The sequence below is a fragment of the Trachemys scripta genome, chromosome 6, assembly GCF_013100865.1.
Source record: "Trachemys scripta elegans isolate TJP31775 chromosome 6, CAS_Tse_1.0, whole genome shotgun sequence".
In the NCBI taxonomy this organism is placed as follows: Eukaryota; Metazoa; Chordata; order Testudines; family Emydidae; genus Trachemys; species Trachemys scripta.
In genome coordinates, this window is record NC_048303.1 from 92,655,276 (window position 1) to 92,786,446 (window position 131,171).

The following is a 131,171-nucleotide window of genomic DNA, read 5'->3' on the forward strand; positions in this document are numbered from 1 at the left end:
TGTCGCACTGCAGCAGTTGCGAGCCCATGTGAAGTTTTCAATAACGCTTCCTTGGGGGGTTGGGGTGGATGGTGTTCTGGGGCTTGCAGCAGGAGGCTGGGATTGGAAAATGATCCTGTGACCAATTAAAACCGGAGCTGTGTCCCCACAGAGCCTGTCCGTCCACCCCAGCATGCAGGTAGCATATGTGCAAATTCTGCACCTATTCCCATCGCCTCCCTCCCTTCAGTGCTCATCCTGCTTTCCCTCTTACCATCTGAGCAGGGACTTGTCCTTCCCCCGGAGATGTGGGCAGCATGTAGCTCATTTTGTGGATTACCAGAATTCAAATAATAATCACTTTGTGTTATGTTGTGGGGGAAGTTAGGGAACATTCTGCAACACACACACATGGCTAACAGTAAGGGAGAGGAATCGGAGAAAAGTACGACCTGGCACTGCTTGTCATGCTATAGAGAGCCACACTCCTCAAACAGGAGACTATTAAAGAAAACTATGAACTAAAGACAAAGAGTTCCACACAGCTTGAGTTCTAACTAACTCTTTGTTTACCAGGACCAACACCATGTCTAAAATGCTGTACAGCAGAGAAGACATCTAGTGGCTGGGTAGCATACTGCAAGTAAACATTACACCTTAAAGCAACAGGTAGCTCCAATTACTTACACTTGAGCCACTCCACTCTGATTTAGCCTCACTCAAGTGAGAGCTGCAAAACTGTACTCAAGCTATACAGAGTGATTTGATTAGCAGCACAAAGTGATTAGACTAGCATCTGATAAATTATGCTAACCGCAGCTATAGTCTGTAGCTGCATACCTATGATATTACTAGATCTAGTATCTGTGGCTCTCAACAAGCTTCAATTCAGACCCCCATGGGCCAGCTAGCTAGAGTTTAATATACCACTTAACCCACTTAATATACCACTTAACTCACCCAAAAGATTTTTGTGCATGAATGGGAATCAGGTTAGAGCTAACACTCAATTTATACCTTGAGCTAACACTATAGTGAAGACAACCTGTTAGATATGTAAATAAGGCAGCATTTTCCCCTTCCTTCTTCACTCTAGTTAATTATACTAGTTTAATTATTCCAAATTATATTGGGTCCAATTTTTTAAAAAGTCACATTCATAATTACATCTGCAAATATGTTCATAAATCCATCATAATTATGATAAATGGACATGCATAAGGGCATTTTTACTTGCAAGTAATCTGTCATGCCTCAGCTGAAGGAATTGCAAGATCATTTATTTTTGTTTGTTTTAAACAATGGAAGCATCTTAGACTTATACTATGATAAACCCAAGCAAGCATGAAAATCAAGCGCGTTTCTATATACAAAGTGCCCCATTTTAAAAAATAAAGTATACCATTGGGCATCTAATTTATACATGCCTATGCAATGCAGGTTTTGGGCATTCAGATTTCCACTTAGTCTGACTATTTTTATGTACAAATTACCTGAATTATTTATTCAATCAGAATAGGTGCATGAGCATATTAGGCTCATAATTGCATGCACTTTTATGCCTGACCTTTTGAAAATCAGGCCCTTTTACATCAAGAAACTTTCAGGGATCCTCCTCTCTGTGGTCTCCTGTAAACAATGATAAATCTGAAACATTCCCACTGAGCTTCCACTATAAAAAGTAAGCTCATGGAATTTAATATCAATACTCCCTGAATTCTATTAAATATTTAGGACTTAAGCTTTTCTTCTCCTTTGAGAAATTACACTCACTAAATGCAGTTTTTATAAAAATCAATAAAAAGGAACTTGGCCAGATGGATATGCTTCCTGCTTTCAGTGAGCAGAAGGATCTACCTCTTAAAATGAGTTGTCCTCCCAATGCTCGTTTCTCTTTAATACATAGAATTTCCCATCCATCCCTAAAGCAAAGTTTCCAATAATGCAAAGAACTGTTTACTTTTATATACAGGTATATGGCAAATTAAGAGATCCATAATTCAGTTAAAATACCCAAAATACTCCAATTTCAATGGGACTACATGTGGCAGGGAGCCACTTGAGTTCATAAGCAGCAGGGAGGGTGAAATCTAAAAAAATTACTGAATGTTTTCCAAAATTTACTAAATAGGATCAGGGTCGGAGGGAGGCGATTGAGACACCCTGGAGAGTAGAAGGGGAGGGTTTGGAGTTGGATGAGTCAAGGCAGGCAGAGGATGAGCCTTACCAAATCTTATCCCGATTCCTGAGCCACAAAATTGAATTGCTGGTACTTTTCTGCACCATCCCCTTTGCTCCTTGCTAGCGCCACTTGACAGCCAGGCTGGACCCTTTGCTCCGGTCAAACATCTGGGACAGCCAGCTTGACCCCATGCTGCCTCCGCCATTACTAGGAGACAGCAGTGGAATTCAGACTCCTGGGGGGAGGCTTGCACAGACTACACAGTTAAAAAAAAAAAGTCTGGTACCATTCCCCAGGCCACCAATTGCCCCCTCTCCAGAATCAGCACCACCACAGCCAGCTCCTCAGCATCCTCCCTGGCGCATGTGGGAAGCCCCTAAGAGGCAGCGCCACCCCTCACCAGCTGGCAGTAGTAGCAAGCCGAGTTCTTCTGCTGCCATTCTCTCTGGGCAGGGGGAGAAGACCCACCAGCTTGGCACAAAGCTGCCATTCAGGCCCCAGCAGCACTACCACCTGATGGACAAAATTTTACCTAATGTGTCCCACTCTTCTGGGTGTCTGCCTGAGGGAGTAAGGATATGTGCATAGGTAACTCTTTGCAGGTCCTATAGCTCTTAACCTGCAAACATGGACATATGTGTTTAAAGTTATGCATGCTATGTGTCAGTGTTTGCAGGATAAGGGCCTATGTTTGTCAGAAGGAAGGGATGAAATGGGAATGCCATAACTAATGTTTATTCAGCAGTTTGAAGCTAAAAAGTAATATTTGTGAAGCCTCACAATTCAAGATTAAAACTAATTTTAAATAATAAGGATTAGGATGAGATTTTCACTGAAGGTCCAGATTATATCCCACATCTGCATGTGTGCGTTTTTTGCATCTTCCTGTGAAGCATCTGGTGCTGATCAGTATCCACGACTAGAATTGCCAAATTGGCTCAAACCTACGGCTCATTGAATCCAATAGCCTAAATTCCTATACCTGTGATCTTGTGTCGCTTTTCTCATGGAACCCAAAACCGTAAATCACTGTGTCACCTCCCTGCCTCAGCAAAGACATCTTTGCTGGAGCTTAAACTGTGACAATTCCCCTACCACCCACTCTGTCTACCTCACCACTAAACTCCTTATGACTCGACAGTCTAAACTTTGCCTTGCAGGTAACGTTCAATGCACCCAGTTCCAAGTTACCTAGAGGCATCTCTCTGAAATGTCCAGTCCCTCTCATTGGACACTCACAGAAAATAACTAAGTCCACTGCCACACCAGCCTGTTGGCTCAACTGAGGATGCACACCCCACTTCAATATAACAGCACTGAGATGATCTACAGTATAACTAAGCATACATTTATTAATAACATGAATGTAAGCGACAAAGAGTCCTGTGGCACCTTATAGACCAGTGGAGCATAAGCTTTCGTGGGTGAATACCCACTTTGTCAGACGCATGGCAGACTATTCACCCACGAAAGCTTATGCTCCAATACGTCTGTTAGTCTATAACGTGCCACAGGACTCTTGGTCGCCTTTTACAGATCCAGACTAACACAGTTCCCCCTCTGATACATTAATTTAAGCGATACTAAGCAAGAAAAAAAGAGTCAGGAAGGATTACAAATAAAACAAAATAACACTTTCTAGTGACTAAAGCTTTACGTTAGCCAGCTATAATCTTTGCCTAAGCACCTTTTTCACTTCCATCAAGCGGTGTGTATCTCCAGCCCTTCAGGCACAAGAGCCACTGTTCACAGAATCAAAGAATCCTAATTCCCTTTGTCCACTAAGTGATGGATAACTAAGGGTTTCTCTCCCCTTCTTCTTGTAGTCCAGTAAACCTTTGAAATATATTCTTTTGGAGTGTATCCCCAGATAAAGCTTTTCTCCTGTGCTGCTTGTGCTCCAGGAAGTTGACACCATGCTGTGTTCCAGTCCTCGCCCTTCTCTCAATTGCTTTTCCTGTTGACTCAGATGTAAATATAACTTCCACTGTCTCTGTTATCACCTTGCTCAATTTACACTGGAGACGCAGGGAAACAGACAAAACAGCATTCCTTTGTCTTGGACAAATTGTTTATCATCTCTACTTGGATTGCTTGGTCTAAACATATTTTAGTAACATAGTTCTAGCACACCTACATAACTTTTTACATGCTAACCCGATGTAACACACAAAAATATTAATTATCTGAGTGTCACCTGTTTTCATGCAATACGTTACAAGATACTTTTTGGATAACTATTATGACAACGATTGTGTTATGTGTAGTGGAGTTTGCCACAGTGTCAAGACTATCTAATAAGAATAATAGATAAGCAATCATAGTGCAAAAGGAGGAATGTGTCAGGTCTGATAACAGTTGTAGTTACGGACAGTGAGCCCTTTGCCAGGGGGCATTGACAGGCTAATAAGGTCACAGTAATATATATACAAACACACTATTGTTATTAACTGTTCTGCAATACATAGTTAGTTCTGGTTTATCATCCAGACCCACTCCAATATTATGCCCTGGCTATTAATAAAAAATAAAATTTTGGAAACCAAATGAACTAGAAAATGTTGAAAACATACAGTCTCAAATTCCTGTCTTTTCTTTTTAAATTATGTTAGAAGTCACATCAAACTTGACAGTGTGGAGGACTGGGGTCCTCACAGACAATATAGAGTATATGTGATGGTCTGTCGTACTAATTGTAGTAAGGCCTCCTTGTGATTACAAGCATGCTCCCAAAAGCCACAAATTATGTGGCCATTTTTAAAAATGCCAGTAAAAACTTTATACTATACAATACCTTCATATGCTTTGCTTATACCAGATATTTTACAGAAAAGAGATTTTAAAATCTTTAAAGAGCGCTTGTATTATTATTCATGTCCCTACACCTGTTAAGTCTAGTTGCCTTAGTTCCAGATTTTACAGAGATTCTTTTAAAAGAGTTTGTTCTTTTTAAATATTTGTATAAAAGTTATCATTCATATTACAAGTCATTTGTTAAGATGAAAGACAAATGCACACTTAAAATATAGTGTAAAAAACCTCCAAAGAACATAACATAATCACACATCAAAGGTCAAATTCCTTCCTGTTGTCATTTTGAAGGCATTTTGAATTTTAACTTTAAAAACTGCTGTCTTATTAGAAGAGGGAGTAATGGAATATTATTAGACTTTAAGACATCCAGAAATAAGAAAAAGGAAATGGTACATTTTACCTCCTGTACTTTGCAATCATCTTCGTTGATATAAATTTTCAAGAGCATTTAGAAGTCAATGGGAATTTTACTGTTGATTTCTTTGATAGTGGAGCTAAGGAAATGCTAAGTGTTTTTGAAAAACCACCAGTGTCTCTGTGACTCAGTTCCCCATTTTCGCACCCTTTGTGTTTCTTGTCTATTTACAATGTAATCTCTTCTGCGCAAGGACTGCTATGTATCTATGTCTTACTATGTGTTTGTATGGCATAATGGCACTCCTGTCTTTGTGGACCCTCTAGGTACTATTACAATGCAAATGAAGAAATAATAACAATAGTAGTAGTAGTCATGAAGGGCTTAATTATGCCTTAGTGCTGGGTCAGCTGGGAGACTGGGTGGTGGAATTACAGCTGCATGGAGCTACGGAGTTGGTGCAGTCAGCAGATGTAAGGGTCAAGGCTGTAGTAGCTGCCATGGAGTTACACCCCCATCATTTGGGCAGACTTCTCCAACAGAGAGCTCACGTACTCAGGCTGGGTGTTGAGTCCAGATTTTACCATTAAGATTGAGCAAATTCACTACATTAAGCACTTGGAGAGAGGCATGGTATAAGAACACAGATAGACAGATCCTTAATAGAACAAAACCCTACATCCTCTTTAGACATCTTCAGTCTCCAACTCTTATCCATCACAAGTGCACATATGATTTATGAGTCAACAGGAGTCCCCAACTTGTTATCAAATTGCAGTAATGATCACAGAACGATCAATTCACCTTGTTTAGCAAAGTGAGCCTTTCATATATTGCAATGTCGAACAGAGCATTGATCCAAGTGTCCATCCAAAGTGCTGCAAAGCATTAGCTTCTCAACTGTCACTGATCAAGAAATTCTTTTTCTGAATTTCAAGTATGTAATTTTTCAAACGTAATACTCTCAACATTTTTTTGTATGGCATGTATTTAAACTGTATAGTCAATTGCTTGACCATACTTTGGTTCTTTTTTTTTTTTTAAATGAAATATACTCAAGAGATCAAGTAGCCAATGTCAGTCAGGCTTATTATTATGGTACAGGGAAAGGTTCTGTACGATACCAGTCTCAAAGAGCATCAATGTTACATTCATCTTATATGGAAGTTGCAAAGTTACATCCCTAAAACCATCTTTTTATAACCTACTTGTTTACCAGTAAAAGGTACTATATAGTTCACCTGAAACTGAACTCAGTCCACTTTTTACCTTGTTTGTTTCTGGTACCATGATCTACCCCTTTATTTTTTGTTCTGAACCCTTGCATTCCAGGTCATGATGTAGCCTTATCTTTGTTCTGAGCACATGCATTCCAGGTACTAAGAGGCATGAAGACACCTCCTAAGCCTGTACTAGAATAAATAAGTTTGTGAGGGAAACTCCCTTTCTGTTGCTATGAAGAAACTATTATATGTCCTTATACTGACAGTTTTCCTATCTACTTAAGCCAAAACTTTACTCCAGCTAATGCAAGTTGTTATGGAATACTTAGCATAAGTAAACAGGATTATAATAACGGTACAGGCCAATTTGGCCTATATAAAACTGATATTAATACTTAATATGTATACTTATATGCTTGGAATATATATGGCAGGAAGTATTATCAGCATAATATATATGTATACTAGCCAGCATATATTAGTCAACACATGTATAATATTTAGTTATGTTTATTTTGTGATTACAACAGTTGTGAATAGGATATGTGAAATGAGAGCAAGTATTCTAGCTGACAGTCTACCTTACAGGTGCACATGGTTATTAAGATGGTTCCTGTGGCGCATTTATTCTCAACAATTTGTCTAAAATCTCTTAAGCAGAGCTAGTGATCTCCAGTAACTTTATCTCCAAATTAGAGGCCTATGACTCGTGTTTCTTTTGGAACAAACCATTACCAAGTCCTTAAGTCAGGTGTAAAGAAACAAAAGTTTTTTTGTTTGTGTTTTTATTAATTATTATTATTATTATTATTTAGCTATTATCCCCTTCAGGCAGAGCCTCTGCAAGAAGGCTGCTGAGGGAATACAGAAGATACATGGGGAGGGAATGGAGATGAGCAAGGAACCAAGAGGAACTGGAGAGGTGTCAGAGGACCACAATGACATAGATGGAAAGCAGGAGATAGGGGAGGAGACAGGAGGGCTTGAAATAGTCAAATGTAGGGAAATATATTTCCCTACAAGTTATTTTTCACTTCACATTCCTTTATCAAGGGGCAGCTTCACTATAGGCACAAAATATGCAGATGCATAGTGTGATATCATTTAAAGTTGTCTGGGTAAAACTAACATAATTGTGGCATCTTAGTATTGAATCAGGGCCCAGCTCTAGTACATTTATTGACTGTTTAACTACTACCCTCATGTGAACAAAAATAGATATGCTCTTCCCAGCAGTCTTGTGATCCATTTCCACGCACTATTAAAAATGTATATCCTTGTATATATTTACATGTCCTACTTAATTATATACATGTATGTTGTGGAGACTACAGCTGGATGAAAACTTTTAAAATATTTTAACGTTTGTTCTAATAAAAATTACATTTGTTTTGTTGTGTTCACCCCCTTATGTGTTAGCTTTCTGCAAATATTGTAGCAAATAAATTTACTAGCAAGAATATTTGTTGAAGCAGTAAATTTGAAGTAAATATTAAAATATGAATTGAAAATGGATTTTGAATGAGTGTGAGGATTTGCAACAGAAACTTGAAACTAAAAGTTATGCTTATCCAGTCAGGGAACAGAAACAATAACATGTAATTATATATGTCCAATAAAGACTATGTCTATATTACAGACCTTACGGCGGCACAGCTATACCACTACAGCAGCGCTGCTGTAAGGTTTCCTGTGTAGCTGCTCTGTACCAATGGGAGAGAGCTCTTTCGCCAGCCTAATTAAATCACCCCCAATGAGCGGTGGTAGCTATGTCAGCAGCAGAGCGACTCCCACCAACATAGCTCTGTCGACACCGGCACTTTTGTTGGTAGTGGAGGGCGGGGGGGCTTTTTCACATCCCTGACGGACAAAAGTGCTGGTATAGACATAGGCCAAGATAGCTTGAGTTTTGAATATGAAATACTGTAGTCACAATGAAATGCTCAGCAACAATCTACAGCCCTTTGAAGCATTTGTTTAAATTATTTGGTAAATAATGAATTCAAGAAAATTACAAGCTGCTTGTAGGCATTTCGCAAACTGAAAAGGAGGTTAAGTTTGTCAGATACATTATTTGCTAAAATTTATTTACCAGGCTTTAGTTCAAACTATCTAGAATCTGTGGTACAGTTTGTGTTTTACATCATGGACTTAATATAATTACTTAGAATCCAGTTTAGAATCCTTACTTATAAACATTTCATCTAATAAGGCTGTGTTCCTAAACTTTCACTTGTATTTGATCTTAATAGAAATTGATTTTGCCATATGTTCGATGGAGTATACAATACAACTAGAATTGAGCCTAAGAGTTACATGTTTCTGACCTCAATCCAAACTAGCAGATATATACAAAAGCAGACCGATTTGTTACAACATTGTGTCCTTTTTGTCTTGAATATGTGGAGACAGATTGATTCTGCATTATTGCTTTTTTTTGTTTTGTTATAAATCTGCCTTTTTTTAATAAAGTTAAGTTAGCAACTACACATTTGATAGGAGTACAGTGTAAATATTTTTACAAATTAAAATGTTTTAAATGTATATTAATTATAAAACATTAACAAACAACTCTGGAAAAAGTAGAAAGATGTAATTCTTCTTCTTGATTGCTGGCAAACAAGAACAGCTGCCAAAAATGCTTAGAATCTGGATTTAGCTCTTGTAATTCACTTTCTCTGAGAAAAAAACTTGTCTGTAGCAGTGTTTTGTGTATCCTTGAAAATGTAGCAAGTAAATTGCAACAACCTTGAGATACTAGAGCATTTCAAGGGGAAGTACTTTAATGGACTCTTACAACCAAGTCTAAAATAGAATACCAAAAATCAATACGAGTGAAAGAACCATCATGCAAGGTGACTTGTTAACACAAAGCATTTTACTGTTGTTTTGTCTTTCAATTGCCATACTCCTGTAGATTTTGAGGTGTTAGTTCTCCAAATACTTCTATATTACCATATAACAGGAAATAAACTAGAATGTAATCCAATTAATTATATTACATATTGTAGAATAAAGCTTCTTTACAGCTTACCTTGTTTATTGTCACTGCAGGAATACCCAAAGCAATTATAAAAATGCATACAACTGACAGGATTTTCTTCCAGTTAATTTGCAGTGTTCTGTCAACATAGATGGCCAACAAATGGCAAACTGAACCCTTTTCCTTTTGGGAGAAGAATGAATATGAAGAGTAATACTGTTACAGGAAGAGCATTATCTGTAACATGCTCTGCTCAGGATATCATCCTGACCTCTTGTTTTCTGACCTACAAAAACAGGAATTAAAGTGTCTCATACAAAAGACTGTTGTAAGCTAACGGTTACAAATGAGAAGACTTTATCACTTGAGATTATAGGTTTTAAGATCACTGCTCAACATTTTCAAGCTTGTCTGTCTAAAATGAGACACATCTTTAGACAGCTAAATAGAAATGGCCTAATTCTCAGAGAGACTGAGCATGCACAACTTTAATTGGCTTCAAGTTAAGGAATGGGCGCTCAGCACTCCTGAAAATCATGCCATTTATTTCAGTGCCCAAACATGGATTTAACTTTAGGCATCCAAGTTTAAATATTTGGACCTCTGAATCTATACTTTGATTTTAACTTGTGTCAGTTATTTGTATTCAGTCTACAGCAGCTGATTTAAAAAAAAAAAAAAAAAAAGACTGAGATGACTATGAGCAAACAGCTTTGCATGCACAGGTGGACAGCTACCTGTTCCCTTGAGTTTATTACAGAATCATTAAGAAAGAGGTATTAAAGATTAAAGCTTCCCACTGAACTGATGAGCATAACATATCTGCCTACTCAAAGGAATTTATATTTGTCATAAATCCATAGACTTAAACTTTGGGGAGTCTAAGAACTACATTAAAACTCAGATCTGACCAGAGCTTCCTGCAGGATTCTTAGTGTGTTTTTATCTTTTGCTGCTACGCCTACAAACATTCAACCTGAACAGGAAAGCTGAAATGGCTATGATGCAAACTAGCTCATAGCTCTCTAGAGAACTTCACTGACGACAATCCGTTGAGACATGCACCTATTCTTCAAATGCTTCATACAAAGAAACAATAAAACCATGACAGCTTCAGAATGCACAAACCCTTTGACTGAAACATATCATCAGTTCCTTATTGCCCTTCTGAAACATTAGCATTTAATTATCATAGAATGAATAATAGCCTCCAAAAAAAAAATACAGGAAAAATACCTAATAAAAATGTTGGGAACATGACAAAAGATTGAGACACACTACAGCCTGTAATGGAAGTTTGATTTCCTTCCAGTATACTCACGGAAGGCTGATCTCCAGTAGGGTGAGAAGTTGTGGGGATAATGGGCTTGTTTTGCTTATTTTTCTTCAGAGTCTATGTCTACTCATTAATTGCTTCTCTTTACTTTATTACTTTATTCCACTTCCCTCCCCCTTTCTACTGTTTTATTGCTGCAGAAGAACACTTACTGAGTAAGCCAGATGTACATATTGGACTGATACCAACATTTTATAGTTAAATCCTACCTCCACAATACTTCATGGACTTAGCAGTGTGCAGCAGAAAACAGGCTGCAACCAGCAACAGACTAAACTTGATTGTTAATACAACTAAAGCTCAAAACAGCAAACATCTCCAAGGCAATGATATCGAAATTAAAAGTTCAGGCTGAGCACACAGATATAATAACAACATATATTCACCAAAGCAATTTTCTTCATTCTAGTAATACACAGAGCTCAGACTTTATGGAAATGAGAGATCTGGTAGTAACTCAAGCCAGGCTAGGGGGAAAAAAATATTACAGTTGAGATCTACAAAAAATACAACAAACGTATTAGAGATTCTGGGGAAATGCCCAGACACTGAACAGAAAGACCTCACAAAGGTTCATGCATCACTTAGTCTTAGACCCTGCTATAGGGCATTGTTCTTCCAACACTTACTGCTAATCTCAGTGTTTACTACCACAAGTATTATTTACTTCAATTTCAAGCACATCAACAGTACCGAAGGTGAAATTCACCCCTGTACAGAGATAGCACAATGCCTAGTCACCTCTTAAGTACTCAAAATAGAGTTCCAGTGTAGTTAGACCTTGTTCTTCTTTGTAGGGGTGAATTTCATTAATAGATTAGACAGTTTTGGAGTGGAATTTTTTAGGTCAGACCTCCCCTTCCAGGTCTTTTTATGTGAAAAGGGAGTATTTGACCCACTATATCTATTCAATTAGGCAGGAAATTTGTCAATCTTGTTTTTCTCATCTCATTTAGCCAGTGTCAGTGTTTTTTAATCAGTACCATTATCCTGTTTTGACATTAACTGCTTTAGCTGATGTTAGTTTCAGTGCTACAGAAAAACAACAATGAATGCAAATTATTTAGCACCTTGACTTTTGTGGTCTGCATAAGCATACTTAAAGATATGAGGGCTCATGTGCAAGAATCTCTTCTGTGAAAGAAAAGGAAACAAAACTAAAAACAAAACAAAACCCACTTCTATTTGAATTATTTTTAAACTGACTTGGATAGAAGTGCCACCTAGAATGACTTTCACTGAAAGAGACTGGAGGAAAAAGTAGTTTCCTACTTTATTTATTTGACAAAAGTTTCTGTCCAGTCAGTGTCATGCTTGGTCTGGCTTTCACACGCAAACAGGGAAAGAAAAAAATATTTTCAGGAACGAGTGATTGTGAAACCATAAACTGGCAGGGGGAACTCAAGAGCAGGTACAATACCTCAAAATACTCATAATTCTTTAAAAACAAAAACCAGACTTGATTTCAAGTTGTTGACATCCTCATGTGTAGAAGGAAATGCATGCAAATGTGCTATTTACTCATTTCTAATGTCCATAAAACACACACAAAAAACCCCAACAACCCCCCCCCCCCTTATATGATTAATGCTTCCCTCTCACTGTTGGACATTATAGTAGGTCTAGTTGTTGGCATAGAGAACGAGGAACTCAAGCTTCCTTCTTCAAATTTAAAGTCATCTCCGCTCTGAACCAAAAGGGGGAGGAAAAAGAGGAGAGGCATTCCCATCTAGTTTCAAATGCCTCTGAGTCCCATAGTTAGATGCTTTGATCTTTCCTTGCATGAAGAATATGATGGATTAAAACCCTAGCCACTGACTTTGATAGTTCCAGGATTTCACCTGAAGATTTTATCCTCAGCTTGGTTGTAGGATTGCCAGCCTATCTTAAACTGATCATCTAGGTCTTTAAAAACCATCACCAATGATGTGAATTACACCTGAAAACGAACAGGAAGCCAGTACAGAGACACAAGCTCAAGTGTTACATGTTCACATTGATTAGGAGACACATAGCTGCTTTCTGCAAAAGCTGGGGTTTCTGAGTGGTTTTCAGTGGTAGCCCAAAGTAAAGCAGATTAAAGTAGCAGTAGATTAAAGCATGGAGGTAACAAGGGCCTGGATAGCCATTACAAGGGCTACAACTGGAAGTGACTGCTATCTCTCTGACAGGGTGTAAATGATAAAAAGAAATTCAGGAGCAACAATGAATATGACAGTACCCTGAGGCTGCTCTAGCCATATTGGTGAAAGGTGGGTATATGTTCTCAATAGCTTAGGAAGGCAGCCTCCAATCCACTCCTCCAAATGCATTAAAGATAGAAGGGATAGGAGAAGCCTTCTAACTTGTTCTTTATTCTACCTACCCTCTTTTCAGGGACAGCATATTATTCAGGTTGGACCTGTGTTTTTCTCTCAATTACCTTACAAAATTCCAAAGGAAATCAAATCTATCAATAGCAGAAGTCACATAGTGAATGTACATATATGTAGAGGCATTTCTGTATTAAAAACAAACCTCATGGTTTTTTGAGTCTTCACACAGTTTTTTTTAATAATGGTGTTGTTGGTCTTGAGCCCATCCACTCTTCCTTGCTGAAAAGACTCCTATAAAAATCAGCAAGGAAGCAGAGAACCCTTTATAAAACTTTTAAAAGCTGCACTTTAAATAAAATTCCAGACATACTAGTTAAAGGCTGCTCTATCAAAGTTTGATTTTTTTTTTTAAATCGACAGCATCTCTGTACAAGAGAAGAGCTCTGTGAAAGCTCTAAAGAGTGTCTGTCTCACCAACAGAAGTTGGCCCAATAAAGATATTACCTCCCCCACCTTGTCTCTCTAATATCCTGGGACCAACATGGCTACAATAACACTGCATACAGCATCCTTTTAACTCACAGCATGTCTCTGTAATGCAAATTGTTTTATAACACAAAGAAATATAGACATTAAAATATTGCTTAATGGGACTGGATAGCTTGGAGGGAAGGCCACCTGTTCAACTAGTGTACTAGTTGATAGGAGTGATCAACTAATTCATTAGTGTTTAAAGTAGGTTGAAAACAAACTCCTAGGTTTTATTAGCACTAGAGAGGACTTGTCATCAGGTGGCTGTTTGGTTACCTGTAAAAATGAGTGGTTTTCTCAGGTCTACTTTGTAACAATTACTATCACAATTGGTACCCTGTTTCACAGTCTCAGCAGAAAGGTCAAGGACTGAGAGTCTCTCCAGGTCACTGTTCTCTCTCTTCAGGTTCTTACGTCAGTCCTCCCTGTGGTATCTGAGGGCTTGAAGCAAATTAAGAGGATATGGGGAATTCACACAGTTATTGCTTGTGCTGTGTCTGTTCTGTGGAGAAAAAGAAAGAAAAGAAAGAAAGAAAACTAAAGTTAGCAAAAATGAATGAAATGTTCAGCAAGTACCCAGTCAAACCACAAGTGTATAGATACCCAGCACAAGTAATACCATTTGCTATATTTTTCTGATTGCCTAGACAAATATAACCACATATATCAATTTATCATGTGCAAAAGAGATATTCATATTACATACATAGGTGAGTCTCACAGCAAACTTTTTTAATTGAACTAAAAACTGAATATACACTAGTACTGTGTACTTACAAGATTGTATGTCTGAACAATCTATTCATTCCTAGTAATACAGGTATGTGTCAGCAGAGGGCATATACTCATTTAGAAAGATTTAGCAGCAAACTAATCTTAAAAAATACCCTTAAATGATCTCTCTGTTACGGCTGCATTTGAGTTTTTGTTGTTTTGTTTTTAATATTTGGTGTTCAACTTTGCTTGAAAAGTCTGTATTTCATGGTTTATTATAGTAAGGGCATTTGATATTAGTCAAAGTAACTTACTAGAGTAGAGTTATTAGTGTATTAGCTTAAGGGTGAGTTCTGTGACTCAAGTCTATACACACACACAACTTCCATTATAATTATAGGGACTTTAGCATGATAACCATGACCGAACAGACCCCTTACTAAGGTTAACTTTTTTTTTTTTTAAGATATCTCTAATCTAGAAATATATTCTTTGTTACCCACTATGACTGCACTTTAAAGTTTTAAATATATCACGTTGAAGGCATAGCACAAAGAATATACTGAACTCAGCAGACCAACTCACATGAGTAAAGTTATGCATGTGCTTACATGTCTTGCATGAATGAGGGCAAAGTCAGAAAAAGGACTATTGAAACAGCACTTTCTTATTCATGGTGATTCCTTAACAAGCTAAAGGAACACACCTGGATTTGCAGATCCCAGGTTTTGCTGCCAGAGCTGGATGTTAGAAGAAAAGAGAAAAGACCAAGAGAGTATACGTTTTGAGCTTATGATGTCATTTTTGTAGACATTTTTCTCACTACCGCCCCACTTTAAGTAGAAACTTTCCAATGCCAAAGCCTCCATAGATATAAATAGCAATATCTGATATGGCAGAATACCTGTTCTGCAACAATTCAGCAGTCTATCAATAAAATGAAACCATGATAGTAACGTTTGAATGAAGTGGAGAAATACAAATGAGAAATTGCAAGTGCAGGGGATATAGAGGAGTGTTGTTAAGTGCAATAATCATTTTAGGCAGCCTTGAGTCTTGGGGTGGTCAGCAATCCCACCTCCGTGCTCTGTGCTGTGTTCAGCATTACTGCATTACCAGCATTTTTTTTTATATACAGCACAAGTGAAATCAATTTTGCAAGTGTTCAATTCATTTCAGTAACATTTGTATTATGAAAGAACATGTGAAACTGGTGTCCAAATCGCTGCCATTCAAAAATCAACATACTATTTACTATGTTGTATTATTTGTGCAATATTTCTGTATATTATTCCCACTATTCAAAGTTCCACAGGAAGCAAAAGAGCAAATATGCTGCTAATTGCAGTGGACTTTGTTATAATAGGCCTGATTTTGAGATCCGCTAAGTACCTACAGCGCCGATCAGCTTCAACAGGAGCTGTGATGCTCTGCACTTCTGAAAATCAGGCCCCCTATGATTTGGTCTTCCAAATTGCTAAGACCAAGACAGAGATAATTTACAAGATATCAATTTGTCCAGACTGAATTACCACACATTTCTTTTTTCTGTTTCACTTCATATATTAGGCTTTATTTATGCAAAGGGCTGAGAACCCTCAGCTTCCACTGTCAATGAGGGTTGAGACAGCTCTAGACCTTGAGGGAGAAGCCCTAAGTCAGATTACAGGATATGTCAACAATTGCTTTGAGAAGGTCTGTGGAGAACTCATTACATACCTCTAAAAATCTACTTATATTCGGTCCATAGCACAAAGGTTGAATTGGAAAATAAATGTAGGGTGTCTCTTCCCTCAGGGACATGATAAGTCAGAAGTCCCATTACTCATCTTTATTCCTCCTTTCAGAATCACTTTCCTCCCCAGAGAAATATAACAAAATGTGGAAACTAGAATAAATTGAAGGGGAGGTAAATTTGTGTATATTCTCGTCATATTTCTTTCGCTTTCCCTTTCTTCTTCCTCTCATGCTGTCTGGAGTGATTCACCCCATGAATGCTAACCTTAGGGTAGACTGTCAAAAAGCAGGGCAAATGCTGCAAAATGGTGTGTTCTATAATTATATTTCACCAACTCAGTAACAAACGTGAACTGCTGAAGCACAATGACAGTCTTATCATGGAGTCTCAGAATGCCTTGGGCATTCCAGTCTATCTTGTTATCAAGGCAAACTGGACTGAGTGATAGCTGGTTGCCACACACCAAAGATCACAAAAGATTCAGGTTACTTCCAGGCCTAAGGGACCAATCAACTTACCCCAGGTCAATTTGTACCTCAGATCTCACACCAAAGACCATGTTTGTATCCAATCCTATAGTAAACTAACACAGGATTTATTAACTAGGAAAAAGAAAGGAGAGAGTTATTTACAGGTTAAAGCAGTCAAACGTATGTACACTAATGAGTTACAGCCTCTGGTTCCAAAAGGTGACAGAGTTGTAGTAATCTGTCAGGGCTAACTCAGGGTAACTCTTGGGATTTCTGCTTTTGTTTCCTACCTTCAGCCCTCTGACAATCCAAATGACAAAGAGATGAAAAATGTTCATGGCAGCAATCTTTATTTCCTTCTTCCAGCATTCATGCTGATGGGATGAGCCTTCTTGCATGTAACACCTTCCTGGGTGTTAGAGGGCCACTAACTCAGTCTTTGTATCATGATGTTCCACAATGGCCCATTTAGTTTTGACAATGCTTCTTGGTGGGCAGAGGAACCACTCCTCCTGCCTAGGTTCACAAGTTCAGAGCAGGCATTTTTACGGTTATAAAGCAAAATTTACATACTACCTTATAGTTGTGGGATACCATCCCTGCCCATCCCAGCTAATAGCCATTGATGGACCTATCCATTCATTTATCTAGTTCTTTTTTTTAATCCTATTATAATCTTGGCCTTCACAACATCCTCTGGCAAGGAGTTCCACAAGTTGACTATGCAATGTGTGAAAAAATACTTCCTTTTGTTTGTTTTAAACATGCTGCCTATTAATTTCATTTGGTGGTTGCTAGTTCTTGTGGAGTAAATAACACTTCCTTATTTACTTTCTCCACACCAGTCATGATTTTATAGACCTCTATCATATCCCCTCTTAGTTGTCTCTTTTCCAGAGTGCAAAAGTCACAGTCTTATTAATCTCTCCTCATACAGCAGCCATTCCATACCCCTAATGATTTTTCTTGCCCCTTTTCTGAACCTTTTCCAATTCCAATATATCTTTTTTGAGATGGGATGACCACATCTGCATACAGTATTCAAGATGTGGGCATATCATAGATTTATATAGAGGCAATATATTTTCTGTCTTCTTATCTATCCCTTTCTTAATGATTCCAAACAGTCTGTTCGCTTTTTTGACTGCCGCTGCACATTGAGTGGATGTTTTCAGAGAATTATCCACAATGACTCCAAGATCTCCTTCTTGAGTGGTAACAGCTAATTTAGACCCCATCATTTTATATGTATAGTTGGGATTATTATACCATTATTACTATTATTATATTATATAAGATTAATGCATGCAGCAATCTACAAGCATTTTATAGAGTTTAAACACTAAAAACATTTTTAGAAATCTAACACCTATCTTGAACAATACTAACATACAAGTGAGTTGGACTGGTTTCCAGCTAAGAATTTGTCAGTGCTCAGCTGACATCTACAACCTTAGCAAGAGCTGGCATGTGGTCTACCAGCATCACATGTCCATCTCCCACTTCAATTCTGTTTTTTCTTTTCAATCTTTCTGTCTATTGTTTCTCATCTCGCTCTCTAACTGATTAACCTGAGAGCATTGTCATGGCAGGAAACATTGTAATAAGCAATCACTCTGATAGCATGAACTTAATTATTACAAGTGATTACTTACTGAGTTAAAGACTATTTATTTTTGCTGCTTGACCACTTATGTGCTTTTCACAAAATAATCACTCTGGGCTTGACTACACACAAGTTGTATCACTTCCGTGTATTGGCATAGTTTAAATGGTACACCGTCCCTCACCCCAACACACGCATACACATCCCACTTGGATGCAGTTTCACCAATATAAAGATGCTTAGGCCAGTGTAGCTGAAAATCACCAACTTTACACCATTCTCAAGAAATTCAAGGACATGTAAAATTAAACACAGTGTTGGATCAGTACTTTTGCTGATATATTTTAATAAACAGCGTGGTCAAATTCTATAGCCTACTTTACATATTTGTGGTCTTTTCTCTTTATCAAATTAGCTGATGCTCAATGAAGACCTTTCCTAAGAATAATTCTGATCCTACAAAGCTGAGCTACACACATGGACCTTCGAGCCTGCACAAAGCCCCAGTACATTTCAGTGTGACCCAGCTGTGTGGATCAACTATGGCCTACCTCGCGCTGGCACAAGAACAAGCCTGTGAACCATCAGACATGGAAAAGTATTAATACAAATAGGGCTGGTTAAATTGTTCATTGTGAATAAAGGACCAGATTTTCAGTTGGTGTAAAGCAGTGTAGCTCCACAGGCTTCAACAGAGCTATGCTGATTTACACCAAGTGAGCTTTTGGCCCAAAATATCAGCCATACTTAGTCACTTTTACTGTTTGTGAATTGACCGTGATTTACATGATTTTTTTTTTATTTGTAAGTATTCACCAAATATGTATGTGAATAAATTTTAGCCTGTGAGCTGTATACATCTGATCACTTCAGCATTTCACTGTTGATTTATAGTGTGTGATTGTTCAGTTAAATCATGTGGTATTATTTGTGCTTCATGGATGTGTGACAATTTTTAAAAAGGAGAATAACAAATTTTCATTTGGAAATATCTATATTCTCGTAGTGCCCGAAGTCCTCAGTCAGAATAGGGGTTCCACTGCATTAGGAGTTGTACAAACACAAAAGAGAGACAACCCTGCCCGGAGGGCTGGTGATTAATGAATAAGAAATAATGAAAAATGAGTCATAATACTTTGTTCATGCATGAATAGCCTTGTGCATATGTGGGCATTTATTTGAAGAACAGCCGTTCTCCAAATATACATGCAAATAAACCTGTTTGTGCACATTTTTTGCAAAAAGCAAATAATGGTCACGATCATAGTCAATCTGAAGGAGCATTTGTAATTCAAATAGCTATTTGTGAACACTGTTTTACGTAAAAAGAGCTCCTTCACCTTACCAAGTGAAAAATTAGTCTGGAAAGAATAGGTAATATGCCTGAAATGCTCCTTTTTTGCAGATTTAATCATTTGTGTGACCTCTGTGTTCTTCTTCTGGAGGTGAGCAGATTTGCACATTCGTGGTTGTCTACTCTCATGATTTTATTGCGAACCTCATAGTATTTGGTGTTTTACTTAAAGCCCCGACTACTGATAACAAAAGATGATCAAAATCTCAGCTTTCATAACACTAAGGGCTGAAATTTGGAGTTAGCATTGGGAAAAGGAGCTAGCATGACAGTCCACTCAATTAAGCCATAATCTTTGTGCATACGTTTTTGTTAACATATTCTTGTACTGTCTGCATTTTCACCTTGGATTGTTTTACTAAAATAACACAGACTGCTTCTTGCACCCTTAACTGGATTATACAATTGATTATCATAATCTTTCAGGTGGTAGTGGTCCCTATTCAAACTTATGCTTAGCAGGAAATATTTCACAGTGCAAACATACAGCTGATTAGCGTTCATGATGTAGCACGTAGCTCCATTTGTACACTAGAGACCCCAAACTGTGTTATAAAGCAATAGCATAAATGTTAGTAGGGGAATGGTGGAATAATCTGTGTGTAGTACCAGCTCACATTGCTGGTTTTACGGAGGAACAAGTAGACCTGGGTGCCAGCAAGTAGATCTTTTATTACCCTCTTTTTGAGGAGTGGTTATTGCATCTTTAATTCACATCTGGACACTCACCCTATATGGCTGGGAATGCCACTGCTCAGACAAACAATAGCATCTCTGTCTCTCTGTTCACATGAAAAAAGTAGACCATTCTAGGAAACCATTTAAGACTCTTAGCAGCCATGGTTTTGTCCCTACTCTGAACAGGTCACAATACAGTTTAAATAGTTCTTGAAAACTTACCAGTCATTAACCTGCTAACCCAGAGGAGGGGTTAGCCATCCTAATTGAAACTTTTTAAAAATCAGGGTTTTTTAAATAAATTATTTTCTAGCATGACTTTTTGTAATTTAGACAAGACATAACAGCATAGAATATGTGCTTCTCATTCAGTACTGCATTGCACTCTAACAGATTATTATTGTCCCAAATCCTGATGTTAGGTCCAGATCCCCAAAGGTATTTAGGCTTCTAAATTCCACTGAAATCAATGGAAGTTAGGAGCCTAAATACCTCTGTGGATCTGGGCCTTTGTGACTACATAATCTTCAGGTTGTATGTCTTGCAGCATCTTGCAATTTAAAGAATATTTAGATTGTAAAAGTGTTAGGGCAGGGCCCTCGTCTTATCTATAGTCGCAGTGATTTTTACACCCATTTCTTGCTGCTTGGAAAAAGTTGATCCATGCTGATGATGCTCATTAAAAAAATAATGCATTAATTAAATTTGTGACTGAACTCCTTGGGGGAGAATTGTATGTCTCCTGTTGTGTTTTATCTGCATTCTGCCATATATTTCATGTTATAGCAGTCTCGGATGATGACCCAGTACATGTTTGTTTTAAGAAACCTTTCACTGCATATTTGACAAAACGCAAAGAAGGTACCAATGTGAGATTTCTAAAATTAGCTACAGCACTCGACCCAAGGTTTAAGGATCTGAACTGCCATTCAAAATCAGAGAGGGACGAGGTGTGGAGCACAGGGCCGCCCAGAGGATTCAGGGGGCCTGGGGTCTTCGGTTGCGGGGGGCCCCCTGCCGCCAAAGACCCAGCGCTTCGGCAGCGGTCCCTGGGTGGAAGGGCCCCCCACTGTGAGTCTTCAGGGCACTTCGGCAGCGAGTCCAAAGCGGAAGGACCCCCCCCCCCAGCCAAACTGCCGCCGAAGACCCAGAGCGGAAGAAGCTCCGGGGGCTCGGGCGCCACGAGAGTTTTCCGGGGCCCCGGAGCAAGTGAAGGACCCTGCTCCAGGGGCCCCGAAAAACTCTTGTGGGGGCCCCTGCGGGGCCCTGGGCAAATTGCCCCACTTGCGCCCCTCCTCCCCCCTCTGGGCGGCCCTGGTGGAGCATGCTTTCAGAAGTCTTAAAAGAGCAACACTCAGATGTGGCAACTAAAGAACCCGAACCATCAAAAAAGAAAATCAACCTTCTGCAGGTGGCATCTGACTCAGATGATGAAAATGAGTATGCATTGGTCCGTTCTGCTTTGGATTGTTATCGAGCAGAACCCACCATCAGCATGGACGCGTGTCCTCTGGAATGGTGGTTGAAGCATGAAGGGACATATGAATCTTTAGCACATTACTTTAGCACGTAAATGTCTTGCAACGCCAGCTACAGCAGTGCCATGTGAATGTCTGTTCTCAATTTCAGATGATATTTTAAACAAGAAGTGGGCAGCATTGTCTCCTGCAAATTGTAACCAAATTTGTTTGTCTGAGCGATTGGCGGAAGTAGGACTGAGTGGACTTGTAGGCTCTTAAGTTATACATTGTTTTATTTTTGAATGCAGTTTTTTGTACATAATTCTACATCTGTAAGTTCAATTTTCATAATAAAGAGATTGCACTACAGTACTTGTATTAGGTGAACTGAAAAATTTTATTTCTTTTGTTTTTTACAGTGCAAATATTTGTAATAAAAAGAAATATAAACTGAGCACTGTACACTTTGTATTCTGTGTTGTAATTGAAATCAATATATTTGAAAAGGTAGAAAACACCAAAAAATATTTAAATACATGGTATTCTATTGATTAATCATGTGATTAATTTGATTAATCTCATGATTAATTTTTTAATCACTTGACAGCCCTAGTTTTAATATATGTAGCTTTTAACTCCTAAATAGCTTAATGTGTGCATGTTGAGGTGGGAGTTTGGTAATAGGGATGTGAAGCAAAACTTGATTTTTGTTTCAACTAATTATTTTGTAAAGTTGTCACCCAGAATATAGATAACAGTTTATCAAGTTCAGAGCCTGTCAAATGGTGGTAATCATGGTACTGATGGACCAGGAAGTGGTAATGGCAACTTAGTCAGCAACTTACATGTAAAAGTAATATTTGGAGGGTATTTATTTTTTAATGGTCTTTCTGGCTTTTTAGCAGCTTGAAACAAAAAAAGAGAACACCATGTGACCAGCCAGTTCTGCACCAACTGATCAAGTTTTTACTACGGTTGGGAATTACTCCTTTACAGCATAAGTCACACATTTAGGCTAATAGACTTTGTGAGCTCATAATTATGTTTATATCTTCACATACTTAACCACTTCCCACTCCAAGCATAAGGCATAATTCTCTGACCTTGCCTTTACTAACATAAATATACTTGTTGCTAGGTGTGTATTAAAAAGTCTCTACCAAAACAATAGATGCTAACTCACACATTTCTCCCCCAGGGAACTAAAGACCAAACACTATATGACAGATGTGTAGTTATGTTGCTTAATAAATGACTGGAAGGTGCTTAGCTTCTACAGTAAGGAGCACCATATAAGAACCAATATGGGCTAGAACATCTGACACACAAAATAGGAGTGTGCTGGAGCCTGCTTTGTATCTATGTTTCTACTCGTTCTTTTTAAGAGAGACGTAGGAGAGATCGAAAAAGCACTTCTAGCTTTCAAAGGATTTAGCAACTCAGCTCACCGGAAAGAGAAGCAAGACCTCCAAATCCAGTTATAGTTCCATGTAAAGCACATTGCAATAGTCTAATCTCAAGGTGACAAATTAGAAGAAAAATGGGTCCTTGAGTCCATATCAAATGTCACAATCTTGCCAAGATCAGATAAAATAAAGCACTCTTGGCCACTGCTGCTACATTGTTCTTTATTAGCATAGGCTCTAACATAGGCCCCTTCCAGACCTCATAAGACACAGCAACAACTGACATTTTAATTCAGATGTTTTACTGAAGTACTTCATCTTGATAAAGAATAGTTTACCCAAAAGTAGGATGGCAACCTTTACATGTTTTTCTTGACTAGAAGTCTACCCGCTTGTCTTATGATGGTGGCACCTCAGAAAAAACTAAATTAGCTATTAAAATGTTAATGCTTATTGCTTACACTTAAGAAACTAAATACTGCCATTTTGCACAGCTTTCAAGAATAAACAAGACAGAAAATTCTGAATAAACAAACAAATGTGCTCTTCATGCATGTGCATCTGAAAAAATTCCTACTTTGACTATTCACAGAAAGCTATAATTGACCATCAGGATGAAGGGAAATTTATTCTTCACAAAATAGCAGTTTCCATGGGGTAAAGTCATTACTACTAATGACTAAAGAAATATCAACAGACATGTCTCAAAAAAAAAATTGGGAAATGTACCTTTTAATATACTCATGCAAAGTCTGAGTAAATGAATTGCAATTTATTTTCCTCTAAAGTAGTTCTACACTTCTCTATCCATGTATCTGGTCATCCAAAAATCTTGACAAAAATGTAATAATTTACTTCATATAGTAAGTGAAGAATGGGTATTTACTCTACTGTAACAGTGGTCCTTCAAGATGTCATAGTCAGTACAGATCCCACAGGAGGTGCATATGCGCCTTGTGTGCAACATCAGATTTTTTTTTTTTTAAATGGCAATATCCACTGGGCGTGTATCCCGCTGCCTTTGCTCTCAAGAGGCATGACCTCAACCCTCCCTCGCAATTTAATGCCATGGCAACCCAGGACTCTGAAAAGTGGGGATGGAACAGAAGTCATAGGATCTACACTGCCAACTTCTCAAAGAACCACAGTTACTGTAGTGTAAATAACTGTTGTTCTTCAAATATGTCACTGTGACTCACACTGTAGGTGATTGGCAAGCAGTATCCCCTCAAAATGGTGTGCACGAGGAGTTTCAGCTGCATCATTCAAACAGCAATAGTAGTATTGCTCTCCTGAATTTGGCATCTCACTCAACTGCAATGTTGAAGGCATAATATTTGAGAAAGGTCAGTGGCTTACTCCACCCCACAGCCTTGCAGATCTCAGATACTGGCACATTTCTGAAAGCAGGCTGATGTCACCTGAACTCTGATGGAGTGAGCCTTGATGTTCGATAGGAGATGTACACTCTCCAACTGGTAACAGACACAAAGATGAATTATGCAATCCATTCTGACATTCTTTGAGATGAGATGGCCTGATCTTTAGAATGCCTAGCATCACTCCAAGCAACTATAGCCAGAAATAGATGGGCCAACAGTCTGAATTGTTGTGTCCTGTCCATTTAATAAAACAGAATCCTAGACATATTTAGTATGTGCAATTACTTTTCTCCTGGTGTTGAGTGTGGTTTCAGAAAGAAGACAAGCTGGTTTACTGGAGAGAATGAAGTTCTGAGACCACCATGGTGATGAACTGTAGATGAGGTTTCAGCACTGCTTTGCCCCTATCAAATGTTGTAGGAAGGGGTCACCATTAAGCAACTGAAGGTCACTCATTCTTCCAGCCAAAGTGATAGCCCCTACGAAAATCTTCAGAGTGAAGTGGTGTAAGCAGCATTCTAAGAGGCTCCAAAGGAGGCTTCATGAGTCTCAAGAGAACTATATTGGAGAACCCAGGCAGAAGTGGGCTCTCTATTGGTGTCAGGGCCGATTCCAGGCACCAGCCTGGCAAGCAGGTGCTTGGGGCGGCCGCTCCGGAGAGGAGCGGCACGTCCAGCTATTCGGCGGCAATTTGGCGGACAGTCCCTCACTCCCGCTTGGAGCGAAGGACCTCCCGCCGAATTGCCGCCGCAGATCGCGATCGCGGCTTTTTTTTTTTTTTGGCTGCTTGGGGCAGTCAAAACCCTGGAGCCGGCCCTGATTGGTGTGCAAGTGTGTAGTAGCTCTAAGAAATTTCAATACTGTGGAATGAAAAAAAACTGAGCATAATTGCACAGGTAGGTGCTAAGCTGAGATCACTGCGAGATGGGTTCTAATAAAGCTGAATCCTCCCCCCCCCACACACACAGTTTGAGATGCAAAGATCTTTGGCATTGAGGCCTGGATCATATTTTTTGGGCTGCCCATATCAAGAACCTCCTCTATTTGGAAGAATGTTTGTGATGCAGTCTATATAATTTTATAAAAATATGCTAATGAGTGAATATAATGTAAATGGAATATGCTTCATGCAAAAGGTCTCTTGTAAGGTATCATTACAAAGCTTATAATCTACTGCGTGTGATCATCCTATTTGTATAAATGTACCACTCTTGTATCTGAAACTAGAAATATTAAATATAACTCTGAGGACCTATTGTAATTATGCAAAGTACGGGCCATTAATGGTGGTTTGGAATCTTAATGGCTCCCATCAACCAGGACAATTGACTGGATGGCTCTGTTTGCAGGCAAGCCTTCCTGTGAGTCAGGTTGGGAAGAATGAAGGCTTGGGGTCTTACAGTGACATGTAATCATGTCACATGAACTAGAATCCATCTTTAACCTGGTGCTTTTGGGGTGGGGGGGGGGGGGGGTGGAAAGCCAGAGGGACAAAGGAGTTCTGCCTTATGCAAAAGATATATAAATGGGTGGAACAGAAGAGAGGAGCCATCATGAAGAATCCCCTAGGTACCACCTGAGCTGGAACAAGAGCTGTACCAGGGGAAAGAATTGGGCCGAGGCCTGGAAGGTGTCCAGTCTGAGGAAAACACTTACTGAAGCATCTCTGAGGGTGAGATTATCTGTATTCAGTTTGATTAGACATAGATTTGCGTGTTTTATTTTATTTTGCTTATTAATTGACCCAGAGTATGTATTAATACCTGGGGGAGCAAACAACTGTGCATCTCTCTCTATCAGTGTTATAGAGGATGAACAATTTATGAGTTTACCCTGTATAAGCTTCATACAGGGTAAAACAGATTTATTTGGGTTTAGACCCTATTGGGAGTTGGGCATCTGAGTGTTAAAAACAGTAACACTTCTGTTAGCTGCTTTCAGATAAACCTGCAGCTTTGGGGTAAGTAATTCAGACCCTGGGTTTGTGTTGGAGCAGATGGGAGTGTCTGGCTCAGCAAGACAGGGTGCTGGAGTCCTGAGCTGGCAGGGAAAGCAGGGGTAGAAGTGATCCAACCCGTCACAATGTTTTTCTGGGAAACATTTTCCTTTGTATCAGAATTTCCTTGACATATAGAGAGCAGTGGCTGTCTATGTTGCTTGGGCACACAACAGCCACTATGTCAGATGCAATGATTTTGGGCTTGGATTGAGCATCTGGCTGTGATGCTGAGTGATCAAACCCAGGAAATCTGAGAGCTGGCTCAGAGACTGAAAGGACCATCTGTAGTAGATGTCAATCAAAACTGCCTTGGTCAGTATGAAACCACCAAAACGATCATAGCTTTGTCTCTTGTGACCTTGGAAATCAGTATGGGAATCAGTGGAATTGTATACAGCAGGGGTGGGCAAACTTTTTGACTTGAGGGCCACACTATTCCCAAAGGAACAGTATACATTAGCTTAGCAGTTATGCCTCACAGTCACGGCTCCCCTCAACTCACAGCACTTGGATTTGTTTAGCAAAAACAAGTAAAACGAAACAGCAGATAGAAATAATGGAAACAAATGGTCACACAAAATCTTAAAACTTTCTAGAGTCTAAACTTAAGATATTGTCATGTCATATAGAGAGCAAAAGCTCACCCAAAATCTTCCAGCTTATTATAGGCAGGCTTGGCGGTACTCCTCCATTCATGAGAAGTCACTGTCCTCTCACTTTTTCAGTGGAAAGATGCAGAGTGTCTTACAATAAGAATCCAAAACCCCATTATCTTCATTTGCAAACAGGATAACCCTCACTGCTTAGAATCTTCCCTGCAATCACTTGATTAGGATTTTCCTCAAACTGTAAATGGGGACCCATTGTGAACCAAACAACAATTTACATATGCAACTTTGGCTGAAAGAAGCCTGTCTCATCTTTTGGTGACAAGCCCTAAGCCACAAACCTTAAAAAGTTAGTTTTCTGTACATATACATAACTCCTTACATATTAGCCGTACTTACATTTTGCAATGATTATGGAGGATCAATGTGACACAGGCTTTCAGAAGAGACCTCACATGACACATTTTGGCAAACTAGTACATAGATTCCAGACCCAGGGGATCTCTAACCCCCAAGAAATCTCTAGATCACAGCACCCGACAAGGTCTAACTTCTGAGGGCCATTTTCATCATTTTGACTTTTCCTGCATTGCTGCTAAAGATCTCTGGTTTAGGTGGGAGTAAAAGTAGTCAAAATTTTTCAGGGGCACTTGAGAGGGCTTCTCCACTAGTTTGGATATGGACTGAACAGTGGCTCGGGGTTGCTAGAGCCCTTTGGCCAGTTCTAATATGCCCTCATTGACAGGGAGAGAGAGATCCTGGCTGGGGCTAATGTGCTCAGGCTGTAAGTTTATAGGATCTCTCCTGGATAAGCATCATTCCTATATCAAAGACTTGGCTATGTAAGTTAGGAGATCATGAAAGGCATTATAATTGTCTCCTGCCCAGACATGGGCTAGTTAAATTGTCTCACTGGATAATGACCAGTCTATGGGCAGAAACTGGGGGTGCTGCTAATTGCAGTTCCAGGGTGCAGCTGTCAAGCTCTGTGTCAGTTGTCTAAGTGGATCTCTTCCTCCTTCTAGACCCATAAGATCTGCTATGGGACGCTAGGGATGATGTTTCCCAGTTGGGCCAGTACAGCCAACGTGCCATTATGAATGGGTATTGGCTGGTCAGTGTTGCAGCTAGTCAGCCCATTGCTATTCATGCATCTATTGAGATAGTGCCTTGTGAGAGGATCTTTGATGCTGGTTCTAAGGTCACTCTCATAGAGGGGAGGGAGGGAGAGAGACAGAGAGAGAGAGAGGTGTCCCTGTTTGACACTAGGGAGAAGGTGAAATCTAGGGATTAATAAGAAGTTGCACTCTTTGAATGGCAGAACTGTGGGATAGTACTCAGGGCCTGAATCACATGGGTCCAGTGCTGAAAATATCCCTGGATATGTCATCACAGAACAGCCTAAATACTTTGGGCTTGTAATTGGTGCAATGGTCAGCACTGGAGTCTTTGCTGGTTCCAGTATTGGTACTGGTTTTCTAAGCATCACTTATGATGACAGAACTTAAAACTGTCTCTGGAGGAGTACTGTCTCTTTTCCTCCTTTCAGGAAGAAGTCTTCTGGTATTTGGAGCTCTGCCCAGACACTGGTTGGGCCCTTTTGGTCCTCACCCTTGTATTGGGATGCTAAAGTTCATTCTGATGATGTTGTCAATGTTGTGGGAACCAGTGCCAAGTCAGTCAGCCCAGTTGTCTGTGAAGTTATTGGTGCCAATCTTGATGGCATTTTCTTTCCTGCTTTCCTGTTGCTGCTCGGGTGTGGTTTCTACCCAAGGGAACACTTGCTGAAGAAAACGCTTTTAATTCTTTGGAGGCAGTAGTACCTCTCAATTGAGTAGGTGTAGTTTAAGCCACGTCCCTTGACGTACACGTCTTTAATAAGATCTGCATACTGGCACACTTATTGGGAATATGATTTGCTCTAAACAGAATAGGCATCTACTACGCCTCTCAACCCGGGGATATGTCCGACACAGGTTGGGATTTGCCAGATGGTAGATGCAGGGTGCAAAAGCCCTGCTCAGGGAGATATACTCAGGATCTTTTCTATTTTTGGAACATCCTACTTAAAAAAACCTAAAAATGAGGATGGTCATTTTTCACTGAAAAGTTCAAAAGAGGAATATGTTTGAAGCTCCAGAGAAGCAGGACAAGCACTCACTGGGTTCTATCTCATTGCCATGGGCAATAAGGGAACTGAGGGAGGGTCACGGCTGCTTCATCTCCTTTCATGCGAGCATGAGATGACACAGTATATGCATGGCCCTGACAGACACTATTAAACAAAACCCAAGCTTGTGTGCAACAGGCATGTGCTTCTACAGCAGAATCCACCCTGACACTCACTTGAAGATGTTGTTTGAGCCAATGAAGGTTTGTGAATATACAGAATAGACCTACCAACCTTTCCAAAGGTCAGAAACATAAATACAACATACTCAAACTATTTTTTTTGTCTATACAAATTCATCTTTTTTAAAGGATCATGAGTTTCACAGTGTTTTCTGCTTTGGCAGTTTGTCCAACACACAAACATCAGTTAATGAATGCTGACATCAAACTCTTGTGATCATGGGACAATTGTATTTTTAATATAAAATAGCCCATTGTCAGTTTCACAAAAATGAAGCCCAGGTATAAGCATAAAGAACATAATACCATGACCACCACCACAAAAGACAGCATATCAAACTTTTCCAGCTGTTAAACTGCTAATTATATGTCAGTAATAAGAGCGGAGCTTTCATAACTGAATATGCTACATAGCTTTTACTACATATACAGTATATTAAATGCTTCAGTAATCATCTTTCATGAAAGAATCTACATTAAAAAATAGAGATCAGAATAAAGCTGAAGATAACCATGTGGAATTGCACTCAAGATTCCAATTCTCCACTGCCTAGAAGTGTAATGAGACAGCTGTGCAAATTGGGTACTAAACATTACGGGCAAAATGGCTTAAACTCATAGCCCAGGGAGAAGTGGGGCTAAGGTGGCTTTAATCTATCTTTGTGTCCTTCCAGTTCTGAGCTGCTATGTCCCCCAGCATAAAACTCAGACTGAACAAAGACTGCTGCCCAAGTTACGACAGTTTGTCATCAACTGCCTATGGCCAGCAACACTGCCCAGGATCTTTGCCGGCAAACATACCATATCCCTGCTTTTGTGAGGGGGGCCTCTGAAAAACAGCCTGCAGATGATCTTCCTCAGAAATCAGTGTCTTTTTATAGTCAGTAGCCAGATAGTTATTTAGTATATTGAAGTTTTTCAGAACAAAATAAACAGCAGCAAATTGTGTAATATTATTTACTGTTAGTTAACACATCTGAACCAAATCAGTCACAATATTTGATAATACATTTAATTACACAGTAGTCTTGGACAATCACAAAAACAAGCAGAACAAACTACATAAGGCCTTAAAATTAGAAGCACAGTGTGTATTTTGTTGGAATATTACTATGTTTACAAATTAGGCTACATATAATTAAGTTTGTCATTATTTTTCATAGTTTTTATTCAAGCAAAACTCATTCAAGGGAAAGGCAACTTACAAAATTTATTTCACTATGAGTTAATACAAAAAAGTGTCAACATTCTCTTTCTTCACTGTTCAGGAGCAGATTAGTAAAATTCTCATACAGTAATAAAAACAATAGGTTGCACACTAATAAACACCCAAAAGTAAACCTGAACTGACAACTGCAAGCTTGCATTTGTTCATTACAAAGTTAGACAAACTTCCAGGATTCTTTCTATCCATATACTGCATCTCTATAGAATTGACATTTAAAACTAGCTCCTAGCTCTAAATACCTTACTGGTTTCAAATAAACCATTAAAATATTTAGTTACACCTCAGTAGTGAGCCTGTGAATGAAATTTGTTATAACAGTGGTATTTTAGGACTTCATTTTACAGAATAACCTGTTTAGCTAAGGAATAGATGAGTAGGCAGATTTAAACTTCATCTTCCAAGTTACAAAACAAAAACAACAAATTAACCACCAGACATAAGATATAATGCAAAGTAGCAAAAAAAAAAAAAAAAAAAAAAAAAGCTTGTTTTGACCCGCTCCCTATAAAACAGGGCCTGGGCCAATTCCAGTGAGTGTCTATGTTTTCATTACATATTTGCTTAAATCTCATGGCTATTGGTATTTTTACAAGTACAGCTGTTTAGAAGTCTGATTTTTAGTGTACACCTGTGCAACAGAATAAGTCACAGTACATTTTGAGATGTTTAAAAAATATTTATAAATTTGTTTGATATGCTAAAGCATTTGGCAACACTTTTACAGCATCTGATTTTACATAATTAAAATTTCATACAGTACTCCTTGTGATATTTTGTACATCTAAAAAGAAAACTCACACATAGTATACGAACTACAGAAGCTGAACTGCATGATCATGTTATTCCAGTTCATAATACTGGTATTAAAACCTTCATTAATTATGTTCACAAATCATTACCTGTACATTTATGAAGGCAACTGACATGATTTGAAAACAAAACCTTCAGGTTTTATGTTAGTATTTATCAAAGTGTGCAGTTCTGCAGTGAAATGAAAAAGCATGTAAATATATAAAGTACTTTACAAATTCACCAGTTCCTGTGATACAAACTGTTTTAATCGTTCAAGGTACTGTCCATAAAGCTCCACATCATTATGGCCTGCTCCTTCTACCCACAGTGGCTCTACAGGTCTCTGGCAACGCTCAAATAATGCTAAGCCATGCGAAAAGTCAATTACTTCATCTTCAGTTCCATGGATTATTAACACTGGCGATGTTATTTTAGAAATTTTGTCAATGCTGCAAGAAAAGAGATACAAACATGAACACAGAACAGTCAACTTTACACACGTAACCTTCAAGAATAAGAGACTCTTAGGCTATGTCTACACTTAAACAGGTACAGCAGAGCTGTAGCGCTTCAGTGTAACCTCCTGCTATAGCAACGGGAAGAGTTCTCCCATTGCTGTAGTTAATCCACCACCAAGCAGTAGCTAGGTTGATACAAGAATTATTCCATTGACCTAGTGCTGTTTACATCAAGGGTTAGGTCAGCTTAACTATGTTGCTCAGGGGTGTGGATTTTTCACAACTCTGAATGACATAGCTGGGCCAACTTAACTTGTTAGTTTAGACCTGTCCTTAGGCTATGGCTGCGCTATGAACTAGAGGTATGATTCCTTTGCTTATGTACACATGCTCATTCTAATTCTCATCAAGCTAGCACAAGTATAAATAGCAGCGTAGTTGCAGTAGCAAGGGTAGCAGCAGTGAGGGCACAGTTTCTCTCAGTCCTTGCTGGTCTGAGCAACAGACTCAAAAAGACACTTTATTCAGAGCCATCAATACACCAGCCAGGACCACCCACTAGTTATATTTGGGACAGTTATATTTTTCCCCTTACCTTTTAACACAAAAGACACCTATAAAACTGATTAGCAATATAAAACATTCACAAATGTGTGAATCAAGCATTATAAAAACATTTTTAATTTTATAAATTACTGTTAATCTTTTTTCATTTATTCGGTCTTGATTCACTCTTTGTACATAAGAATGGCCATACTGAGTCAGACCAAAGGTCCATCTAGCCCAGTGTCCTGTCTTCCAACAGTGGCCAATGCCAAGTGCCCCAGAGGGAATGAAGAGCACAGGTAATCATCAAGTGATCCATTTCCTGTTGCTCATTCCCAGCTTCTGGCAAACAAATTATGTAATTAGAGGATATTGGCATTTTTTAATATTACCTTAAAGGACAACTGCAAAGAATTTGCAAGATTACTTTCTTCCCTATTCGGAGAATGTTAGTGTGACGTCGCACTCTATAGGATTTTATAAATATATGCTGAGTGAATATAATGTAATTGGAAATTCTTCATGCAAAAGGTCTCTTGTAAGGGATCATTAACAAAGCTTATAATCTACTGAATGATCATCCTATTTGTATAAATGTACCACTCTTGTATCTGAAACTAGAAATATGAAATACAACTCTGAGGGCCTATTGAAATTATGCAAAGTGTGGGCCATTAATGGTGGTTTGGAATCTTGATGGTTCCCATCAACCAGGACAACTGACCGTGGATGGCTCTGTTTGCAGGCAAGCCTTCCTGCGAGTCAGGCTGGAAGGACTGAAGTCTTACAGTGACATGATCATGTCACCTGAACTGGAATCCCTCTTTAACCTGGTGTCTTTCCATTGAGAAGGAGGGGGTGGGAACCCAGAGAGGGACAAAGGATTCCCACCCTATGCAAAAAGATATACAAATGGGTGGAACAGAACAAAGGGAGAGCCATCAAGAAGAATCCCCTAGCTATTACCTAAGCTAGAACAAGAGCTGTACCAGGGAAAAGAATTGTGCCCAGGCCTGGAAGATGTCCAGTCTGAGGAAAAAAAAACTTACTGAAGCATCTCTAAGGGCAAGATTATCTGTATTCAGTTTGATTAGACATTGATTTGCGTGTTTTATTTTATTTTGCTTGGTAACTTACTTTGTCTGTCACTACTTGGAACCACTTAAGTCCTACTTTTTGTATTTAATAAAAATCACTTTTTACTTAATTGACCCAGAGTATGTATTCATACCTGGGGGAGCAAACAGCTGTGCATACCTCTCTCAGTATTATAGAGGGCTAACAACTCATGAGTTTATCCCGTATAAGCTTATACAGGTTAAAATGGATTTATTTGGGTTTAGACCTCACTGGGAGTTGGGCATCTGAGTGTTAAAGACAAAAACACTTCCGTTAGCTGCTTTCAGTTAAGTCTGCAGTTTTGGGGCAAGTAATTCAGACCCTGGGTCTTTGTTGGAGCAGATGGGAGTGTCTGGCTAAGCAAGACAGGGTGCTCGGGTTCCGAGCTGGAAGGGAAAGCAGGAGCAATGGTAGTCTTGGCTCATCAGTTGGCAGCTCCCGAGGGGGGGGTTCTGTGATCTAACCAGTCACAGTAAGTAGCAACTTACTTTGGGAATGCATCAAAGCAGTAGGTCTTCTTCGTATCAGGAAAGGCTACTCGCATTCCCGAGGTCAAAGGAGAATGAAGAATTACAGCAGCACTCTCATACCGAGCAGCAAGATCCACAGAGGGTACCGTTCCTATACTTTGGCCATATATAATCACATTTTCAGGGCGGATTCCGTACCTACAAAATTAAGAGAGTGTTAAAAACTGGTATACACTAAAATAAATTGAATCGGTTTTGTTATACGAATTAGGCAGAAAAATGATAATATTTGTGGATCAAAATTTACCAAGTAGGATGAACAAAAGTGACTAGTAAGAGAACCAGATATTGTAGTTGTAATATTGCTTTCCCGTACTTCAATCTTCCACTTTTGTCTGACTTAATTTTGACAGTAAAGCTTTTCTACTACTAGTTTTGTATTTGGCAAATATTTTTGTCTTTTGTCTGGAAAGATCCTGAAATATGGGTTTTTGTGTTTTTTGTTTAAAGATACATGTATGCAATAGCACCATGGATAAAGTCAGGAGAACTCTGGAATCAAGTCCACTAGTTATCCTGCTACAGAAAACAGAAGTGTTTGTTGTATTCCAAGATGACAAGGTATTTTAAATCAAGGCAGCTTTCTACATCAGAGTTAACTAAGTTACGGACATGCCAAATTTGGGACAAGTTTTTTTTTTTTTTTTAAACAAAGAACTTAAATATGTTTAACAATAAAGCCCAGTGACAACAAAAAAGGCTCATGCTGCTGTCACAGTCCATTTTCTTCCCCATTATACTTAAGTTATGGATAGGGCCCTACCAAATTCACAGTCCATTTTGGTCAATTTCATGGCCATGGGATTTAAAAAATAAATTTCATGATTTCAGCAATTTATGGTGTTGTAACTGTAGGGGTCCTGACCCAAAAAGGAGGGGTGTGTGTGTGTGTGTCCTCAAAGTTATTATAGAGGGGGTTCTGGTACTGCTAGCTACCCTTACTTCTGTGCTGCTGCTGGCGCTGCCATCAGAGCTGGGCAGCTAGACAGTGGCAACTGCTGGCTGGCATCCCAGCTTTGAAAGCAGAGCCGCCACCAGCAGTAGCGCAGACGTACGAGTGGCATGGTATGGTACTGCCTCCCTTACTTTTGTACTGCTGCTGGTGGGGCACTGCCTTCAGGGCTGGGCAGCGGAAGAAGGCAGTGCAGAAGTAAGGATGGCAATACTGTGACACCCCCCAAATAACCTTGCAACTCCCTTTTGAGTCAGGATCCCCAATTTGAGAAACACTGGTCTCCCCTGTGAAATCTGTATAGTATAGGGTAAAAGCACACAAAAGACCAGATTTAACAGGAGGAGACCAATTTCACGGGCCGTGACACGTTTTTTATGGCTTTGAATTTGGTAGGGCCCTAGTTATGGATAATGTCATCTTTTATTGGTGTAAACTTTATACACATCTGATACTGACTTCAAAAATTTAGTAAATAATCTACTTGTTAAATGGTTGTATAGTCCTTTCCCACCCCTTTTATAAAATACCAAGGTAGAAATTTCATTAAACGCTATTCCATTTGCCACAAACTTGTGTAATAAACACTGTACAAAAGAGCTGTTAATACTTGATATGTAGCAAACATGGGACGCTAAAGAAGACTGTCAGTTACAACATTACTCAGCCACTCTTAATTTTAAAAAAATTACTTGCAAGTAAAATGAAGCATCACCTTGTTAAACCACAAACCCAACTCTCAAATAAAATTCTCCTATATAGAGGCAATGTCAAATTTCAGCTCATCCAAATTAGTACCACAAAATTTTAAACTCGAGGAAAAAAAGGGCTTATTAACTAGGACTTGAAAAAAAAAAAAAAAAATTTACCAGATACCAACCAGCCAAAAAACATTGAAAAATTATTCATGTTCCCTCAGGTCAGATCAAGAAACAAAGCCCTGGAGAGGTGCCCAGGACCCTCCCTGTTCAAAAAGAGGTTGGTGCTACAATTGCAAAGTGGGTGCTGTTTCTGGATCCTGCTCAGTCCTCCCCATCTTCCATATTGGCTTTCCAGTCTCTCACACGGACCATCATCAACCTCTGTCACTCCCGCTGGAAGAGAGAAAGCATTCTCTCTGCTATACAAGAGCTTCTTCACTCAGTTTAGAATACAACCCATTTTATGGAATGACATGTTCAACTCTGGGTCACCCTGTCTCAAAAATATGTAGCAGAAATAGAAATGGTTCAGAGCCAGATGATGAAACAGTGGAATGGAAAACATTTCACATGGAGAGATGGCAAATACTGGAACTGTTCAGTTTAGAGAACAAATAATGGAGGGATATGATAGCTATATAAATAATGAATGGTACAGAGAAAGTGGACTTGGTACTCCTATTTAGCTGTTCTCATAATGCAACAATAAGGAGACATTCAATGAAACTGACAGGTAACAAATTTAAAACTGATGCCAGGAAGTATTTCTGCAAACCACACTATTAGTCTGTTAATTCATCCTCATCAGATTCCACTGAGGCCAAGAGCTTAGCAAGATTAAAAAAAAAAAAAAAAAAAAACACACTGCAAGTTTATATGAATAGTAAGAACATCCAGCTATGTTAGATCGGATTTTAGAAAAACCTTAACATTTGGAAGGCATATAAAACCTTCATGCTTCATTCAAGGAATAAGCTAACCATTAACTGACTTCCTGTATGGGCTGGTTACTCCATAATTGTTCAATTTGGGGTTTCTTGCATCTCTCTCTGAGAGATTAGGTAACTGGTCAGAGGCCGGATACGGTAACAGATCAACTACTGATCTAGATAAGGGAGAGCTTGGATGCTTGTTAAGGGGTTCCATCCTTCATACTGTCTCTGGTGTACACACATTCACAAAAATAAAGCCCCCCTCACTGAACCCTATTTAGCTGCTCTAAAGTAGAAGATCCTCCCTTTCTGTTCCTCCCACGCATCCCAGAGCCTCCTAGCCACTGTGATGAGAGTCCGTGTCTCAGCTACTCTATTTCGTGGCGGCTGTGAGCTGGTATCTCCATTTTAAGTTCTGTTCCCCAGTAAACTGCTTTAGTGTCTGCCTCTGCTGCAGCTCAGTTTTCCCTATGCAGAGTGGGGAAATTTTTGAGAGTTTCACTTCTGCATAACAAAACTGGCAAGACTAATTAGTTTTCACTCTGCTGCAGCTTTGCAAAGCTGTGAGCAGCAGCAGCAGCAGCAGGGGCACTGGAGCTTAGGAAGAAAGCACAGCATTTGTTTATGCTAGTTGCTACTAGCATACTCAACGGAGTGACAACCAGCTACTCTTGTTATATAGGGATGCGATAAATTATTCCTGTCGCCATCTTCTAGGAGCAAGAAGATGCCCATTTGTCTGTGATGACCAAAATCAGTGTGAGCTGGGCTCTGCTCATCCATAGATTTTTAAGCCCAGAAGTGACCATTATGATAATCTAATCTGTCAAACTGCATAATACACTATACAATTTCGTGCAATAGTTCATTTGACCAGAAATAATGGCTTGATTAAACTGGAGATTACCTTTTATAGGAAGGCATCTATTTTGATTCAAAGACTTGAAGTGATTGAGAATCTACTTTTGGTAAGTATAACACCCATTTTACAAATGGGGAACAAGGGAAAAAAGATTCAATGACCTGTCCAAAGCCACACAGGCAGACTGAAACAGAGCCAGAAACCAGATTTCTGCTGCCCAAACCAGAAGGCGTCCGGTGCAACAACCTTCTTCTACATCACTCACCTCCCATAAGAGCATGGCCACAGAAAAGCAATTAATGAACGGGTGCTTCGAAGCCTTAAAGGGGAAAGAACCAAATGAGCACTAATTGCCATGATCAGTACTCCTGCCATCCTCTGCCAGAGGTACATAGCTCTTTACAGTCTGACTGCTAGGAAGTTCATTGAAGAAACATCAGGGCTTGGTAGAGAGAGAACATGTCAAACTGAAGAAAGGGGTTAACTGAAGCAGAATTAGAACAGATGGGTACAGAGCACAGAAGAAGCTAGTGGGAATAGATGGGAAGTAGTAGACAAAGTAATGGAGAAAAGGGAAATTAAAAAAATGGATTTGAAAATGAGAGTTGCCCTTTAGAAGAGGATGAGCAAATGTGCACAGGAAAAATCTAAAGAGACGAACACAAAATAAAACCAAACAGCATAAATGGGGGAGGGTGGGGAGAAGAGGGAGTAGGACAAACAGAAGCTTTAAAGTAGTGAAATATTTTAGAATATATCAGAAGAAAACAAAAAAGGGGTTTTTTTTAAATAAAGGTTTTAATAAAACAGTATTTCACCATTTAATACAATTTATGAAAAGCAGGGTCATTTTTACAACATGTTGAAATAGTGGTATCACATGCTTAGACATCCCTCCCACATTGTGTAACATTAATATGTTGAGAAAAATGCCTGCCAGTATGTTTTAAAGTAGTCCTGTCTGCCTTAGAAAAATAAAACTCAGAGCTCCTCTTGAAGATATGAGAAGCTGCGCCCTTTAGGAACTCAGCTTTAATTTTTATAACTAATACAGTAGTATGGTGTACATTTGCACTGGTATTTGTAAAACATTTTTATCATACCAATTCAATACATATGAAAGTTAGGCTAAGTATACATGACAAACTTGTCAGCATAGCTATGCTGGTCAGAAGTCTTTATTACTGCATTTATGCTAGGCTACTGGTAAAACTGCTCTTTTAGTTGTATAGCTTATTTTATGGGGAAGGTGACAAGAGGGCTGTGTTTGCTGGTATAAAACTGTGTCCACACGAGGACCACTTTGCTGGTATAGTATACCAGTAAAACTATACCAGCAAAGTGCTTCTAAAGGTAGACCTGGCCTTACTATCAGGCACTTGTGAACATATACCTAGCCAGATACTTTGGGGAGCTTATCTGGGAAGACAGGTATTTAAAGTAGAAGGTGAAGATACAGAGACAGATTCTCTATTACATTCAAGATCAACTTAGCACAGCAAAGAAAGGACATGCAGGTAGCTTGTTTTGGCTCCTTGATTCTGTCTAGGTTGATCCCAGTGTCAGCCAGAACAGCACAGGGACAACTTGAACGTATGCCATGGCAACTTTCCTAAAAAGGACAGTCTACCAGCTGAGAAGAGCTGAAGCACTGGCCATGCCCCGCTCATACATTTATTTGGCCTATGGGGGAAGTAGAGGCATAGAAGCCTGCTACACTAGCTTTACACCAGCTGAGAACACTCATACCAGATAACAAAAATTTCAAAATTCTCTCTGAAAGGGAATAGAATCTCATCAACAGGGTAGTCTGCATGGTGGGCTGTCCCAGAGCTACAACCTCTGGAAGCCCTGGGTTCCCCAACTCTGAGGAGTTCTCAGCTGAACAGACAACTAGACTCACCCTTTTGTATCACTGAAGCCATCTACGCAAAGGGATCAGAAAGGGAAGGGAAGAATCTGGTCCATATTATACAAAATATGGCTAAAGAATTGTATGACGACTGGCTGGTATATGCAGTGATAGAATACTTAGTGTCAAAATCCATCCTGTATTAACAAACACACACTAGGAAACCTAAGTACTTTAAACATCGAGGGCCTTAAACAATTTCCCAATTATCCAAGCCAGAAAACATTGCATTTAAATACAGAAGCTGGTAGTCGAAATATAAAACAGAAAGCTAGCAAAATGGGTACAGAGCAACCAGGTATCAATTTAAAAATGACTACACATTGTAAAAATGGAACAGATTTCATCCGACTCCTCAGACTTCAGAAATTAGGATGTAAATCCACTGTTCACAGCTGGCCATGTCAAAGAGGGAGTATATAAAGTATTGCCCTACTACAGCAAAGTATTGGCTAGAAATTCACCAAAAAATTAAAACATTAAGATACTGGGAAGATGCATCCTTAGGGCTCATCTATGTTTTTGATTATTCTGAACTGTGACCTCACCCATTATTCAGGGAAATAGTAGTTACGATTATAGCCACATGTGTAATTTTTAAACACTGGGAAGAATAAGACACCTAGATATAAGGAATGGCTGAAGGACAAATCCATCCAGCTATAAGACAAAATGAGGAAATACATCCTGGAATCACTTCCCAAACGTCCATCATGCAGACAATACACAATTATGTATTTTGATGCACCAGTACAATTTATGCACACTAAAGACCCACCCTGTTATTTCTGTGTATATACGTGAACATCTAAGCACCTACCTATAATTTTCTCATTTCCTTATTCTGCAGTTACATAATTGTTTAGATGTAAGGTAAGGCAATCTCAAAACCCCTGCCAACGTTTATTGCATCATTTGCCTGACATATGCTATACCAGTGGTTCTCAAACTTTTGCACTGGTGATCCCTTTCACACAGCAAGCCTCCGAGTGCAACCCCCCTTATAAATTAAAAACACTTAAATATTTAACACCATTATACATGCTGGAGGCAAAGCACGGTTTGGGGTGAAGGTTGACAGCTCACAACCCTCCCATATAATAACCTGAGGGGTTCTGAACTCAAGTTTGAGAACCCCTGTGCTATACAAACTCTCAAAGAACATATGGAATCTTCAAACAAATAACATAGACTGTGTTTAATTTATTGCATTAGGAAATTTCTCAAAATTATCTATTTTTGGTCCTTCTACAAAAATTTAAATGAAAGCTCAAATTATTATACAGAATTCAATACTTTTTTGTGGGTAAATTCCCCACTTTTCCCTTTCTGTTCAAGTTTTTAACAATCCTTTCCTTCAGCCAAGGGATTTGGCCACAACTATAAGCTGGGAAAAGTAGTTCAAGAATAGTACAAAGTAATCTTTTCTCTGCAATGACTGGATGTAATGAAGTGGGACTATTCTTAATGTTCTCTCTGACTACTGTGTGGGTGCCTCAGTTTCCCCCATGCATTTCTTAAGTATCTAGTTGGTGGGATAAGGGTGTGAGATTGTTGCAGAGCCTTAGAGCAGGGGTCTCCAAACTTTATGAGACGAGGGCCATATTAGATTTTTGAAGGGGCTTTGTGGGCCGAAGCGACTGTGAAAGAAATTAAATATTGCAAATATATGCAAAATTGTTAAAAAACACTACTCTACTGTGTCAGTGTTGCATTAAGTTCTAGATCAGGTATAAAAGTTAATTGATGCAGGTACTGTGAAATCACAAAATATTTGTCAATACATTAAAAATCATTTCACTTTTTTTATTTTATTTCTAAAAACCTCACATTTGTATCATACAAATACTGTTTGGTTCCATTAGTGATGTAGTTAAAATTTAACCATTATGAAACTGTTAATTTCCATCTTCTTTACTCCATTTATTGGAGATGTAATTAAGCATCTGGCTTGTATTTTTTACTCAAGGCAGGGGTCCATGCCTGTGCTCGGCTGCAGCAACCAGGGCCAGCTCTGGCTCTTTTGCTGCCCCAAGCAAAAACAAAAACAAAAAACACCTGTGGTGCGGCCGGAGCAGCAAAGCAGGGGAAAAAAAACAAAAACAAAAACCACCACCTCGCGGGCAGCCGGCGCCAGGGTCCAGGGGGACTCCCTGCGCTGCAGATGTGCCCCGGCTAGCAGGGAAGAGAGAGAGAGAGAGAGAGAGAGAGAGAGAAGGGGGCGGCCAGGGCTTCAGCGGGGCGCTCGCCGGCTGGGGTAGACGGAGCATGCAGCCCGCTTCCAGCAGGGCGCTCCCCTCCTCCGCGCCGCCGCCCCCTACAGGATGGCCAGATCAGCGAACAAAACAAAAAACAACTACAACAAAAATAAAGCGGCCGTGCTGCCCTAGGATTGGGCGGAATGCTACCCTGTAGAATCTGCCGCCCCAAGCATGAGCTTGCTTGGCTTGTGCCTGGAGCCGGCCCTGGCAGCAACAACTCTCCCCTAAGTTGGCTCCCCTTTTGGGGGGATACTGGCTCCCAGAAACACTCACCCCTCTGCACAGCTCAGCTGAGCTACCCCGCACCCTCCGCGCAAGCTGCTGCCGGCAGCCCCTCCCCCTGCCTGCTCGGAATGCCTACACAGCTGCCTGCACCCTGCCTGTTTGCTTTTCCCTGTACCTGCTTTGCTGCAGCAATGACTCTCCCATAAGTTGGCTCCCAGAGGCACTCACCCCTCTGCACAACTCAGCTGTGCTGCTGCCCCGTGTGAGTTGCTGCCAGCGGCCCCTCCCCCTCCCTGCTGTGCCTACTCAGCTGTTTGCTTCTCCCCTGTTGGAGGGCCAGACAAATGGAAGCCCCGGGCCGAATCTGGCCTGTTGGCCGTAGTTTGGAGACCCCCGTCTTAGAGGGCCAGTGCGAGGCTGTCTGGATAGAGAATGGCCGACACCCTGTCTCCTGGCAACTGATGGCCTGGGCCCCTCTTCTGCAAAGGTGCCAGCTGAAGCTGTTGGAGAACAAAGATCAGGTTGCCTCTTGGCCCGGGAAAGAGACAAAGGCCGAGGAGGGTCTGGAGAGTTTCAGTTTGGAGCTGGCTGGGGAAAGAGAGGGAGGCGCAGACCCGGAGTCTGGTCTCCCTGCCCTCAAGGTGGACCTGACTTAAGGGTCCTGTTTCTGTACCTACAAGCTCTGTTTTAGACTGTTGTCTAATAAACCTTCAGTTTTATTGGCTGGCTGAGAGTCACGTCTGACTGTGGAACTGGGGTGCAGGACCCTCTGGCTTCCCCAGGAGCCCTGCCTGTGCAGACTCACTTCCCACAGCGCACGGTGTGAGAAGGGGATGCTGAATGCTCCAAGGTCAGACCCCATGTAAGCTTCTTGCTCTGGAGACAGTATGCTCACAGAGAGGAGGCATGTTTCCCTAGAGTCCTGACTGACTTCGTATGGAGTAGTTCCAGAGCATTGTCCGGTCACTCCGTAACACTGAACATACTGCTTCCTCAGCGTTCTCAGCTGCTACTGGCCTCAAAGTTTACAAACTGAAATAGAGAAGCTACTAATCAGTAAGGTTAGCTCAAGAGCTTTGCTGCCAGTGCACATTCCCACATGTGATAAATGGGACATACAAGCATGGAATTATACAAGCATGGAATTATACAAGCAGTGTCAGTTGGGGCCACATTTCCTTTCTACCTTCTCTTCTTGCTATCCTTCAATGGCAATACTTAACACCAGACTCCAAAGATTTGAAGAGACTGTGGGTAGCGGACATAAACACTCTACCACAACTACAGTTACTGTAAGTAACTTTCTTCTTCAAGGTGGCCTCTACTTGCTCTGTTCCCACTTGTGGGCATTTAGTAAGCAGTACAATCTCCACTTAGGTTGGTGGAGAAGTTCTAGTTTAACAGAGTACAGAAATATCCTCCCAAATAGTGCATCAGTTTTGAGTGTCAAGTTGAGAGAGTAAGAAATGACTAATACTGTTCTCCCAAACTGGGTCTCAGATTTAGAGACCAAGTTGAGGGAAACATTGCCACTTAAAGAGCATACAGAGTTTCAATTAGCAGCTCTGAAAAATACTAAGATGATGACAGAGCAAGAACACACTATAGGAATTGCCATGTGTCTAGTTCTGCATAAACAGGTATCTCCAAGAGGTTGAATACCTGCAACATCACAAGAGTAATACACAGTGTCAAACATTTGGACAACCTTTGGGCTGCGATTGACAGACCCCCCGGTCTTCCCTCATCTGCCTGAGAAGCATGGGGAAACTAGAAGATAAATTGTCTATTTAGGATCAAACTTTGGGCCCTCCAAACATTTAGAGTACAGAGTTTGAGCTCCTTTAAATATCAATGAGGTTGGGGGGAAGATATAAACAAGCTAACTGCCCCATTTAAATGGAAATCAGGGGTCACCTTATACAAGAATTATGAATAAAGACACAGAAACACCTTATTCTTGTGGAACACAACATTGGAGAAATAGAATCATATCACAAAACTTTGGGCTGGTGTGATGGCTATGAAGATTACTGTCCTCAAAGATAGATGGTACAGAGAACAGTTTGACTAAGGTTTGAACAGAGGCTGCGTCAGCTTTGTGAGAACAAGATTCAAGCCAATGGTGCAGGTGGTTCAATACTTTCATCCACATGGGGTTACTGTAGAGTGAGTGAATACTGTCAACCCTTGCAGGAGTCTGAAAAACAGATAGCAGTAAAGTGCATCCTGATTCTTTTGGGGATGGCCTAGGAACAACATGGAATAAGGCTTTGATTTTGAAGAACAGGGACAGGTTAATTTTCACCCATTCATAGAAAATCTAGGATAGCTACCTGCATTCCCTGACTCCTCCTCGGGCAGAAATTTGGGCTGTACGATTTTTTTAAATGAGTTGAGAGAGACCATACTTGCAATACCGTCCACCCACGTTAGCATTGTTTGTCAAGGCATGCAAGGGCACTTAGGGTGTCAGATGACAGTTTTCTTTGGTTATTTACTTATTCCTGTAGGCCTGATGCCCTCGATAGTTTTCATGCCTGAAGGAAGGGGCTGAGGTAAAGCCTGCCTGGACTTCACTATATAGGCCCTTCACAAGCAATGAAAAGGCTACTCTTTCTGGTAAAAATATCTTCCCGTTAGATGCTACAAGTCCTTGACTACCAAGTAAAAAGGCATATTTATCTTCACTAGTGACATTAGGATAAATTTTGACTAGTGCACACCAACGCATCTTCTGACATTATAGAATGGAGACCATGGAATGTGTGGGGTAGAAGAAACACTCCTCCCCGCATAGGGTGGGGAAGAGCAAGCTGCCACTTGCTAGTCCCAGGGCTGCTGTTGTCATCTGTGCCAGGCCTGAGGGATTTTGCTGGTGAGGTGCTGCCTCTATTTCCTGGGGGCTCGCCTGTTTGAAGGAGGGTGTCTTCTGGAAACACTGCCCTTGTCTGAGCACTTGAGGAACCTGGGTCTCCACAGACCAAGCAGAGATCTCCATGCAGGTATTAATCAGCAGAACAGGTGCAGGCGACAATGCAGGTTTTTCCTCTTAGCCTTCTCTGCCATGCTTCAGTCTGCATGGGTGAGCAGGGAATGCAGAGAGCTTCAGCAACTGAGAAGAAAGGGAATCCTTTCTGCCAATAAAGGAAGATGCGATAGCGTAAAATCTCCAGGCTATCTTTCTTTCTTCTTTAAATGTGCTCTGCAATAGGGATGACCTGGTCTGCCTGCCTGCAACTGGAGAGGGAGACAAACACTGGGGGTTCTGAGATGTGGAGACACACTTCCCCTACCTCTGATTGACAGATTTCATCTGCCTCCAAGGCTAGAGTGGAGTACACAATATCATGGATTTGTGGACCTCATTACAAACAAGAAAGCTTGTAGTGGTTTCTTAGCTACTAGTATCCATACTGTAATTTTATATTAAGATACAGAATTCTAATATTTTAAATAGCTATTTACTTAAACTTAATTGTCCAAAAATAGGCTGGAGAGAAGATTCCCTATCAGGCAACCAGCAAAGGGTGCCAAAAAGATCTTAAAAAGACTGCTTGTCACACTATGGGATGAAGCACCTACTTTCTTGGGGGGCGGGAGGGGCGGCAGCTAAGGAATGTGGAAGTCACTATTCACAACTCAAAAACACCTAAACTTGGTCTCCTTTAAAGGGAGATTATCCATGAAAGGTTTCAGGTGGAAAGGAACTTTTCAGAAAGTTGTTGGGGCGGGGAAATCAAGCCTACACAGTACACTGTTTTCATAGTTCTTTGGTCATTGCATTTATAAACTCAGCATATGTTTCATAGTTTCCACTGAACACTATATACACCATACTACTAACTTAGGCCTTCCTGGACTCCCAGAATCTTAAATTTCACACGTTTCCAAGCACATTTTAAATGTAATTCTGTGCATTAGTTCCCATTAATGGGAAACGTATAAAACAAATCAGACTAAAATATTCAAAACATGCATGTTAAAAACAAGCCTTTGTTTTACAAACACTTCCACTTTTGAGAAACCCTATCTCTTTAGAGTACTTTACAGTGAAAAATCAGACGAGGTAGTCTAAACAGAAAAAATTAACAAGATGTGGGGGAGAAAACCTTGAAGGAAACCTCTCAATCTTAGCTATGAAGTCCTTGTTAATTCCATCAAAAATATTATAAGAATTCAAGTTGTACAGTGAAGCACCCAAAAAGGTTGAAATGTCAAAGTTAAAGTTGCCTGTGTAATTTTAACTCCTCTCCCTAAGGCATTATAGTAGCTAGGGTTTTCCAGGGCTACTGGAATCCCTGGGTATGCTCCTTATGCTGGCCAGAGCTAGGTAGCAGTTTGTAAGTCATAAAAAGGGAAATAAGGACAACCAGAGCGGGAAACTACAGACCATTCAGCTTAACTTCTGTATCCGGAAAGATAATGGAGCAAATAATTAAGCAATCAATTTGCAAACACTTAGAAGATAATAAGGTGATAAGTAACAGTCAGCATGGATTTGTCAAGAACAAATAGCTGATACCCTGTCAAAGGAAGCTAACAAGCCTTGTGAAGGGCGGGGGGGCGAGGAAGAAGCGATACATGTGGTATATCTTGATTTTAGTAAGGCTTTTGATACTGTCTCGCATGATCTTCTCATAAACAAACTAGGGAAATACAACCTAGATGGAGCTACTACAAGGTGTGTGCATAACTATGTAACCCCTTTGAGGTTTAGAGAGCCTGGCCCTTTAAAACTTTTTCCTGGGAGTGGGAGCAGGGAGAGAAAGGAGGGAAACTCCGGGGGTGTGGCTCTGGAGCTCTGGAGGAGAGCCCACAGGCCCTCACAAAGTGAAGCAGCAAAGAACCTGCCTAAAGCCTGGGAAGGACAGGACAGCCAATCAGGGACACCCCAGGACAGGAGCCAGGAGGAGCACTGTGCAAGGGAGGAATCGCTCAAGGAGGACAGGCTGGAGCTGGACCCAGTATCACTGCTGCCTAGAGCTGCATGGGGCTGTGAGTACTGGGGCTTCTGACTCTGCACTGGGAATAAGGAGGGAGGCTGCTAGCTAGTTAAGTGGGGAGGTAGTCGCTCTATGTGGCTTTGCAAAGAGCGGCAGAAGAGAGCACCAGAGGGGGTTGTTGGGGAAAGTTCACTGGCACTGAAGATGACAAGGAGCACCCAAGACTCACCACTGGACGGGAACTTTGCTCAGGACTCCTGAACTCTGTGGGCAGACACATAGCACAGTCTGGAAGGGCAGACACTGAGGAACCACTGGGCCTGTGGGGCCTTGGTTTGGATGAAACCCTGTTCTACTGCTCCCCTTATATTTTCCCTTGTTGTTTTTCTCCTCTCATCCCTCTGTAAATACACCTCTACCTCGATATAACACTGTCCTCGGGAGCCCAAAAAAACCCTTACTGCATTATAGGTGAAACCGCATTATACTGAACTTGCTTTGATCCACTGGAGTGCTCAGCCCCGCCCCCCCGGAGCGCTGCTTTACCGTGTTATATCCGAATTCGTGTTATATCGGGTCGCGTTATATTGAGGTAGAGGTGTAAATATCTCCCTTTGTTATATCCATTGTACTTTTCCTGTGGGTGTGTGTGTTCACTCTGGGGGGCTTGGAACAGGTGCCCCGGGGTGGAGGGGATTTTTCCTGCTGCATTCCTGCGCGCGCCATCTCTGGGCCAGAGCTGCCTGCAGAGCAGACTGTCTTGGTCACTAGGGCGCTAAATTTACAATTGGTTGGAAAATCATTCCCAGAGAGTAGTTATCAGTGGTTCACAGTCACGCTGGAAGGGCATAACGAGTTGGATCCCACAGGGATCGGTTCTGGTTCTGTTCAATATCTTCATCAATGATTTAGATAATGGCATGGAGAGTACACTTATAAAGTTTGCGGACGATATCAAGCTGGGAGGGGTTGCAAGCGCTTTGGAGGAGAGGATTAAAATTCAAAATGATCTGGATAAACTGGAGAAATGGTCTGAAGTAAATTAGGATGAAATTCAATAAGGACAAATACAAAGTACTCCACTTAGGAAGGAACAATCAGTTGAACACATACAAAAATGGGAAATGACTGCCGAGGAAGGAGTACTGCAGAAAGGGATCTGGGGGTCTTAGTGGATCAAAAGCTAAATATGAGTCAACAGTGTAACACTGTTGCAAAAAAAGCAAACATCATTCTGGGATTTATTAGCAGGAATATTGTAAGCAAGACACGAGAAGTAATTCTTCCGCTCCACTCCGTGCTGATTAGGCCTCAACTGGAGTATTGGGCACCACATTTAAGGAAAGATATGGACAAAATGGAGAAAGTCCAGGGAAGAGCAACAAAAATTATTAAAGGTCTAGAAAGCATGACCTATGAGGGAAGGGAAAAATTGGATTTGTTTAGTCTGGAGAAGAGAAGATTGAGAGGGGACATGATAACAGTTTTCAAGTACATAAAAGGTTGTTACAAGGGAGGAGGGAGAAATTTTTTTCTCCTTAATCTATGAAGATAGGAAACGAAGCAATGGACTTAAATTGCAGTAAGGGCGGTTTAGGTTGGACATTAGGAAAAACTTCCTGTCAGAGTGGTTAAGCACTGGAATAAATTTCCTAGCGAGATCTTGGAAATTCCAAGAATAGGTTGGACAAACACATCGGGGATGGTCTAGATAATACTTAGTCCAGCCTTTAGTGCAGGGGACAGACTAGAGGACCTCTCAAGGTCCCTTTCAGTTCTATGACAGTGATACCACACCATCAGACGATCTCCTCATACAGCAGGGTATATTGGATTTAAGACTAGCTTTGCTCTGGGAGACCACTGCAAAACACACCAAACCCAGGAGAAAATCTGACTAGTGTTTAAAACAATCACATACTATTTCTCAAGCACAATGCACTTTCTACAGTTTAGATGCACAACTAGCAATTTATACTATTCTGTTCTTCTGTCTATGCAAGACAGAGTATTTTAAAAAACAAACATATGGACTAACACATACAAAATATAATTTACAAGGTTTTAGAAAAGGTTGTGCATGCCCCAAGGGGCAAAGTGCTCCCAATCTGCGTGCCCCAATCATTCAGTGACAGGGCCCTTCCTCCCCTCCCCCACAACATCAGGGTACCTCACAAGCCCCTTAAGCTACTTGTTCCTTGTTGCTGAAGCTACAGGTCTGAAGTGGATGAGATGGGAAAAGGACACTGCTGCAGGTTACCAGCACACCAACAAAGAACATTACAAGGAAAACAGCAGACATCTTTCTCAGATCAAATGTGAGATCACTCCAGGAGCAGTGGGCTCGGTTGGCATTGGTATCTGTTAATCCTCCAATGGAAGCGGGATACACACAGATTAGTTAAGTGGACTTCTCCAAAAGTATCTGCCTTTGGGCACTAGAATTTCAAGCCATCTATAATCATTTATGCCCTGATCCTGCAAGCTGATCCAATTTGCAGAACTGGAGCCTAGACAGATTTAACATATAGCAGAAATTTTGTAAGCAATTCACTTGAAATGTGGCAGTCTCACCACCCAGATCTGATATGAATCAGATAATTCTAGGATACAGTATTTTAAGATGGGAATAGACTCAATCTATGCTAGCATGAAGTAAACTTTTGTAAAGCACAGCAAAAAACAATTTGTAATTAACTCCTTCCTTACCTTGTCCTAAGAGCCACCCAAGCAGCATCAATGTCAGCATACAGGTTCTTCTCTGTTGGTTTCCCAGAACTTGCGCCATATCCAGAATAATCATATGAGAATATGTTGCAGTTAATCCGTGAACCCAGTCCTATGTAAAAACTGCTCATCTGACCTAGGTCAACAGCATTTCCATGTGAGAAGAGCAAAGTATATTTGGCGTTAGGCGAGCAACGCACAAACATACAGGCAATCCTGTTACCTTTGCTGGTTCTAGTCATGAAACACTCAATGGCATCTTTTTCTCTAGAGGAGTACTGCCAGTCTGCTCGTTCTGAAAGATGTAGAGTCCAGCGACTACCACTCTCATCACACATCAGTGTGTAAGTAGGATCTGGAGGTAAAAATGCCAGTTTGGAAGCAATTTTCCCTGGGCATGGTGGACAACAGAACAGGCAACAAAGTTCACTAAAGGAAAGATTATTCATCTTCTATTCTGAAATAGGAAAAGAGAAAAATATTAATTTCTAATTACAATTCCATACAAGAACATGGAGTAAAATTCACGTCATTGTAATTACAGAATACGGGAGAACGTTGGAAGAACGTTTTACAAAGGTTAATCTTAAATTTAAAACTAAGGCTATAGAGAGTATCAACTTGTAACTAAGAAAATGTGTTTACAATGATTTTTAACATCTTAAAATATTTTAAATATAACTTTAGATCATTATTAGAGATGAAATTTGAAAACCAATAGAGGAAAATATATTCTTAATATGTCATTAATGAGACTTTATTTTTATTAAAAGAATAAAGATTATATTCCTTAAGACAAGTACAAAAATTTTGAAGTTGGAAATCAACAATTCATACGACTTATTTTGGCCCAGAAAGCATAGTACTGCTCCTTCCAAAAACTTCAAGTTAAAATGACAAGCACTGAAAAGCCAACAACATTAAACAGTACATCTCCAGTGCACTAAAGGAATAAGGATCTCATCAGCCAAGAATCACTACCGTGTTGTCAACCGTTTCAAATTTATCATGAGTAACGTGATTTTGGCCCCTATTGCAGGGAATCTTGTGATGTGAAAAGTTCCAGCCTTCAGACTATTTTAAGGATGCAAAACTAGAGACAGGCTCCTCATACAGAGAGCACTGTAGCTTACCAGAAGTTACAAGTAAACTGTAAGCCCAGAGTTCCACCCTTAGAGATGTTCCTATAAGCTTCTTTCACAGACTAGACTCCTTCCTAGTATGGGCCCAATCCTTTTCCCTGGTCAGTCCTTGTCAGTTCCAGCTTAGGTGGTAACTAGGGGATTCCTCATGACTGGCCACCCCATTGTTCTGTTCCACCCTCTTTTATATCTTTGGCACAAGGCGAGAATCCTTTGTCTCTCTCTGGGTTCCCATCCTTCCTTCTAAATGGAAAAGTACCAGGATTAAGATGGATTTCAGTATTATGTGACACGTTCACATGTCCTGTGAGACTTCATTACCCATTGGCTGGCACACAGGTATACAAGAAGGCTTACAAGTAAACAGAGCCATTTACCACCAATTGTTCTAGTTAATGGGAGTTATCAAGATTCCAAGCCACCATTAATGGCCCACACCTTGCATAGTTACAATAGGACTGCAGAGTAATACTTCATATTTCTAGCTTCAGATACAAGAATGATGCATTCATACAAATAGGATGAACACACTGTAGATTATAAGCTTTTTAATGATACCTTACAAGAGACCTTTTGCATAAAGCATATTCTAGTTACATTATATTTACATAACATATTGAGTGCAACATCACACCATTAATTTGTGCCCTTTACAAACTTTATTAGCAGCAAAGGCTTCATACCTTGTGCAGTGATAACTGTCAGATAAAATAAAAATGATAGTTTGCATGTGTCACTTCAGAGTTAGGAACAGAACCAATCTACTCTGCCACAAAGACTTTCAACAGGAACATGACAAGTCAGATGCTTGTGTAACCCCCCCCCCCCCCACTAACTCGGCTAACATATAGAGGGTTATGACATCGATGGTACTGCCATGCTAAGAGATTTGGTTCTTTAGCTCAAGCGATATACACCTTTAAAAACAAGCCAAACTCTGGGGTCCTGGGTTCAAACCCCTCAAATGACACAAACAGGAGCACTGTTGCAGTTTTCTATGCTATTTGTAATTAGACCACAATCTAATGACAGAGCCAGGAATAGAAAAGAAGAATCCTGATGCCCATCGTTCCCATTGCTGTCTCACAAATACTTGTGTAACTCACTGGCCGTGTCCAAATTTACTTCTAAATATAATGCTTTGCAGTATAAAATTATTTCAACAGTTACTCCAGAATACTTACACTATCCATTATACATGTACATAGTTCTCACTCCCACAAAGGTTGTCAGTGGGATATCACTTCCCTCACCCCACTTTTGTAAAGCTTTAGATGTGACCACTGTAAGTGTGGTTGAATCCAATATACTAACCAGGTACCCTCATCTTGGACATGAGTATTCCCCACTCCAGGTCAAATATTTAGTGATGTATGTTACCACAAAACATGTTGAAGGAGGTATCCTTCTCCTCAGGTGATCAATACAGGTGCCTTTAAAGCAGGTTGGGAGCACCACTATCAGTATCCAAAATTTTTTCAGTATGTACTCCTGGGGTAATTCTGCTCCAAAATATTAAAAATTCTACAAACAGTATTTAAAATTCTGCATATTTTATCTGTCATAACAGAGTATAATCATGCCAGTTTCAATTATCTTAGTAATTTATTTCAAAATACCTGTCAGAAAGTATGTCTGTATCAATACAGGCAACAAAAAAGATTCAGGAATTGTTTTATGACAAATAGATTCCTTACTAGGTATATTAATACAGAATTCTGAATAATAATTCATTTAAATTACAATACAAAAACGTATTTCCCACACCCCTCAAAAGTAGTGCAAACACTTGGGGGAGTAAGAGGTAACAGAGGAGCGGAAAGAGAGGGAAGTAATTGCTGGGAAGAAGCCTGGGAGTGAACATGGAAGGTTGTTGGGTGTGGGAAGTATAGAACAGTTGGGGGAGGGGGTTGGAGTGTGTGTGAGAGAGGGATTGTTAGTGAGTTGGGGAGCCTCCCCCATGCAGACCCTGGCTGACCCCCAACCTCTCCCATTCAGTCAGACACATCTACTGCTGTAACCATGTGTTCCTGTATTCCCGGTCCTGATTCTGTCAGGTATAGCTGCACATGTCCCCATGTGACCCTGCACCCCAACTCAGCTACCCCCTCCCCACGTCCCTGCATCCCACTCTTCCTCATCCCCATGTGGCCTGCACCCTCCTCCCCATCCCCATGTGGCCTGCACCCTCCTCCCCATCCCCATGTGGTCCTGCACCCCCACTCCCATTCAGCCCCAGGCTCAAAGTCACCCCACTAGCTCCTCTGCCTCTCCCCCCCACTAGCCCTTCTGAACCCCAGTTTGTGTGACCCCAGCAGTCCTGTGTGACTCCCCATATCCCATGCCTCCTCACCTGTCTCTGCAGACAGGGTGCTGTGAGGAAGGCAGCCTCTGCCCCCTCCCTCTCTGCAGCTGGCTGCTCCAGCTCATGAGCCAGCTACCCTCTCTTCTGGAACCTCATCAGTGCCTGGTGAACAAAAGGTGTAATTGCAATGTGACCCCTCTTACCTTCCCTTCACCTCCCAGTCAGAATCAATTATTCTGTGGGGGGTGGAAGATGTAAAAAAATCTGTGGGGGACATTGATTTTGTGCTTGCGCAGTGGCGCAGAATTTCCCCAGGAGTAAGTGTGGATATTTAGCACAGGAGAAGCATTGTACTTGTCACAGGCAAGTTAAGATACAGAGCTCAAGGAAGTTCAACAAGGTACAAATAAGTTTGCAGTGTCAGCATTTCCATTTCTAAGATACGTGCTCAAAGTTCAGAGCAATAAGAAACAAAATATATTTAAAAATGAGAAAAATCTAAGATTTATGTTTCTTATTACAAAGTAGAAAAATTCTGAAGTATAGTTTAAAACTTCACTGCATAAGCTTGCATTATTGCACCAGTATAGGCTCAGAATCATAGAACCAACTTGCCCATCCCCCTTTTTACTGGACAGTTTTTAAAGCATAAATAACCTGCTTGTTAAAACTAATCTCTTCTAAGCTTCAGATGAATAATAAACTGTTACACCAAAACAGGACATTAAAATTGCCTTGCCAGCTAAAATCTAATCCAATCTTCAGCAATTAACCTTTTCAGTAGAGTTGGAGAAAGGGGAAAAAAAAAAAAAAAAAGATAGGTCAGTCTAATGATTGAGAAAGCAACAGAGGGTCCTGTGGCACCTTTAAGACTAACAGAAGTATTGGAGCATAAGCTTTCCTGGGTGAATGCCCACTTCATCAGACACAAGGTAATGATTGAGAACATCCCAAATGTTTATCTTGGGCTATTAGAACACTTCAAGTGTAATTGCTTTACATAGGCAATTTCTTCCCTCCCAGATCTATAAAAAGTAGTACACCCACTATCTCCTTCCCTAAAAGCTTAACTAAGGGTATGTCTACACTGCAAAGTTGTTGACAAAACTTTTGTTTTTCACAGTACTTAAAAAAGCCAGCCCTCTGCCTACCCCCACGAAAGACAAAAGTTTTGCTAAGGCAAGTGGCAGTGTGAACGTGACTTCGCTGGCAGGAGCGCTCTCCTGCCGACAAGGCTAATACTGCTGGCGCGGCTGGAAGTATTTTGTCGGCAAGAGTGCAGACAAAGTACCGACAAAGAGCATTTACACACGCTGACTTTTAGCGACAAGGCTGACACAGCCTTGTTGCTAAAAGCTGTGTGCTATAGACAAGCCCAAAGTCTACGTCTCCCAAATGCTGTAAAACCTGTGTTGTGCATAACCTTATTCATATGAGTAGTCCCATTGGCTACTTCAGAAGGACTACTGATATGAATAAAATGAAGCATCTAAATACGTATTTGCAAAGTTCTTGATGGGGGGAGGTAAGAAAATACTAAAAATATGCAATAATTACCCTATGCAACATATTTAAACTGTTTTCATTCCACCCCTTCCCCCCAATCTTATTTTAGCAGCACATATTTGGACTATTCCACAACTTCCTTCACCCTTTCCTAAAATTTTGAAAGCAGACAAATGAGGACTAAAACTACAACAGAATTTACACAACAATCCAATAGTTAAAATCCCTTTCTAGTTACATAATGCATTACTGTGGAACAAAAATATATGAATAAACATCCTTAAACTAATTTTACAAGAAAGGGGATAAGATATTTCAAAATGTAGTGAGAAATAACTATAGGAAATTAGTGCCTAATTAAAAAGATAAAGGACATTAGATCAACAGAGCTATAAAGAATGAACGAACACAATGGATCCAGAGAAGAACATGGAGGAAGAATGAAAACTAAAGTTAAAAATAAACAAATAAAATAAACAAAAAAAAATTATATATTATACACACACACACACACACAGTAGTTATTCTGTTATTTTCAAGTACTTCTGGAAGATATGAACAGCCTACACTAAAACTGATCACTATAAAGGATTAGACTAATTTTTTTTTTAACCTTTAAATGGAAGTATTCATGGAAAACTATTTAGTATCATCATAGCTAAAGAAGCACTCAAGGAAGACAAGGCCACTGTGAAGCTAAATGAATTATTTGTATCAGTCTTCACTGCAGAGAATGTGGGTAGATTCCCACTCCTGAGCCATTCTCTTTAGGTGAAGAATCTGAGGAACTGTTCCAGATTGAAGTGTCAGTAGAGGTTTTGGAACAAATGATAAATTAACCACTAATAAGTCACTAGATGGTATTCACCCAAGTGTTCGGAAGGAAGTCAAATATGAAATTGCAGAACTATTAACTCTGGTATAAAATCTATCACTTAAATCAGCCTCCGTACCAGATGAATTGCGGATAGCTAATATAACTCTGATTTAAAAAAAAAAAAAAAAAAAAGGCTCCAGAGGCGAGTCAGGCAATTACATATCAGTGAGCCTAACTTCAGTACCAGGAAAATTGGTTGAAATTGTAGTAGAGAACAGAATGATCAGACACAGATATGAACATGGTATGTTGGGGAGGAGTCAACATAACTTTTGTAAACAGAAACCATGCCTACCAATTAGGATTATTTGAGGGAGTCAACAGCTGATGGACAATGAACCTTGGTATTAGGAAAGGGATAGATAAGACCGAATACATCATAGTATCACTATATAAATCCCTGGTGCGACCATACCTTGAATACTGCATATGGTTCTGGTCGCTCCATCTCAAAAAGATATTAGAATTGGAAAAGGTACAGGAAGGGCAACAAGAGAGACAGCTTCCATATAAAGGAGAGATTTAAAAGACTTCAGTTTAGAGAAAAAAATGACTAAGATGGAGGTATGTTAGAGGTCTATACAATCATAAATGGCATGGAGAAAGTGTATAAGGAAGTATTATTTATGCCTTCACATAACACAAGAACTGGTGTCACCCAATGAAATGAATAGGCAGAAGTTTTAAAAACTAACACAAAGAAGTACCTCTTCACACAACACACAGTCAACCTCTAGAACTCACTGCCAGGGAAGGCTGTAAAGGCTAAAACTTTAACTGGGCTTGAAACAGAATTAGATAAATTCATGAAGGACAGGTCCACCAACAGCTATGAGCCAAGATGGTCAGAGACACAATCACACACTCTGGGTGTCCCTAAAACTGTGACTGTCAGAAACTAGGATTGATCACTCGGTAACTGCCCTGTTCTGTTCATTCCCCTCTGAAGCATCTGGCATTGGCCTGTAAGAATATAGGGGGCTAGATGGATCTTTGGTTTGACCCAGTATGACCATTCTTATGTTCTTGTGGCTGTATGGTTTTACTATACTCACTAATATTAAAAAGTATGAGAAAAAGGCTAATAAAGAATTCCTTAACTGGCAGCAGCAGCCACTCTTGCTGGATATTTCATATGTTTTAAACAGCTCTAGGGGTCTATTTTGAGAGGGGGGGGAGGAGAAAGAGTCAGAGAAAACAATAGACAGAAAAAAAACCCAGAAAAACAATCCCCAGAAGATCCCAGATATACACAAATGTGGGATTAAATCAGATTACATAATGTTTGTGTTCTGTAAGCAAGACACTGCACTATAGTATTCTTCTACTTAAAACAATCTGCACATTGACTGCCACTGAAGTACTGCATTGTTGGGGATTCAGTGCCTCAAACTGGTACCTCATTACACCATTTAAGGCACAAATAATAAAGAAAAATATAAATTTAAACACACAAATCAGTTTTAAATAGTTATATTTTGGTTTTAGTATAGTTAATTTTTTAAATATCATTCTGAAAGTAACTGAAATCTGTCTGCAAGATGGGTTATTTTGCCACAATTCTGTCCATACTAGTTTCCAAGCTAAAAACTGGTCAAATCAGGACAACCAAAAAGTGATCTTCACATTTTCCAAACATCCAATTTTCAGTTACTCCATAAAAACAGAAGACGACTTAGATATACAAAATGCTATCTGAACCTACTAAAAGACAAAAATCAGATATGCATTTTATGGTCATTCTCCCAATTCACGGATTTTAAAAATAAAGTATTTGACTTCTCTCCACGCATAGTAGCGCGTTTCATAGCTCAATTTACTTAGAAATAAGGTACTAAAACAATACAGTACCCCCATCCCAAAACAGACAGTTTAGAAATACCTCGCCCTGTGTTAGCGACATTTCATTCCCCCACCCACGAGCGTATGAGATAAGCAGCAGCTGCGATTCAAATATTGATTTAGAATCTTTCCGCATAACTGTCGGAGCTGCGGCTCACGCCAGAGGGTGGAGGCAGTCGGCTCCCCAGTTCCGCCGGCCAAAGAGAAGAAAGGGGGAGGTTGGGCCCCTTTGGATCGGCTCCATCCGCCCCCGGGGCCGCAGAGAGGAGACAACAGCCCGTGGAGCACCTAGGGATCGCATAGAGCGGCAAAGCCTGCCCCCCCGCTTCCCCCCCCCCCGGGGCCCCTGCACCCCCCCGCAGAGCCCCATTCACCGTGCCCCCGAGACCCCCCCCCCGGCCGCAGGGAGACGAAACCAACTCGCCCCACTCTACCGCCCGGCACGGGGCGCTAGCGACGCGCCACCAGCCCACCCCTTCGCGGTGCCCCGGCGGTGAGCCCGCTGCCCCACTTAGCCCAGAGACCAAACTCCCCCGCGGACACGGACCGCCCAGCCCGAGCCTCGCGCACAGAGCTCCCCCACCGCAGGGACCTGGGCCCCGCACTGCGGGAGCGATCAGTGAGTGGGGTCGGAGCACGCACCTGCCTCCGTCTCACGCTGGTCCTGAAGCGTGGCCGCGTCCGGCTCCCTCTGGGGGCTGCGGCCCCGTCAGGCCTCCCCCCAACCGCCGCCGTTCGAACGCCGGGGACGTGCTGAGTAACGGCTCCGTTCGGCTCTGTCAGCGCGGCGGCCTGCAGCAGCGCGCGGAGCCCGAGTCGCTCGCACCCCCGGCGGGACACTAAGAGGACGAGGGCCGGGCTTCTAAGCGGCCCTCGCCAGATTCCGTCCCCTCCGCCTCCCTGACTGGACTGAATTAATCTAGATTTGGACAGAGCAGAGGGCGGTTCAGCGGCCAAGGGGCGGTAGGCTGGGGACAGGCCCTCATTGACCGGCAGCCGGCCACAACGCACCAATGAGATTGCAGCCCGACTAGGGCCAATGAGGAAGCACAAGAAATCCGGAGGGGAGCAAATCCCGGCATACAAAGCAGCCGATTGACATTGAGCCCCGGCCAATGGGAGAGCTCGATTGCCTTTGGCACCGCAGCCAATCGGGTCACGAGGCCGGCAGTGGGGTGGGGCGAGAGGTTCCGGGTCAGGGGGCGGGCCAGGGAGCCACGTGCGGCGCCGTTGACTCCCGGTGCGGAAGGATGAGTTCCCAGAGGGGGAACGTGGCCCGCTCACGGCCCCAGAGACATCAGAACTCGCAAGTCTTCAAAAATGACAAGTATGACACAAGCGCCCAGCGCAAGGTACGGAGCGGCCAGGCCGGGGGGAGGGGGGCGCTGCCAGAGCCCGTGCGCCGAGGGCTTCCCCCGACAGAGCGCTGAAGTGCTGCGAGCAGCCGGACCTAGGGCCTCGTGTGCCCGGGTCGTCTGCAGAGCCAGCCCCTGCGGGAGCTGTCGGGCCGGGCGGAAGTGGGGAACTTGAGCAGGGGTGCACGTTAGGTGCCGCGGTAAGCCCGTCACGTGCTCTGTCACTAGCCCGTGCTGAGCAATCGTCGTTAACGTGCGATAAACAGCAGTTAAACCTCTAACCTGAGCAGGGCGCGATCGGGGTGAGCGGGGAAGCGCGTGTTTGTGCTGGCCGGCTGGGAGCCCCTGAGCTGGGTAATGGGGGGCCGGGGTGGCGGCGCATTGTTCGTACAAGGGAGGTTTAGGTTATGGGCAGCTGCCTGACAAGCTGAAATGACTAATAATCTCAACTGGCATCATTGAAAACCAGGCATGGAAGCCACATCTGGGGATGAACGCTCTCTCCAGCCCGCTAATGGGAGAAAGGGGGGTTAGCTTCTGCTCCCAGCTTGTTGGCTCTTTGTAAACCTGCCTAAACTGGAATGTAAAGGGACCCTTTGTCAGCCTCGCTTAGGCTAAAAATGTAAGATTTGTGTAATAATACTGTTATAGCCTAAGGTCTCAGCAGTTTAGTAACATATGCCTTAATTTATTAACACCACCCCTGGAAGCTAGGTAAATATCCCCATTTTACAGCTGGGAAATCTTTGCCATTGAATCATTTATGGTTTGTTACAGATGCAAACCAAAGTCTTTGAATGGTTTATGAACTTTGCGAGTGGCTCTGGCTGACTTAAGTCTAATAAAACCATGCAAGATTCACAGGTTTGCTTAATGCTGAACTGACAAACTTCTTTTTTGGGATTTACTTTCAGTTTTAGGATTAATTCAAAACAAAAACTCCTGGTGTGTGTACACCTCTGAGACACAAAACTGAAACAAACATTCAGATGGACCCTGATCATTATAACCTGACAGTTTCACATAGCTCTAGTTCACCACCCTGCAATAAATGTTTAAATACTTATAACTAACTTCACTAAAATGTATATAGAAATTGGTCTCTATTTTTTTGTAGTTACCAGTTATATACACCTGTAATATTTCAATTGTTTATAGTAATTTTTAAGTTGTACAACACTGAGCACTTTAACTAGGACTGTTTATTATGATGATGATCTTCTGGATAAGGCATAGACTGAGAATCAACACTCTGAATTCTGCTCTTGACTCTGTCATTAACTTGTTTGTGCTAGTGCATCACAACCAAAATATGCTGGCTCAAAAACAAAACTGGCTACTCTAATTCTTTCTCTAAACCAGCAGTTCTCAGACTATGGGGTGGACCTCCTTAAAGAGGCATAAACGGCTTTTTTTTTTTTTTTTTTTTTTTTTTATAAAAGAGCTCTGGCTGTTAGCCCCAGATGGTTGTGGCTTGTGCAGAAAGGCTGTGCACACCTGGGAGGCAGGGATAAAGAGGACAGCTGGAGCCCTGCCACCCCTGGCTCTTCTCCCTCCCAATCTCTCACTGGAAGGCAGCCTGGGATCAGGCTTTCCTTCCCCTCACACTCATCCTTCGCCTGGAGGCAGGGGACTCCAGCTGTTAGCCCCAGGGTGGCAGCAGCAGCGCAGAAGAAGGATGGCAATGGGGTGCCAAGTTTGCTGTGAAAAGTGATATAGACAAATATCACTCTTCAAATTGCCACCCTTACTTCTGTGCTACTGCTGGCATTGTGCTGCCTTCAGAGCTGGGTGCCCAGCCAGCAGCTGCTGCTCTCCACTCTGCTTTCAGAGCTCTGTGGTGGTACTTTTGTGAGGAGAGGGGTGTAAATGACTACAGACACAAAGGGAAAGGGGGGGCGGGCTGATCTAATAAGATTGAGAACCACTGCTCTAAACTGAAGTTAATTAATATAGAGTTGTAAAAAAATCATGTTACTAATTTCTGGTGGCATTAAGAACAAAGGATTTATATTTATATTTCTTGTCAATTTCTTTAAGGGTATGTCTACATTACAAAATTAGGTCGATTTTTTTAGAAATCGATTTGATACAGTCGATTGTGTCCCTCCCCCCACTAAGCGCATTAAGTCGGCAGAGTGCATTCACAATACCGAGGCTAGCATAGACTTTCGGAGTGTTGCAATGTGGTAGCTGTCCCACAGTTTCTGCAGTCTCCACCGCCCATTGGAATTCTGGGTTGAGCTCCCAATGCGTGATGGGCTAAAAACATCATCGTGGGTGGTTCTGGGTACATGTCGTCAGCACCACACCCCCCAAAGTGAGAGCAACGGCTGAGAATCTTTTCGCGCCTTTTTTCCACGCAGACACCATACCACACAAGCATGCAGCCCGCTCAGATCGCCAGGGCAGTTATGAGCACTGTAAACACCACGCGCATTATCCTGCAGTGTATGCAACACCAGAACCTGCAAAAGCAGGCGAGGAGGCGACGGCAGCGTGGTGAGGAGAGTGATGAGGACATGGACACAGACGTCTCTCAAAGCGCACATGGGCCCTGGCAATTTGGACATCATGGTGGTAATGGGGCAGGTTCGTGCCGTGGAACACTGATTCTAGGCCTGGGAAACAAGCAGAGACTGTTGGGACCGCATAGTGTTGCAGGTCTGGGATGATTCTCTGTGGCTGCGAAACTTTTGCATGCATAAGGGCACTTTCATGGAACTTTGTGACTTGCTTCCCCCTGCCCTGACGCGCAAGAATACCAAGATGAGAGCAGCCTTCACAGTTTACAAGCGAGTGGCAATAGCCCTCTGGAAGCTTGCAACGCCAGACAGCTACCGGTCAGTCGGGAATCAGTTTGGAGTGGGCAAATCTACTGTGGGGGCTGCTGTGATCCAAGTAGCCAACTCGATCATTGAGCTGCTGCTATCAAGGGTAGTGACTCTGGGAAATGCTGCAATGGGATTCCCTAACTGTGGTGGGACGATAGACGGAACGCATATCCCTATCTTGGGACCGGAGCACCAAGGCAGCCAGTACATAAACCGAAAGGGATACTTTTCAATGGTGCTGTAAGCACTGGTGGATCACAAGGGACGTTTCACCAACATCAACGTGGGATGGCCGGGAAAAGTACATGACACTCGCATTTTTAGGAACTTTGGTCTGTGTGGTCTACCCCTTAATACCATGGCTCATGAAGCCATATACGGGCACCCTGGACAGTAGTCAGGAGCTGTTCAACTATAGGCTGAGCAAGTGCAGAATGGTCGTAGAATGTGCCTTTGGATGTTTAAAAGTGCGCTGGCGCAGTTTACTGACTCGGTTATACCTCAGCGAAACCAATGTTCCCATTGTTATTACTGTTTGCTGTGTGCTCCACAATATCTATGAGTGTAAGGGGGAAGACATTTATGTCGGGGTGTGAGGTTGAGGCAAATCGCCTGGCCGCTAATTACGTGTAGCCAGACACCAGGGTGGTTAGAAGAGCACAGCAGGGCACGCTGCGCATCAGAGAAGCTTTGAAAACCAGTTTCATGACTGGCCAGGCTATAGTGTGAAAGTCCTGTTTGTTTATCCTTGATGAAAACCCACCCCCTTGGTTCACTCTACTTCCCTGTAAGCCAACCGCCTTCCCCTGCTCCCTTTGATCACTGCTTGCAGAGGCAATAAAGTCATTGTTTTTTCAAATTCACGCATTCTTTATTACTTCATCACACAAATGGGGGGATAACTGCCAAGGTAGCCCAGGAGGGGTGGGAGAGAAGGGAAGGACAAGGCCACACTTCACTTCAAAACTTATTGAATGCCAGCCTTTTGTTGCTTAGCAGTCCTTTGGGGTGGAGTGGTTGGGTTCCCGGAGGCCCCCCCACCGCATTCTTGGGCATCTGGGCGAGGAGGCTATGGAACTTGGGGAGGAGGGCAGTTCGTTACACAGGAGCTGCAGTGGCGGTCTGTGCTCCTGCTGCCTTTCCTGCACCTCAACAATACGCCAGAGAATATCAGTTTGATCTTCTTGTAGCCTCAGCATTGCATCCTGCCTCCTCTCAGCCCGCTGATGCCACCTATCATCTTGATCCTGCCACATGTCCTCGTGTTCATTTAGTGCTTTCCTGCACTCTGACAGTGTCTGCTTCCATGCATTCTGCTGGGCTCTTTCAGTGTTGGAGGACTGCATGAGCTCAGAGAACATTTCATCACGAGTGCGGTTTTTTCGTCTTCTAATCTTTGCTAGCCTCTGGGACACAGATGATACAGCGGGCGTTGAAACATTTGCAGCTGCAGGAGGAAAAAAGGGAGAGTAGTATTTAAAAAGACACATTTTAGAGAAGAATGGGTAGACTCTTTCACGGTGAACCAAGCTGTTAACATTACATGGTTTCAAACAGCAGCGCCCTCATTTCCCGTACCAAGCACCCGTTGGGTTGGCCATTTAAAAAGGAGGGGCTGCGATTTTCAGATTAATATGCAGCACAAACCCAACAAACCCCCTCTCCTCCCCCCACCCTATTCTCTGGGATGATCGCTTCACTCCCCTCTTCCCCTCGCGTGGCGCACAGCGGAGATGACTTCTGTTCAGCCACAGGCAAACAGCCCAGCAGGAAGGGCTGCCTCTGAATGTCCCCTTAATAAAATTCCCCTATTTCAACCAGGTGACCATAAATTGTATCACTCAGCTGAGGATAACAGAGAGAGATAAAGAACGGATGTTGTTTGAATGCCAGCAAACACCGGGACCATACGCTGCCGTGCTTTGTTATGCAATGATTCCAGACTACGTACTACTGGCCTGGCGTGGTAAAGTGTCCTACCATGGAGGATGGAATAAGGCCGCCCTCCCCAGAAACCTTTTGCAGAGGCTTTGGGAGTACATTCAGAAGAACTTCATTGAAATGTCCCTGGAGGATTTATGCTCCATCCCTATACACATTAACAGACTTTTCCAGTAGCTGTACTGGCCGCGAATGCATCCCAAATTTTCAGGACAAATTAATCATTACACGTGCTTGCTTTTAAATCATGTACAATATTTACAAAGGTATACTCACCCAAGGTCCCTTCTCCGCCTTCAAGGTCCGTGATCCCGCCTTGGGTGGGTTGGGAGGGTACTGGGTCCAGGGTGATAAACAGTTCCTGGCTGTCAGGGAAAACGTTTTCTCTGCTTGCATGCTATGTGCTATCATCTTCCTCATCCCCAAAATCTGCATCCCTGTTGCATGAGAATCCATTGGAGTCCACGCAGGGGGTGGGATAGTTGTAGGGGCACCCCCTAGAATGGCATGCAGCTTATCATAGAAGTGGCATGTCTGGGGCTCTGACCCGGAGTGGCTGTTTGCCGCTCTGATTCTTCAGTAGGCTTGCCTGAGCTCCTTAAGTTTCACGAGGCACTGCTGCGGGTCCCTGTTTATAGCCTCTGTCCTTCATGCCCTTGGAGATTTTTTTCAAATATTTGGGTATTTCGTCTTTTGGAATGGAGTTCTGATAGCACGGATTCGTCTCCCCGTACAGCGATCAGATCCAGTACCTCCCGTTCAGTCCATGCTGGAGCTCTTTTCCAATTCTGGGACTCCATGGTCACCTGTGCTGATGAGCTCTGTCTGTTCACCTGTGCTGATCAGCTCGCCATGCTGGCCAAATAGGAAATGAAATTTAAAAGTTCGCCGGGCTTTTCGTGTCTACCTGGCCAGTGCATCAGAGTTGAGAGTGCTGTCCAGAGCGGTCATAATGGAGCAGTCTGGGATAGCTCTCGGAGGCCAATACCATCGAATTGCAGCCACACTACCCCAAATTCGACCCAGCAAGGTCAATTTCAGCACTAATCCCCTCGTCGGGGAGGAGTACCAAAATCAATTTTAAGAGCCCTTTTAAGTCGACAAAAATGGCTTTGTCGTGTGGATGGGTGCAGGGTTAAATCGATCTAACGCTGCTAAATTCGACCTAAAACTTGTAGTGTAGACCAGGGCTAAGCCTACTTAAGTGAATGGATTTTGGAAAGGAAATAACTAAGAAAAGGGAGATAATTAAATTAATACAGCGGTGTTAGGTGTAGTAGGTTGTAGAGAAAGCTCTCCTAGCGGATCAGGTGACTTTCTGGAGCATCCAACAGTTCTATGATGATTGTTGTGGGGGGGCGGGGGTCACTGCAGGAGTTGGGTGTACATTTTCCAGTTTGTCTAGGACACCAAAAATTCTAGAGAGCCACGTGCAACGATGCTGGTTCTGGCGGGACCCAACTGAGAGTGCCAATTTAGGACAAATTGCTTAAAACAGAGCCGTTACAGCTCAAGGCTGGGTTTTTCCACCTGGCAAACCAAACCAGCCAGACAAAGAGGACTTTGGTCTCACCCCACTGGCTAACCACAAGTCACACAAGCAATTCCCTTAGACAATCCAGTTTCCCAGTATCACCACCAGTGCCACTAGCTGTGGGGGGAAATGGTTATGAAAACCAATACCCCAGTAAAAGAAAAATAGTTCTCTCGATCCCAAAGGACCAAGCCTCAGACCCAGGTCAATATACAAATCAGATCTTATCCACAAATCACTCTGTTGCCAATCCTTCAGAATCTAAAATCATACAGTAATGGCAAAGTTCTTGGTTCAGGCTTGTAGCAGTGATGGAACAAACTGCAGGTTCAAATCAAGTCTTGGGAGTACATCCACAGCTGGGATGGGTCATTAGTGTAGAGCTTCCATTTGTAGCAAAGTCCCTCCAGCGGTAAGAAGCAGGATTGAGGACAAGATAGAGATGAGGCCTTTTATAGTCTTTTCAAGGTGTAAGAACACCTCTTTGTTCTTACTGTGGAAACTTACAGCAAAATGGAGTCTGGAGTCACATGGGCAAGTTCCTGCATAGTTTGCAGAGTTACAAGGCGTATCTGCCTTCTCTCAATGGGTCAGTTGTATAGCTGATGGTCCTTAATGGGCCATCAAGCAGGCTAGGCAGAGCTGACATGAACTTGTCTGGTGTGTCACCCAGAAGCATAGCATAAGTTTGAAATACAGACAGTATAGAGCCAATATTCATAACTTCAACTACAAAAATGATACACATATATAGACAGCATAATCATAACTAGCAAACCATAACCTTGTCGTAGACACCTTATTTGACCCCCTTTATAAAAGATTTGGTGCCGCTACAGGACCCTGGTTGCAACAATGATCTATACGATACCAGTTCATGTCAATAACGTCACACCAGGCTTCAGGGAGTTCTGCAGTAAACACAGTTCTAGGATCATTAGGAAAATTTTCAATCAATGAAATATTCACTAAAGTTTGCTATGATATGATTAGGGATTATTTATTAACCTTCTTTCCTCTGCTAATTAACATAGTAGAAACATGACACGCATCTAGAATTGGCTACACAACACTACATATTCTTGAAAAGTTTTTTGATTGTGCCTATTGCTGAGTTCCAACTTGGGCATTCAGGTTATCTAAGTTGTAATACAAGCATTCCCACTTCTACTCTCCATTACTGCAGAGCACTTTTCCCCCCAGGCTTTTGGGGAGAAATCGCTGTATTGTTTTTATTAATTATGTTTGAATGTATGTCAGACATCTTTTTAATGTTTTCTAAAATTAAACCATATTTTATTAATTTGGTAGGTTACCCTCATCACCAAAATCCCATTAACAAGGACTCACTCTTTCCGAAAACTTTAAAAAAAAATTGGATTCTTATTCCTGTCCCATACAACCTCTGAGCCATTCCTTAATCATGTAAATTTAGCCTGTTATTATAGAACATTCATGTATTGCAATAATGATTAGGCTCTAGAATTGCTAAAGTCTTCTGAATAAAGCACATTTTTCAGATCTGATTAATGTTCCATTAATCATTTCTTGCTTCACCTTCCTTTGTTTTAGTGACAGAGGCCCCAATCCTACAATTTACAATGCATTGGTAGGTTTTCATGCCTGCATAGAGCCCTACTGAAGTCTTTGGGGGCGCTGCACATGAGTCAGTACATTGTGAATTGCAGGATTAGAGCTCTAGTTTAATTGCATAACTATTATTAATCATTCTTAATAATCTTAATATATTCATTTAAAAGTCTTGTTTTGGGGAGAGGGTTTTCTAGGGATGACAGCTAGAGGTCTGCGGTTCATCCCTGATAGGAGCTATCATCAGGTTGGAGGGTAGGGGGGAGGAAAATAACAGGAAGAAATGGTGGAGATATCAGCCCTCGTAGTCAAGGGAGTGGGCCAGCTACTTTTTATTTATATAAAAAAAACCAAAAAAAACCAATTTGGGGATCAGTTGGCTGCACAGCTGAAGGCAAGACCATTTTTTTTTCTAATCGGTGTGTGGTGAGAAGAGCCAGATTTTTTCTGATGGGGGCTCTGTTACAGTTATTCTTATCTTTTCACGTTGACCATTGTAATGTGTTGTATATGGAACAGCATCTTAGAAGCATTTGGTAACTGAAGCTGTTGTGCAGTGCGACTGCCAATTAAGTCATGCTTCTTTCTTTCAACTGCTCCTTATGCCCCGTCCACATGTCTTCAGCATATACTGCATGGCCCATCTGTCCTATTAGTATGTGATTGAAGGTGGGATGTTACCTTGCCGTGTACTTATATTTTAGGAACTGAGGTTGATTTGAAATGGACAAGTGTGACATTACCCAGGGTACAATGTAGACTGATGGACAGCTGTCACCCCTCAATTTTCCAGCCTGGGGTGCCTTTTACACTGTGGCCTGCTCACACACAGCCTCTAGTTTGTAAATTACTCCCAGTTACAGCATAGGCGTACCGTAGCCAGCCACTCCTGAATTATATTGCAGAGTAACACCAGCAGGTTCCCAATCTCACGTTTGTCCCCAGAAATGTGGATCTTACTGCACAGGACCCTCCTGGACAACACAAGCTCATAGTTTGTCATTTCATTAATAGAAAATGATATGCACAAACCTTATCTCAAATGGAGCTTCCCAAACACTTCAATCCAAATGCACACTGGGTTATATAAAATACTAAAACAAGTTTATTAATTACGGAAGATAAATTTTAAGTGTTAAGTAATGAGGCATGAAAGTCAGAATTGGTTACAAAGAAATAAAAAGGTAAAATGCAAATTAATGCCTAACTTAACAAGCTAAGTGAATTCAAAGCTAAAAGGTTTCTCACCCCACACTGCTTACAGCAGTCTGGCTGGATCCTGTCAGCCAGGACCCTTCCCCAAGGTCAGTGATGCTTTTTTTCGTCTTTCTCCCCTCATCTCGACTCATGGCATCTACAAATCACCTCTCAAATGCTGTTTGTCCTCTGTTCTCCCTTTTTATAACATTTCTCTTCTTATATAAGAACATAAAGGCCATATTGGATCAGACCAAAGGTCCATCTAGCCCAGTATCCCGTCTTCCGACAGTGGCCAATGCCAGGTGCCTCAGAGGGAATGAACAGAACAGGTAAACATCAAGTGGTCCATGCCCTGTCGCCCATTCCTAGCTTCTGGCAAACAGAGGCCAGGGACACCATCCCTGTCCATCCTGGCTAATAGCCATTGATGGACCTATTCTCCATGAATTTATCTAGTTCTTTTTTGTACCATTATAGTCTTGGCTTTCGCAACGTCCTCTGGCAAAGAGTTCCACAAGTTGACTGCATTGTGTGAAGAAATTTCCTTTTGTTTTAAACCATCTGCCTATTAATTTCATTTGGTGGCTGCTAGTTCTTGTGTTATGAGAAGGAGTAAATAACACTTCCTTATTTATTTTCTCCACACCAGTCATGATTTTGTAGACCTCAATCATATCCCCCATCTTAGTAGTCTTCTTCAAGCTGAAAAGTCCCAGTCTTATTAATCTCTTCTCAGATGGCAGCCGTTCCATACCCCTAATCATTTTTGTTGCCCTTTTGTGAACCTTTTCCAACTCCAATATATCTTTGAGATGGGGCGACAACATCTGCACGCAGTATTCAAGATATGGGTGTACCATGGATTTATATAGAGACAATACAATATTTTCTGTCTTATTATCTATCCCTTTCTTAATGAGTCCCAACATTCTGTTCACTTTTTTGACTGCTGCTGCACATTGAGTGGATGTTTTCAGAGAACTGTCCACAGTGACTCTAAGTTCTCTTTCTTGAGTGGTAATAGCTAATTTAGACCCCATCATTTTATACGTACAGTTGGGATTGTGTTTTCCAATGTGCATTACTTTGCATTTATCAATATTGCATTTCATCTGTCATTTTGTTGCCCAGTCATCCAGTTTTGAGAGATCCTTTTATAGCTCTTTGCAGTGCCAACTTTGAGTAGTTTTCTCTGTAAATTTTGCCAACTCACTGTTTAGCCCTTTGTCCAGATCATTTATGAATATGTTGAATAGGACTGGTCTCACTACAGACCTCTGGGAGACACCACTATTTACCTCTCTCCATACTGAAAACTGACCATTTATTCCTACCCTTTGTTTCCTGTCTTTTAACCAATTACCAATCCGTGAGATGACCTGACTACAAAAGACATTAAGAATTGCCCTAGTGGAAGAAACGGAGCATTATACATTGGCAGGGAGGGAATTGCGGGCTTTTTTCTTGGGAATGTGGAATTAAATGGTGGGGTAGGTTTATCCTAGGGGCTGCAAACTGTGCTTATGGGCAAGTACCTTCAGAATGCACTGGCCTCCCTAATTGGCTTCCAGCTGATGAATACCAAAAACGCCTTGCTGCTACGAACATTACCCCCAACTAGCCCCTCGACCCTTGCCACCACCACTGTAATTTACCCAGATACAGGGAATACTGTATATTCTAATGAAACCCATTGGCCAAGGCCTTCACATCTTAGTGATTTATTGACATTTTGTTCAGAAAGATTATTCTTTAAGGTTCAGAATAGTTCGTATGAGTGAACAATTGAGTGGAAAACAAATGGGTCGGTAGAGATAGAAATATATTACTACAAATGAACCCCAAGAATCTGTAATTGAAATTGATGGGTTCTATAGAGAAGTAGATATGATGGCTGTTCCTGGAGTTTGCAATGTGTTAGATGAAAGAGGCCCTTCTTGTTATTTGTTCACCCAATTAGTGAATAATCAAACAAATACCCAAAGAGTTTGTTCTGCCACCAGAAATTTTACCTATATTGAAGTTATTCCAGTAACTAATAATGTAACCTGTACTCTATTGCAGTATACCCACTCTTATGCCATTAATGTTAATGCCTCTCGGAAGGCATATAGAGATGTATAACCAACAGATGTGATATAGTACTACATCCAAGAGAGATGCATTAGGATATCGATGGACTGTGATTAATACTACACTAGGGACTGTCAAATATACATTCTCCTTATCCAGTTTCCAGATCACCTCTACATACCCAAATTGCTCACGGGGGGGCTGCCATTGGATTAGCACAGCAGAGGGCCTGGGTTATTTCCTCTAGAAAGAAGAGGGACGTGGCCAGATCCCTATGGGAGGGTGCCAATAGCATAGCAGCAATTTGAAATATTTTTAAAAGCCAAGAACATGACGAGAAATTAGGACAATTAGAGAGAGCCACAGGCCTTATCACTGGAGCACAGCTAACCCAAGTACAGGCTGGAGTTGGTGAGTTACATGCTATTTCTGCTCTTAGTTCTGTGACCCAGAAGCTGTTGACAGAGATGGTATTGAATATCACTGAGGCTGGGAAGGCATTGCAGTGGGATTTGGCATGTTCAGAAATTCAAGATTTCCTGAATGACCGGCTAATGGCCATTCGGAGTGATCTCGAGTACCAGGTGTGGCCCACTGCCCTTACAGACACTTCAGGAGTACCATCTGATCTGTGGCCATGGAGACATACTTGGAGATTTTCTGGGTGGAAGTGCGGACGTTCACAGTGCTCCTTCCAAGCATACGGACCGGTTAGTGGGGGGTGGGCTCCACATACCAAATCCTGCCGGGTCTGTGGGGAGAATGCATGTGGGATTGGGTAGTTCACTGAGAAATTAGACTACCTGGTATGCCTAATCGATTTCTAGTCAGTGCTCTTGGAATAACCCAACATTTGGATGGGGTTAGGAAGTCAATGGACATTTTGGCCGTTAGAACCTCCGCAGCTTCAGTGTATACGTAAACTGAAGCCAGGGGAAGTTGTCACTGTTCATGACAATGTTTGCTGGGAGGGTAGGGGACAAGGAACTACCCTGACAGGACACCTACTTTTCCAAGCTAATGATAGCTGTGTGTATGTTGAAGCCACCACGTTGCGAGATATACATTTTAATCTCACTACTGCTGCAGGCAATCATATTATTTATTGGCCTGCGGATAGGGTTTTACGAGAAGCCCTTAGGTTTCAGATACCCTTTGATTGGACTAGTTTAGTACCTGATCAGTTTCAAAATTTGCTTTCGCTATTACCAGAGGTTCAAAGAATCTCTGAATTACAAGTGCAAATTCATATGCTTCAAAATATATATCAAGTTGAAAAGAATGCCTTTCATACAGCTTATAGAGTGTCTACTTTATGTACTAAGTATGATGTATTGTGCTTTGTGACTAAAACTGTACAATAACCCCATCATATTCTTGCCATGGGAATGTTACTGCTTGTATTATTTAGTTTAGGATGATGTTGTTGTTGTAAAGGATGTAATAATAGTAATACCTTTCATGTCCATGCTAATCATGCGTTGTCATTGCATCCAGTCAAAACCCCTAAGGTTGAAGCATTTGATATAGAATATGAAATCCAAGGCTTGATGCAAATGGAGGTTTAAGGGTGTTAGTTGTGCTAGAAGCACAAAAGGGGAGGTGTTTGGAAGTAGAGAAAACTGACAAGGATTTGAAGGGGATTTCAATGCAAACAGTTCCCTCTGTGAGCAAGAGTCAGGTTAGCTGTAGCCCTAATAATGCGAGTTTTGTAGAAGCGAGGATTGTGAGGCAAGTGGGAAAGAACTGTGTGAGAAGTTGTTGCGATCTTGTGTTAGACAAGTATGGAATGTAGACTATAGTCTAAATAGAGGTGAGAAAAATAAGATATCAGGATGACCTATGTATAAAGAAAATGCAGCCGTTGCTTATTCAGAGTGTAGGAGGGGGCTCAGGGCTGGGGCAGAGGGTTGGGGAGGGGTGAGGGCTCTGGGGCAGGGCCAGGGCCAGGGATGGGAGTTTAGGGTGGAGGCTGCCCTGGGGCTGGGGGAGAGGCACCTCTGCTCCTGCCCGCACCGCTTCCCACAGCTCCCATTGGCCGGGAACGGCGAACCACAGCCACTGGGAGCTAATCAGAATAGATAAGCAAACGTAGTTCATTTGGGACCTCACAGTTTGAGCTAAAGTCTCTTATCAGAACCCCAAATGCAACTGCCCTGCTTTGTGCAGTTGTGTACTTGTGGTATTTTGAAGTACACCACTACCTTGATATAACACGACCCAATATAACACAAATTCGGATATAACGTGGTAAAGCAGTGCTCCGGGGGGAGGAGGGAGGGTAGGGCTGTGCATTCCAGTGGATCAAAGCAAGTTCAATATAACGCCGTTTCACCTATAACATGGTAAGATTTTTTGGCTCCCGAGGACAGCGTTATATCGAGGTAGAGGTGTATAAGGTCAGAACCTTTGAATTGCTTTGTATTTATATTCTGGAATTGGTATAATTTTTTTTGCAAGATGGGATTAGGAAATGTCTTCAACATACACAATCTCACTTCCATTTCTGTTTTTTTTGATGTCCGGGTGGTTCATCTCTGGAGTTGACATTGCATCTATGCAAACACTATTCTACTGATGTGGGTCCAAGGATAGAATTCTGTGCTTCATATATTGTATCAACCACACAAAATTAAACACTTCATGCAGCCATTGCTAGGACCTTTTGAAATATTGTGTCTTGCCTTTGAATATCTTAATGCTAGCTTGATAGAGATTTTATGAGCTGAGTCAGTAAATAAGTGTACTACGTGTATTGTAGCTGGATGACAATATTGATTACATGACTATTACTGAGGTCACCATTTCTAGTAACACATTTGACTTTATAGGAATTTGTATGGATGTAATGTTCATTTAACATGTACTTAAAGTTTTCCCATAAAACTTGCAGATGCTAGACAATATATTTTAGGATATGTTTGTGAAAAATAATGCTATTGGCATTACCTGTTTAATTATATTAATTATTATAATTATATATTTTCTATTGGGTGCTAAATAAAACCCCATCTATTCAACTGGGTACCTGCCAGTGGGGCCAGAAGTTTGCCTGCATGGAGCCAATTGCAGGATCAGGACCCAAATCTTGCCTGTCATTTTATAAAGAATCGTGCTGTCACTAGATGTGATCTGATTTGGTGCCCTTTATTGTCTGTTATTAGTACCTTACATTGACATGGGACCTGTTTGCACTTGGACAACTGCCACCTGTAACGCTGACAAGTAAGAAGTTATTTTAACTGAATAGTTTATATAGTGTATACAGTCACATTCTGTGTTTACATATTGAGAGTTCGTCACTGCTGTACAATTTTTGTTGTTGTTGTGGACTGACTCTATCCTGAGTCTGCAGGTTTTGTAGTGAAATTTCAGGTGTGTGTGTGTGTGTATCTTTATATAGAAGACCTTTATTTATAGCGGTCACATGTATTTTAATTATGAAGGGTAGGGCGGTTAGTGTGCCTTTTGTGAGTTTTAGTAGAGTACAGGATGTTAGTTTGAAGTCATTGGTTACAGTGTGGCATAGGAGAGCGGCTTGGGAATAGGTTGTGGTCTCTGTTGTGATATCAACTTCTGTTATGTATCATGGGAACCACTGCCAGATGTAAAAACAAAAGGTTAAACTGAATTTTGCATAGCAATGAGTACATTACTTCTCATAATGCATACCTGACATGTCAAACAGCTACCTGAGATTAATGCACACTGACAATGTTCCTTGCCACTGCACCCAATCTCAGATCAGCATTTTGTAGTGCACTTCAAGAATCCCTGCCCCCAACAACTTTCAGTTCTACTCTTTAGAATGAAGAGCAACGTCCTTAAAGTTTAAAAGGGTATCCCCAGAATATCTACTTGCTATAATAAAATAGGGAGTGTACCCCAAAGAGGGCTATAATTTCAGGGTCTCCACACTTTTTCCAAGGAGATGTGCCTGTGTTAATCCACTCTTCCTCCTCCTCCTCTTGATGTTTCTTCTCTCTCTCTCTCTCTCTCTCTCTCTCTCTCCCCCCCCCCACCCCCTTTTCATAATGTCCACATTGAGTCACTGTGGAAGGTAATAAATAATGTTTTCACCCCGGGGAAGGCCTTATCAAAAGATTGTTTTGTTTGAACACAGTTATGGGTGGGATCAGTCTAATCACCTCTGCCAGAGCGTTCTTTAGCTGGTGACTACTACATTGCAAATGTTGTTTCCTGCTCTGAGAAACTGACACGGACCAGTTAGCTATACTCACAGGGCCACTGCAACCTGTCGTTCTGGTTCATGAATGTGTATGAAGCCATTGGGAGTTTTAGTCCATTACAAGCTCCACTGGCTGCCTATAAGATTATTAAAGTATCAAACGATGTTCATTCCTGCCTTTGTTGATCAATAAACAATGCACAAATTTGAATTGCATTCAATCTCGTTTTAATAGAATAACTGAGTAAACAAACAATTGAAAATGGAAGAAGTTATTCCATGCTTACTGCTTCTCTGCATTGATGAAGGCCAGCATGAATCAGATGCCCTCAGTGGACAGACAGCAAGGTCACAGCTCCAGAATTTTTTGTTTTTAGCAGCATCACTTAGGTCTTCACCTGGATTATGTTTTTAGCCAAAAAAGACCCCTTAATAGAAAAAACTAAAAATATTCCCATGTTACAGTCTAGATGTAAAAAAAATAAAATAAAACCCCACACTTGACAATGTGGTAATTTTTGGCTGATTAAATTCTTATACATTGACTATAACTGGGGCTGCTGATTTTTGGTTGTAGCTGATTAAAAACCGTCCATACAAACAAAAAATTGGTGTTTATCCAATAACCACCAGAAATGGTTATGTGTAGACAAGCTCTAGATACAAATAATGTGTAGAGTCATAACATGGACTAGAGATGTGATTTCTAAAGCACGCTAAATGTGTTGCATATTACTTGGTCTCTGTAGACCCTGCTGGTGCACAGTAGAGATTCCCAAATGCACTTCAACATAGTGCTGTTTTAACATTACTACTGTTTTAACATTACTACTGTTTCAAGCACACAAGAGGACATTACAAAGACATTACTCAATACAGTATACAAAAGAGCTCCAAAACGCTCTGATTTTTGGACATCTACAGAAAACTTCAAAATTGCTAAAAAAAATAACCCCCCAAAAGTGAAACTAACAAACCTGGAAAGCCAGAAGCCCTATAAATAACACATACAATAGCTGGCAGTTACTCCCACATGTTTAGCTCTCTTGTGGTTCCACCCAACCCAGCCCTCTGATTACAACATTTCACTTTGCTGCACAAACACCACAGGTTGGAATGGCATAGGAAATGCTGGCAAGGCATCAGAGGACAGGGGACGACAGGCTTACAGGCATTCTGCAACAGCCTCTGTTGCAGAGGAGCAGGCAAACTGCTATTCTCTTCCATTTCTGTATCTGATTTGAAATTGCCCTTTTGGTTTTCAAAGCTCTGGATTGTTTCTCCCTTCCACTGACTGCAAATCCAGCTACATATCTGTGGGCTCATTTTCGTTTTACAATACAGGTCTCTTCTCTTTATTCATGTGTTTCACTATAGGTCTGGTAGGGGTTTCCACTTGCACTGCTCGGTCTGTTTAAAACATTTTCCTGCCCCTATTCCTACTCTTTAAATCTGCTCTACTCTCTTTAAAAAAAAAAAAAAATTAAATTGTGGTATTGTGTTTTCGGGACCCAAGATGATAAAATTGCTTTCTTGTTTAGGCATCATGCATTTATTTCCATAGCATTTTATCATAAGTTGACTAAAAATATTTATTTGAAAATTGTTAATGGTTATTGATAGGTCAGTTTTTCTGATTTTTTTTTTTAAGCTTTGAATTGAGTATCAAAATGTCAGCAATCACACACTTGTTGAATGCCAATCTTAAATCCAAAAGAAAAAGGAATATTCAAATATAACTCAATACTAATTATGCCAATGAAGACAAGGTAATTAGACAAATGTTAATTATACTTTAGCTATTAAGAAATTGGACTGGTTCTTCAAATTGTAAAGTGATTTGCTGCGAAACAAAATTCAATTGCATAACCTTTATTAAAGGTTCTCACATGTACTGTTCATTTTAAATAAAAGTCACTGGTACTACTCAGTGCATGGTTTTGTGGGAGAGGACCTCAGATGGGAGCTCTGTAGTTTCATATTATTCAAGCATATGTTGCTGGAAATGTAGAAGACTGGGCATATGAGTCATAGCTTTTTTGTCATGTGAGCCAGTCACCTGATCTTAACTTAAGGTGAACTTCGGAGTTTCAGTGTAAAAAGGAAAAGTTAAACTATGACTAATATGGGCAGGGCTGGGCACCAACTAAGGAAGCAGAGGGATTGGGTAGGATGGGGGGAAAAAGAGCATTTATCTTTAATTGATGTACCTGTGATGCTTGTTTAAAACTAACATACCTCAGAACTGAAAAATATACAATATGCTGATTGCTTTCATTGCTGTATGCCAGTTGGTTTCTGCAGGAACAGGGCTAGTACAGGAAACCTACTGCCAACAGGAAATGAGCATCATTCTTTTGTCTGATAATTATAGTGTTCAGAGCTTTATGTCTCCATTAAAATGAACTCAGGATTTCTCATAGATAAATACCTGTTTGTGAAGCTATCAAGTATGAATTATTTCCAACTAGTACTTGGAAAAGTATGTGTTCTTCAGCATTATTACATGCATTGCAATTCTCTTGGGTATGGCCCCTTGCATTCCGAGTACATTACACATTGCTGATCCTATCTTGGTCATCACTCCAGTAATAAATGTTTCCTTCTCCAGTACCAGTCACAGTGTATCATTGGAAATTACTGAAGTATCTGTAAGGGAAGCTGACTCCTTTGTAAAAAGTACACTGCTTAACAATAATGAGCTTCCTTCAAGTGTAGTGTTGTACCTCCCGTAACCTGTTAAAAAGGCTAATGATACTAAAATGCTCTTAGGAATACAAATTACTGCATATTGCTTCAGCAGTATGTTGGGGGTGGGGGGGAGGGAGGGGGGAGAAGAGAAAATAGTATGCACTGGTTTGCAGGGCTTTAAATTTTAACTCAGACTACAGTACTAAGTTTTGCAATTCATTTATCCTAAACGAGTATGGTTGAGAGAACAGGAAAAGGAGTCTTAGCTGAAAACAAAATCGGTCATTTTCAGAATGGTCTGTTTTAAAGGGAAGGGTCCATATTTTAGTACTTTATCCCAGAGTGCTGTTTTTTTTTTTAAATTATCACACTGTAAATTAGCATACAGAAAAGGCACATACCTAAAGGTGCCTTTAAAAGCATGGTGGCTAAAGTATTCTTCACAAATCCAGAAGGGTGCTAGGATGTTTATGCTGTGGTGATACCTGGAATATCTGATTACATTATAAAAAGTGTTAAAGGAATATTAAGTTTGCAAGACCAAGCACTCAACAGTTAGGAAAAACCAAAATTAAGGCTGCCTATGCAATTTCAATTTATCTCCCTTCTACATATGTACTATTATGATAGTCACATGATACATTTTCCCCCCTCTGCAGTTGAATCTTCCTCCTTCTCCATGCTGCCTGGGCACCAGCAGGAGCATTAAGAGCACAGGCGGAACAGTATCAGTGCTCTCAGTTTCAGTGCCTGGTACCATGCTGGCCCCCAGCAGCCAGGAGCCGCAATTGCAGGGCCTGAGAAGGATTTTCCCTGTGGCTCTGAGATGGAGCATGCTCAGTCACTGTGTGGGGATGGTGCACGCACTGTGCGGTTGGCACACAGCTCCAGTGAAGAGATGGAGTGTTCTCATGGCAGCTAGAATCTTCAGAGAATTTAACTGCCAAATTCTAACAAGTGTCTGCTGAGCACTTGTGAACAGAGATTTTTCAAAGGTTTATCACTTGGCAAAATTTGGACAACTTTTCATAAGGATAGCAAAAGTCATCCCTGACAGCAGGGCAACCCCCTGCCAAATTTTGTTTACATGCTCCAAAGAATGAAGGCACTACAGCTTCTCAATGAAATGGGTTGGCAATAAAAAACATGGATTGAATATTGTTTTTCCCTAATATTATATAGAAATGGCTGAACTCTTAGTTGAAACTTTTCCAAAAAAGATTCTACCTTAGGCAGACGCTCAGCATAGAAAACAGCAGACTTGTCGGTTTGTTTGGCAAAGTTGTAAGCACTGAAAGCTAGATCTTATAATGCAAAGTTTCAGGCAAACTTGACTCTAGGTGGTGCTGCCTGCACCACCTATAATAATTAGTTTAGAATAAAAACCCACTCTATTTTGAGACCAAGTTTTTATGTTTACCTGTACTAAGGTGGAAAGTTAAGTAATTGTAGAATGAAGATAGATAAACTGCTTCTTCAGAAATCTAGATTTTAAAAGTCATTGTATAGACTATATACTTAAATACAAATATATATGCCATGTTAAGAAAATAAGGGTTAGTTGCAGTTCTATTAAAGAGAATGGTGAAACTGCTGTTGACATAAGTTGAGCAGGATCAGGTCTGAAAAGCTTTTTGTTCATCAAACACGACAACTAGATGAATTGCTTAGATGTGTCCATTCTCCAATCATTTTATGCCGCAGTAGTTATTTGCATAATGATAATTAAAGCCTGCAGTATTTAAGTGTTTCTGAACAGTCCCTTCTAACTCCATGATATTTTTTCAGCTGTAATGGCAGATCCTGGGGGAAAGACTGGGTTTAAGAATGTCCTTCATGCGAGACAAATGTCTAAGGGTACCATACATAATGCCTTTGATGCATTGGTGAGGAGCATTTACTTAACAGATATTCAATCTGCCTGAAGTTCACCACTTGGGCCTGCAAGGATCACAAGTAACCTCCAGTCTGTGGAGACTGAAGAAACTTAAAGCTTCCATGGTGGAGTTGGAGTGGCTCCAGTCCCTTTAAGTCCTGCTTTGGAGCATGTTAAAATCCAGTTCTGAGAGGTTTTTGTTTTGTTTGCAGGTGGTAGGAGGAGCATGGTCTGGGAAGTCAAGGAGCTTTGGACTTGGCACAGAAAAGTTTTTCCTAAAAAAAAAAAAAATTAAAAAAAAAAAATTAAAATTGAAAAGTAGAGGAAGTGGCGTTGCCGCCACTACTCCAAGTCCCACTTTTAAGAGGTTTAGAGGTAGCAATTTAGGAAGGAATCAGCACTGAAGACTGAGAATAGTTTGATATCAGGGTTGAAAGTTTGTGTCTGAGGCTGCCTGAAGCCAAGGGAAACAAAAATGTTTCTCAGGGCATGGCTGCACTTGCAGATGTAGAGCACTGTGAGTTAAACCCACCTTTGGAGAGCACAGTAGGGAAAGCACTGCAGTCTGTCCACACTGACAGCTGCTTGCGCACTGGCATGGCTACATTTGCAGCAGTTGCAGTGGCATTGGGAGTGGTGCATTATGGGCAGCTATCCCGGCATGCAAGTGACTGCAACATACTTTTCAAATGGGGTGGGGTGGAGTATGACAGGGATTGTGTTGTGTGTATGTGGGGGGAGAGTGGGGTTTTGGGGGGGGGGATGAGAGCATGTCAGCATGCTGTCTTGTAAGTTCAGACAGCAGCACACTCCTCTTTGGAATTCCTCTCTTTGGAATTGAGGATTCAAATCTAAGGGCTCTGCAAATGAGTCTTTAAAAACAAAAACAAAAAGAAGCAAGCAGCCTTTCCAAACAAGTATGGTACTTGTAACATTGTTTTTATTGCAGGGTTTCTGGGGGTTTTTGGGTGGTGGAGAATCAAACAACCAGCACAACAAAAACTCGTATCCCAAGCAGAATTTTTCACACACAGGCCCACCAAAAGGTAGACGAGCCACAGGATCCATGAAGTCCATTAGCAACTTCACTATTGCGGTTGACCAAATGGAGAAGATGCTTAGATACTATGGAGATGGTTGACAGTATGAAACTTTAAAATAGATAGAAACAGTTATTTTTTAAAGGTGAGCTAGTATTTTCAAAGGAACCGATTTAAAAAAAAAAAAAAAAAAGTTTGGACATCTAATTGCTTTAAGCTCCTTTGGAAATCCCAGCCTTAGTTTTTGAATGTGTATTTATTATAGTAAAAAATACATGCTTGTTTATATGTAGTGTAACTAATTACTGCAGTTTTCCTTTAAGACTACAATTAGTTTTGTTATTAATTAGTAAATCTTCTTGATGTGTACTAGTAGGCCACTTCAGATTTTTAAACATCTCTCAACACTAAGAGATCTATTCAGACAATTTGAGTAATTTTTAGTCTGCAGAATATTTCTCCAACACACTTTTTTATAGTCCCCCCCGCCCCAAAAAAACCACACCACACACACACACACACACACACACACACACACACTGCTCCAGTTAAGATTGTTTTAACACTTGCAAATGAAAATGCTAGTGGTTTCTTTTCCACTGAAAAAAGTATTTGTATTTATCATTGATCTAATTTTTTACTACACTTTTATGCAAGTATCTCTATTGATGCAGTCAACACTCGTCAGTTATGCTGGTTTATTTTTAATGTCTTGTACTATGCCTCTTTGTAATTAGTTATACCTGTAGAAAGTATGCCAAAAAATCTGTTAATATCACTGCTTTTTTCCTTATTTTACTGTGAGATTTTTAGGCTTAGTTACTTCACACATCTTAAATCAACTATTGTACGTTTTGTAGATGAATTCTCACAGGATTCATTGCTATGATCAGATAATATTTGGATGTCTGAAATGGCTATAATTATTAATGATCCTCCATTTTGTTTTCTGAAGCAGTTCTGGCTTTCCAGGTTTGGTTTCTTTTTAACTTTTGGCTCTACTCTAAACCTAGTTTAAAAAAAAAAAGCAGGGGGGGGGGGTCTTGTCCAACTAGAAGTACATATTCCATCGCCAGTTCATAGCAATTGGAAGACGCATTACCCATCTTAATGACTCCTAGAAGTCAAACCTCATATGTTCTGTTTATGAAATTAAAAAAACAAATAATAAGTATTCTTGACAAAGAAAATGCTTTGTTCAACTTGTGATGCCAATAAAACATGGTGACAGGTTTTTGGGTTTTTTTAATAAAGGGGGTAGATACTAGAAGCTCTTCAAGGAACAAAGGTGGGAAGAGAACTTGCTGGCCCAGATTTGATTTCTCTCCTTAATCCCACATCTGGTAGATGAGTCCCCTTTGGTCAGATACTTTTATTTAAATTTTAAGTTTAAATAAGAATCCTTTCCCTTTTTGTTTTTTTCTGTACCAGCAAGAAAAGCAACCTCTTTTATGCAGCTGCAAAGTACTTGTGAAGCTTCAGTAGCTTGGTAGCTTCCCCTCCCACTAATGATAGGTTTTCCTTGAAAAGGTCTGTATGGCTGATTACCAGAGGGATTCAAAGACAACTTTCAGGGGGCCTCCACCCTGGAAAACTTAGGGTGGTTTTTTTGTTGTGTTTTGAGGGGGCATGAGTAGCAATAGATATTCTTCAGTGGTGCAGAGTAGGATTAGATGTCATGGTGACTAAAAGCATTAGCTTCTTGTCTACATTTGTTTCCATTACTTTTACTGCTGGTGGAGCTGTCCCAGTCCAAAACAATCACCATGTGCACAAATTTCCCAAAGTAAATAAGGCCTCAGGCAAAAGAGATGATGAAGGTAAGGGTAGGGTCTCTAGGTCACATCTATGATGTGTGGGGGAGCCAAGGATTGTACCCATCAAAGGAGATATGAGTAGTAATAGAATACTCCTCCCCAAAAATCTACTCTCCGGTTTTTGTCAGTTGCAACGGAAGGCCGAAGGGAAATAGCTGTCAGTCTTATTTCTCAACTTGTCTGTAGGACTGTGGGAAAAATTGTCACTAAAGAGGTAGGGGTTGTTATAGTGTAGAATAGTTGCAAAAATATTCTAAACTGCTAAGTAAATTGATTGGGCTTAAATCAGGTGGGAAGGAACGCAAGCTTCTTGTATTCAGGTAGAATAAAAATGGCTAAGGTGGTCAGAGAAATTAGAGTTGGTATTCCTGAAAGTTTGAAGATTCAGTAGATAAAATGGACATGCACTCAGCCTGAGGCTTATTAAAAGATTTAAGAACCTATACTAAGGAAACTACTTTTTTGCACTCTTAACAATGGAAGATTGTCATTGTTTTGGATATGCCCTTTGAAAGCTCTGTTTGACAGCTAGCATGCTTCTCTTCTCTGAGACAAAGCAACCATTACTGTGAAATGCTGGGGGGGGGGGGGAAGAGGAGCATGCAGACATGCTCTCAGCCCCCCAAAAAAACCCTTTCCCCCCCACATACACACAACACACTCCCTGTCATACTCCACCCATTTGAAAAGCATGTTGCAGACACAATGCACTGCTCTCTGTGGCGGTTGCAAGAGCTGCTAATGTGGCCACACCGTCAGTGTGGACAGACTACAGCGCTTTCCCTACTGTGCTCTACGAAGGCTGGTTTAACTCAAAGCGCTGTACATCTGCAAGTGTAGCTATGCCCGAAGAAAGGAGGGTTGTTTAAGGAAGCCAAGGTTCCCTATTCCCTGGATAACTAGTTTCTAGTGCAACTAGTGATTTTTTTTCCATGTGTACTGTATTCTCATCTAATTCAGTGAATAGGAGGACTTTTGGGGGCGGGGGGGGAGGCAAAATGTACCTATACTAAGCTTTCCCTCATCATGGAAACACTTCTCTAGTTCAACTGATCATATTTTCTCTTTCTTTAAAAAGAAATTGAGGGAAAGCAGAAGGAACTTAGTTCATGGTATGGAAGACATAGGAGTCCTTCTGATGGTATAAGATGTGGCACTTCCATTTCCTCTGTGCTTTTAGAAAAGTCCAAGGCTACCCACTTAATATACATCATCATTGCTAAAGCCCAATATATTGTAAATTATAGGTATTAAACTTGTAACCAGTCTTCAGTGAGCAAAGCTGCTGTCTCAAAATCCATTTCCAGTTCCATACAAACATGCATTTCACTCTTTGAATGGATGTAGTCTGCCAACGCTTACTTTGTACTGATTTTTAGGAATGCTTGGAAGTGTTCAGTATCTTTATTACTAACATAAGAACAGGTAGAGAAACAGATGAACTCATTGTTCTTGCACTGCCATTAGAATACATCTTTCCCCCAGTACTCTAGCTGCATGATATCAAAAGATCATGGAATTACTTCATAAGAGGTGCGCTTTTTTTTTTTAAACTAAACTGATGAATAGTTGCTAATTGGTTGATTTATAAAAGATGACACTTCAAGCACCCTTTTTTTTTTTTATAAAGAAAATCAATGCAAAGCTTCATGATGGAGTGTGTCAGCACTGTAAGGAGGTCTTGGAGTGGCGTGTAAAATTCAGCAAATACAAACCACTATCAAAACCGAAGAAATGGTGAGTCAACAGTTACTTCACAGCTAATCACTGTATAATTTGTGAACCTCTTTTGGGGTGTGTATTACCATTTTTAGAAATTTCATTTTGATGTGTAGAAAAGGTGTAATCCCTATTGTATTGAGTTCTAAATTCAGTAGGCTGAAGTTCCAACAAAGTTTACAATGTTGGATTTACTTTATTAAAAACTGTTGTTCTCTTAAAAATGCAAGCCATTGGGTTTTTTTTGATGTTTTTTCCCCCACTACATATATAGCACCTTTCATTAAAATAACTAAACATCCTTATGCATCACAGTGCTTGTGAGGAACCTAATTATCATAATCCTCTAAATAGACAAACCTGAGGCACAGAAACAAATGATTGTCCCAAGATTGCAAAGTCAGTCAGAGACAGGGAAATTTCTCTATTTTTACAGTACACGAGATTAACTGGGAGGGGGAAAAGGGGTGGAATTTTTAATCAGATGAATTTATGTTTTCAATCTTGGAGCCTGTCAAACCTCATTCAGTATCACCAAATGAATAACTGAATAGGCATCTAACAGAGCTGTTAGACAGGGGCCTAAAGAAACCCTTTTAGGGCTTAATTATACTTTTTTTAATGCAGGCAGAACTTCCTTGTCTGTAATTGGGCTTCAAAATAAAGTGTTTTGTTTCATAGGAATATATTGTATAAAATATGAATGGCCTCCATGCAGGTGATAGTTTTCATCAGTAGATTTTTCTTGTCATTCATGGAGATGGAAGACCATTAAATCAAATCAACTTTACTTTAAAAAATTCTCTTCAGTAGCTGAGATAGAATAGATGATTCTGGCAGTTATCAAATCTTCCTTAGTCTCAACATATACAAATAAAGGCCGCCACTGATACAAACTGCTCCTTATAAATGGACATCACTGGAGCTCAGTGAGGGTGCAGAGCTCAGCCTATGCAGATCTAATTGCAGGATCAGGCCAAAATATGTAATTTTAGGTAATAGAATGCTTACTGATGTGCGGTCACATTAAACAGATTTAAAAAAAAAAATAAAGGAATGTTTTAAAAATATTTTTGGTGGAGTTGCACTGTTTTGTGTTACTGTGGGGGAACATTTAAGATTTCAGTAACTGTGGGGGAAGCGGAGAAGAAAGGAGCATGAGGTGATACTTTTGATAGAAATGATTGCCTATTGTGCCTTTCAGGGTCAACCACGGAAATGTCTGGAATCTTGTATTTATACTTTGCAACAACAGTATAAACTCAACTTTAAATTTAAATAGTGATTAGTATTTAGAAATCTAGTTATGAAAGAATTATGAAAAATTCAGATTTAACCCAGTCTCATCTGGAGATTAGCATCTTCAGTTGCAACTACTTCATACAATTAATTATATACTGGTGTACACCGTTCTACACTTAAGTTGTTGAAAAACATTACTCTGTAAAAAAAGTACACACATACACTTGCTGATTTTGCAGTTCCCATATGTCTGCTGAAGGTATTGGCTTCATTGCAGATTTTGGCAACTTGTACCATTTAATTTTTTGTGGATGTTACTTGTAGATTTCAGAATTATGAATAGTGTCCTCCTAGAGCTCCAAATACTAAAACCAGAGTGAAAAATATCAATTGCTTCACAGTAACTTGAGTAACAAGGGCTACTTCATGGGTTACTATGGGTGTGTGGTATGGTTGATCAATTTGGGAAAGCAAACAAAAACAGGAGAAGGTCAGTTTGCCTTCAGAGTTTAACTTTACTTTTAGAAAATTCCTAAATGTATCTCAAAAGACTTAAATATTCTTGCTTAGGGCCCCCAGTGGATTAGCACCAGCTCTGTTCTGTGAGGTGAAGAAAAGATCACCTTTCAGGCCATAAGTGGTACAGAGGGAGAGGTCTAGGTTTTAAAGGGCTATTAAGGTGCTAATTAATCTCTAAATTTCTCAAAATAATTTAGTATTCTGAAACCGCTTTTGATTTTAAACAGCAACTTGACTGGACAGATTTTTGTACAGCTTTTCCATCTTGTTCATGCTATCTTGGCTGCTGGAAATTATTAAGTGATCTAGTGTTATGTGACATTCCATCAGTCATAACTCACTGATGCTTGCCAGAAACTGGATGCAGAAGACATTTATAAAATGTAAGCAACATCCCATGAAGCTTAGATGGTTCCATTCCAGACTTGAAACTCAGACCAGGTTCTTCATCTTTGCTAAGTTGATAGTTTCTGATTTGAGCCATAGTTTCAAAGCCACATGAGATTTAGGATTGCTTAATTTTGAAGCAGCATTTCAAATAAAAAAATGCAGAGTGTCATCTGAGGTACAGTAGAACCTCCAAATTAAACACCAGAGATACAAACTGACTGGTCAGCCACACATCTCACTTGGAACCAGAAATAGGCGATCAGGCATCAGCAGAGACTTCCCCCCTCCCCGAAAAAGCACAAATGCAGTACAGTACTGTTAAACCACTTTAAAAAAGAGTAAGTTTAAAAAAAGATTTGACAAGGTAAGGAAATGGTTTCTGTGCTTTTATAATTTAAATTAATATGGTTAGCAGCATTTTTCTTCTGCATAGTAGTTTCAAAGCTGTATTAAGTTGATGTTCAGTTATAAACTTTTGGGGAAAAAAAAACAATGTTTTGTTCAGAGTTATGAACAACTTCCATTCCCAAGCTGTTCATAACTGAGGTTCTACTGTAGTTTGGAAACCATGCAAATGGAAACCAAAGAAAATATTCCCACAAATATTTGTTTGGTTTGTTGTGTGCTTGCTTGCAGTTTATAGTGTGGTCTGTTTGGGGTGCTGTTGGCCAAGCAGCCTGGTAGGCAATATTGAGAGCTTCCTACAAGGCTCTAGCCTGCCATCCTTTTATCCCTAATCCCTCTAAAATCCCTTATCAAGGGGGCCAGGCTAACTCAGGGGAATATAGGTGGACAGAGGTCACTCACTGACAACATGAAGCATAATGGGCTGAAGATGTTGAGAGTTTGTGTAATGACAAAAGTATTTAAAAAATAAATCTTGAAAATAAATCTTATGACTTAATTCTGTGGCTAGTTCCATAAGGTCCACTCCTAGAAAAACTGAGCTCTTTTAACAGGGATGGGATATGCAGTCCTCATGGCCAAAAGAGAAAAGGCCTGTTGAACCTTCTGTCTAAATCTGGCTACTGATAAATCTGAATGGAAGGCAAGTAGTGGACATATTCCACTTCTGCCCTCATCAGGGGTAGGCATACTCTGAAGAGCGAGTTCAGGATTCAGTGAAGACTAGTTCAGTTGACCTTCTACTTGCTTTGTTACTGAATTGAGTCAGTGAGAGCAGCTCCCCTTGCAAACCTAAAAGTATCCCAGTAGGGGTTGCCCTTGACACTTGAATCACATTATTAGTTCCCAAAGCTTTCTTATGGCTTTCCTGGCTTCAGGGGAAGTTGAATTTTAAATTTATTTTCATTTTGTAAAGGAATATTCAGTGCTATGACTAATTTTTAAATGAAAATAGCCAGCTTGGTCAAAAAGTGACATTTTCATGAAAAAAAATGGAAGTTTTAATTTGAGTTCAGATCAGATCCATTTTTTAACATTACATTTAATCATGCTAGTTACTGAAACTAAAGCGCTCCGTGCCAGTACGTGAAGGGCTTATATTCTCATATTTATCCTACCATGATTCCTGTGCACTTCAATGTTCTGAGGAGTCGGACATCCATGAATCACTATCTTTGAAGCACAGTGTAGTCTACAGTAAGGGGAGACAGATTGGAGCCCAAGGAAGGGAGTTGTGGTAGAAACCAGATAGTACTGAATACTGTAAAAGTGCACAAATTAAGTACTTTATGTTCTCCTTGAACCTTTTTGCATGAATGACATGTCTTTGGCTGGAAACTTTGCAGGGTCTGGGTGAGTACACCTTAGAAACCTTGCTGCTACAGGCTGAGTTTTTCATATCCTCTTCCAGAACATTACCACAGAAGATTTTAGAGCAGTTTATCCTGTGGTACTGTACATTCACGCTCCATGAGATCTGGTGCCCTGCAATGTAAGGTATTAAAGGGTATGTCTACACTGCAATGTAAGCCCAGGGTTAGCTCAAGTCCATGGACCCTGGGTCTGAAAGCCCCAACTATTCTCAGGGCTCCTATGAGTGTGGATGCTAAAGATCTTTGCCCTAAGCACCACACCTGTGCTCTAGTGTCCACTTCCTCAGTCCTCTTTTCACCAGCCTTTCCTCAGGTTGATAATAGCACTAGTCTTTAAGGAAAGCTTATTGGTGTTTAAGTGAAAATGGTTAGTTTTGCTTAGTCTTCTTTTTAATCCTTTTTTCCCCCCTCAATCTTTGAAACTAGCGCAACAGATTGTGACTGAAAGTTGTGGTTTAAAAAAGTAGTCCTCTTGCCCCAATAAGATGTTAATTACTAGCCCACCTGGTCCTTCCAAGAACTCCAAGAGTATCTGATGACTTGGTATCCAGCCTCTTTTGCTTCCTCTGCAAGACCCACTGCGAAAGAAGCTGTGTGCTTGAATCCTTGAAGTGCTTCAGGGTTGAGAAGGGCTGGCTTTCAGGGTGGTGTTTTGGGTCTGACTAGATTACATCAGAAATATCTTCTCGGTTTTTGTCCAAAGAGAAGACCTTTGATATATCATGAATGTTTGAGTCATTCAAATTTTAAGGCAGTTTAACCTTCAGGCCAGAGGTCCTCTATCATTTTTATTTTGACAATAGCAACCAAAGCCTCTAAATGTTTGGAATAGTACACTGCTTCTTGTGGGTTTCGACTCAAGTTATCTTTTGTATATTGAGAAATGCAAAGGTATATAATGTATTTTCTCTGCATCGGTAGTTTGCATTTATAAATTGCACATATGTCTTAGTACTATATTCTGCTTGGACTACTCTTGTCTGAGCCAAAGAAATAGGAAAAGTTGTACAGCTTTTAAAGAAATAGGCAGTGTTAGTGAACCAAACAGCCTGCTCAAATAAGTGGACACAGATCTGTGTTCTATCATTTTGATCATTAAAAAAATTCTTCCCTCTTTTGTTCTAATTTTCCAAAACAGACATAAGTTAAAGGAGAAAAGAAATATGATAGTACAGACAATTTGTTAACATTTCTTTAACATTAAGTAATATTTCATATGAGATTGGCATATACATAGGACTTTATTATTACAGAAAGTAGTCTTCTCCCACTTTGGGAGGGAGGGGGTGTCTATAAAACTTTCCAATAATAAGTCTAGTTGTTTCAAGAATTAGTTGAACATTCCAATTTGCTAACTAGCCACAATCACACTAATATTGTTTTCCTTCTTAATAGTGTGAAGTGCCTCCAAAAGACTGTAAAGGATTCTTACCATATTATTTGTAGATCTTGTGCTTGTGAATTAGAAGTCTGTGCTAAATGTGGAAAGAAAGAAGAAATTGTAGTTCCGTAAGTACTGCTCCGAAAGTTTGATTACCTGCCCTAGTTGTAGCTCATGCATTCTCTTAGCAAAACACATTTGAAATTTCCAATGTTAGTATGCACTTTAAGTAACCGTGACAGGATTCAGTAGAAGACAGCAACCTCAGTCCTACAGAAAATCAGGGGTGAAACTCCCATTGTCGTTGGCGGGAATGAGATCAGACCCAATAAGACTATTTTAGTTGCAAAGGGTAAATTGCATCTACTTTGGAATGAAGCCCTCTAAAATGGATTAAGAAGTTAAGTACCATAAAATATGCACGAGTTAATTTACTGTTTGAATTTAATTTGTCATCTGATTATTCAGAATTACATTAAGCAGAAAAAAGAAACCAAACAAGGGTTGCTGTAGAGCATAGCAACTATGCTATTTAGTGTTTTTATTGCTCTTGTGCCAGCAGTTTCTCTTTACTGAGCATCATGCATTAATTTGCTGGTATGTGGCTTATGGCCAGCAACAGTTTGATATGTTGAACTATTCATGGATTCTCTTCAGGGATGTCTCTCTCTACTATTTCATTAGTTTTTCCATTCAGCAGAAGTAGAGTTGTTTGTTTTTAAAATAAAAGTTCCCCCTGCTCCATTCCCAGTTTAATAATTAGATCCTGAAAGCCTGGCAAATTATACTTGTATGTTTCTTTTTAGGATCAGTAAAGGACCAGAGAAGATGGAGAATGAGACTACTGGAAATTGCCAAAGAAGGATCAGTAGAAGAGAGGAGTCAGAGGAAAGTGATGAACTGGATTTTGACATTGACTTAGATGGCATGGATGAGAAGAATCCTGACATGCTTGAGGAACATTTTAAAAATATGAAGTTTGAAAGGACAGAAGTCTGAAACTGTTCCTGTAGAATCTTATATGAAAGGCTAAAGTTCTAGTCGGGAGACTGTACAACTGAAGAAAAAAGTCAAAGTGATACTTACCTAGTATTTCCACTAGGACAGTTCAGTCTGACATTTGAGTGCTTAACACACTGCTAATATAAATGGAACATTTTATATTAGAATTGGCTCTCAAAAAGCTTTATGCAAGAGGGATTCCACAATAAAAAAAGTGTGTCAATTTCTGGTATACAGGGAGTTATGGAGCCTTTCCACTTCCAGGTCATTGGTTTTAAAAATCATCCTGATTGGAAGTGTCTGTAACTCACTGTCATGTGGTGACTATTCTGTTTGTGCAAAGTGAGTTGCAGATCTCAGGCCAAAGTATTATGGACAAATGGCCATATCACAGGAAGGAAAGTTAAACTGTCAAAAATAGCGCTAATGAACAATTCTAGAGACTAAGCTACTTTCTTAGTCATGCTAATATGCTCCAGAACAGGGTTCTGCAGAGTACTGCCACTACCCCCACGCTTGCTGCTCATCTCGTGTGTGTAAATAGAAGATCTGAATGCTGTTATGGTACCTCTCATAAGCAACAGTACTTCAATTGAAGTCATGTCATTAACATTTTAAATGTTAATGACATGACTAAGATTCCCAGTGTGGAAAGACCACAAGCCTACTGTTTTTGGTTAGTATATAGTTGGTTTCACACAGCTGATCTTTCCTTTGTGAGCTGTATTTCTAATTCAGTTTGCCTTATGATATGAGAAATAAATAGTGTCCTCTAGTGACAGTCACGTATAACTGCATTTATTTTTCAGCTGCAATATTGCCAGGTTTGATCTCTAATCTAGTTCATGTGTTTTTGTAGGAACAGCCTTTCTAAAATTAAAGCAAATCAGTTTTCTACATTAAGGAGAACTAACTATAAAATATGGACTAGAACATCTTAATGGGGAAGGCTTAACTAAGTTTATTGGAATAGAATAACCCTTTTATTACTTGAATTCAGTAGCACCTCTTGGTTGTGTGCTTCGCAACCTGAAATACTGCTGGAATTAGCAAGTGTTTCATCTGCTATGGCAATAGATTCCAAGGCCAGAGGGGACCAAAAGTATTAAACAACATTTTTACAAGAGACTATTTAAATTAACCACATATGGTTCATCATAGAATTGCCCAGTTCTAAGGGACTTTGCTCAGTGTACACAGCTGACCTACCAAACAAAGTGCCATCTTGGATGCCCTGTCCAATTACAGCAGCAGTGAGCCACAGAGGTTGAACTTCCTCACACCCCACTTGGAAAGTGGGGAAATGTGGGTGGTTTTTTTTAGCCCATGTAAGGCAATAAGGGTTGGTTCCCAGTAGGTGGGAACTGCTACACCATGGATCTTTTTTTATCCAAGCAATTTGAGCAATTGCCAGGGAATCTAAATCCTGAAAGAAATTGCATGCAGGCTGCCACGGAGTGTTGAGTATACAAAGGTGGCGGATATTGAGCCAAAAATGAGGAATAAAATGAGAGTTCTTTTGCATAAAGAGCAGCAGTATTCAGAAACAACTACTTGTGTGTGACCAACCACATTATACTGTATGGAAATATTTCCCAGCCTTGTAGAATGTTCTTTCCTAACTTTAAGATTCTGTTTAAATGGACGTTTAAATTTGCATTTAAAAAAAGCAAGAGGAAGTAGTATAAAGAGGGAAATACTTTTAAAAGCCAAGAGTGCTTTGGAGACTGCATTCTTATGCTCTGTAGGGAAGTGAGACTTACTGATTGGATAGCAACTTCTGATGAGCTAGTCAGTGTGTCCATGACACCTTAAGGGGGGGCAGGGAGGGGAGAAATGAGAGGACAGAGTAAAAGCAGGTATTTTAGTTGGCTCTATAAACAAAGTACATAGTCCCTCTATACCTGTGCTGGAGTCAGAAGACAGGATACTGACACTAAAGCATGTAGTGTGGGGTGTTGGTAAGGAGGAGGTTATTGTAGTTATTACCCAGCTTTGATGCAGAAACTAATTACAAAACTTGCAATTATTAAATTGGAGAAGGAAATGAGGTTTTTTTGTTTGTTTGTTTTTTAAATCCACAGACCTCCATGCTGGATTCCAAAAAATGTTTTGAGAAAACTAGGAGAATTGCATGGAAAAGGAGAAAAGTTGGGAGAGGCATGAAAAGCCTTTCACGCAAGGAGAGTTTGAAAGGATTAGGGGATGATAGATATCACAATGCAAAATGACAAAGTGGTTTGGAGAAAGTAAACAACACAAGTCTGACAGTCCTAGGCAAACAAATGGAATGATTCATGTGGCACTCTTAAAGAAGGGTAATGTAATTACTGTCAATCATCATGGATTTGTGGGAAATAGTTCTTGTAATCTCATACAAAAGTTAGAGGATTCAAAGAAAAGCCAGGAGAACGATTAAAGGATTGGAAGATGTACTCTCTCTCATGAGTGAGCTCCTTGAGTCTATTTAGCTTAGCAAACAGTTATGGGAGTGACAGGATCGCTCTATAAGTACCTTCATAGGGAACAGAAATTTGATGAAGGCTATTTTCTGATCATTTGAAGATAGTCCAGTGGCTAGAAGTTGAAGCTAGACAGACATTTTAGACTGGAAATAAGGTGCAGAATTTTAACACCAAGGGTAATTAACCATTGCAGCAACTTGCAAAGGATTGTGATGGATTCTCCATCACTCAAAGTTCTTAAATCAAGACTCGATGTTGAAGATGTGCCTACCTGAATCACACCTACTAAACTAGAAGCAGGAAACTCCTATGGCCTGTGTTGTGCAGGAGGTGAGACTAGGCTATCACTTCTGGTTTTAAAGTCTGATCCTAGCCACTCAGAATACGAAACTAGATGAATATCTGGTCTGTTCCAGTAAGATAGTTCCTTTTCTTACAGTATACATGAATATTTGCAGGAATACTGGGTTTCTCTATTGTTTTGTATAGATATGTACGGGGTTTTAAACTTTGCCTTGACCACAGAGGAAAAACTTTGATGCTGGACAATTTTTTTATTGCACTTTGCACAAGCACCACTGCTAACAATCACAGGACTGATTGCCTCATGCAAAAGATCACTTGGGGCCTGATCCTGAGTTGTGCTGAGTTCAGGAGCCAGGCTCATTTGATGGTTAGCATCAGGTCTGGATAAAGTAGTGTGAGAATTGATCATACAATCTGACCATTAACTACAGGGCATCTTCTGAAGATGCCCCGTAGTTAATTTGTCTGCAATAAAAAAACATGTTTTTAGGCACAGTTACATAAAGTTGTCTTTAAGATGATATTGTCGGGGGGGGGGGGGGGGGGGGAAGAGGCATTTGAAAATCTGGAGGTCCTAGTCATGCCAAAACATGCAATAAACCCCCATTGACTTTACATATCTTATAGTAGGAGAAAAAGTAATCTTAAGCACCTAGGACATTAAAATACAAGGTATTCTCTGGGGTTAATAAACTTTAGAGTGCCTGTTTCAGATACATGTAAAGTATGAGCTCTTTGATTCTGAATTTAGTCAAGAACACATTTCTCTTTTCATACTGGTAGCATAGGCAAGTCCATTGCCATGAATGGAATTATATCAGTCTGAGACCACGAAAAGTGAGCTGAATGAGGCTCCGTGGGAGAGGTTCGGAGTCAGGACTCAGTCCAGGGAATGAAGGGCTAAGACCGCTTTAAGCCACTTTGCACCCTCTGAACCTGGGCTTCTTCCAGAACTGGAGAGACCCAGGGCCTGCCTAAGTTATGCTGGGGGCATCTAAGATACAACAGCCTTCTCAAGCCTTATGGATTGCAGGCTGGCATGTGTGTTATACTACATCATCATGTGTCCCCACTCCTTATGTGCCCATCCCTCTGCCACCCTGGTATACCCCCTATACCAGGTGTATTATGGAAGTCTTCGCAGTGCACACACTAGGGGAATATTCCCTATGGTTTTTAAGGGCCCTTTATGCTGTTCTGACGCATTTACCCAGCATAAGGGGACCAGACTGAGGGTGAGAATCTTTCACTGAACTTCATATACATAGTGGGTGAGTAACAGAAAATGAAGCTGTACCTACTATCAGTAACCTTAAAAATAAATAAATAAAGTGCGTATCAAAAGGTCTGAAAATATGTTTCAAAGCCAGGGCACTACTACTTAATTTTCTGTTCCATTAGAGCTCTTTCATGTAATGGTTTTATAAATAAACTACAAACTGTAGTTTAAGAAAAATATTCAGCACACTGATATTTGAAGGCTGTGTGTTTGAAGAACCACACAGCTAGTGATGTTGCAGAGCACTGGGATGCTGAGTGGCAGAAGTGGAAAACAGATTTGAAACTTTTGATGTACAGTCTAATGGGAAATGAGTAGATGGTATTTGAACCCTGGGTTATAGGTCAAATCACACTGTTGTCAGAGGACGTCCCTCCATTGACAGCACTGATGTCTGCTTCAGTGTGACATTGCCTTCCTTCCTGCTTGCTGACGGCAATACAGATATAGAGAAAACAAGGATATGAAAACTAGGGGGTTTTCATAGGTAATTTGGAATTAATTTCAGAATAGGGCTTTTTGAAATGGAAACAAGGAAGTTCATTGGGTATGAAATTCACTTGGGAGAGTGATTTAAGTATGACAAAACATCCTTTCAGTAAGCAACAGTATTGCTGGAAAAAACTCACTAATGGTCTGACCCTTTAGCCTAAGGTGAGAGGAAATCCTGAAGTTGTAGGAAAGTACGTCATGGAACTGGCAGTCTCCACAAGATCTGAGAATTAGTGGAAGGTTTCTGCTCTTGTGGTGACAGCCTGTCAATGCTGGGGACAAGCCCTGATGAGCAAATAGGTGATTAACAGGGCAAAACAGGAATACAAAAAGAGGACTTGTTCTTTAGTTCTACTTCTTTCAATCATTTAACTGATTTATGGTTGGGAATCTACATTTGACTCTCACCTAGGCCATACTGTCTGACATACATTGTTACACTAAGGCCTTTTCTACACCATTGCTAACAATCACTATTTAGACAGCTTTGGCAACCATTTTCCATGCCTTGTTGATTAGACTTGCCTAGAGTGTTTATCAACATGGTGTTGAAAACAACAGTCACAACCAACACTATCATACTTCAGTTCCCAAAATTGCTATCCACAGTATAAAAATGCCTTATGGTAGACATGATCTGAAAAGTTACACTTCACTCTAGGCAGGAGGGAAGAGACTAACAGGACAGATACATGTACATCAAAATTGTTATTTCAAAATCTTGTAAAGAAAAAGTAAACCGAACTAATTGCCATTTAAGTCTAGTCTTACAGTATGAATTGAACACATTGAAGCAAGAGTCTCTAAAAATTCATTCAGTTTTCCTAAATGTTAAAGAGTTTGATTCTTTGTAAAGAAATTGTTTAGTTGAAGGGAGGGAGGTGACTGGTTATCTGGAAAAGTCATGTCCAGGTATGGGGCTGCAAGTGAATGTTTACTTTAGACAATGATTCAAAAGAATACCAAGACAGGGAGAAATACACTTCAAAGTCTTGTGCTAGACCTCTGAAGTGACCATATTAGGATTACAAAAGAAGGGAGAGTCCAGATTTCTCCCCCATGGCAGTTGTCTCTAGGTACCTACATGTAGATAATTTTGTGATGGCAGCCGTGCCTCACATTAATTTATACTCATGTCATGAATCCATAGGATCTGTGCCACACACTACATTTTAAATAGTCCGTTGGAGGAACTCCTCCTGTGTAGCAGACTCCCCCCCCAGAGTAGGCCATGTGGCCTCAATGGTTCCAAGACCGCCTCTGGGCACCAGCACTGCTGTTTCACACAGTGAGCTCTATCCAGCAGGTCCTGCTGAGCTAGACTCTTGGTCAGAGACTTTTGCCCTTTTCAGGGGCCAGTGCATCTCACTAAGTATTTGCAGTGACATCAGGCAGCCTTCTCAAGACAGACCAGGATTTATTAGTCAACTGAAACATTGTCAGAAAATCCTTACATTAGTATAGAGAAAAAAGTTAAAGCCAAGCCAGTGTTCCACCCAGTCATGGAATCCCTTTCTGGTTCTGCCTCTCAATTTCTGTCAGTCCCAGCTAATTTGCTACAAATGCCAACTCTTATCCTAGTACCGATACCTTTTGCGCCATTGTTTTTGAGCTGGGACCTTTGCTTCTCTGGTGAGGAGTGCGGGAGAAATCTCTTTCCTTTTTGCTGCTGCTACCTACGTGTAAGTGTCCTGGCAATTGATAGGTCAGTCTCAGTCAGTCTTTTAGTGACCTATTCATTCCATCCCAGACAACATGACAACACCTCCTGTCTCCAGTTCTGCCCCAAGAGCAGCTTTAAACCTTTTGTATCCACTGGGTACCAATGCAAAGTCCAGAGGTAAATGGATGCACATGTAGCAAAAGTGTCCCAGAAGGTTCTCACTTCATCACAGCTTGCTACTCTTGTGAGGAGGAAATAGTATCCCAATTTTTCAGGTGGGAAAATGGGGATACACCAAGTGAATTGCCCAAAGTGACAAGTTAGGAATCTGCAGCAGATCCAGAAACTGAACCTAGATCTTGTGAGTCAAGTCCAGTGCATTACTCGTAAATACATATTTTTCTTCCCTAACAATTAATATGAAAAAATTGGAGTGCTATGGTACTGCAGACAATTGAATTCCTGTAACCTGATATTTGTACAGTAGGTTAGTTTTATCAATTTCTTGACTAGACAGAGCACTAAGAAGAGTGTCTCCTAAAACGATAGGTCAGAAGTCTGGCATGCAGGGTGACTCTCCCTTTCACAATAGGATAATTTATGGAGACAGCAGTGATTCACATCAGTTAGTCTGTTGACTTGAATAAACTAAAAATCAAATGTGAAAGGGAATTTTTCAAAGAGAATCAATTATGGATTCACTGCTTGTAGCCAGGGTCAGGGCCAGCTCCAGGGTTTTGGCCACCCCAAGCAGCAAAAAAAAAAAAAAAAAAAAACCACACAGGAAGAGCCGCAATCGCAATCTGCTGCGGCAATTCAGCAGGAGGTCCTTCGCTCTGAGCCGGAGTGAGGGACCGTCCGCTGAATTGCCACCAAATAGCTGGACCTGCCGCCCCTCTCCGGAGTGGCCGCCCCAAGCACCTGCTTGCCAAGCTGGTGCCTGGAGCTGGCCCTGGCCAGGGTACTTCTCTCAAACTGTGGAGGATAGCTGCCTAACTATCTTCAGAGCTGTAAGTGCAAAAGCACAAATAGGCTTTGGTATCTCAATGTTGAAGCATCATGCCAACTGCACTCCAGTCAGCCGTAATGGGGATTCGAAAATAAAATACACTCAAGAGTCAGGTAGCTGATTCACCTGTTAAAGGCTGTAGATAGTCCTACTTCCACTGAAATCAATGGCAAAGTTCTTATTGATAGCCCTGGGAAGAAGATCCAGAATCCAGTGCATGAAGAAAGGCCTGGATTGGAGGATGTCAGAACTTTGATCAAAGTACCCATATACTTGGTGCTTGAAGACTACACTAAATCTGTAGGCACCTAAATAAGTGTCCTGATTTTCAGTGGTGCTCTGCACCTGTAACTTCACTTACTTAGATATGGATTTTGGTACCTAACTTTAGGCACAAAGGTAAAAAACTGGGGCATAAATGACTTACCTGCAGTCCAGAACAGAATCAAAAAAGTCATCAAGTTCTGTGCTTTAGACACATGATTATTCATTATAACTAGAATACATTAAAAATAGACTATTGTAAGCAGATCTCCACCATGCTGATAGCACTAGCACAATAGGGCTGGAGTTTCCAGGTACTGCTGCAATATACATAATCATAATATATGCCCCAGTGTCCTTGACATAATCTGCCTGGAAACAAACTAGCATCTATTGCCCCCTAGCAGATTTTACAAGCATTGGAAGCAAGCTCCAGGAAATTAATTTTTTTTTAAAAAAAAGCTACTGTTTTCAGAGAGGATCAACTAAGAGAAGCAATTCACTAGCTAGTGGTTCTTTTGCTGGATTCTAAGGGACAATGATCTTAGGCGGAGGTGGGGGGGGGGGGAAGGAGAGAATAAAGATTAACAGATTATTCCATTGAGTGAGAACCCTGATCTTAAGTTAAATCGTCCAGGTGACAGTGTTCAGTGTTACTTCTAGGTCATCAGACTGGCTCAACAGGTTTAGTTTTTTAAATTCCACCCATGCTGAACCATAGTTGTAGCATTATCCAGCAAAATTCAGTTCTAAGAAAGTAATTGCTTTAACAGCCCCATAGAGTCATGTTATAATTGTACAACTGGGACTGCTTTGCACTTTGCCAAAGGTAAAATACTTTAAAATATAACTATATTTACTCATCTAGGGGAGAGTTACAGGAGTTGTTAACTGGCTCTTCTATCACTGATGTAAGATCAAGAGATTCCAGCAAGATTTTTTCCTTAATCTTGTCTCCTGTTTTCAACTTCACTGATTAAATTAAAAAAAAAAAAAAAAAGTGTGATGAACTACCACTGCTATTATTTGTATTACAGTAATTGGTTGAGGTCCCAACCAAGGTAAGAGTCCCATTGTATTAGACACTGTACAAACATAGGGAGAAACAGTCACTGCCCCAAGGACTTCACTATTTGCATAGACACAAATAACGGGAGAAGACATGTGGCTTGCCCAATTGTCGGTCCACAGGTCAGCAGCTTCATCCACTAGACTTCACTGCCTTTCTATGATTTTGTACTGTATTAACATTGCTATTGAATATTACTATGCCAGACAAACAAAAGGAAGACTGGCTGGGTTAAGGGAGGCCTCTTTTCCATTTAAGGGGAATAGGAAATAATATGTTGGAGAACAAAGAAAAAACAAAACAAAAATGGTTCCATTTAAAGTATTGTACATATATTTGCTTAGAGTTTTGTGGCGTATTGCTGGGAGGCTACGGTTGCTCAGAATGAGAATTCTTTACTGTGCTTACATGTTAAAAAAGTCAAAACAGTCCACAAGACCTTGTTGGTTTTGCATTTATCCTCACTTATACCAGTGACTTCCACAGAAATTCGTTTAGGACACTAGGTGTCGCTAAAACAAAGAAGAGTTTGCAATAAAGATGGCTCTAGAGCAGGGGTCGGCAACCTTTCAGAAGTGGTGTGCCGAGTCTTCATTTATTCACTCTCATTTAAGGTTTTGCGTGCCAGTAATACATTAACGTTTTTAGAAGGTCTCTTTCTGTAAGTCTATGATATATAACTCAACTATTGTTATATGTAAAGTAAATAAGGTTTTTAAAATTTTAAGAAGCTTCATTTAAAATTAAATTAAAATGCAGAGCCCCCCGGACCAGTGGCCAGGACCCGGGCAGCGTGAGTGCCACTAAAAATCAACTCACGTGCCATAGGTTGCCTACCCCTGCTCTAGAGTGACTACTGATTTGAGGTGTCTCAGTTGTTGGGTTTCAGACTGGAGACATCTTAAAGGAACCTGATTCTCATAGGGTGGATGTTCAGCACTTTCTGAAGAGTCAGGCCCTTTAAAGGGGTCTCACTTTAAGTACCCAAGAAAGTGGAGACATCCAACAATTAATTTAGAGATTTTTAACACATACCCTCATATCATAATTGTTATGCTTTATATTGTTTTACAGCTTGAAAAGATAGATTAAAAACAAGCAAAAGTATCTCTTTAAAGCTAACTGGTTATATTTGATTTTGAAGTGACAAAATACTCAGAACTGTAGGACAACTCATAACTGATACTCTGCTCTCCCTGCACATATACAGCTTCACATGTCAGGAAAGCAGAATATTGGATTTTTTTTTTTAATACAACTACAAATACCCTGCCCATGCTCTGGCCACTTATCTCCTAAATTGAAAATAATCACAGCACAAACTTTATGTCCATGCTCTTCAGGCTCTAAGACAAATCACAGGGTAAATTCAAGCAGGGTACAAAAGTCCACAGAGTTTATTGAGGAAGTTCCCCACCTCCTCGGTCAGGGTTATCCATACAGTCTTATTAGACCAGAGCCAGGTAGCACAGAAAGCCCCAGTAGTCTTTTGAAACAACAAACACAATACTCCTATGGCAGGCCTGCTTACCTTCCTTCTGACAGTCTCAGGAGCAGACCCTCAAGGAGCAAAGGATAGGAGACCTGCACTCAACCCCACCTGAGCTGCCCTTTTCCCTTTATAACCACCTCCTCATCACCTGACAGTGAGTGCAGGTGTAACAGGGCAGGGCTGAGTGGGCCCATAGCAGCTCATTAACCCTTGCAGGCCCAAACAAAGGACTGCCCATGAATATACCCACTTCAGCCTATACCCTCAAGTGCCTTTGTCACGTGCCCAGCTGGTAGTGAATTTGGGCTCTGGCAAAGCAACTGTGGTGAGCAAGTTCCAAAAGACCTCCAAGAGAACACGATGCCAGCAGCTCCTCATGTATACAGTACTGAGGGAGCTCCAGTTGAGCTACCTCTGCTGCTCTCAGCTGTGGCAATACATCACAGGGAGAGAGAGATGATGTCTCAGGTAACTGGGTCTCCAGCCATTTCAGGCTCTACAGGTTAAAACTGTAGGAACTTTATGATGAGCAGAGCGGTGTCAAGATAAACCCTTTTATTATGAACAGAACTATATACAGCAATGGGGAGACTACTCGTCCGGTTTTGAACTGGGACACTCCTCTTTTTGGGCGGTTTGTCCCCCTCCTTCTGGTACTGAAACAAAACAAGACATAGTTTTGTCTGGCATCCGATGGGGGATGCCCTTTATAACAAGTGATTTTTACTGTGTGTGTGAGATCACTGGCAGGGGTGAGGTCACACCAGCGGAGGCAGGCACACTCTACTCCTGGAAGTACCAGAATGTCCAGTATTCTGGAAATGTGTGAGAGGCTACCCTATCCAACAGTGAGGTAGCAAACTTCCTACTGCTCTGTGTAACTGCAGCCTGTGACTCCCGTATCCTGGGCTTCTTTGTTTCTGGTCCCAGCAGGGAGGGTCACAGGAAAAACAAAAACAGCATCTACAGTGTACAGGAAGTGTGGCATCTTTGCACTACCTACATGATTTACTCTATAGCACATCTTCCCTTTTTTAGATCTTTTACTGAACTAAAACACTATTAAATTAAGCTAATCACCTATGACGAATATAATAACTAACTTAGCAGCCCTGCAAGTTGCTTTCACACAACATAATATATCTCAATCAGACTCTCAGGGCATTTCAGCAATCTTTCCAATACGCTGCATTGCAAATCCTCATCAGACAAGTCCTTGTCTGTAACAGACTGTTCAGTCTCATGGTCAAAAACAGTATCTGGCTGTCATCATACTTTCACTTTTCAAAAGTAGTCACTGTATCCTAGGTGTTTTTTTCTGCTTTGAGCCTATGACCAAAGAGGAAGTCATAAAATCTTGTACAGCCACACACTATACTTAGTATCTCCTTTTCAATTTGTGCATACAATTTCTCTGCAGTTATCATATCCCGAGATGCATGTGAGTCTGGCAACCAATCAGTTCCCTGACACTGTGATAGTACTGCTCCCAGCTCTCCTTTCAAGACATCTGTAAAGAGCTTGATATCTTTCAGTGGCTTCTCACATGTGTATTTTTGAGGGAGATTGGAGTGAAAGCATGGTTATTTTCTGCATGAGCAGTGGGATTTACATTCACAGATACCTATATGTAGAAATGTAGAAGGTGTTAATTTACAGGCCACTTTTTGAAAATTTGGTACTTTGCTTATTCTGCTCCCTTCACTTGGTTGTTTTATGCTATGGTCTGTGATCAATGGAGGTAACTACTTACCCAAGCTGAATCTGTATTATGAGCCTGTTCATAGAATCATAGAATATTAGGATTGGAAGAGACCTCATGAGGTCATCTAGTCCAATCCCCTGCTCAAAGCAGGACCAACACCAATTAAATCATCCCAGCCAGGGCTTTGTCAAGCCAGGCCTTAAAAACCTCTAAGGATTGAGATTCCACCACCTCCCTAGGTAATCCATTCCAGTGCTTCATCACCCTCTTAGTGAAATAGTGTTTCCTAATATCCAACCTAGACCTCCCCCACTGCAACTTGAGACCATTGCTTCTTGTTCTGTCATCTGCCACCACTGAGAACAGCCTAGCTCCATCCTTTTTGGAACCCCCCTTCAGGTAGTTGAAGGCTGCTATCAGATCCCCCCTCACTCTTCTCTTCTAGACTAAATAACCCCAGTTCCCTCAGCCTCTCCTCATAAGTCATCTGCCACAGCCCCCTAATAATTTTTGTTGCCCTCCGCTGGACTCTCTCCAATTTGCCCACATCCCTTTTGTAGTAGGGGGACCAAAACTGGACTCAATACTCCAGGTGTGGCCTCACCAGTACCGAATAGAGGGGAATAATCACTTCCCTCGAGCTGCTGGCAATGCTCCTACTAATACAGCCCAATATGCCGTTGGCCTTCTTGACAACAAGGGCACACTGCTGACTCATATCCAGCTTCTCATCCACTGTAATCCCCAGGTCCTTTTCTGCAGAACTGCAGATTCACTGGCATGTTCACTTATTTTTTTAAAGTAAATATTTGTACTTGATAGAACAGCACAGTGCTGACACTGGGAAGGAACGTGACTGTTTTCTCAGAATTACTGAGCTGTTCATCTTGGGTCAAATCCAGGTCACACAATGGGAATTTTGCCACAGAATTCCATGGGCCTTGGATTTGGCAATGCTATTTATGCTGTGTTTATGTTTATTCCTGACTGTGTTGTCCTATGCTATTGTAAATATTTAGAGTGGCATTGTGCAAGCCTTACTCAAATTGGGGAGAACTTATTCAGCTGACCAGCCCCACTGAAGTCAATGGGCTGACACATGAGAGTAACTCACACTGAGCACAAGGAGTTCACAATCTGGCCTAAATAATCAAAGTACTAAAATAGATGATGTTTGTAAGGACTTCCTCCCCTCCCCCACCACCACACATTTATATTTTTCAGAATATAAATGCTTGGGGTGAAGTTTTGTTGGGAGCAGGAGTCATTGTAATACAGAGGATCTCAAACTTTCACACTGTAGACTGCTTGTTGGGTAAAATTCACTCCTGTGCAGAGGACCAGCACAAGACCTATGCCCCACTAATTTTCTATGGGCCAGATCCTTAGGTTTGTCTAAGCTGTGCTTGGTGCAAGATCCAGGGGTTGAGGTACAGGTGGCTATAAATATCCTTTTCATTTCCCCAGTGCTGTGGCCAGTTCCCCCCCCGTGTAAATTAAGCCCCACGGGCACCTCCTGCTGGCACGGGTTAAGCAGAGCACACTGTGCTCTAGCCATGCCCCTCCCACTCTTGACCACACCCCCAGATGCTCCCTTTACTGGAAGGTATGCCAGCTTTAGGCAACTGGTGATTTTCTTATGACAAGGGGGATCTCCACCTGTCCTAATAGGGCAGCTTTGCAGTGCCAAGTCTGAGCTTGGGCTCGTTGTCACCACAGGGGTGAATTTCATCCTTTCAAAACAAGATGGTCACATGGATTTCCCCTTCTCCCAATATCCCAATCACAATTCTTGCTGTGATCTCACACCATCCCTATGGCAACAATAGCACAGTATTTCTGTATTTATAACAGTCTCCAATTTGATGGGAGACTCTAATGCAATGCATTTATCTGATATCAGACATTTGTAAATGAACAATTATGTGAAAATCTAAGATATTGCTTTTTCAAACAAATGATACGTTTATTAGCATTCAGATCTCTGGTGAAGTTATACCACCCAAAAAGTAACCACTGTACAAAATTCAGCACATGCCTTGACTTCAGTGAATTTTGTGGAGTGGGTATTATAGCAGAAGTTCAGCTATCAGAAGCACTATTCCTTTATGTTATGGAACGTGCAGAGGTGTCCAGATCAGATGTCCAATCATCAGAGATGATGATGTCATTACGCTTGTGCATGTGAATTAAGAAATAAACACATTTTCATAACTTAAAAAGCAATAAACAGCATACATGAGGATAGACAAGTTAAGTTTACAAACAGATTTTAAATTAAAGACTCCATGGCATTATTAGTACCTAAAGAAAATACATAAATATTTCAGTTATCACAGTGTAAATCTTAATAGTGTATCTTTAAATAGGTAAGTGATGTGCTTAATGATTTTTAAAAATTTGATTATGCAGTGTCCTGGATTGAGTATATTGTATGTGATTATTCCTTTGTTAAACATTGAAAGAGCGTTTCCTTTTCAGGATCACTGACTTTGACTTTCTAGTGTAACGTCAACAACGCTTATGATCCTTTGAGATACCTTTCTGGCAGTTGACATTGAGGAGTTATGTAAGATAAAAATTGCATGTTTTTACAAGCTAAGTCTAATTTATGATCAGACAGAAAGGGCTAGAAAATAACACCTCAGAATGCGAGAAATAGTATTTGACATCACATTGGTGTAGAGTGTGTAGAACAAAATAACATTTGGGGTTTTACCTCATTGCATAAGAACTGGCCAACACTTTTAAAAAATGTGTCTTTTCATATTTTAAAAAGGGCCATTGAATGAAGATTGAAATGAATTTGGACTTCAGGTATTGTATGTACCATTAAAGTGATGATTAAAAAGAAAGTAGGGATGGGTGAATTGGCTTGGGAAATGTCCCAAAGAGTCTAAACCAGGGGTAGGCAACCTATGGCACGCGTGCAGAAGGCGGCACGTGAGCTGATTTTCAGTGGCACTCACACTGCCTAGGTCCTGGCCACTGGTCCGGGGGGCTCTGCATTTTAATTTAATTTTAAATGAAGCTTCTTAAACATTTTAAAAACCTTATTTACTTTACATACAACAATAGTTTAGTTATATATTATAAACTTATAGAGACCTTCTAAAAACATTAAAATGTATTACTGGCATGCAAAACCTTAAATTAGAGTGAATAAATGAAGACTCGGCACACCACTTCTGAAAGGTTGCTGACCCCTGGTCTAAACCATGCCCTCTTTATCATAGAATCATAGAATTACAGGGTTGGAAGGGACCTCAGGAGGTCATCTAGTCCAACCCCCTGCTCAAAGCAGGACCAATCCCCAACTAAATCATCTCAGCCAGGGCTTTGTTAAGCCTGACCTTAAAAAACTCCAAGGAAATGTGTGTGTGCCTGTCTTCCGTAACTGTACCCTGGGTTTCAAACTTCCACCAGTCTGCTGTGCTATTGCTCTGCCCCTCAATGGTTTCCTTGTGAGCGAACAGGAAATAGCAGAAGTCTGCTTCCTGTCTAAATCTCTCTTTGCTTATGTAAGAGAACATACGACAGAGGGGCCATTTTGGATGGACAGATGTTTGTAATAGCATTTAGCATAGCAAAATAGTAGACAGGCCAGATCACAGAGTTGGCCGGGAGAATTTTGCTACTTCTACAGATTAGTGGCAAACTTGCTGTACAAATACATCAATTAGGTTTTAAACTATATCTGTTTTTTCCAAAGCATCAACTAGCTTCTATGCAGACTCTCAAGAACTTTCAAAGCTCAAACTGAGTTAGAATGGAAGAAAATTGCTTTCTAAGAGCCATAAAGATGAAATGTTCTACTGTTACGATGGGAATATTTCTCAGTTCTCACACTCTGGTTGCAAGATTCATGGCTCTCTGTGAAAGAGGCACTGTCAAGTACTTTTTGTCGCTGTATAGTTTACACTTATAGTTTGTTTTTTGGATCCCCCCCCCTGTTGTTTTTAAGAATTGCTTTTTAAAAGCTTGAGATTAACTGCTTTGGGTCCATAGTGCTTTGTGTCCTTCCCCCTTGTAATCCACTGGCAAGTCTCCTGTCTTTCTTACTGAGAACAGTCATTTGTTCAGTGCATTTAGTACTCAGTTATTCTAGGTGCTTGCATTTTACCCTGATCCAGCAAAGCATGGTAAGCATCTTTTAATTTTAGACTTCTGAGTAGCCCTATTCAAGGGAACTACTTTGGGATCCTTGCAGCACTGAGTCTTTAGAAAAGATTCATCAAAAGCATCTAGAGCAGTGCCGTAAAAATGAAACACAAAATATCACAAATGAGTCAGAACTAACCAGCCCATGTACATATTCAAACGAGAGAGAGCGAGGACTCTCGCACCAAAGGAAAACCAATAGACAAAGTCCAACCACTCTATCCGAAATAGGGCTCAGTCCTCAAATTATTATAAATCAAGGGGAAAAGCAGGGAAGGGGGCAGTATATAGGACAGTTCAATCAAACCAGATGGATCTTGTCATGTGCTTTAAAGACAGACAAATGGGGGATTCAAGAGGACCTCTCCCAGGAGGTGTTCACAGTTATGGACCCTTAGCCATGGAGGCCTGCTCTTTGCTTAGTCCTAGGCATCAAGAGCAGACCTCAGTCAACCACATCTGCCAGGAAGGGATTATAATACTTGATCATGTCAGAGCTCTTTCTTTAGAAACTATGCAATCTGGAACTCTCAAGGCCTAGGATTGTACTATTTCAGGAGTGACAAGGGATCAGCTAATACGTTGCAATATGGTTATGAGCTGGGAACAACCTAAAGGCTTTGATTTTGCAAAAGTCATCTGTTCCTTAATATAACAGCAGTTACTTCTCTAAAGCTGCCACATAATAGACAAGGATCAGGAATGAATTTGAGAAAGACTTCTATTCCCAGGCTAATGGATTATGGATGCTTTAAGAGTGAGGAAACACATTCCCAGTGGAGTCAATGGGTATTTTACTTTGTACTTCAATCGCTGTATATACTCAAATGGTAACTGCGTTAGAGAGAATAGTGTTTATACAGGGACAAAGGTCAGGACACACTGCCTCACTGCAGAAAGGGAAAGGAAAAATTTCTTGATTAAAAATCAAGGTTGATTAAAAATCAGGTAAATTGGAAACATGAATAGGAGCATCAGAATCCACTACACACTGATCTGCCTTCACAGCTTCCTTTTTCTGTATCGTCAGAAGGCTTTTAAATCTCTTCATTAACCAATCCATGCATGTTTAGGTGGGATTAAAATAACTACATTAATTCAAAGACTGGTGAACTCTTTGTTTAAAGGTATCGATTTTCTTCTCTGAGCCCGTGTTGCCCAGGCAATGCAAAGAAAAATAAAAAGTCTCTTCTCTTGAAAGTAGCTATTACTTTGTTTCTCAGAAATGATTGTAGCTTTCTTCCTAATGGAACAAAAAGAGATGAGTCAAACATACATTTCTTTTCTATGTCAGAATCATCAAACACCTTCTGGCTAGAGGCAAATATGTAAAGAGCTTTAACCACTTTTTTGATTATAAGGAAAGGCTCAAAATTATTTTGAGAAATAGTTTCCAATAGAAATGGTAAATAATTGGTGTAGTCAGGAGGCAGCCATGTTGGCTTGTTCTTTATTATTCAGCATTTGCAGAACACAACATGTAAAATAACACTGTCACCACCAAAAGCTCTTCTTTCTTTTACTAACACATTTGAACAAAGGAGTTCCCTTTCCAATTCAGACCAATGGTCTATCTTATTTGGTGCTGTCTCAGACAGTCCTCAGTTCCAGAGACTTCAGAGGAAGGTTTTAGCTGGCGTGTTGAAATAGACAAATATGCAGTAACATGCCTATGGGGAAGTTTCTTCTTAACCAAGGGCAGTTAGGGAGTGTCTTTAATCCTGAGTATGAGGGTTGAATTTATACCACTTAAAAATTGTATCCCAGCTAGTGTAATTGTAGATCTACTTTTTTAGGCTGCTTATCATTATATGTGTAAAATCTAGGCAGCCTGATATGGGCCTACACCCATCAACACTATTCATCACCATAGTGTCTGAACCTGGCCACTAGTGCAGTTCTCATGCACATCTGGAGTCCCATTAGTCAACTGCAATGCAGGGTCAGGGCTTTATACAGTCTCTCAGAAAATAGCTTCTGTTTTTGTTTTTGTTTTTAAATGGTGAATGCCAAAAAAAAGAGAGAAGCCTTAAATTCCATCCTAACTTTGCACTCAAATTCAGTAGCCATTTAAAAAAGCCCTCTCTCCTTGGTTTTAAACTATAGTGGATTTTTTTGTGAACGTACTAGAAACTCTTGCAAAATAGTGTTTTATAATGAAAACACTGCCACATCTCTAACTTAACCCTGCTCTCTTACTCTTAAAATAAATTCTAAATAGGATTATTAAAAATATAGAAGGATTTAAAAATATTATTCTGGAGAAAATGGTGTTTGCATTCTGCCCTTTTAATGACACTTTCTCTCATAGACTTTAAGGTCAGAAGGGACCATTATGATCATCTAGTCTGACCTCCCTCTTGACAGTGCTCTTTAAGGGGAAAGAGACTTTCAGCTCCAGGAATTGCAGGTAGTGAAGAAATGACCATGTAGAGGTGAATTTTAAAGTATCCTTTGCATTTACAAGAGGTGTAAAAGTCACAGTTGCAGGAGAGGGGGCACTTTCCCATCAGTTGATTTCAAACATCATAATGATGTTAAGAAATATTGAACCAGCTGGAACATTCATTTCACTGAGTCTGTAGACTGACCCACGCAATTTGATTAATCTGGGACTGGTGCCATTGTAATCAGCTCATAAAGAGTTCCTGTTGTGTAAATAACAGCCCTTCAGTTACTGTAGGAAACAGGGCCATTTATGGGAATCTGTATTAATAAGTATTGGAGCAGCCTAGGAGAATGAATGGGGTGTGGAACCTCCTGGGCAGCTATTAGGGACTGGCTCAGCAAAGAGTTGTGCACTGTTGGGGGGAAGACTGTTACCCAGCCATATGTCCAGCAGAGGCCCAAGCTCCAGTCAGGGAATTCAGTTTGAGAGTGCCCAGGCTCTGGAGGAGCAAGACATGAGACTGAATGTTAGGAACCATTAAGAAAGGGATAGACAATAAAACAGAAAATATCAATGCCACTATAAAAATCCATGATAGGCCCATACCTTGAATACTGTGTGCAGTTCTGGTCACCCCATCTCAAAAAATGTATATTACAATTGGAAAAGTTACAAAGAAGGACAACAAAAATGATTAAGGATAGGAAACAGTTTCCAAATGAGGAGACTTCTCAGCTTGGAAAAGAGATGACTAAGAGAGGAAATGATACAGGTTGGTAAATCGTGAATGATGTGAAGAAAGTGAAGAGGGCAGTGTTATTTATTCCTTCACATAACACAAGAACCAGGGGTCACCCAGTGAAATTAATAGGCAACAAGTTAAAAACAAACATCAGGAAGTACTTCTTCACACAACACAAAGTCAACATGTGGAGCTCATTGCAAAGGGATGTTGTGAAGGCTAACACTATAATAATGTTCAAAAAAAGAATTCAATATGTTCTTGGAGGATAGGTCCATCAATGGCTATTAGCCAAGATGTTCAAGGGTGCCCTTGGCCTCTGATTGCCAGAAGATGGGAATGGATGACAGCAGGGCCGCCCAGAGGATTCAGGGGGCCTGGGGCAAAGCAATTTCAGGGGACCCTTCCATAAAAAAAGTTGCAATACTATAGAATACTATATTCTCATGGGGGCCCCTGTGGGGCCCAGGGCCTGGGGCAAATTGCCCCACTTGCCCCCCCCCCACTCTGGGCAGCCCTGGACGACAGGGGATGGATCACTCAATGATTGCCTGTTCTGTTCATTCCCTCTGAAGCACCTGGCACTGACCTCTGTCAGAAGACAGGATACTGGGCTAGAAGGACCATTGGCCTGACCCAGTATGGTTGTTCTTATAACCCATAGGTGGAGAGTTTCTGGTGAAGTAGCTGACTGAAGGTTTCTTTGTCTTTTTCTGTTAAATACATAAGACCCTCCAAAGGGGACATGCTTTAATACTAGGAAGTCTGCTTGTACTAGTTTATACTTGAGGTAAGGGGAAACTGGGGAAGTGGCTCACCTGTAGTACCACACCTGACCACAGTGGGCACACCAGGGTGACCTCCAGACCATTACAAGCTCCCATTCCTGTGTAGTACCTTGCCATCTACCCATGCTACCTGTGTTCTGATCCCTAACTGGGAGTGGTCTACCTTCATATCCTCCAGCTCAGTATCCTCAGTCCTACCCTGCTTGCAGTTTCTCCAGCCTCACCCATTCCTGGTGTTTGAACCAACAGAGCAATGGCCCGTAAGAAGCCTGTGTATCACTGTGCAGGCACCCGGTCATATGAATACATCTTTGGGCTGAAGTGAGCAAAACTCATGAATTTAACGAAGAGGAACATCCAGCCGTATGAAGGTATATCTATGCAGCTGCTGACCAATCATGGATTGAGTAGACCAGACAGCAGTGCAGGGAGAAGATTAAGCGACTCAAGGTGATCTACTGGAAGGCCAGCAATAAGGATAAGAGATTCAGTGATGCCTCAACAACCTGTCGGTTTTACAGTGAATTGGACCATATTCTGAGCACACAACCTCATTTCAGAATGGAGGCATGTGTTTGGGACAGGTGTGTGTTTGGAACCTGGATGTCTGCAAAGACATGACCCCATCCCCACAGTCAGACTGCAAGGAGAGAAAGAGGAAGAGGGGAGTGGTCAAAGGCTCGGAGAGGAGCTTGTCAATGCACTATGCAACAGCCCCATTATTCTGCCCCAGTATAGTCGCCATGCAGCTCAAATATGTGAGCAGAAATGGCATCGCTTACAGCCTTTGCTGTAGCAGACCTTGCAGCCATAACGGGTTCTTTTGTTGGTTGTCTTTAATTACATGCCAATTCAAATGATGAGGAATCCACTCCAGCCCAAAGTACTTGCCCGTAAGCTGACAAATATTGTGAAGCATACAAAATGCCCCAATCACATGCATGGTGCTCAACATACCGCAAGGCAGACGAGTCAGTGAACTGTGTCATCTTGCCTTTAGTCAGCCAAGGCACATTCCACCACAATCCTGCACTTCCTCATGCCGTAGTTGAACTGCATCTTGTTCAGTTGGCTCATGTTAGGAGAAAGCTTCATCAACCAGGGCTCTAAAGGATATGTTGCCGCAATCAGCTGTTTCACGGCATGCAGGAAGATGGGGCATGCTCAGGGGAGGTGGCGGAACTGGGTGGGAAGAGGCGGGGTGAGGATGGGGCCTTGGGAGATGAGGTGGGTGGGGGCAGAGCAGGCATGGGAAGAGGCAGGATGGGGGGGTGGGGTTGGGGAAAGGGGTCGGGTGAGGGCGGGCCCTGGGGCAGAGCGGGGGATTGAGCACTCCCCGGGCCCAGAGGAAGCCAGCGCCTATGGCCTTTCCTCATGGAAAGTTCTGGGGCCACTGCTGGTCCCACAGTGTGTGCTTGTGTTCCTGGCCTAAGAGTGGCATGAGGGTCATCTGCCATTAAAAACATCTTCAGCTCAGTCCACACCTCCACATTCACAAAGTCCTAGTCAGTAACTGTTATGCCTCTCTGAGCAGTAAGTCACCATCCCTGTCTTTGCAGGCCTTAAAACAGCTTCTGGAACCCCCCCAGCCCCAGCCACTGTTTTCTGGCAAAAGGCACGAAAAAAGACACTTCCTCCTAAAAAAGCAGCAGCTCTCAGTCCTGGTAATTAAGGATAGGAGGAGCCATAACGTCAGCATGTAGCAGTGTATCACCATACCAGCTGGGTCTCTGCCAGGAAATGAATTTTGCTGGCTTAGATCATTTCTTCCCATAATCCCAAGAGTGAACAGACAAAAATAACATGTTGTGAATGTGAGAATAGAGTGTGAACATGGAATTGTGGCAATATGAATCTCAAGCTATCAGCCCAGATAGCTGTACTGCTTGTCATGCCCACATACAGTGTTAACAAGATGGGGACGAGTAATGGCAGAATAGGTTAGTACAGTACTGGGGTAGGCTACCACGCATTGACAAGCACGATTACTTACCCCATGGTTAGTATGCAGTGTAGACAAAGCCATGGCTGAGCAGGAGAGTGTTTTCTCCTTTTGGGTTAAGGAGGCAGTGTGGCTGTGAGTGCTGGCAATTGTAGAGTTTTCACTGTAATCTTCGTATGCAGAAGTAGCGCTACTGCAATCACCATGGTTACCTATTCCCACAGCCAAAAATAGGGAATGCAACCCAACACTGGAGTATAATTGGCCTGTCCCAGTGATATTGTACGTTACACTTGTGCTTGACAACATTATGATTCCAATTGCTTTATTGCATAGGTCTGGTTTTAGATGTGGAAAAACAGAGAAACTAATCAAATCTTTCCTGACCTGCAGACAGAAATAATGAAATAGAAGAAACCAAGTCCCTAAGCACCACTTATGCCCTTAATATAGGTCTCAAGTGGTGCATAGAGCATTCTGCAAGCCCTCTGCACTGGAGTGAATTTCGCCCTATAGCCATATTTTGTAATACAAAATAATTGTTAGACCACTGGCTGAGGTAGTCCAGGCTCTTATCTCTGACACTGGCCAGCACAAGATCTTTCAGGAGCAAAGGGCAAGAAAACTCATGATGGAATAACGTGTACCAATTAAAAGGATCCAGACCCCATTAGTAGTCACTGCCTGCGATTAGCAGCTGCATGATTAGGAAACTATCTGGAAGGACACTAAGGATGCAGAATGGTGAGGAAGAGGGAAAGTGTGAGAAAAGAGCATATGTTTGTTGTTTTCTTTTTTCTATCACTCAGCCAGAGGGATGCCTTTTTCCCCTCTTTTTCTTTCCTCTCCCTATAATTCTGTTTTCTCCTCTGAAAACCAATCTGTGACTAAGAGGGAGTCAAAGACAGTAACTCATAATCCATTACCCTGGGAATAGAAGTCTCTCTCAAATTCATTCCTGATCCTTGTCTATTATGTGGCAGCTTTAGAGAAGTAACTGCTGTTATATTAAGGAACAGATGACTTTTGCAAAATCAAAGCCTTTAGGTTGTTCCCAGCTCATAACCATATTGCAACGTATTAGCTGATCCCTTGTCACTCCTGAAATAGTACAATCCTAGGCCTTGAGAGTTCCAGATTGCATAGTTTCTAAAGAAAGAGCTCTGACATGATCAAGTATTGCATCTGCTTTATAATCCCTTCCTGGCAGATGTGGTTGACTGAGGTCTGCTCTTGATGCCTAGGACTAAGCAAAGAGCAGGCCTCCATGGCTAAGGGTCCATAACTGTGAACACTTCCTGGGAGAGGTCCTCTTGAATCCCCCATTTGGCTGCCTTTAAAGGCTGCACATGACGAGATCCATCTGGTTTGGTTGAACTGTCCTATATACTGCCCCCTTCCCTGCTTTTCCCCTTGATTTATAATAATTTGAGGACTGAGCCCTATTTCGGATAGAGTGGTTGGACTTTGTCTATTGGTTTTCCTTTGGTGCGAGAGTCCTCGCTCTCTCTCGTTTGAATATGTACATGGGCTGGTTAGTTCTGACTCATTTGTGATATTTTGTGTTTCATTTTTACGGCACTGCTCTAGATGCGTTTGATGAATCTTTTCTAAAGACTCAGTCCTGCAAGGATCCCAAAGTAGTTCCCTTGAATAGGGCTACTCAGAAGTCTAAAATTAAACAGATGCTTACCATGCTTTGCTGGATCAGGGTAAAATGCAAGTACCTAGAATAACCGAGTACTAAATGCACTGAATAAATGACTGTTCTCAGTAAGAAAGACAGGAGACTTGCCAGTGGATTACAAGGGGGAAGGACACAAAGCACTATGGACACAAAGCAGTTAATCTCAAGCTTTTAAAAAGCAATTCTTAAAAACAGCAGAGGGGGGAAAATCCAAAAAACAAACTATAAGTGTAAACTATACAGACACAAAAAGTACTTGACAGTGCCCCTTTCACAGACAGCCTTGAATTGTGCAACCAGAGTGTGAGAGCTGAGAAATATTCCCATCATAACAGTAAAACATTTCATATTTATGGCTCCTATCTGAAATCACCTTCTAGGTCCCTCCGGCAACAACAGAACAGAAAACACTAAATCATCTATAGATAAAACAAAACAAGATAGAATGACATACTACTAAAACTAATACATAGAACAACTTTATGCCCACAGGATAGGTACCATAGGCATAAAAGTAGTGATGTGTGAATAGGTGAATATTAATATTTGGGAGAATTTGATAGCCAGAGTCCTACTATTCAGGTTTCAGGACCCCCAAATAAGAATATAATGCACATCTGAGTACCAAATTGGCATTTGCAACATATGCAGCAAAATATTTGGGGGTAGCTGAGTTAAGAATTGGAATTTTTTAATTTTATGTTAGCTTAGGCTGGAAGAGGAAGACTAGTGGTCTTTTATCTCCTGCCCCTCTGATGTCTTCAAAAGTACCCAAGCTTTTCCTTTTTTCCTTCTCGGAGAGTCCAGTTAGCATAAACTCCCCTCCTGCGTCTTAGGGATCCATCATTGGGCCCTCCGCTCCCACTCTAAGTCATGTCAGTAGATATCTTCACAGGGCGGGCACCTTGCCCACTCACCTTCTTACAGCACTGGGAATTAGAACATTCCTGCAATATTAGCCTTTTAACTCACTAAAGTAAAGACACCCAAGAGAGCACTGTACCATGGGGCAGGGTTTCCCAATATTCCAGTCTACTCTGGGGTATGTCTGGTTGAGAGTTTTAAAGGGCATGTGCAACAAAGCCAAAGAACGTGTTTCCTGGTCCTGATGCTTGGAGGATGGGGAAGAAAAATAAGCAGTCTCCTTACATCTCTTCTGAAGATAGTTACTGGGGGGATTTAGGGCATATGGACCTACTGACTGGCTCCCTAGAATAACTGAATGGAAAAGAGGGACTGCTAATCACTGAAGATCCAGAAGGGAACCAGTCAGACACCCTATGAAGACACTGGGCATGAAGGTAAGGCCATCAGACCACCTTCTGTCCAGAATTCACCCTATAGTTAGGAAGCCTAAGTCCTAATAGGGGAAAGAGGTCCTGCATAAAGGGAATAACCCTGCCCAGCCAACATATTTCTTCTGGGGGCAGGCTGTGGTGACATACACCCAAACACCCCATTTGGGCAAAGGGAAATGAATACTAAGGCCTGGTCTACAGTGTGTGTGTGGGGGGGTCGATCTAAGTTACGCAACTTCAGCTATGTGAATAGCATATCTGAAGTAGATGTACTTAGATCTACTTACCGCTGTGTCTTCACTGCGGTAAGTCAACTGCTGACGCTCCCCCGTCAACTCTGCTTGTGCCTCTCGCTCCGGTGAAGTACCGGAGTCGACGGGAGAGCGCTTGGCGGTAGATTTATCGCGTCTTCACTAGACGCGATAAATTGACCCCTGCTGGATCGATCACTCCAGAGGTAAGTGTAGACATGCCCTAAGAAGACATCTTCTCAGTATTTGGGCCAGGGCAAGAGAGACAAAGCATGGGGACAAATCTCATTTTCAGAACTGGTTATAGCTAGCAATACTACACAGTTTGAGTCAAAGAGAATGTTACTCACTTTGTGCAGTAACTGAGATGTGTGTTCCTGTGGGTGCTCCACTTCAGGTGTCAGTGCATCCCAGCACCATTGATCGGAGATTTATGGTAGCAGTGTCTGCACGGGTCGCGTGTGCACAGTAGGCGTCTCGCGGTGCCGTTGGTGCTGGGTGTAGTGTGCGCACCACCCGAGCCCTCCAGTTCCTTCTCTACCGCAAAGTCCTAGTGGCGAACTCCGAAGTAGATGGGAGGAGGGTGGTAGTGGAGCACCCACAGGGACACACATCTCGAAGTACCTGAGTTACTGCACAAGGTGAGTAACCCTCTCTTCTTCTTCAAGTGCTGTCCCTGTGCGTACTCCACTTCAGGTGACTGTACAGCAGTGCCCCTCAGAAGGCAGGAGGGACTTTGGGTTCATTTGAGTCATAGTGGTAAGTACAGTTAGGCCCACTATGGCATAAGCCTTGGAGTCTTGAGTGATTGCATACTGCTCAGTGAATGTGTAGACACAGGCCTAAGTGACCACCCTACAAATCTCTAGTATCAAAACATTATTTAGGAACACTATAGAAGTTGAAACTGATCATGTGGAGTGCGCTCTGATGTGCATAGGCGAGTCCGTGTTCCGAATATGATAGCAATATTAAATGCATGCAGAGATCCATTTAGACAGTCCCTGGGTGGAGATTGCGCAGCCTTTCGAAAGTTAGGTAGTAGAAACAAAAAGTCTAGAAGATTTCCGGAAAGGTTTGGTCCTTTCCATGTAAAACACTAACACACGCCTGATTGCTATTTTTTTCAAAGGTTTGGCAAGAGTGACGAACACTGCCCCTGAGCTCCGTTTTCAGCCGAGGACAGATGAGAAGAAACTGGAGGACTCGGGTCATGCGCATGCTGGATGCGGCACCAACAGCATCACAAGATGGCTACTGTGCACGCGCGACATTGCTACCATAAATCTCTGATCGGCGGTGCCGGGATGCACCAACAGCTGAAGTGGAGCACCCACAGGGACAGCACTAGAAGAAGAATGTATTGTTTTTAAGAGGTTAGAGGAGGAACATTCTCAACCTGATTCTGATCTCGTATATTAGCATCAGTTGCTCCATATCGTGTAAGATCAGCTGAGCTTTTTCAATAACATATGTTTTCAGGGACAGCATCTGAGACAGGAATAGATTTTGTGTACAATAGGTTTTGGGTGAAACACTTTGTGTCTGATTTTCAGAGAGGCTGAAGTTATATAGCTGCCAAGGAGGGTCATCAGCACCTCTGAAAATCAGGCACAAGGAGTTTCAAAGTTGGACACCCAAATACCTGGGGCAGAGAAAATCAGTGAAGGCTTGTGAACTTGTGGCCACTGTTCCGTGTGTCTTACTTCCATGTTGCTTTATCTTACTCTGCTGGATGAGGCTATAGAGCTGTACATAATTACATTATTATTACTGAAAATGCATTCCGTTCTCTTTGGCTTTATTGGGGAACAGAGTGCTTTTCCTTGGTGTTGTCCCTTTTGTTCTCTGTCACTTATTTTTGTTTAACTGAGGTTGTTAAATATAGTGTAAATTAGCTAGAGCTTTCAAAGGTGACTTGGTAATTTTTGCTGAACATACAAGGATTTTATGAGGAACTACATAAGAGATTTAAGAGAAATAGAAATTGAGATATGTGTGGCTCTGTTGTATTGTCTTCATTCTCAATAAGTAGGTTGGTGGAGAAAATTACAAAAATGTCTGTTGTGAATGGCAGAGCACCAATGCCATGCAATGTGTGCCCTTTTAAATTAAAATGTACATTCTTTTTTGAATACTTGATCTTACTGTGACTAAAATATTAGATGCAGAAATGTTTCCTAGAGTGTAATCCAGCAGAAGCTATTAAACTTAATTATTTGCTGAAGAGAAAACTTCAGATAAGAATCCATATGACATAAAAATGAGTTAGTTATCTCATAATACCTTGTAAATCAGTGGTGCCAAACACTGGATCTAGTCTACTTAAAGTACTGATCCGACCTTCATGAAGCATTCAGATGCAGCAGAATACAATACTTCATTTTTTTTAAATAAAAATCTCTAGCCCTTTCTGTTGCAAAGAAAACTTGCCAAATGTGAGCCAAGTATAATTGATATAAAATCAATGAAGAGTTGTCTGAGTCTGTAGAGAGCATCAAACAAAAGCTCCAAGAAATGTGAACTGGACTTATTCATCTCAGTGGACTGTTGACTTGAAAGCCTTATAATGGCACATAATGATCTGTATTTTAAATATTTTAGGAATGCAGTAGTGCACCCTAATTTGCACATTTACCAGAACTTCTTGTGCAAATTGGGTAATTGCATGTGCAAATGACCAAGTAAACATAGGGCAGACATAGCAATGGTTCTAAAAGTACTTTGCCTTATTTTTCCCCAGTGAGAGATGCTGATTGCAACAGTAACTTTGCTAACTAACTAAAGTCATATCTAGGAACAGAAAATGTAGGCCATACCTATAAAACGCAGAGACTGAAAAAGATGTAGGGGTCATAATGGACAAATAACTCAATGGGAGGTGGGAACTCCCAGCGTGATGCTGTGACAAAAATGGCTAGTGTGATCAATGGATGTATAAACAGGGTAGTAGTGAGCAGGAGTAGGGAGATTATTTTACCTCTCTATAGGGCATGGTGAGACCAGTATTAGAATACAGTGTACAATTCTGGTGTCTATATTTTATAAAGGATGTTGAACAATTTGAAAGCAGGACTGTAGTGTAAAAGCAGGACTGTAGTGTTACATAGGTGCCATATTCTACTCAATCTTTGTGCAAACCTGTTTGATTGAAAGTGGGAAGATTGCTATGGATTACGGGTAGCTTTATAGACCCAGCCAAAAATCTTTGTTAAAATATAGCCCCTTCTTCACACAATGAGGGTCATGACCAGGACGTGTGTGGTCAGACATAGTGGTCAGAGCAGGATCTGGAGGATGTCAGGTACTAGAAGGTCAGAGGGCAAACCAAGAGTCAGGCAGAGTCAGAGTATGGGGTCTCTTCACACACACACACACACACACACACAGGCTGAAGCAGAGGAAGAGAGAGAGGCAGGCAGTCTCTTGTTGCTCAGACAGCTCCCCATCATAGCTTCCCAGTTTAAGTACTGGTACCAGCCAATCAGTGGGCTGCTAGGAGGTGCCACTCAGGTCCTGCTGGGTGGTACTTCCTGCTGAGCCCAGCCTCACACAGTCCTCCTGCAAGAACCCAGCCTAAGCTTTGGAGGGGGCTGTGGAGACTTCAGCAGTCGAGAACCCCCCATGATCCCAGGTTCTAGCCATGCAGGCTCTTACAATGAGTTTGATATGCCTGTAAACCCCTATATGCCTTTCTTCTTGTGATGATTTTCTCTAAGAGTCTGATGAAATCTGCTATCCAAACATCAACAAATAGAGGTACTATTCAAATATCACTTAGATTTGGACATTACAAACAATAGAAATACTGGGATTCATTGCTGGCTCTCCAGGGTGCTGTCTGTGTTTGTGTAAAAGATAGAAAAGCCCAAGCCTGAGATTTTCACATGCAATGGAAGCTGGACACCCAACTACATTTGCTCTTTTGAAAATTCCATCCCATCTAAAATATATATATTTAAATATTTAGACTGTAAGCTCTTTGGGAAGAGAATGTCCACCTATGACAATGGGGTCCCGGTCCTTGGTTGGGGCTCCTAGTCTGTAGAGTAATACAAATCATAAATAATAGGAAACTTAACTGGGAAACTTAATGTATTGGGCTTATAAGTAGTTGAAGTTCTTTGGTTTGTGTTATACAGGAGGTCATACTAGATGATTCAGTGGTCCATTCCAGCCTTAAAATCGACCAATCTATATATTGATGAATTTATGCCCTAAATATTAAGTGTAATGTATAGATTTAGTCACCAGATGGCATCGCTATGTGCATTTAAACCTATCAATGCTATATCAAGAATAGGCATTGACTACTGTAGGCTTTATGGATCAATAAGCTGATATCACTTTTCTCTCATTTTTCCCATCTGTAAAATGGGGATAATAATACTTCCCCTACATCCCATGAAAGCAAAAGCCTCTTAAAACCTAAAGTGTTTATTAATGTGCCATAGAGGAAACAAGCTCAATCAGGAAAAGTTTGTTCCATTAACTTGTTCATACCTTTGAAAAATGTCACTCCAGGAGCTAAGGCCATCTGGCATATGGTGTTATATAAATCCAAACCTGTGTACAATCTGTTTTTTTCCTGTTGCTCGTCACTCTCTCCCTATTTCACAGCTACGCTAACCAAGATCACAGAAGTACTGAGCCTTGCTGAGTTCACCTGTAACATTGTTCTCAGTAACTTTTCTCTTGGTATTTGTTGCATTACAGGCAGATTTATGAATAGTGCCACCACCAAATTCAAGGGAATCAGAAGGGGTAAGTGAGCCAGGCAAGTTCTCTCCAAGATGTAAAGTCTGAATCTTAATAAAAGGTCTTGTTCTTGTTCTGCTATTTGTAGGACGAATAAAGGTGTAGGAGGCCAGTTCTTATTTTAGATTTAATCAAGGACAAGCTCATGGTCTAAACCAGTTCACCCATCCTTACGTTGAGATCAGATGAGGAATGTCTCAGGAAAATACACCGTTTCAGATCAACGTATACTTTCCCATAATTCAACAGACCTATTTTAACATATAAGTAGACACCTCTCGTTATGTAAATGAACAAAAGTCATCAAAATAGTGAGTGCCTCAAGCATTATGTTTTTTAAAAATGTATATTCGGGATTGAAATAGAAAACCCAATCCCTTTTTTTGTGTAATAAAAAGTTGAGGGAGGAGAATGGCAGAAATGGCATGCTGACAAATTATCCATGTGAAATGTGTCTTTTACTCAGTTCTTCATTAAACATGGGTAATTATCTTAGCAACTGCCATATCCCTTCAAACCCTCTAGCAAATGTGAAGTACAGAGCACTTTCCTAAACAAACTTAGAGATTTAATTACGGGAAATGATGCATTTTTCAGAATGTTCTTGGGGAGGGAAAACTTATTTCAAGTTGGAAATGTGTGTATGCTTTTTTAAAAAATGTTATTAATACATGTTTTCCCTAAACATTGTAAATGGCTGTTGTGGAGGTCCCCCTCCTCTTTTTTTCTTATTCTAAAATTATTGGTTGGAAAATCTGAGTCACTCTACATAAGAAAAAGGAACACACACACACACACACACACACGCACGCAGAGGCAGCTGGATTCTCCTCTCCCTTGCAACACAGTAAGTCTAGACTAACTCCACTGAAAATATGATTCTTTAAGATATGATTAAGGCTGCGAGTCTATCACTGAGGTTATGGAAGTCAGATTCTGTGACTTTCTGGGACTTCTGCAGTAGCCAGTGCAGCTGACCCCAGGGCTGCCTGAGCAGCTGCGGTGCCTCGGGGGCAGCGGCTGCTGCTCGGGTGGTCCAGGCAGCTGGCCCCAGAGGCTGCCAGAGCAGCAGCGGTCCCTGGCGTGGCCCTGGAGCATCCTGGGCCAGCCATTCCCAGTGGAGCAGCAGCGGTGCCCTGGGCCGTGCCCCTGTCCAGAGCAGAAGCAGTAGCATCTCGGTCCTTACACACACACACACACACACACACACACAGCAGAAGTGGCGCCCTAGAGCCTCTTCACTTAAGCAGCAGCACCCCCTGGAGCCTCCCCCCTAAGCAGCAGCGGCACCCCAGAGCCCCCCAGAGCACCTACGATTTAGTCAGGGGTATTTATAGTACAAGTCACGGACAGATCACGGGCCATGAATTTTTGTTCATTGCCTGTGACTTTTATTGTCCATGACTTTTACTAAAAATACCCATGACTAAAATGTAGCCTTAGATATCATGTATGTGCAGTTGCTGGACAGGCTTTTAAAAACTGGCTCTCTTGCATGCGTAACATAGTAGCATATTTCCCAAAATGTTGGGAGAAGAAGATTTCATGTGTTCATTTGCACATTGATCAGTACATTCTGGTCATTATTGTTATTATTTTTATTGTGTTAGCACCTACAGGCCCCAACCAAGATCCGGCTCCCTTTGTGCTCAGCCCTGCACAAACATATAGTGAGGCTACGTCTTCACTAAAGATTTAACTGGTTGTGAATCACAAGCTTTCTGGTTAACATACTTTGTGTTCAGATACAAACACCCTCAGTCATGCCATCTCTGTGCCATGCAGTGGCCACCACACTCTGACATCTAGGCAGGGGCGGATTAACAAATTTGCCGCCCCTAGGCCATCAAAAAATTGCCGCCCCCTTCCGCCCCCCCGCACCAGCTCACCTCCGCTCCCCCACGGCAAGCCGGGAAGGGAGAGGGGAGAAGGGGAGTTGTGGCTCGGGGGATGGCGGCAGCAGAGCAGGGGTGAGCTGGGGCAGGGAGTGGTTCTCTGCTCCCCCACCCAAGAGTTACTCCCGTGCCCGCCGGCTCCAGCTCACTTCCACTATCCCCCGAACGTGCTGCTACTCGCGTCTCCTCCCTCCCTCCCAGAACTTTCGTGCGGCAAGCCTGGGAGGGAGGGGGGAGAAGGGGAGTTGCGGCGCGCTCGGGGGATGGCGGCGGCGGTGGAGCAGAGGTGACCTGGGGTGGGCCGGGGAGCAATTCCCGGCCCCCTGTTACTCCCTGCACCCACGGGCCCTAGCTCACCTCTGCTCTGCCTCCTCCGAGCGCGCTGCAACTCGCTTCTCCCTCCCTCCCAGCGCAGCAAGCCTGGGAGGAAGGTGGAAGGAGGGAAGTGCGGCGCGCCTGGGGGAGGAGGCGGGTCGGGGATTTGGGGAAGGGGCAGAGTTGGGGAAGGGGCAAGAGCAAATTTGCCGCCCTAGGCCTAGGCGATAATACACCGCTGGATCTAGGGCAAGCTAAAAGTTACCTTGAATTACTACAAAGCAAGACAAGCTATCTGCACAGCCACAACTAGTCACAACAATCAAGAGATGAAGGTCCACTAATCCCTTCCCACATTATTATTTTTGTTATTATAAAGAATATTACAAAATATATGGGTGGGTTTTAGTCTTAGCCTTAACATTGGAAAGGAACAGCTTATAGGAGCTGATCGCAGTAGCTTTGAAACCCCATCCATTCAAATCCTACAAGTATTTTGGGGATATTTCCCAATGTAACCACCCAGTGTTGCAGTAGAGCAATAATGGCCTTGCAAACCTTCATGACCACTGTGTCAACAGTGGATTTGCCAGCAACAGATCCCTAACAATCAGTTTCCACAGGGTAATAGCAACATTCTGGACCATTATTGCCTCTCTCTCATATCCAGAGGTTCTGGTACTCCGACAAGCGCCTCACACAGCTACAGCAATGTGGCCTTCCTCATGTAAAAGTTCTGAGCCCACTACTGGTCTTCTCATATTTTCATCATTATGTAGTCCTCCCACACTTGTGGTCCTAATCCAGGGGCAGCAGTTTAAATAGGGTGGGGGAGGTCTGCCATGGAAGACAGCATCAACTGGACCCATGACTATGTGGTGCTGACCTTGTCTCCCTTGGTTTGTAACAGCAAGCTGCTACCATCTTCTCTGCCAAAAAGCCACCTCAGAAACACCCATCAATACATCTTGATGACAGCCCCTGCAGAGGCATGCTAAAGAAACACTGCCTCCATAAAAGCCAGCAGGGATCAGTCCCAGTTGTTAAGGTGAGTGGAATCCGTACCTTACAGTACAAGGAGGTACCAGCACATTAGCTTCGGTCTGGCCAGGAAATGAATTTCTCAGGTCTACACCATTTCTGCCCACAATCCCCCATTGCAGGTGGCCACAGCACCATTGGACACCTTCCTCCATCCTCCCCTCCCCACTTCCTCCAGCCCAGGCCAATCATTTTTTAGTATCACAGTGAGCAGTTCATCTGAGATCAGAAGTTCAGTTGCCAAGTGAATACATCAGCTGAGTAAAAGTAGCTGAAAGTGTTCTCTCTCCTGCTTTGGACAAGGATTAAATCAACAGATGTTTCCCATCAAAAGAGGAACTGAACTTTAGGAGTTGAGCAAGTTCCTAGCAGGGCTGCTGTTTTACAATAACAAGCTAAGACCAAAATTTGCAGACATGGATGCCTAAAATTAGGCTCCCCAAAATGTACTTAAATGTGGATTTATGAAAATGCTGGCCTAAGTCTTTTAATACATGTAAAAAATAGGGTCTTGGGGTTTTTTTTAGAAGTGCTGAGCACCTGTAGCCCACACTGAAGTGAGGGGGAGATGGCAATGCTCAGCACCACTGAAAACTAGTATTTATATATCTAAAACAATCATGAAATAAAAGAAACCAAATGGTCTCCAATGTGGGGTTAAAAGAAACCACTCAGTAATGAAGTACAGGAGAGAACTGGGTGAAGTATATATAATAAAATAGGGAGATTGAATCAAAATTCTTGCTTTCCAATCTGGAAAATGTTTGTGAAATTGAAACAACTTTGTTTGTATGTTGATAATTCATTTGGTTTATTAGGTTCTATTTTTCCCGTCAAGATCACTGTGGAAATGTTGCGCTAAGTGTTCACCTCACTAATTACTTATACAGTCACATCATGGCATGAAATGACTTCTTTATCCTTCAGTAATTACTTCAACTACTTTTGCAATTGCATGAAAATACCACCTTTATTTTGCTTTGGTGCAGAACTCAGACATGGAGATTACTCTGTGGTCTTGTGTATGGCTCAAATCGATCACATGGTAATTCAGAGATGTGTCAGAGTCTACAGGCCCCAGGGCAGGGAGTAAAGCAATACTGGGCTACGGAGGCCCTGCCCCTCAACCGGTGCAGGGCACGTTCTGAGTGGAAGAGCATTTTAAAAGGACCTGGGTAGCCCAAGAGAGAGGGGCAATGAGCTCCATATGGCACCATGAAGCAAGGCTGATGCTGAGCTGTGCAGGGCGCAGCAATAGTGCTGTGAAGGCTGCTCTAGCAGCAGGGACTTGGGTTCCTTCCGCCACTTTTGGGGGTGGGGTCGGGGGAGGTGTTGAAAGCCCTGAGAGACTGGCTAACTGAACTGGACACTGAGAGACTGAGCAGTCTGCTCAGCTGATACCATGCCCCAAACTGAGATGTTTCAGGTTGGTAGGAAGTGACCAGAGGCAACAAAATTTTGGATAGCTCAGTAATTGGGCTGGACATTTCTAACATCTCAAATTACAATCAGGAAACTTGCTTTCATGCTGAAAATCTGTATCTTTCTCTGAGACACAATGCAGCTCAGGTATACATAGAAGGAATAGATACAGAGACTTTGCTGTCTCCACACTGTCACACTCAAAGGAAGCCAAATTATTTATTTGTGGATGACTTTTTTGGATGCCCTTGTCCACATATGTCTGATAGGAAAAATGTTTATTTCTCACCCTGACAAACAGCCTCTCTCACATGCTGGCAAAAATTTGAAAAGCAATATTCTTGGTTGTGTGGAATTGACTAGCTAATGATTTTCCTCTAGTATGGATGAGTCTGCTGTTCATAGCTCCCAGCAAACTGCTTGATCTATTCAAGCTGCCCTGCAAAGTGCTCTCACCCCTGGTTCTGTCACAAATGTTAACTGTAACCACTTTTCATATGCAAGCATCCAGCCAGCACTCTAGGAGGAAGTACCAGGCAGCTCACACAGTGTTGTTTCTTTGTCAGACAGGTTTCTACAAAGAGGACAAAATGTACACAACAGTAAATGACAGGAGTATTGACCCTTTAGTCTCTGTAGCTGAGCAAGAAATACACAAAGATTGCCAGAAGCTGGGTGTGGACAACAGGGGATGGATCACTCAATGATTGCCCTGTTCTGTTCATTCCCTCTGAAGCACCTGGCATTGGCCACTGTCAGAAGACAGGATACTGGGCTAGATGGACCATTGGTCTCATGCAATATGGCCATTCTTATCTAAGAAGCAGTGATCACACAGATTCATCTCTCCTGCTCTGAACAGGGCCTCACTAAGCAGCAGAGAGAATGGGTCTGCCTTCTTCTTCCCCTGCACCATATGGCCTAACCAGTTAACCCTTGTTGGGGTGAATCGATGACAAGCCCATTCTCCAACCCCCAGCAGTGCTTAGACCCAGAAAACCAGCACTTAAGTTGCACATAGCTATAGCATGCCCAAGTCGCTGGGACAATGTAAACAAGTGATTAGGGGTATTAAACACAAGTGTTATATAGGAATTGCCAAACCAGACCAAATTAGTGGTCCATATAGTCTGGTACTCTGTCTCTGACAGTGTCCAGTGCAAGATATTTCAAAAGCAGGAGTAAAAAATCCAGTAATGGACAATTATGGAATAACCTGCCCGTGGCCTATCTGGATCCTAAGTCCTTTCAGTTCCTTCTGTCTGACACCAACAGAAAGAAAAATTGTAGGCACACTAACAAATCAGCTGTCCTAGGGGAGTCGAGAGACACAGGAGTCAGCAGTTCATTTATGAGAGTTACAAGTAGATAGTCATGAAATGGGCTATCACCCTGAAAGCTAATGGGACAGAATATAATTTTTACAGAGGATGGATATGTTTGGAAATGCATTGGGCACTCAACCAAAAACCTGTGATAGTGTGTGTAACTATCTGTACAACGTAAAGTTGTTTAATTAAGGGTGATTAATAAACCTTGGCTTTTGTCCATTTGCAACCAGGATGGGAATACTTGTAAGAGTAAGGAGGTTTCAGATGTAGCCATAAAATTTATAACTTTGTATTTGTCCTATACCTGGGCTGCTCATCAAACAAAATGCCGGCACATTATCTGGATTTCTATTTTTTTAGGCCTATAATAGCAAAACGGGTCTTTTTAACTGCTGAACAGAGAAAAGGAGGAGCTGGTAATGTCCCTGCGGCCAATACACAGTACCTGCATGGGACGCAAGCATAAAGCAGACTTTCTGAGGGCCTGTTTCATGTCTGTCATGTGTTTGTGGACACAATATTCTGCCTATGAAGGCATCGGCTGAGAACAGGACTACTACAATACCTAAGTACAGGCTCTGTAGTATTGGGAACTGTATCTTAAAGTATTTTAGCTTCCCAGACAGGAGGTCTGGGAGAGGGACACTGCAGAAGCCCATGTTCTGTTATGTTGAGGCAGTTGCAACTGTGTCACTGAATATAGGATCACTTTTGAGCACCTTGGGCCAAGCATGATTGCCGAACAACAATTTATTTTGTGCTTCCAGGCCTAATGTTTTCTAGCTATCTAATTTATCTGTGTTTGATATGGTTTTCTTGCTTTAGAATGCCTCTCAAGTATTTACAAAGAAATAACAAAACAATATCTCCGTCATTTCCTTCCAGCACATGAAAGTCAGTTCCCTGATCTGATGATCCAGGATTTTTTTTTAAAGTTATTATTAATGTTGTGTGTGAGAGAAGAACTTATTGATAGGAAACTAAGTTGAATAAATAAGTTTTGCAGTTAGTACTGAACACTGTAAAGCCTGTCCAGCAGTCATTTTTAGTTCTGGTGCTCACAAGTCTCCTGCAGGAGTAGTTGCAACGCAATGTGCCCAACTGATATCTCACCTTGTTCTGGTCTTTCCTGGAGGCAAAGCATATAGCGTCCATGCATTCAGTTCTTGACCCCTCTGTGGAGACTGTCAGCAGGGTTGCCAGTTTCAATGGTGGTGATTTCTGGGAAGATCTGGAAGGAGACCACAAATTCTTTTTCCCGGGCCACCATACCACCATCAAAGAATAAAAAAAATCAGTGAGCAGCCTGGAACTGAATTACTGATCTAGGGTGAAAGACTGTAACCTGTTACCACTTCTCTGAGGCATTCACATCTTCTCTGCTGTTGTTCCGTTAATAATAGTGTGTGTTGTTGTTTTTGATAAATGTGTGTGTTGTGATAGTTTTAAAATGTAAACATTTATAAAAAGCAAGCAATTCCAATAACTAAGACACCTAATTCCAGAGGCAGTGCTACAGGAATAAAATAAAGGAGAGTAAATTAAATCCCTTATTTAGAATTAATTGTCCAGCAGAATCGATCTGATCTCAAAATTGCCATTGAATAATGTTTCAAACCTGTATTTGAAGACTCAAATATTAGCTATAAATCACGAGAATGCAGCTCAGCTAATCTATACAAGGCAATAATCCTTTAAACAATTATAGGATTTCATCCAGGATCATGTTATTATTATGTGTATTAGGCAGAAATTGTTTCTCATCTAAAGAAATCTTGGGAGAAAATACAATTCTCAGTTCATTGGCAATGTAACGGGTGACACGGTGAGGTGCAACAACTGAGATGTTGGCAATCCCCTTAGTCAGAGGCAGACTGCAGGTTAGAAAAGGGCCATGGCTCGTGTAGGTGCCAATGAATCCAGTCTTTCTGGCAGTTGCATTTGTAGCATAAGTGTGATGACTAACGCGTGTTAAATTAGCCCTGCCCACACTAAACCCAGTTTAACTCTGACATCACAGTGGCTTTCAGGCAGTATTCAGTGTATGAAATAGTTCAGAAACCCAGATTTGCAGCCAGCTACCATGGAAAGTTGGTCTCTAAACAGCCACTACACAGAAGCATATTATTGCTGCCCCTTTTCGACCCAAGTGGTTAGCCAATATTTGAGGTCTTGCAAGTTGTTTCCAATAGTAGGAGAAATTGATGTTGTCAGGTATTTCTTTGATGCCATCATGTTTATTTACAAAGAATGTACACGAAGTCCTGTTTTCGTGAACAAAATAGGAAGCAAACAATATGAGACAGTTTCTTTGCTCTCAGTTTCAGCCAGCACTGTAGCCAAACATTCTGTCTAGGCTTTATTTCAGGGCCATGCTCCCAGTACTTATTCTGCTGTCTCCTTGGCTTTCTGTCTCCTTCACTGTGCCTGCTCTGGCTCTGTGGTGTTTCTTGCTGCTTTTCTCTCTCCCTCACACACCTCCACAAATCAATGCCCTGGCCTCTGCCTTTGCTATATCAGTCTCCAAGGAAACCCTTGGGCCACATGGTTCAGCTTCTACTCAAGCCTAGCCATGTGTCTGTGTTTTGGGTGGTACTCCTATTGTTTCAGCTATCTGTTTCCATAAAGAACTCAATTGCTTTTTTACACTTATGCTGAATGGAAAGCGATTGTTACATCCACCAGCTTCAGTGAGATTTAACCCAACCCATAATATTATCTTCAAAAAAAAAAAAAAAATCTTAAAGTGAATTGGCAATATGTTGTTAGCCAGAACTCCACTGCAGTCCACTGTAGAGATCAACAATATCAATCAGGTGTCTTTCATAAATCCTTTTATTCCTCATCATCAGCCTAACAAGTGAAACTCTTCTGCACCCTTGCATAGCAGAATGATCAGGAATGATCCCTAAGTGCGATATTGCTATGTGCACTCATTACATAAATCAAGTCCCTCCCACCCATGTGTGCACAGGTACTGCATCTTTCTGATTTTACACTCACAGCAATGAATACCAGTTGCCGTATAGCTGTCTAATTTATGCACAGATGTGCACTCTGGTTGTAGATTGAATCAATCCCCACACATTATATTTTGTCTGTATTTTCACTGGGTTTGTGCTTGCTGCCATAGAGAAAGAAGCATTGATAAAACCTTCAATACAAGAATTGCATGTAATACAATAAACTGAAGATTCTATTAAAATAGATCTATAGTCACATCAGCCTTGAAAACCTGGCTTTCATACTGAACACTGGCATGTAGGCCAATCCAATTATTGTGGCTCTCCAGACTAGATAAAAGATCAGGTGACTCTTTGCCAATTCAATACAAATACATATTATTTTATTTAGTTAGTTTTTCCTTTATATTCTTCTTTATGCAGGCTGTGCTGAGTGGGCTGCTTAAGTACACACATAATGTATTGTACAAGTGCTTTTAGTACATATTCTGCAGAACGCCTCTCTAATTTCTTTCTACTGCATTTCCCTAGATACAATAACGACCATTCTCCAGAGCAGTCGATACATACCATTCTAACAGTACTAAACTCTCATTTTCAGACACTCATAGACAATAAAAAGCAAAGTGTTTTTTAATTACTTCTTCATGCTGAACAGGAGCTGAAAACATCTGATTTAATAAAATACACTGGATTGTTCAGAGAGGAGAAGGAAGTCAGGATCCATAGTGAGGGAACTCTAATGATCTTTTAGATTTCTGGCTATCCCTGTATATTTTACACAGCTGATTAGAAATATACGGCCAAATCCTCAGCAGGTGTAAATCAGCTCCATTGACTACTACGCCACATGCTGGCTTATGGATATTAGCGTAACATAATTGCATGCTGATGTTGAGATGCAATTTTGAGCATCTATCAAAAGTTGGGAAATTCAAATATGGCCAGGAGGATTCTCCTTTTTTGTGGATCTGATATAAACCATAAGCAAAGACAGTGAAGAATTAACCTTTTCTATTTTCCTAGGCTGAGACTAATATGTTGTCTGACATCCCTAAGCAGAGGAAGTAAATAACTTACCCCAACCACACACAGGCTATGGTACAGGGGCCAATTTAAACAAATGGGCAAAACCTCAAGCGTAAACAAAAATACATTGGATGTTGCATCAAATGGGTTGTAATGAAACACACAGCTGAGTCAAATTGAAGCAAAAGGCAAAAATATTATGAAAATGTTCATTGATATGTCCCTTTTCTATTTCTTTCTGACAGCTGGATGTTGCCCCTTATTTACTGTTGCCCTTGACCTTGATTCATAGATGACTATTTCACCAAGTATAGGCATTTGAGGAAGTGGCTAGGTATATATTTCAGTGTTCAGCATCATTACAAATGCTGTTGTTTGAAGTCTCAAGGACTCAAATTTGAAGTCTTACTGCTGTTGAAAAAATAGGGAATCTCTTTAGCATTAATTGGTATGTAATGAGATAATTTCACTTTATTTTGCTCAGGGTCACTACTGACTTATTCAGTATGCCTGATTTTTTTCCAGGAGAATTGCTTATTTGGTCCTTTTCACTCTATGTGCAGTGGGTCAGTCCCAGCTCTTATAGCATTGACCAAACTACAGTCAGTACTCTGGCTGGTAGAATACCAAGTCTGTGTGTTGTAGATAAAAGAGCTCCATTATGCCCTTTTCTCATCTAAGTTTCATGAAAACCAAGTGACTTGCCAAGTAAGTGACATGAGACTAGGTCCCCAAAGAGCTTTTTTTTTTTTAAAAAAAAGTGAATAAAGACCAAATTAAGAATGTAATCATCTTAGTCTAGTGTGCTTCCAAACTGCATGCTGTAAAGTTTTGGATTAGGGAACTGAGATGAAAAGGTCCTTAGCAAGCAGACACATGGGCTCAATCTTCAGATGAGTATAAACTGGTATAGCTCCACTGACTTCAATGGAGTCATGTTGATTTGCACTAGCTGAAGGGGTGGTTCAAAGATAGTGGTTCAAAGGTGGTTCAAACCACTATTTTCAAATGCACAAGCTTAGTTACATCCTGAGGAGATATGTTGCTAGCAGATACACTTGCACAGTAAAAGTATATACAGTAATGTATTTATCATTCCAAGTCAGTATTTAAACTGGTACATCTGAGTGTGATTTAAAGGAATTGGACGTGTGCAGTGTGGGTGGATGTACGTGGGCAGTGAATGGAAGTTTGTTATGGAGGTGAAGAGTCTGTGAATGCTTGTGGGTGTTGAGGCACGTGAATTGAAGTTACTGTGAATATTAAGATGGCTTTAAACTGGTGATTTCCTTGATTTGTATCAATTATGCTGATTGGAAATGTAGCTGATCAACCTTAACTCTAATTTAATTAAGTTTTTGTAAGGGAATAGAAATACAAGTTCACTCTTCCATAAATAAATCCTCTATACAAAATTATTCCATCATAAAACCATCCATCATAATACATCACTACCTGGTACCATCTCCTCCTCCAGAAATCTCTGCAGCATACAAATAAAGAGATCTTGATCATCAAAATGTGTTACACTTCTGCTTTATGCCCAGTTCCTCACCATCAGTGTGGCTGTGTGCATAAAGCATTTCTGATTTTTTCAGCCTACTAGCTGTATGAACAAATTCAGGTGAATCTGCCAGCTGTGTATAGATAGATGCCAGTCTGGTTTCCTGGGCAGTCTAGTCTACACTGAAAACCTCACTTGTTCTTTCACATATGTTAAGCTGAATGCAGGAGGCATACATGAGAATCACTACCTTCATCACTAAACATTTATTGTGATTCAGAGTTCATCTTGCTTTAGGTCTCCCAAGTGTAAACTCTACTCATGTTCTACAGGTGAATGTACAATTGAATCTGCACATGTCTAGCTGTGTTTAATCAGGAAGAGGTTTCATT

At 41.2% G+C, this 131,171-nt stretch overlaps 3 protein-coding genes across 5 annotated transcripts in view; 1 reads left to right on the top strand and 2 right to left on the bottom strand.

Annotated features, from left to right (window-relative positions):
• Positions 1-9,735, bottom strand: part of CEMIP2 (cell migration inducing hyaluronidase 2) — an 84,442-nt gene extending 74,707 nt beyond the window's left edge. Inside the window, exon 1 of the mRNA XM_034773218.1 lies at positions 9,588-9,735. The gene's annotated coding sequence lies outside the window, so the exon portion shown is untranslated. The remainder of the gene's footprint in view (positions 1-9,587) is intronic.
• Positions 9,736-30,428: 20,693 nt separating this feature from the next.
• Positions 30,429-58,360, bottom strand: ABHD17B (abhydrolase domain containing 17B, depalmitoylase). 3 transcript variants are annotated; one of them, XM_034773656.1, is made up of 4 exons: positions 57,995-58,360; positions 49,659-50,133; positions 34,117-34,296; positions 30,429-31,954 (listed from the first exon to the last, which is right to left on the bottom strand). In XM_034773656.1, exons 2-4 carry the CDS (start codon positions 50,123-50,125, stop codon positions 31,735-31,737), a joined length of 867 nt encoding a protein of 288 aa, XP_034629547.1. In that variant the 5' UTR covers positions 50,126-50,133; positions 57,995-58,360; the 3' UTR covers positions 30,429-31,734. The 3 variants fall into 3 exon arrangements, with proteins under 3 accessions (XP_034629547.1, XP_034629546.1, XP_034629548.1); XM_034773655.1 differs by having other exon boundaries at positions 57,991-58,360; XM_034773657.1 differs by lacking the exon at positions 57,995-58,360 and adding an exon at positions 57,389-57,468.
• A 173-nt stretch (positions 58,361-58,533) lies between these two features.
• Positions 58,534-92,813, top strand: C6H9orf85 (chromosome 6 C9orf85 homolog). Its single transcript, XM_034773658.1, has 4 exons — positions 58,534-58,700; positions 83,119-83,225; positions 88,532-88,645; positions 89,324-92,813. Exons 1-4 carry the CDS (start codon positions 58,599-58,601, stop codon positions 89,514-89,516), a joined length of 516 nt encoding a protein of 171 aa, XP_034629549.1. The 5' UTR covers positions 58,534-58,598; the 3' UTR covers positions 89,517-92,813.
• Positions 92,814-131,171: the final 38,358 nt, after the last annotated feature.

Coding starts and splice junctions, on each gene's coding strand:
- ABHD17B (XM_034773656.1), bottom strand. CDS start 50,125: ATGAATAATCTTTCCTTTAGTGAACTTTGTTGCCTGTTCTGTTGTCCA. Junction 34,297..49,658: donor TGGGTGGCTCTTAGGACAAG/GTAAGGAAGGAG, acceptor TTAATTTTGTAG/GTACGGAATCCGCCCTGAAA. Junction 31,955..34,116: donor TGCTTTGATGCATTCCCAAA/GTAAGTTGCTAC, acceptor CTTTTCTTGCAG/CATTGACAAAATTTCTAAAA.
- C6H9orf85 (XM_034773658.1), top strand. CDS start 58,599: ATGAGTTCCCAGAGGGGGAACGTGGCCCGCTCACGGCCCCAGAGACAT. Junction 83,226..88,531: donor CTATCAAAACCGAAGAAATG/GTGAGTCAACAG, acceptor CCTTCTTAATAG/TGTGAAGTGCCTCCAAAAGA. Junction 88,646..89,323: donor AAAGAAGAAATTGTAGTTCC/GTAAGTACTGCT, acceptor GTTTCTTTTTAG/GATCAGTAAAGGACCAGAGA.